The 144179-nt window shown below is 43.2% G+C and overlaps 1 protein-coding gene across 8 annotated transcripts; it reads left to right on the top strand.

Annotated features, from left to right (window-relative positions):
• The first annotated feature begins 12053 nt into the window (after positions 1–12053).
• TLE1 (TLE family member 1, transcriptional corepressor) lies at positions 12054–121480 on the top strand. Of its 8 annotated transcripts, none has more exons than XM_069230013.1 (21): positions 12054–12555; positions 13263–13363; positions 14696–14759; positions 14845–14889; positions 47006–47068; positions 48834–48938; positions 65285–65362; positions 70437–70638; positions 71378–71394; positions 91700–91816; positions 94750–94803; positions 97963–98115; positions 99069–99213; positions 100071–100258; positions 109707–109783; positions 114092–114341; positions 115445–115692; positions 118098–118245; positions 118672–118822; positions 119249–119325; positions 120854–121102. In XM_069230013.1, the coding sequence occupies exons 1-21, from the start codon at positions 12532–12534 to the stop codon at positions 120959–120961; spliced, it is 2415 nt and encodes an 804-aa protein (XP_069086114.1). In that variant the 5' UTR covers positions 12054–12531; the 3' UTR covers positions 120962–121102. The 8 variants fall into 8 exon arrangements, with proteins under 8 accessions (XP_069086114.1, XP_069086134.1, XP_069086120.1 ...); XM_069230019.1 differs by having other exon boundaries at positions 12083–12555; positions 48834–48908; positions 70434–70638; XM_069230005.1 differs by having other exon boundaries at positions 12383–12555; positions 70434–70638.
• Positions 121481–144179: the final 22699 nt, after the last annotated feature.

A 144179-nucleotide genomic window follows, 5' to 3' on the forward strand; every position in this document is an offset into this window, starting at 1 on the left:
TTCTTGTGAGTTCTTAACTATTATTGACTGCCAATAGTAGGATCTAACTCTTCTAAAGATTGGTATTATCATCCTTTCATGAGTTCTGACTTGTGTCTATCCTGAGTACGATTAAGTAATGTAAATTTAAGGGGGCATGGCCAGCCACCTATGATGGGGGACATTCAACTCTGAGCTCCGGTGGGTTGCCCGAGAATCCACATTGATCTGACAGTAATGCCTTGAATATCTAACCCCTAGACGAGCCAGAACATAGCCATCAACTTCTCTGCCCGTTGAGAGTGACCACAACTCCTGATTATTTACCACTCATAACTAAGTGCTCTGCTCTGGTTGGTATGGCCTGCCATCTGCGGACCGTGCATGATTTGGTGGCCTGGGCCCCTTGCACCCTACGGTGACCATCATGCAGATACTGAGCATGCTTCTGGACCACCCATGGGAGTTCGCTTCTTCCCCACTCTGCTGAAACCTACCTGCATGCTGCTGCTCTAGCCTATCCAAGCCTTTGGGGAACTCATCCCACAGGTTGCTGGCCGGGGCCGTGCAACCAGGGTTAATAGAGCGTGTATGAAAATAGGGCTGTGCACACTCGGCACAGCCTAACACCCTCCTGATGACATTGATTGCAGGCTGGGGGGCAATTGAGTCGTTTTGGGGGGTCCCTTCCACTATCGTTCCAGTTTTATAGAGTGCCTGATCATGTGGCACCCGCAGGGCCTGGCCTGTGAGTGTGAAGCTTGATCTGGAGCCTGGGCTTTGACGGTCACATCACTACTGGGGACAAATACGAGGCCCATTTCTATTACGTCAACGACCCTCATTGTTAGCTACAATGTGAGCCATACCATATGTGACGCCCTAGAACTGCCTTGTATAGTAACGTTAAGCAGTATCCACATACCAAGCCTTAGCTCCTAACCGTGTATAACGCTACCTGTGCATTATAGACCACACTGCACTGAGAGATACGGATCACAGAGCTAGTGGAACATAGCCAACAACAGGGGCTCCACCTATATGCAGTTCAACAACCCAGTAACTGAAGAGATGCACAAATGATGCGCCCCTAACCCGGCCCTTATACATCAGTATTTAAAACAGGTAGTTTCCATTGCTTGCTGGTGTACTGTGACATACTGCAGCCCCTTCTCCTGTATTCGTCAGCAGCCCACATGTGCTTGTCTTACCACTCATGAATGTGTTGTGGGTGAACACCTGGCCGACCTGGTGGGAAGCGCGTCAGAGTGGACCGTAATAGTGTTTCCTGCCTTTACGACCTATTGGGGCAGATCACATTCTGCTTGCACAGCCTCATATCTGCACCACATCAGCCACGTGAACTAACCTGTAGTAGATACCACATTCCTGAACACACTACCATGGGGTGCACAAAATCGAACAAACCAACACAACCACACGACTTAGAATGCTCCCTACGTCCGTTAAATGGCAGTATGGCCTTTGACTCTTCAGACTGTGTCCCGTCTACACACTTGCCACCCTCCCCAGATAAACTGGATGCGGTACTTAAAGAAATAAAGGACTATAGAGCTGCCATTGAACATTGCATTAATGCCTTGTCTACTGATTTGGGGCTCCTCCGGGATGACCATTACAAACTCTTGGAAAACATCTCTGAGATAGAGACTGTGATATCATCATTCACTCCAGTATAGGCATCCCACTCCACTACTACCTCTGACCTCAAAAAGCAGATTATCCTTCTTCATGACAGACTGGAGGACGTGGAGGGACAAACATGTGGTAAAAAAGTGAGAATTATAGGAGTACCAGAGGGAACAGGGGGCTTGAACCCAATGTAACTAATTGAAAACTGGCTTAAAACAGCAGTGGCACCACAGGGACTTTCTAAATTGTTTGCTGTGGAGTATGCACAGTACATACAACTAGAAGCCACCTCCTGGCGCACCACCTCGCCCCATGATTGCACGCATACTCAGCTACAGGGACCATGATACTCTTCTGCAGAAATCCAGAGAAAGTACCCCCATAACCATGAGTAATGCAACAATCTCACTCTTTCCAGATTACATGCTGGAGATGCAGAAGAAACGTGCCTCATTCACGGCAGTCAAAAAACAATTATGCGTAGAAGTCATAAATGATGCCTTGATGTTCCCTGCATGGGTGAAAGCAATACACAGCCAAAGGACTGTTTTCTTTGACTCTCACCATTAATCGTGGGACTGGCTGCAACAAACTTGTCCTAAATAGTGTCGGCCTCCTCCTTTTAACCATCCATCCAGAGTGAAATGTGGACCACCTCCCCGATGTGGGCAGCGCCCACCGGGCAGGTGAATATCGGCAGCTGGGCATTCTCCTCAGCAGACTCTGGAGGGTAGGAGAGCCGTACTGGAAATAGACTTCAAGGAGCCCATGCAACCTTGCTCTGTGCAGCAGCTCCTCATCTGGCAATGAATCCAAAGCTGACTCTAACAAAAGCATGGTGCTGTTCCCTACTGTGACCCCAAACAACTGATTTATTGACCTAACTTATACCATTAATGATAAATATGTTCTCTGTTCAAATGTTGCATTGTCTTCATATTCGAGCTGTATGGTTTGGAGCGTTGACCACACGTTCTACTCTAATTCTTTTTTCCATGCTGAATTACACACTAGGAGTCTCGGGGTACCTAGTCGGGTTGTGGGTTGTATACACGTCCAATGTATAGTGGTGACTGGACCATCCCTTTGTTAACAAGTGATTGCCAAATGTTTTACTTTTATATTACCCAATGTTCTTTTTATTTTAATCTCTTGGTCAAACATGAAGTTTTGCTCGACCTCGTACTGGGGGTAGTTCATGAACTGGTAGTTTTGTCTGCCTTACATGTCAGCACACATAGAAGTGTCAAGGACATCCAAACATTACTAAATTGTACGCATGGCATATACACCACAGGAGTATAAAATAAACACATGCAATGTGAGGGGACTAAGATCAATACCCAAAAGACACAGGATCCTATCACAATTACATCGCCGAAAGACGAACATAGTCTGTTTACAAGAAACTCACCTCACTGCCCCAGAGGTCACAAAATTACATAACAGATGGGGGGATCAAATATTCGCCATAACATTGTCGGGATTTGCCCGTGGAGCAGCTGTTTGGTTGCGTGTTGGAGTTCCCTTTGAAGAACTAGAAGTAAAGACTGATGTGGATGGAGGATATGTCTTTATTCATGGATCATTAGATGGGGAAATGCTAATTATGGGAGGCATCTTAGCACCAAATAGTGACCAAGACCTATTCCTTTAGCGAGTTTCCCCCATCCTTGTGGCATGGTTGCACCTCCCATGGCTGATAGGAGGAGAATTCACTGCGGTACTCGATATTGATCTTGACCACTCCCATCCACCACACACTGGTGCAATCAAACAAGCTGCTGCACTAAAACACTGGGTGACCAACTGGTCTTTACTCAATGTGTGGAGAGAATGTAATGCATGCATGCGTGAATATTCATTCTTCTTCCCACACATAACCTCATACTTGTTTAGACTGCATGCTATGCACATCTCACATGAGTGGGAAATTTAATGGAATGACTTATCTAGGGAAGACCCTTCAGACCATAACCCATTGGAGGTAGTAATGACCTGGGGCAAGACTCCTATACCTATTACAATAAGACGTATGCACCTTGCTCTCTTAGAAGATGCAGTGTTTCGCAATACGTTTGGTACAGCCATTGGCACTTATTTTGCAGACAATGAGGGATCCACTTCCTCATCACTCATTGAGTGGGAGGCATTTAAAGTAGTAATGAGAGGAGTTTCGATAGCTACCAACACAGGGGCACGACTATCTGCCCTCCAAGACTTGAAAACAGGCTTGATTAGGTCCTTTAGAACAAGTATGCAGTACAAAACTCTACACGGACGGCAGATCTGCAGAATGCTAGAATTGAACACGCAGAAATGTTAGAGAGACTTAAGCTCATACACTATAAAACATACTTCCATAAGATACACTCGAGGGTGACAAAGCGGATACTTTGCTAGCTAACCTAATATGTCATTCTCTGTCTCCTACCCTGATACTGAATATTACATCTCGTTCTGGAACCCTATGCACCACTCAAACAAACATTATTGGGGCATTCCGCTCATAGTATACCGAGCTTTATAAACTCAAGCCTGCCCTGTCAGACACAGAAAGACACAATTTTTGGCATGTCCTGAGGCTCTCGCAGATTGCACCTGAGGCATCTGAATTGTTGGAGTCATCCATCACTCCAGCAGAAATAGGAATAGTAAGAAAAGAAATGGCATGCAACAAGATACCTGGCATGGACGGCCTACCCGTCAAATTTTATCACACCTTTGCCTCCCATCTAATCCCAAGCCTTGAAAAATTATATAAGACCTCCCTGGAGAAGGGCGCCATACCCACGACAACTAAACAAGCCCTAGTTACTTTGCTGCTCTAACCAGGGCATACTCCGGCAGAGCTGTCCTTATACTGGCCGCTCTCCCTCCTAACTATGGAACATAAAATTCTTGGTAAAATATTGACAAGCAGACCGCTTCTACTACTGCCATACTTGATCCATGTGGACCAATGGGTGCTCGTACCACGACATAGCTTGTCACTTAATATCAGGCGATAATACCAGTTGAAGGAGACAGCCCATACTGATTTTTCGGAAGCTGTTTGCCTCTCACTAGATCTTCAGTAGGCATTTGACTCATTAGATTGGGATTACATATTTACAGTTCTTCACCTCTATAGTGTACCTCCTATCTTCTTTCAATGGGTTAAGTTATTATATACTAAACCTACAGCAAGGGCTAAGACAGGCCCAAATATTTCTGGTGAATATGAGATCGTTAGAGGCACAAGACAGGGATGCCCATTATCCCTGCTATTATTTGTTTTAGCTATGGAACCACAAGCACATAAGATGTGCCGTGAGGCAACTCCCTGGTATATCCCCAATGGCCCACAATTCCATGCCATCTCCTTATATGCAGACAACATATTTATTTATATCTGTAAGCTCACTATGGACTTGACACCGATCGCCACGTTCATACATACCTTTGGAACCCTATCTGCCCTCCATATTAATTATTCAAAGTCCTTTTCCTTCCGTGACACTTTCCAACAGGATAGAGTACACATGGGAACACAGACTATACCCATTGCTAAACACACCTTCAGACATCTAGACATTCAGATCTATAGGACCCCTATGGACCTTCTCGATGGGAATCTCACTAAGGCCATTGCAGCACTGAGTGCACAGGTGAAATTCTGGATTACATTGCCCATATCAATACTGGGTCATTGAACTGTCTCCAAAATGGTTATGTTGCCAACATTGCTATACTTTTTTGTGAATTTGCCAATCTATATCCCACATAGAATGTTTACCACCCTAGACTCAATCCTTCTTGACCTGATATGGGGAACGGGAGATGCTGAGTCAGCCTCTGTAAGTTGCAGCTGCCATCAGACAATGGGAGACTGGGTGTTATTGACTTTTGAGCGTATTGCCTTGTGGCTTTCTCACTGGCTTGCTGGGTCCCACCTGCAAGAAACAGATTACACACAAGCTATGTTTAAAGTGGGCCACCTGCATTTTTTACTGCTGCCAGGAGTGTCTCACCCTCCTAGCCTTCCTCAGCTCCTTCGCATTGCACTTTTGTATGCAGGGAAGTGCTTTGCGCTACCTATGACGTTACACCGTATTCACCGAACATCCCATTACATGGCATACTTACCCCATTAGGCAGGCTCTCACTTGCGGAATTAACACCCCGGGAGAAAAAAGGGATAACCATGGTGGGCGATCTCTTTGAAAGGGAGTTGCTGCTATCCCACCAAGACTTTACATAACTGTAAGACTTACCTGATACTTTGTTTATGACACATGCCCACATCACGCACTATATTTGTACATATTGGTCCTCAACAGGCTCTGAGCCAGGCACACACGCATTATTTTAAGCAATTTGGTTAACGGGTATGGGTCGACACTTAGTCAAATGTATTTACAAGGGATTGCGATCCAACTTACATATTCAAAAAAAACAGTGGGAGACAGATCTTAACCGTGTACTTCAGGACAAAGAATGGAATTTCTTGCTGGGATATCCCAAACTAATACCTTGCAACACGAGGTTCAGATTTATTCAATTTTTAATATTCCATATGGCATACCTCAAGCCCTTGAAATTAAATAGGATCTTCCCCACACTTTCCCTCGGCTGCCCACGCTGTAATATAACCGAAGCAGACCTATTGCATATGTTATGGTCATGCCCCGTTTTACACACCTATTAGGAAAAAAATAAAAGAATCTCTGATATCCCTCACGGGCCGATACCCAAGGGACATGGTGGAGCATTGTATCTTGGGACTTCTCCCCAGGCCCAAGAAGCCCACTACAAAAAAATGCTTTAGAGACTTAGGTCTCGTATTAGCCAAGCAACATATTACACACCACTGGAAATCTTCTGCTGCACCTCTAATATCTACCTGGGGAGAAGAAATTTGGAAATGGGGATCAGCAGGGAATGCTGCACTGGGCAGAGAGGAATACAGGGGTTTACACATGTGCCTGATAGCAATGGCATGGGATATCCTCATGGAACACTTTAGGGCACAGGAGGAGGATAGAGATTAACACCCCTTAGACGAAATACTACTGTGCATGTAAGGGGTGCTTACCCTATGGCCTTGCTGGCCCTCTCACGTATTCAGCAATATTGATGTATAATACACTGTTATCTGTCTTATTTATTGTTGTCGACCTCTTCCTTTCCTTTTACCAGATAACGTATGCATGTACTATGCAACAGACCATGTCAGGCTTAACTAGATGTCGTGGAAGTATATGTCATGCTCATGGACATGTTTGTGCGTCTGACTTTAATAAGTAAACTTACAAGGGATGCAAATATGTCGATGAACCTTTTGACTCGCAATTAAGATGATCCCAACATAATTCCACTACATGCAGATCAATAATCAATAACCAATACACAATATCAATAATCAACGACATTAATAATCAATAGTCAGTAATTGTCACACACCATGACCTTTCAGTCATGAATAACCACACCTTTTAGTAAAAGTTAGAATATTTATTTCCCTATATTAACAATGCTAACGTCAGATAAATTAACCTCAAAACCAAATGATACACATAGAGAAAAAACACTGGCTATCCAAAGTGACGGAGAAACGTAATCTAATCAAAGCTTGAACTATTACACATTCTAAGGTTACAGTACAAATTAATAACAAGAACAATTTTGCAAACGACATCACATACAGGTAGCTTCAGCAAAGAAACTTATCAAGCATCATTCCTTATTAGCAGATTTTAATTAGTGAGAATCCTTATCTAACACCAGATTAGCATCAGCATGTTGGGCTTCATGCAAAACAATTTAGTAACACAAATTTGGAAAAACATCTAACTATGGCTCTCGCAAAACAGTGCAGTTGGTACCTAGAAAGAAAAAGCAAATATGCATAACAGACACATAGGTACAATTAATATCTCTCCTCAATTGGATCTGCAAGACAAGATAGTCTTCGTCATCAGGACATGTCGATCAGCAAGGCATCAGGATTCAGCATCAAAGTTCAGAAAATGCAAAGACTTAAAGCAATAAAGGTAAGCACGTCTCTTGTTAGGATGGAAAAGAAAACATTGACCTTTCAGCCTGCAAGAAAATGGGCAATGGGCTAATGGCAAATGGCAAAATGCAAAATGCTGGTCTCCTCGCAGTGCAGTCCCGTTAAGTTAAATTCATCAAAACTATTTCCCAAACGCCTATTGGTCAAAGGCTCGCATGTTCACACTTTGTCCAATAAAACTAAAACTCCAAATTTATGAATTCTACCATTACTGCGTTCACATGTCGCAGATTGGTTTTGCCTGCAATGTCCTCATCATCCGGCTCGTCGGGTAACAATATTGTTGCTGCTTCTACTCCAGTTAGTGTCTCCATTGTTCTCCTCCTGAGAAAGTCAGTCTTCACACATTATGTTACATTTAGCAAGAACAGCATCTTCTAGCAGTTGGTTCTCCTTAGAAAAGTTTCTCAGCTGTGAGCAAATTTATACAATACAATGGAAAAATCACAGTTTAACTCTCTAGGACAGCCATTTATTAAACGTTAAGAAATACAGCTTGACATGAGGCCTGGCAAGTAGGCCAAGACTTTTGCTAAGTTAAGGCCTACAACTACTAAAGCTAATACATAAATGCATAACCTTTAATATGACATATTACTATATTAGTCAAACATATGCTCAATATTTCGTAGCATTAGACTATTAATAAGTACACTTCGTGAACATTGGTGGCCACTCATCGTAATCAAATGCGTGCATTATTTTCCAAGTTATCATATTTTCTTACACAAATCCATTATTTAGAATACATGAATACTCATTAATATTCTTTATTAGAACACCTGTGCTAGCAGACATGGTTAGCCCTGAAATATTGCATGCACAGAGAATAGAATGCCAATGGTCACAACTATGACTTGTATCAACCAAAATAGTGTTGATGGATGTATTTGCTTATAGTAACAGATTGATGATAAAATCATTATTCGAAATGTTTCCATAATGTAGAGCAACTATTGTCCATGTGCTATTATAAAGTTAACAAAGTATGTTTTAAAAAAGTAATGTAAATGTATGTATAACCCTTCTGGCTATCACTAATACTAATATGATAACAATCATTGATTTTGCAGCTGACTATAATTCAGACGGGCTCCATACTAATTCCCTTATACTACTTGACCCACTCACAGTCCCATAAGCCTGCTATAGGTCATGTTTATCACCTAGTACTGCATCAGCACACAACAATAAACAACATACAAACTGAACAGGCATGATATAACTGAAGAGGTCTGTTTTATAAAGGCAGACCACAAAAAGACTCTAATTTAAGCGATGACTACAGATTTCAACTAACTACATGCTTGGACCGCTCCTTGACCTCTCAATGGCAATCAAATAAGGGATTATTGTTATAAATTCAGTCCCCAGCAGCCCACAATACCACCTCTCTCTCCAACTAATGACTTTGCATTATCATAACAAACCAAAATCTCGAAATGAGCAATCACATGAAGTAGCAAGTTTAGCAGACTGTGATCATAAGAAAAACTATAAAGGGGCCTGTAGAGCTAATTGAAGCTGCCAGTTTACTAGAAGGCGTAAGTTGCGTGTCTGTCTCCCACACTTCTTTAGCCATTACACTCTTATGCACTGCAACCGATAACATAATAACCGCATCATGAGAAACATAAAAAAAAATCGAACATACAATCAAAACAAGGACAACACCCTTCCAAGTACACACCCTACCTGGTGTAGCTTTGAAACTATTTAGGCAAGCAATTCAGAGACCCACACACTACCCTTCGGGGTGTGGAGAGATAAGCACTAGATAAATGTTACAAGACAATCCTGTACTGGATAGCTGATTCAGCAAATCAATTAGACAGCTTTAAAAAAAGGTTTGAAACCATTCCCTGGAGTAGTTGCTATTTCATGTCTACATCCAAAGGGGAAAATACCTGCATTAAATCGCAGTGACGCAGAGATTTTAACCAGCAGAACCTGCTAGCGCAGGTGTTTTAATAAAAATTACTAATGAAATGTTTATGTAGTTTGAATAATAAGTTTAGGTACAAACTGTAATAATGTAGAAAAATAATGCACACATTTGAAAATGTGATCTTGAAGAATGGCCACCAATGATAACGAAGTGTACTAATCAATGATTAATACTTATGAATTATTGAATATATGTTGGACTAATGCAGTAATATGTCATATTGAAGGTTATGAATTAAGCTTTACTAATTGTAGGCCTTAACTTAGTGAGTGTCTTGGCCTATTTTGCCAGGCCTCATGAAAAGCTGTATTTCCCAGCGTTTAATAAAAGTTCTGACCAGGTGAATTAAACTGTGAAATGTCTATTGTATTGTTTAAACGTGCTCATAACGGAGCTTACCGTGTGAACCGACTGCTAGGAGATGATGTTATTGCTAACACAATATTTTATGTGTAATGTGTGTGAGACTGACTTCCCCAGGACAAGAACAATGAAGAAACTGACTAGAGTAGAAGCTGCAACAATATTGTTACCTGACAAGCCGGATGATGAGGACATCGCAAGACGAACCAATCAACAATATGAAAACGGAGAAATATTAGAATTCATAGATTAAGAATAGTCATTTTAATGGACAGAGTGTGAACATATGATTAACTGACCAATAGGGAATTAGGGGATAATTTAGGTAACTTTAATATAACGAAGCTGCAGAGAGAGAAGACAGTTCAGTCTTCCTTTGCCTCCATGCAGTCATTCTGCCCTTGCCTTCATAGGTAACTCACTCTTTCTGAGAGAAGACAGTTTACTGCCCATATTTTCCTGACCGAAAGGTTATTGCTTTCTTATTTGTCTTTACTAGAGACGTGCTTAACTTTAATGTTTAATGACTTTGCCCTTTTATAATTTCTGATGCCGAAGCCTGATGCTTTGCTGATCGACTGATGTCCTGAGGACGAAAACTGATTCTCCACCCTGAGGATAGGTATATTCTGAACTGTGATTACCATGCATATTTGCTTTTTCTTTCTAGGTACCAACTGCGCTGCTTTTAGAGTGCCATAGTTAGAGGTTTTTCCAAATTTGTGTTACTAAAATATTTTGCATGAAGCCCAACATGCTGATGCTAATCTGACGTTAGTTAATGATTCTCACTAATGACATGATGACAGAGACTAATGCTTGATGGATTTCTCTGCTAAACTTTGTCCTTCATTGATGCAGCCCACTTTGCTATTGATTTGCCCCATAACTTTAGAATGTGGTGTTCAAGCTTTGATTAGATTTTGTTTCTTTTGCCTTGGACAACCAGTATTGTTTCAATATGTGTTCCATTTGATTTTGAGATTAATCTACATGACCTTAGCATTGTTAATATAGGGAAATAAACATTCTAAAAGTTTACTAAAGGTGTGGTTATTCATGACTGGAAGGTCATGGTGTGTGACAATTACTGACTCCATTGATTATTGAGGTTATTGATTACTGATTATTGTGTATTGATTATTGATAATGTATTGGAGCTATGGTAAGAACATCTTAATTACGAGTCAAAGGGTTCATCGACTTATTTGGGTCCCCTTGTAAGTTTACTTTTTAAGGTCCGGTGCGCTAACAAACCCTACAAAATAATATTTAGCTTAAAAACCTGGAGTCTCGTCGAAATAAAAAATGTTGCCATTAATTGGCTCGGCAATCGAGCAAAATGCAACATATTATCATATCTGTTCATTGTCGCAATCCTCCACTCCTGTACTCCATTCAATTTCAGAGACTTCCTCGAGTTCAGGAAGACTTCTACAGTGGCTTCCCTCAGCCTTTACTGAAAAGCATTAGGTAGAAAAACTGATTTAGTCTGAAGGGCGAACAAAGAACGTAGAAAACCAGATCTCAGAAGTAGGACATTCTCTTCTAAAGACAGTTGTAAGGCTTGGGCAAATGAAGCAAGGGGGAGAGGGTGGGAATCTGGATGATTTATATATTTACAGCCCAGCAGCATCTGGCCTATTGTGCGCCGACCCCCTCCTCTGGTTAATGAGCACGGCCTGTGGGAGAAAGAAAGCCTCTGAGCACTTCCTCCACCAGCGGGTGAGGGAGGCCGAGTCTGTCTTCGCTTTCCATCACTCCATATCCTCTTTTCGCGTCCCCACGTTACTTTGATTGACAACTTTGAGCAGCCCCCGGCTCGCCTTTCTACCGACCTTCCTATTCTGCCTGCCAATCAACTAGCCCAGTCTCCCCCCTTATTGGCCCGTCTTGGCGTCCCACTGCAGGCAGTCTTGGTGAACCTCCTTTCCAAGAGCTGCGGAGAGAGAGATGATTGGCCCGTGGTGTACACTCAACGTCAGGAACCCACGTTGGACTGGACTACCTCTAATTGGCCGACGCGCCCCTGTGGGCGGGCCCGGGCTTCGGGGAGTGTGAAACCGCGTGTGAATGCGGCCAGCGCCGGAGCCGAGCTTAGGAGAAGAGACATCGACGCGGCCCAACCCGCCCCGCGCCCAGGAGGTGGACTCGTGACCCCTCGGACCCCCCAATCCACTGGACCGCTTACGCGTCGTGCCAAGGAATTTAATGCTCCCGTGGCTGGAGTCCGGTCGCTCTCTCGTTGGATCTTTCGTATCCCGGATTTACTTGACCCCCTCCAGGATTTAGGGTGCATTGAGAGCCGGAGGCTGGCGACGGCATGAGTGGAGCGGGGCGTCCCCCCGCCTGAAACCCCTGCCCCGGATACCTCGTAGAGGACCCCTCCCCTTTGTCTGTTGGTCGGAGCTCCCCTTCCCCCCCGCCCCCGGCCGGTGTTCCGCTCTCCCGCGGTCGGTGGTTTCCGGAGGTGGGTTTTGGTAAACATTCAAGAATTGAGCTGCAGAGGAGCAGAGGGGCGGCCGGAGCCATGTTCCCCCAGAGCCGCCACCCTGTGAGTATCGCACGTGTGAAAAATGGTGGGGTGAGGGACCCAAAAAAAATTAACACTACGCTCATATCCACGGTACACACAAAGTTATTCCATGTCAATCTCGCCCTGGTCCTTTCCCCGGTGTGCTTTTTCCTCCAAACCCAAGTTACTTTACCATATGCTTATCCCTTCCTTGTGAAGTTCTGGCTGTTCTCTGCATGTGTCACGGTCTTTCCACATAAGTCTCCACCTGTCCACTGCCCGGATTCTCTTATCCGTAGGCCCTACTGCCGTTCACCTCTTCCTGTCCTTTTCATCTGTACCGTGTGGGGGATGGGAGGGTGGTCCCACTCCATCAGCGCTTCTCTGACTCAGTGTGCAGGTTGTGGTGGATACACTCCTCAGGTGGACCACTGGGTAGCTGATCCCTGCCGTGGCATGGGTGCTGGTGGCTAGCAATATAGCTGATCCCTGGTGTGAGATCTGGTGACTCCCTGTGTAGCTGATCCCTGCTGTAGGTTCTGGCAGCTCACTATGTAGCTTGTCCATGCTATGGTGGCGGTGGCTCACTACGTATCTGATCCCTGCTGTGGTGTGGATTCTTTGGCTTGTTTGTTGGGTCTACTCACCAGTGTATCGGGTGATCACCATCCCTACCCCCGGAACGTACTGCCAGGCCTGCCCTGGTGTCTTGGTGAAGTTGTTGTATGTTCTGCTCCCCCCCTCAGACCCCGCACCAGGCCGCCGGGCAGCCCTTCAAGTTCACCATCCCGGAGTCCCTGGACCGCATCAAGGAAGAGTTTCAGTTTCTGCAGGCGCAGTACCACAGGTGCGTATTCAGAGCCCTTGCTTGTTTTGTTAAATTCTGAAATAGCCCCCACACCCTGGGAATCTCCGGCATGCACTCTCATCCCTTCTTCTTTCTTACCTTTTACCGGTCTGGGGCACGTGAGGATGGGCGTTTAGCGGCGCTCCTGCCCCGCCTGTCTCTTTCACAGCTCCGTGTTTGTGTTTTAAAGTTCCCTGAGAGCAGTCAATATTTGCCTTCCATTTGTTACAAAGCCTCGAGTAGAGCGCGTCAGGTGGGTCGCTGTTTGCCTACGTAAGCAGATACGGCAGACAGTGCGTGGCTTGTGTGCTGAGAGGCCTCGAGCTTTTGCCTGTTGACCACAGGCGCTTTTTTCCTTCCTTAACACAGCGCCCTCTGCCCCTGTCGTTACTTAAATGGCTACAGCTTTTCTACGGGTCACCCCCACCACTTGGAGCCCCTGTGCCTGTTTGTGATTTAAGAGTTGGGATGATGTAAATTGACATTTTAAGACAGGATTTCACATGCCTGCCAAGCGAAAGCAGTGTACGTTTGTATAGGTCTGGGGTGATTGCCTCCTAAGGACACTCTTATTGTTGGACCTTCTGATGTATGTGTGTGATGTTCAACATACAGGTTAATTTATAATCGTGTGGTGGATTACAGTCCATTCTTAGCAATGGTTTGGACTGTTTGATGTACACATGACGTCATGCCCACGTGACAGTTCACCCTTCATCTGTAGAGTAAAATAGCAAACCGCGTTAGAAAACACTTAAGTGTCACTTTTATATTTCTGCTTTAATTTCCCATTTGGTTTATATTTACAGATAATTGTGCATTCCTTTTTTGTTCTGGTCCAGAAGGCTCGGTGCCAGGCATTATGTTCCACGTTTACTGTGTGGTACATTCCTATATATACATATCAGGTGCCTGCTTAAAGGTGTTGTTTGAGACACTGTAATAGACCCGACCACATTGTTACCGACCCACTACCCCTAAGAAACACTCCACAGAGCTCGTGGTGTTTACTTACTGCTTGAAAACCCGAGTCAACTTTTGGGTGTAAATTACTGACCTTGGTTACAGAGGTGTCGCCTGTAGGCACTTAAACGCCGTCCCCTAATTTTCCAGCCCTGGGAGTGGGAGGTTGTTTCGTAAGCACCACCCAGGGAGGCTGTGCGGGACCACGTGATTACCGGGGAGGGGGGTTCTCCAGTCTCTTTTGATGAGTACCTTCTGTGGACTCCCAGTTCATCAATTTATTAGCTACAGCTAAGCCAATCGCACAGTACCGCCCAGCTTGAAGCGAGGGCCTCTCCAAAGCACCTTATGTTTACGTTTTTCTTCTAGCCTTAAATTGGAATGCGAGAAACTGGCCAGCGAGAAGACCGAAATGCAGAGGCACTACGTCATGGTGGGTCTCATTCTTGCACGTGTTTCTGGCATTTACGCTGCAGCAATGGAGTGTTGTCCTAATACGTTCTCCATTATTTTTTCAGTATTACGAGATGTCCTACGGTTTAAACATCGAAATGCACAAGCAGGTGAGTTCTCGCCCTGGCTGTCGTGGTCGCAGGTGATGCGCATGCCTCGGCCGGCGCAAGGGCATTGAAGTGGCCCGTGTGACTGACTGCTGAGCACATATTTGCCTAGGCTGCGGTGGCGCAGCAGGTATTGTTCGCCAGTACTCTTTAAACGTCTTCCCGGGCTCAGTACAAACATGCATGTTCGGATTTGATATGCCGAGCAGAGCAAACATCTGCTGTTTGCTCTGCTTTAGAGAGATGTGGGAAAGCGCGTTTGTAGAAGGACTTAACCATTAATTGCTCTTTGATTACACGCAGAGGCGATAGTGGACAAAACAACAAAGACTGCCTTTGGAAGTTTAGTATTTTTTTAAAAGTTGTTCCTGTTTCATATCAAGTCCTGTTATCCCCGTTGGGCTGTGGTTGGCTGATTTGTACCTCTTTCAATTTTTGACACTTTTTTTTTTTATACTGATAAAAATTAACAGCGGACTTGGCACATTGACTCTCCTCAACCTTCCCTCTTGTAGTCTTCGTGATATTTTGTTGTTAGAACTGAACATAAGGTTTTTACACTTAAAACATATGGGGCGGCGGAACACGAGTGAGAGGGAAGCCCAGTCTCTGGCTTTATAGACATTCGCGCTCCGACTTCTCAGGACATGGGTGTGTGTATAACAAGCTGCTAGGAGTGGAACAGGGCACCGAGCCGTGAGGAGCGCTAAGTGATGGCTGCGCCAGAGGTCCCAGGATTGAGCAGTCACTGTGGAGAAAGCGTCAGTGGCGGGTGGTGCACGCTCCTCATCGGGACCGGGGGGGGGGACACAACGCGCCTCAAAAAGATCGATTCTCCTCTTGGAATGGATTATCTCTCGATGGAGTTGGGCACGTTTCAAGGTGCAACGCTCCGGTCCTCGCTTCTCGTGTTCGCTGTTTTACCAGAAACCCTTGTTATGTAACATTCAAGAACATTGATGGATTGCGATTGCACACAGAGGAAATTGGTTGGTTTGGTCTTCGCGTCTCACAGTATTAACTGGATTTGCCAGATTATTCTATTTTTCAATATAACTATATTTCATTCTATGCCATACTTTGCTTGTGGTTGCATCTTCAAGATATTTGCCTGTTTTAATTTTTATTATATGTATAAATATTGGTGTTTGTGCAATGACTACAGTCCAAACTAGGACCGAGAACCTAGTTTGGGATTTCCATCTTTGTGATCCGAAGGGCATTGCTTCTGCTTTAATTGGGTAGAACCGTTTTGCAGCAGTTCGTGTCATGGTACCTTCTCAAGCCTACACCTTTGTGGCAGTGTGTCCCATAGTGTTCTTTCCTCGTCTTTGCCCCCCACCGAGTCGTTTTTCCTTTTATGCACAGTGAAAGCCTATAATTTGAAGCAAAAGATGTCGCAGGCATCCTCGTGGGCTGTGCTGTAAGCGGCTCATGAAAGGCAGGGCCCAGTAACCTCGGCGGGAGGAAGAGGTGCCTTACATCATGAAGGAAAGGTGCAGGTCTCTGAATGCCCACTGCTAACAATAGGTGCGACAAGGCCTCCGGTACAAGTAATCATAACTCTCCTTGCAGCCAGCGACGCTGAGCCCTGGGGGTGGAGCCAGTCTGCGATTTATGCTTTTTGCTGACTGATCACCAGCATGGCCTAAGTGCTCATTATATTGCGGCGAGGCCTTTGCAGCTCTCATTACGTCTGACAGAAGTTCTCTCAGGGGGGAAACTGGCCATTAGCTGGACTCCTGACAGCCACAAATGATTCGTGCTTTATGGCTTATAACCAAATGCTAGCGAGGGTTCATCAGGGGACACAGAGTATTGTCATTCCTGACAACATCTTTGTTACCAGTGTCACTTTGATTGGGCCTCTGCGCGGAGCGCGCTGCGGCTTAATGGCCTGTCACCTGCTTGTATGGTGCTCTCTGTGAGGCCTTCACATGCCCCTTGCCTTTGATTTGAATGTATAGAGCAGGTGAGCTTTGTAGTGTTCAAGTGAGGTGTTCAGTCTACGTTGGCAGCGTGTGGTGTACCCAGTGGCTTTTGCTCCCCTATTGTCTCTGGCTCAGCTGTGGGCAGTTGCCTATGTCCAGCCAAACTGCACATCTCTGGACATGCTCACTGTTTGTTGTTTGTGAACTGTGTGGTGGTAGTTGTAGCACTCCCATGGATTGCGCTTAGTAGGAAGCGTGTGGGTTTGTAGTGATGTTTTTTGTATGGTGATTGTATTGTCTTGGTATTTGAGTTGGTGTGCGGATCTGCGGTGGTGTGTGGCTCGAACTTGCATTGTGAGTACTGTTTCTCTTCAGTCGGTTTGAAATCTACCTTTGTTTACCAGTTTACAGCTGACTTCTGTGGATCAAAACATGAATGAGTGTGGTTCGAGCGCATTGGTGCAGTTAAAGCTTGCTCTGTGGGGACACTGATTAAAAGCAGCGCTGTTTTGATGCGCTAAAATTGGCCCCGCTGAAAGACCTGCTGTTGGTGGTGGTGTTGAGTTGATGCTTGGGTTTGGCCCCTCTTCAGCTTCATGCAGGGCGTTAATGGCTCTACTGTACTTTAAGGACTGCTTTCAGCAGGCATTAGTGCCACACTGCTTTGTTTTCATCATGCTTGTCTGTCGTTTATCCCCCTCTGGAATAGGTCTGGAGATAAAGCTTCCTGTGTGTTTTTAAGCTTGGATTGTTTAGGTGTAAGATTAGCCTTTGTTCACTGGCAGGCAGCCAAGAGAGCCTCATCCGCTCTAAGCCCCTGACAGTCCTCACTATGTGACAGGTGGAGGGGGGGGGGGGGGGGGAGGTGTTATGTCCTCGCTTGTCTGCATATTAGTCCTTTAAGTCTTACTTTGTTTGTGGGCGCCCTTTGTTTTTAAAGGGGCGAGGAAGGAGTAGATGTTAGCTGCCTTAAGTAAAAATGTTTGGCAAATGCCTGTTGGCGCACTCAGGTCGCCTACACCTCTGTAAACAGAAGCCTCTCCAGACGCCGTTGCTCCCTTCTCTAAAGCATCCCGGATGCGTTTCGTAGGAGACTTGAGAGAGGGAGCTGTCCATGCGAAAGTTCTTATCCTTTAATTTCACTGTTTTCCATTCCTTCTCTGAATCAACGGCCTCCGTGCCATGCACCGGGCAGGATATGAGGATGCGACACTGTAGAGATAGCTCTTTATTTAAAGTACACTTTGTTTTTCTCCCTCTCCTTGGTGTAAACTGTCGGGAAGAAAAGCATATTCCAGCTTCTCAGAGGCCGAGGTTTCCTCCCATACAAGAGGGGAAGCCCTCGCGCAGATACCTTCTGCATGCGCGTTTTTTGGTATGGAGGGAGGGACGCCCACAGAAAGCCGCTGATAAATTGCTGTTTGCACAGTAGCCTGTTAATGAGGGGCCCTGGGTTCAGCTGCCCGTTTTATTTTCTTTCTCGGCCTGTTGGGTGTCTTGAGTAAACAGCGGGTGCGGGAGGCTTACAAGCGAGGTTAGCAGGCCGTGTATTGACAATAAGACGCCAGAGTGCGGCCTTGGCAGGCCGGCCGCCAGGACCTGCGGTAAATATATTACGTAGCACGAGCCGGTTGCCGATAGTGCTTGTTTAGCAGTTTGCGAGGGCAGTGGCAGTATGGATTTTCGAATTAGGAAGGAAGGCTCTGTTCTTTCCTTTTGCTGGAACGTCTAGTCGACTGGAAATCGACCTCAGAACAGAATGTTGACTCTGTGTCTGTTTTGAAAGTGTCTGTTAATGAGTAGATACACACACATTTTATTTTTGAATCCATTTCCGACTAGAATCCCTTAATGAGAAACATAGCAGGGCGACAATACAATGGTGACTAAATGAAGATAGCAATGTTTTTGTTTTCTTTTTTTGTCATTCAGTTTGGCTGTGCTTTTAATTTCTTATTACAAGTTAAGAACATGTACATTTTAAACTTTGTTTTTAGTTTTTCAGAAGGCCTTCAAATTACCCTTTTTGTCGCTACACTAGTTTGTCTGGCACATTTGAAGTGGTTGTGTGTAGAAGGCGACTGTGTTTGCGGAATTCAGGTCTGGGTTTTCCTTCATTTGAGGCGCATATAATTTGCTTCACTTGTCCTTTGTGATGGAACATCGAGTTTTTGTCTGGCAACTGTTCACTGTGTTTGCATGTACCAAGTGTAACCCAGTGGCTGTGCCTGCCGCCTCGGGTGAAACCGCTGAATCTCTAGGCCCATCCCCGTGCAACAGTCCATGTAGAAGATTTTCAATTGTGAATTGAGAGACCGTATTTTGGAAATCGGAGCTATGGAATGCTGGTTCAAGATGGCTTAAGTTGCAAAGGTCCGTTGAGAGTACTCAAACCACCATCCGGTTTGATAAAGCAGTAGTTCTTAAACAGTGTTCTGTAAGACAGGTAAATGATCCACCCGTTGACATGTTGCATTAAATGGTTAATATGCTGCACTGGTTACTACCTACTTGTTACGGTGGAAATACCCACAAAATGGGAGTTTAAACTATTAGGATTCAGAGGACGTTGGGTCGTCCAGTGAGCTCCGGCCAAACATTGAGATTTCTTCAGTGGCTATTTGCCTGATTTGTATCTTAAGTGCCCTTGCTCTCAATGATGCACTTGTGTGTATTGCAGAGGTAGACATAGTGCCTGGTGGCTTTTTGTTGCTGTCCCTCCTGCTCATGTATGTTGACAGAAGTCCTTGGTCATGGTAGGCTGAAGTCAGGACTTACTCCAGCCTGTTGATGAGTATTGGTCTGTTCCGCTTGGTTTTAAGTAGATCCCTGACATCATAAAGGTGTGTGAGGGGGTGGGGAACTCTCAGAAATCTTGACAACAGCTTTGCTCCTGCCAGTTGGTTGCGCTTCAGCAGTATTTGCATCGCCAAGTGGACTGGACCGTTGTTGGCTGTGCTTGGTCAATTGCTGCCGAGGAGCTGGTTCAAGTGTACTGAAGCTGATAAAATTAGAATTGAACAGATGAAATGTATCCTCTGACTGCACTTTAGATTTGAGCAAGTTCCAACGTAGTGCTTAGCGTTAGTTTAATAACAAACTTTTAACCGTGGCTTGTACAACTTGAGCTCCTCCATATTGCTTTCTTCAGTTTGGAAGGGACATCTGTTGCATGACTTTTCTGTTTGGTTGGCAGCTGATAGTGGGCATCATCTAGATTTAAAATGGCACCTTTCCACGGTTGCATTTTTCAGACTGATTCATTGCACTTTTGATATTTCACTTTTACACTGTGAACAAGTGCTGTTGAGGCAAATGCGCAGAACATGTTGAGCTCGTTTCAGTTTCCTGCCTGAAACTGAACTTCATTGGTGCAAGGCCAGAGGATGCTGAAAGTATTTCCATGTCTCCCACAGAAATATAGATTAGCAGAAGTATAGAAAATACATGTATTGTGGATTGTTTTAAAGGCCTCTTATGTGAGAAGTTTATCCTTTCTACACTAATGTATCTTGTTAACATTCAGGGACTGTATAAAAGAAAAGTGCATCGGTATGCCTGGAAAATCTAAGTTTGTGTACTTAAGGTCAGCCTGCGATGTGTGAACGTTTGTTTTACACTCTTAAACATTGATATTTTTGCTTACTGCCACATAAAAAGTTACTTGGTTCTTCAATTGAGGGCGGCTTTGCCCTCTGCCATTTCCATGTGGCCTGGACCCTTCCTCCATTAGGATCCGGAGACCCCCAGACAGCCCACCCTCCTCCCCAGCCCCCGCTCCACCAGCTATACGCAGACCGACAATCTTACTTGTTGGAAGAAGTTTTTTATTAACACAACTTTTAGTATTCTCCTAGCATAAAGTCCTAAATCACTTATCTAAAACATTACATAAATATTTACAAAACATGAGATACAAATCAGTGACCATAAATCTTTTTCTGACAGGATCCCTTCCTGTCCTGGACCACCATTGGGCAACACAAGTGAACCGTACCTCACCTGCATCCTTAGGAGGGGCGGTTACCCTGACTACACCGTTCCTTGTCCTCACGCTCAGGGTTCCGACCCCCCCCCCCTCCAAACACCAATTAGTCTCGGGGTGTAACAGGGCAGCCAAGAGCTGGAGCCCCATGGCCCCCCAGCGATCTGTGCTCCCTTACCCCTTAATCTGGTGTGTACATCCGCAGGTTGGCTCAGAACTTCAGGATCCTATCCCTGGTGTCCTCCCGGGGCCCCATGCTTGGGGACCCCTCTTTTGTTTCTGGTCAGTTTAATACCTCACTTTCTGGCACGAGGGTGACCAGGGCCCCAAAGGTCCTTCGCCCTCCCCACCCGCGAAAAGACTATGACCAAAACACCACATGTCAGAAATGAACTGATCAGTACCAGCATCCAACAGATGCACCATATCCTTGTGAAACATGTTAGGGCCCTTCAAGAGTTTGTGAGGAATGTTCCATAGACGCCCTGGACCAGGGCATAGTTCAGCCATTTCTGTGTACTGAGACATTGATAGTTCTTGATTTGATTCCTGCGCCCCACTTGCATCGAGGCACCATGTGGGACCAGGCAATTGCCTCGTTTGGATATTGCTTTGCCAATTTCGTGATCTCCATAAATATCGTTTCTCTCAGTGCCTTGCGACCCATTCGCACCAAGTCTTTGCCTACTAGGTGAATAATGATGAGATCGGGAACTGGAGCCCCTCAGATGCTTTTGCTAATGTGACCAACTGTTGCAGTTGGGCGATTCCCATTCTGCCAACTCCGCACCAATGGAAAGCCACGCCTTGAACCATCGCTGGATTCGGCTCACTGAGCTGTTGCACCCTGTACGCCGCCTGTCAAGCAAACGAATGCCCCAAGGTCCATACTACATGAGGTAATATTGCACTGAAACGAAAAGAAAAGAGCATGAGGAGATCATACTTCAGAAACCAGTTTTGTTGAGGAACATCTGTCTATACCAGTTCTGGCCTAATGTACCGCCTATAGCAATCCGATGACCAACGACCGATATCCTTCACCTTGGACACTGGCAGGCCCCCGGTAGCTGCCCCAATTTGAAAGGAATGGGGGGGGGGGAGTACCCTTGTTGGTCAACCCCCATTGACTTCAACTCTACTTTGAAAACCTCTAAGAATTGGTAGCAGGAAAGACATTCCCCGTTAGCGTGGATGAACAAAGCAGAAGAGCCCAACGGTGGTCGGACCGATAGGTAAGCTCTCATCAGTTCCACAGGGCAAAGGGGGGACCCAGTAGCGGCACTAAGTGTAATGCGCACTCTTTTAAGCTGGTCCGTTTTAGACTTGCGCAGGACTATTGATAACTCTGCACTGACCACCACCTCACCCCACTGCAACCCTCCTGCGTGATCGCCCCTGGAAGAGCCCACCAATTCACTGATGCGGAATGCCCGTACAAGGCTACCGTAAACGGTGCTGACAAATAGTGCTGACTCCGCCTGCGAAGAGCAAACTACTGGGAGAGTGTGCAGAAGATTCTCCAGCAGGGCAGCTGTTATCGGGTGCCTAGAGTCTGACCTAACAAGACCCCCCCCCCCCCCTCGCCCAACCCGCTAGAGCCCGTTTAAGTGTTCAGCGGTGCCTCCATGTTCCTAATCCTAGCGAAAAAATGTATCGCGGCCAGGTAAGCTTTTGCACAAGAAACTGGTCTCCCCCTATCTTTCAAATGCTGTAGGAAAGCGCATATTGCTGATTCTGAGAACAATCCTGATATTTGTTGCGCCTGGAAGAACCGCCTGTACTGGTAAAAATCGTTCTCATAAGCCCTTCTTGTAAGCGCTGCTAAAGATGTTGCTACTAAGCCTGGGAGGGCGGGACACCAATCTTCCACGGAGATTCTGGGAACTCTGTCATCTTCTCCTTCGCCTGAGGGTGATACCGCAGAAAGTCCTGCATCAATGAGCGAGACAGGGCGTCAGCAGCATTGTTATAAATCCCTGGGTACATGCTTAGCCCGAAATGTAATGTTGTACTGTAAACATGTTAATATCAAACATTTTAGTAGGCGGAGAACCAGTGGGCATGTAGCCCTTTGTCGATTAATGGCTTCTACCACAGTCATGTTGTCAGACCAAAAGATTACAAACCTATCCTTAAATTCCTCCACCCAGATGATGACTGCAGCAATAATAGTTAAGAGCTCCAAAAGGGCTATATTCTTTGTCCAGCCCATGCTGACCCACTCTGATGGCCAATCCGCCCTGCACCACAGAGGGCCCAAGATTGCACCAAAACCTATGCTTCCTGCTGCATCAGTATAAAGCCCCCAAAGTAGGGCTGGAAACCGCTGGATGAGGCCAAATCACAGCTCCATTAAAGTCCTGTAAGAAAACCTCCCACAGCTTTAAATCCTCCCTAACCTCCAGCGACAACCGAGTGTGATGGTGCTTCTCAGACAGCCCAGCCATCGATCTAGCGATGAACCTAGAAAAGGGGTGGGCCATGGGAATAATCCTTGGAGCAAAATTCAGCTGACCCACTCGCACCTGTAGTTGGTGATGGGTGACTTTCTTCTGGGATATTATTGTTTTTATGGACTCCTTGAATACCTGTAGCTTGTCCTTAGGCAGGCGTCACTCACCTGCCACTGGATCAATCTCAATCCCTAGGAAGGTAATACAAGTTGTAGGCCCTGCTGTTTTTTTCTGGAGCCAAAGGGACCCCAAAGTCTTCAAACATCGTGGTCAAGGCCCGGAGCGCTCACCCGCATTTCTCTGATCTAGGTGGACCCAATACTAGGAAATCATCCAAATAATGAATGACGTTGTGGTGTCCGGTGCAATTTGAAAAGGTCCACTGTAGGAAGGGGCTAAACTGCTCAAAATAGCTGCACCATACACTACAGCCCATGGGCATGTATTTATCATAAAAATACCCATCCTGGAATTGGAAACCTATTAGTTGGTAATCCTCGGGGTGAACTGGGAGAAGTCTGAAGGCTGTCTCAATGTTGGTTTTTGCCAACAAAGCCCCATGGCCTAAGGCCCTCAATTTTTCTAATACTTGGTCGACTGCCGCATAGCGGACTGAGCACAGCTGGGGATCGATGGCCTCATTTATCGATGCTCCCCGAGGGGCAGACAAATTATGAATTAGCCTGAACTGACCCGGCTCCTTCTTAGGAACCACCCCCAATGGAGAACAAACAAAGTCTTTCAAAGGTGGGCAAGGGAAGGGGTCTGCTAACCTGCCCAAAGCGCATTCTTTTGATGACTTCTTGGCCACCACTCTTGGGTTCCGTAATGCGGATACTAGATTCTTACAATGATTCACTGGAGAGACGTGGGCTGGGATTCTAAAACCAAAGGAAAAACCATGTGCTAGTACATCTGCGGACCCAGTCGCAACGGGAGCAGAGTGTCAAACTTAATGGGGGACGGCAGAGGTGATTCAGTTAGAGGGCTTGTTCCCATCTCTTCCCTTTTCTTTGGATTTTTTGATGCATTTAAATTCTGGGTGAGAGGGGTGTCCACAAAAGGAACAGTTGTGCCTGAACTTGCAAGACCCTGCGGGGCGCGAACATATCTTCCTATTGAACACCCAACAAGAGCCTTTCTTCTCGCTTGAGTATTGTGCACGAAAGGGCTGCCTCCCTGGTACTTTGTTATTAACATATTCTAACCAGACGTTCACCTCTGTTTGGCCCCAACCAGTAGATGGATCTTCCACTTTAGCGGCGGCTTATGCCGCGAGAGGAGCTATGTGGGACCGTCTAGGACGACTGCTATTAGCCCCATTAACTTCGTTATCTGATGCTGCATCACTACTGTCAGTATCTTCATTGCCTAATTTTTCCAGAACCATCTTTAAGAGCTGGGATAGATCTGGGTCCCTCCCTTTTCTCTTCCCTGCACTAGCCTTGTTAGATGGCATGATGTAAGGAAGTAACAGCGACTACCCTGTAGCGCAGCAAAAACATTTTTTTTTAAATTCAGCACAATGTATACAAAGGCGTTAATGATGTACCTGTAATCAAAATGACAACATTTAACCGTTACTCAACCACAATGAAAATAAAATGAATTATATCGCTTAACTGGTCAGTAGACTAGGCCAATTGAGATCCCAATTACAGGCCCCGGGCCAGCTCGCGATCACCAAGCCAGAAACCTGGCTAAAATTACTGTATTTTTCAACTGACACTGGAAGAACCAACTGTGTCCCATTAAACACACTGCTGCCAGATTATATGTACACTTCAAAGAAACACAATGGCTCCTTAAATACACCAGGTGTACCCGGTTAAAGAAAACAGTAACCAACCGGTTGCTAAATAAAGTACGTGCCCCTAATGTTGGACCCTAAAACTGCACCAGCTGTAACTACAATAAAATCAATTGCTAGGTTATTCGATTGCAAGCAGAGGCAAAGGAATATTGTGGGCTGTTAAAATGTAAACAAACACAAGGGAACCAAAAAATGGTATCCTAAATGCCCCATACGTTATTTAAACAACATTAAACAAATGTTTAATGATTTAAAATCATTAAATAAAGCGCAATCGCATGGCATTACAAAATTAGAAGAAAAGATTTCAAATGTCTGCCGTAGCGCGCTAGGAAACAAATTGATAAACAGAGCCCATAATCGAAGCGCAACAAGTGGCATTTATAACTAGAACACACGATTCAATTAAGGGCAGTAGCGCGCGAAGAAAATACTTTGAAATATTCCAAAATAGAACCAACGCTTTTAACTGTCTGCCGTAGCGGTTTTCTTAAAAGCAGTAACGCATGAAGAAACACTGAAATAACAACGTCACCCAACTCTATACTCACGCGCTGTTCCCAGCTCCTTCCTACGGGCAACTACAGCTCCTGCACCGCAACTCCTCCAGGGACACTCCTCCATTCCAACCAGCAGCCAGGTGCTGCTGCCATGCCGACAATCCAGGAAAAAGCACAAAAACAGTTGAACAAACAACACCATGCCCCCGCAAGCTCCAGCTGCCGCACCACCGAAAGAAGAAGGCTGAGCCTTCTTGGGGGTGGGGGAGAGCTCTTAAATAGCCCCCTACCGGTACGCGGCGGCTGAAACCAGCTAGCAGGCAACGCAGCCGCTACGATTTACCCTAACCAACTTCTGCCCCCACGTCTTGTGAGGCCTGAGGGTGGAAGTCCCTGGCCAGCCCCTCGCACAACTAGTGCATAGGGGAGTGTCGGGCTTCAGCGGCACCGACCCCTAACAGGCCGCGCTCCCCCCTGTTGGTGGGGTGCTTTACCACAAGGCCTCTAGAGGCAACTGCCTACACTACCTCCAGAAAATGGTAGCAGGATACACCACATGGTCTCTAAATAGACCTTTTTCTTTCTTTTTTGTTGTTGTTGTTTTTTTGTTTTTTTTCTCTCTAAGTGGACATAGCCCTCTGCTCTCTTGAAATTAATCGCTTGTGCTGCAGCTGCTTCCAAAACTGCAAAGCAGAAAATGGCCATAGCATTGGGCAGGCCCTCTTGTAACCAAATTTAAAACGAGGTGTGCTTTTAATGTACAATTCCGTTCTGTAGAGATGGTAAACAGCAACACTGGGGAATTGTGTGTCAACACATGCTGTAGATCGGAAGCACGGGGCTTAGTAAACAAGCAGTTTGAATGAACACTGTATTTTGAGCGGGCATTCCAGCCAGCACCCTGGCTTTCAACCAGTAACTGAACATTTCTAAGCCAGCTCAATGCATAGCATTATTGGAGCTCCTGTGGCTGGTTGCTGTCTGAGAGGTTTCTCTCAGACATCTCAAATAGACTGCATGTTCTTAACCAGCTCTAACATCTTTCTTTAGGCCGTGGTTGCTTTTTAGAACACGTTGAGCTCTGTATTGCCTTTATAGTGTGACTGGCTAGCAACATGTACTATTGGGTCCAACTTCATATGAATTTAATGTCTTCTGGTGTCCATGTGCCCTGTGCTCTCGATAAGGAAAATCCTCTGATCACTGAAACTCGTGTGGCAAGTGTAGACAGGCATGTGTTGATCACGCCATAAAAGGCATCTAACCTCCCTTCTGTGCCCCGTCCATCCACTTCGCCCGTTTCCCATTCATTTGTTTCAGTGGAGACTCTTGACAGCAGGAGTACTTAAATGTTTCCTGAGTTGCTTCAATTGCGGGCCTCTCTATGATGTATGTAGCATTTGGCGGAATTTGTTTCAATCGGAATTGCTGGCTACATTTCTCCAAAACAGACCAGATAGTTGCCATTTACCTTTGAGTGTAAAGTGATATGCTCTCTTTCAGGAGGCTTTTTAAAGCTATTAATGAAAACTAGCCACACACTATCTCTTTGAATAGTGTGGCATGGTTGGGGTGGAAGAGATGCATTTGTTTTTTATTTTGTTTTTTGGCATGTGATAAAATCAGATAGGGACTGGAATTTGTCAGGATTGATTTTTAAATAGCACCAATTACGATTATTGCCTGAATAATGAGGTATAATAACTTGCAGATTTTTAGTTCTTTCCACCCCCAAAAGTTGCATTTCCATTTATGTAATGTGCATTTTGCCCTTGGTAGATATTGTCAGAACTGACATGTTTAAAATTATCCATGGAAAATTGTGGGTGTTGGGAGGAGGGTGTACCATTTTTTGGGCTTAATCTTGCCTAATCCACTAACGCGATTATGGATGGGCTGTTCAATATGCATTTTCTGTGATAAGGATGTTTCTCACTAGGTACAGGGCAGTTGGGGCTTTACCCTCTGGAAAAGTGCACAGCTTTCACTTGAATCCTTAAATTATGGCTGGTGTGAGTTTTAAATACTATTTGTGCTTTATAAATAGCTGAAACTGCTATGTAGATAACCTGGCAGCAAAAAGAGCCTGCAACAGCGATGTGCGAGATACAGGGTCAACGTCTTCTACATCTATGTGGCTTTAAATTCTTCTCAGGCTAACAGAATTTCAGCAGTTAATGTAAAGTACGGTTTTAGTTTGGAACTCAAGACATAATTTAATTTTGCTAGCTAACGGTCTGGGTGTAACTACCTGTGGGATGGCAGTTGTGTGCTTTGACATGTCTGAAAAAAATGTAATATTGTAAACATTTGAGCATACACAGGGTCGAGGATGATTTGCTGGAGTGCGGTCATAGGTAATATTCAGTGGTTTGTGCTCTGCCTTTTTTATCAGGTGTCTGGCAGTATGTTTCCTTATTAAGTATTCTTTAGGACTGCTTGTGGTATACACATTGTTCTTAACCTTCCTATTTTTTTTTTTTTTAATAGTGTCTGTTTTCCCTAAATGGTAACCTGGATACATTAACTTGCTTATGCCTCGTATTGTAGGCTTGTATTGCTTTTTTCCTTCTGCTGTCTTACCTTCAGCTTTGTAGTATAACGCAATACCTACAACTTTGGTTAATCTGTTTTTGCATAGCTCCAGTTGCTGCTTTCTTGAATTGTCATTTGCTACACTTAGGAGGAGTCTAAACCATGAGGTATTTCTGATCTTGACAAAAGACCATACATATCAATCTGTCCGGTTTCCTGTTGACTCGACTAACAAGTATCTTCTAAAAGGCCTGTAATTGTATCTGTTTTGTCTGACTCGTGGATTTTCTGGGTCATATCTAAATTGTCTAACTTTGGCAGTGTATTGGCTATGCTACAGTTTGAAGTGCATGTTGAATCTGTTAATTGGATAAAAGGTGTGGGGTCTGTGATCGTGAGTTGTCAGTATGGAGGTCTGCTGTGACTGGTGTGCATGTGGGTTTAGGAGACCGTGTTACTGTTGCAGGCTGTGTGCCCGCCCTCCTTTTGTATTTAAAAAAAACAATTTTGCAGAAAATGCACGCTATAGAGATCTTGGTGTGAGTTTCCAATATGGTGTTAACCCATGATAATGGACACAGTAACAAAAACTCTGAGGTCCTGTATGTAATTGTGTGAGACTTTTTTTTGGGGGGGGGGGGGGGGGTGGAAGGGTTTTTAGTCGTCTGCATTTGCAAGATTTTGCTGCCTACTTCTAAGCTTTTGTCTTAAGGGTACATTTAGATCTTTCCAGTTAAAATGTTGACTTTTTTTTTAGTCTCAGGACTTAATATTTTTCCCTCTTTTCTTGCCTCAGTTGATCGGAGATGTTTTCAGCATAGCTTAGTGAAATCAAGTGATTGTAGTAAGCTTTTGATTCCTTAATGATTTGAACTCTGTTACATAAAACAACAAATAACAATATTTAGATATACACCATGCCTACTGGCCATTGCTTTAGGATTGGCATTTATTTCCATCTGCAAAGAGGCAAATGCGTTAGGCACCCAAAGGTTAGATTGAAGAATGCAACACCTTGCAAGCACTAATGGGAAAGGTTGTCTAAAATACATTTGTTTTGCAGCTCTTAGAAGTTAACAAGTTGCACGAGGTAGCTAGAAGCAGAACAAGAGTAGGAAGGCTGACCTAGTGGTGTCTTACCTGCTTTTGGCTTCTCAGGCACTGTTTCTTTCATCCGCTCAGGGCATATGTCCAGTACACTTTAATGTCTTTAGATTCCATTTGTTACATGAAGATGCTTCTTCAAAGCTGTGCTAATTTCCTGTGACTTTAGCCATTGAGAATAGCGGGGTTTATATGTGCATCAGCTGATGGCCTTATCCATAAGGCATGCAGACTGCCTCTGAATTTAATTAACTAAAACTGTTTAAAATAACCAGGCCATGCTCCTAAGATAGTGTGTTGTAAGTTCTTGACAGGTAATTATAGTACTGAGCATCATAGTACTTTGAAGACAAGAGACACTGGCCTCCATTGGTAAAATGTATCGCATATGGTCAGATTGGCTTTTGGCATAGGCCGGACTTCTCCTGAGGATGGCAGCTGCATGCTTACTGCAGCAGTGTGCAGACTGCGTGCGATTTCCTTCTTTCGCTGCGCCTGTTCATGAAAGGCTGGGGCTGAGTGCAGGCAGAAGGCTGCTCATTACTGGCAGTCTTGGCTAGGCCCTGCCAGAGGAGGAAAGAGCTGCTAGTTACCTTACTCGAAGATATGATTTCAGTGATAATGGGTTTCTTTGGAATAATATTTCACGGACACACCATCCTGCTTTATCTTATTGCTAGCAGTTTGCAGCAACCATGGAGGCGAATCATTATGGCGTTTGAATTGCTGACATCAACTTTTTGTTTATCATGTCTGTCGTCTGTCCATGTGCTTCTACAGTGTGGGGCGGCTTGCAGACAGCACAGGAGTGGAAACTACTGTACTTTAAGAGGTGAAAAATCAAAACAATTGCCTCAGTTTCTGTGGTTTTATTTAGAGCATGACGAGTGGGGGGGGGAAGGAATTCACACTTAAAGGAAGAGTGGTCCTTAGGCAAAGTTTTGTAAACTATATTGAAAAAAATATATATATATCTTTTTTTCGAGGCATACATCAAACCTACTACTTGAATGCTCTACTGTAAAAAGTTAAAAAAAAAAAAAAAAAAAAAGTCCATGATGGGTAAGCATGCATGGTTATCTGGAATAAAAGGGGCAATGCTTTATGTTGGGCTCTGCTGTTGCACTTCATATACTAGTTGCATGTTTGTGTTCATGGAATGCAAGCATGAATCCCAGGTGGCAAACAATGATCTACAGTGCTGCAGAGCTAACAAAACGCGAGCTTGAGCTAGGATACCTGTTGGTTTTCTTCGAAAATGTGGTATGGTGAGTAAGGCTGGTTAATCGTGTCTGCACGATAGTGATTGTGGTAGGATGAGGCAAAGGAGTGTGGCTCCTGCCTGCCTGCTTACTCTCATGTGGCCTGTAAATTTTATTGGCTGCTCAATTCCAGCAGAATCATTGGATTTGAGAGCCTTAGAAAGATAAGACATCCAATTATCCAAATGATTTGCAGGGTTAGCCAACGTTGTCATGGAGACGCCAGTTGGAACAAATTAAATTGTAAGCAATAAAATAACCTTAAAGCACGCCCGCGAACAAGAACATTTGGCAGGGACACTTACCTGAATTGAATCTAAGCCTGCAACGTGGTTGTTTGACACTGATACTGTTGGGTACAGAGATTGTTTTAAAAAAAAAAAGTATTTTAAATTGTAATTGTTTTCCGTGTCTGAATCTTGCTGTTGCTGCCTAAACCTGCAGCCATAATATAGCCATTGGTAAACAAAAGAGCATTTAATGTAAAGCACATTTGTCTTCGTTAGAGCCCATCTTCGCATCTGGTTAGTTCTCTAAGTTGTGGTATTTTCTTTGCTGTGACGTGTGGGGGGTTCAAGCACCCACCTTGCAACAGAGTAGTACTGTGGTTCTCATTAGGTGGGGTAATAACTCGGCTCTTACTGTGTTTTTTGTTTAGTATTCTAAATATTTATTGAATTAGCTTATCATAATGTATCCTTTCACTCAAGTGTCATGTAACTGTATGAGTAAACTTCCGATCTAATTTGTGATTCACACACGTTGTTCGTAACTGAAAATTCTCTAATTTTTCGTGGCATACAGAGCAGATTCCACCGACTTATTTTTCTTTATCAAAGGGGAGAGAGCACATGAAATCTGTGTTCTACCCAATATGTAATGTTTCCTCCAGAAAGTAGAGGACTTTCAGTTACAGCGCAACCCTCTCAGAGGCCTGTTTCGGAGTTAAATTCCGAGCTGAGTTGCTATCCATTTGTCTTTCTAGAGGGTGAAAATCCGTAAACTGTAGTGTGGGATTTTAAATGCGTATTTCCTCCCTGTTATTAACAAATCAATGCCTGCATTCCCGGCTTACAGATTGAGTGGCTAGCATTTAAGATGAGCGACATGGATTTAAAATCTAAAAAAGCCCGCGGAGTGCCCCGTAAGGAGAGCTTTTTATCCACATGTCTGCTATTAGACAGATGGAGATGAAAATTGGTCTGAGGTCAATAAGCCATTTGCAGCATTCTCACAGCCTTCGATTTTCCTCTCATCCTCAGCACAGATCATCTCAAATGATTCAGTAATGACGAAAAGTGCAAGGCTGACCTTTATTCCCCGGTGGTTTACTATGTTACACTGTATAAATGGCAGGAAGTCCATTTTGTGCAGCCAAAAGTAGTTCAGTGTTATTGAGCGCGGCCTCCTGTGTCTGCAGAGTGCAAGCGCAGACCTGTGAAAGGCGAGCCGTGTTCTCAATTTGGCCTCTAATGCTCTGGTAAACCTGAAGTGGCGCTTCGCTGGTATGTTTCCACATTATCCACGCATACCCCCAGGGCTTTGTTCAGAAAGCGTTTGCTCCATTTCTTTGGATTTGCAGAAAAGAAATAATTGGTGAACAAGGAATGCCCCGAGGAAACTGATGTGTAATTTTCAAGAGCCTTGGCCCATTCTCGCTTGTTTCAAACTTAATTGCAGACCCAAATAATTCATACAGTTAGAAACTCGTTGCCGTTCTGTTAATATACCACTAATCTGAGGCAAAGAATTTAGTAAATCACCTCATCAATGCTCTTGCGGCACGTACACCCATGCGTGCTGCTGTTTAATGCCTAGTTTTACCCAGTTCATGCAGAAAGTGCACATCAGTCAGATCTCGAGGAGCTTCTTATATTGTTACTCACTCGCCATTTCTGTATTGAGAAATGCATTAGTACTCTATAGTCCGATCGCAGACTTGGTTAAAATGGTGATTGTGCTGTCTGGTAGGTGGTACATCAGTTAGGAGGTTAGGTCCGTGGTGAAGGTAAGTACACATTGCATGAAGCATGTTGCCTGTGGCATGACTTTACCTACAACGCTGTTGTAAAATAGAAACTGCCTTCCAACCGCTTTTTTTCTGGAACCCTCCACTGTCATTAGAGTGGCATTAGAACGTTTCTCAGGCCCTCATGTGATTTACACATGGCTTTGTTAGTGTAATATGGGACAGTGTTTAGATTTTTGCAGAATCGTGGATTTTTGAACAAGTAGTAACTTGTTCCCTTCAGTGTGTTTTTTTTTTTTTTTTAAATGTGTAGACAGTATGTTCCTTATGTGTACTTCATCTGGTTATGAAATAATGCCAATAGTTTTGATGTGACATATTACATCTTCATCCATCATCTGCTATTGCTGTTACCTTTTCTCTCTGCATCTGTAGGGAATTGATACAGTGGCAGCATTGTCAATCCATGATGGCAACCCCTCCTCTAAACTCTTTCCCAGTTTTCATCTGTATCCTTCGTATATGTTATCATATCTCCCCATTTTTGGGCTTCGTTCTAGCCCAGACTTCTTGATTTTACCAAATTTATTTCCTTTTTGGGGCTTTCTGCCGGCCCTCTTAAACCATTGGTTAGTTTGTGCCATTCACGTATTTCTTGTGTCCACCACAGCATCAGACAGTGGGACGGGCAACTTTACCCATTGGCTAATTATACTGTGAGGGACCACATTCTGTTATTTCACACAGCTTTTGTTGCCATGGTTTGTGTTCAACTTACTTTACAGTGCTTCTCTTTCAGGCCTTTTTGATTGGTGTGTAGCGTGACCTGGTGAGTAAGTTGTTCAACACCCGAGAGTCTTTCGATGTGCTAAAGGAAGAAGCCTTGGGCTTTAGGGTGTTATAGTCTTTGAAGATTTTTGCAGTGAAAGGACCATTGTGAATTGCAGCAGCTTGTGGATAGCTAGTGTGCTATGATGCACGTGAAAAGTAACATTGGCATACAGCTGCTAGAACATTTCTTAATGGAAAAATTATGAGAGTGTATCTTTTTTTGACAACTAAAAAATAACTCCTCTATCCCAGAGTAGAAAACAGAGAATAGCCTAAATATATAGTTTCTAATGAAGATGTACTAACCAATTCAGGATCTTATGATGACTGTTGGGGCAGGCTAGCATATTGTGATAACTGCTAGAGATTACTTGGGGGCAAACAATGAAGCCTGGTTTCTGATCTGCTAAGAGGACATTGCTGTGGAGCTACAGTGTTTGTTACGCAGTGTTGCAAAACGTATCAAAATATACACAATGTTTAAAAGGTTTCGGAAGAAGCACCCATTGCCTAGAGAACAACTTTTACAGACACCTGCTTAAATACTAAGCTTGTAAATATGGATTTGAGGTATTTTGTGAAGAGGTATGTGCTTAGTAGAACTTTCTCTTTCACGTTCACTATCTTGTAGTTAGGCATTTGTTACTTTTATTTTAAGGTGGCTAATGGCTTGACAAATAAGATTCCACTGACCCTTGTTTTTGCAACATGTTAATTGTGATTAGGACCACTCCAAGCTCTTTTGTTCACATTCTGAGAGTAATTTGCTTACTTAAGAGGAAGTTACTTTGGGAGGAATGTGTATTTTCTTTTTTTTTTTTTTTCTTGTTGACTTCAGATTTGGGCAGATCCATAGTACGACTGTTACTTTCATGGCCTTTGTTTTGAGTCCTACTTGGCCCATCCATTTTCAGTCACACAGTATGCTCAATGATGTTGAAGCAGCAATGGGATGCTTATCTATTTTTTTTTTTTGTTGTATTCTTTAGTTTTTTGGTTGAGCATACCAGACAGCACAAGCTGTCTGTTCCCAAAACTTGTCAGCTTACCAAAGTGAGTGTATAGCCTGCCTATTGCTTCCCATTGGCTGACATTGTCACTCTATTTGTCTTGCTTCCTATTCAGTGGCTTGCTTTGTCTGCCTTGTTTGTCCCTTCCCTGAAGCATAGCCTGATTACAAAGTGGCATCTGCAATCTTGGATCTGTAAATAAAGCAAATCTCTTCTGTGTCAATGGTATAAGTAGGTTTTATTTCAACAGCACTGCAAAGTCCCAAAGTTGACTTATTGGCTCTGCCAGTGCTTCTTTTTTTGCCCTTGTCTTTGATAGTGTGAACATAGAGCCCTTTCTAAGAGAACCATATATTACTCATTTTTAGGTTGAGCACACAAGCGCTTTCCGACCTGTTATCTCTCTATGGCCTTTAAACCCATCACTTTCACTCATTTGAAGGCTCTCCTTTCAAAAATACCTTGATGTCATAGGTAAATGCTTTGTTTGTCCTGCTTTGGGGCGGTTTTGTTACTGCCTTGCAGACTGACCCTGTTACATGAATTATTGCACTATCGCCGATATACTATAATGTGAGTAAACGTTTTTTTTTTATTTGTTTTTGTCTCTCCATCGTGGTCCATGACTGCCATGGTGCTTGCAGCATGAACAGCGCAGAAAGCACGCTGGTCACATTGTTTACACTGTTACCTAATCAGAGTAATTTCTTTTGTCTCTGCCCTAAGTATGGTCTCTCACAAGAAAGAGCATTAATTGCTAGTTATTTTGTAATTTTTTACTCTATCTGCACTATGATTTCCGTTGTACTTTGTTTGCAGCAGACATAGTAGCCCTCTGCACTACCTCTGGACAAAAGTACGTTTCTCTCCAGGAAAAACATCGATCACCAGAGTTATTTTGACATTTACATTATATGCACTTTGTGGTTTGCCGAGTGCACGTTCTTTACAGCAGGCACATTAGCCCTCTGTGCTTCCTAATGAGGAGTCAAATATTCTACTTTCTCTCTCCAGAAAGAACATTAATTGCCAGAATTATTTTAACATTTTTACTTTATATGCACTTTGTGATATGCCTAGCACACGTTCTTTGCAGCAGGCACATTAACCCTCTGTCTTACCCTATGACAAATTAAAGCTTCCACTAGACGAAAGTGTGTTCTCTCTCCAGAAAGAACATTATTGCTAGAATTATTTTGACATTTTTACATTACATGCATTCTGATGTTTTTCCGGCAGACCTATCAATCCTCTACGCTACCTTATGGGTCCAGGCTTCTACTAGTTAAAATTACGTTCTCTCTTCAGAAACATTAATCACAAGTTATGTTCACATTTTTACAGTAGGTACACTGATCTACCCAGTACACATTCTTTGCAGCAGGCTTATTTAACCCTATGTGCTCCCTTAGGAGTCCAGCCTTCCCCCAGACAAAAGTATGTTCTCTCTCTAGAAAGAACATTAATTACATTTTTTGTTTATTTTATTAAACATTATACACATTGTAATTTGCCTTGTACACGTTCTTTGCAGCAGGAACATTAACCCTCTGCACTATTTTATAATGAGTCCAAGCTACCACTAGACAACAATATGTTCTCTCTCCAGTAAGAACATTAATCACTGGAGTTATTTTAACATTTTTACATTAGATGAACTCTAAACAGAAAAACATCGCAGGGGGGTGGGGAACAGCTTTAACATTGAAATGAAGGGCCGGGAGTGGCTGGACATAAAATATATATAGGCTCAATATAGCTTTAAAATTGTTGAATCAGTGTCTAGTGCTTTAACATTTATATGCAGCAGCCGTGTTACTGCATAGTGCTTTAAAGCTAATTTCTGCTTTGAAGATGTTTTGGGCCCCCAGGAATAATGAGTTGTTTGTTGGAGCGCAATATTACAACTTTACTGAACTCCTTAATAAATACCTTTTGAAATGTGTGCACTTCGGCTGCTTCCAAACCCTGTGCAGGCAGCCAACCCCAGCTCATGGGCTGTAGCTGCAGTGTGATGAAACCAGTCAGGTAAGCTGCATTTTAAAATCCTGGCTTTGCTGTTTTTTTTACTGTGATACACTACTATTCAAGAGGGCATTCTAACTGTAACATTGTAAAGTGGAAAGCCAGCCCTTGGAGTAGTATTCGTAGAGTTGTCCAGCTCCATAGTTCAAAACGTGATTGGCTCATTTTTTCTCTGCTTTGAATTCTGAGACTTGTAGTCTTATTTTTATGACGCAATACAAGCTGTTAATACAAAACAGAAACTTTATTAGATGATCTACACCCGTTTGAGTCTGCGAAACTGGAGTGGTGTGTGCATGTATTTCTAAAACTAACCTCAAGGAGAGCTTACACTTGATTATGCTGCACACTGGTTAATATTTCGGTTCAAGACTGTCTGAGAATCATTAATATCATGTGAGATGGCCCTCTACAAGCATGTGAAAAACCATGGGCGTTTTGTTCGAATCCACAGACTGCTGTAAAGGGACGTATATCCAGAAAGCATGCATTCTTGGAGTACAATTATTAATTCATTGCCCTGTATGTAGTGTTCTAAGGGCCATGGTTAAAAAACATTCCCTTAGGCCTACTAGCTCTTTAGCTGTATGCAGGACCACTGGGAATTATGTGGCACAAAGGAGCCGAATATGCAGCAGGGTTGACCAGTTAACCCCTTCGCTCCCCGGCCTTTTCTCTCTCAGGTGCTAGGCTGTTTTTTTTTTTTTTGTTTTTTTTTTGCTGCTATTTGGGGCAGTTTGAGCTTAGGCCCTCAAATTTTTGTCCATATAATCTACCCATGCCAAATGTGTCATTTTTTCCCAACATCCTAGGGATTCTAGAGGTGCCCAGAGTTTGTGGGGTCCCCCGAGGAGACCAGGAAATTAACCAAAATACAGTGAAAATCTCTTATTTTTAATGGAGGGGGCAGGGGCTGCAGGAGAAGGCTTGTGTTTTTTTTTTTGGCATCAACAAAGGGTTTGCAGTGCTAAAATCACCATCTTCTCAGCTTTCAGGAACAGGCAGACTTGAATTGGAAAGCCATATTTTGGGCATTTTACTGGGACATATCCCATTTTTACTATTTTATGTGCTTTTTAGCCTCCTTCCAGTTAGTGACAGAAATGGGTGTTAAACCAATGCTGGATCCCAGAAAGCTAAACCTTTCTGAAAAGCAGACAAAATTCTGAATTCAACAAGCGATCATGTGTGTAGATCCTACAAGGTTTTCCTACAGAAAATAACAGCTGAAATACAAAAAAATTGACATTGGGGCGAAAAAAACAGCCATTTTGCTCCATGTTTTATTCTGTAACTTTTTCTTGCTGTATCAGATTTTTTAAAGCAATATACTGTTAAGTCTGCTGGACTCTTCTGTTTGCGGGGATGTATAGGGCTTGTAGGTTCATCAAGAACCCTAGGTACACATAGACAATAAATAAGCTGCACCTTGCAAAGGGTTTTCATTCTATACGGAGTATACAGCAATTGATTTGCTGAAATATAAAGAGTGGAAAATAAGTATCAAGAAAACCTTTTTATTTACAAAATAAGCACAAGATAAGGTGTTAAGAAGCAGTGGTTATTTTCACATCTCTGAATTCTGGGGTCTCCGTATTAGCATGTGAATTACAGTGCATGTCTCAAAAAGCCATCTTTTTCACACACTCTTAAATTTGGAAGGAATAAATGTTGAGAAAGACCAGGGGCAATAACACTTGTTCTTCTAGTCTGTGTTTCCCAAGTCTCCCGATTAAAAATGGTAACTCACTTGTGTGGGTAGGCCTAGTGCCTGTGACAGGAAACGCAACATGGACACATCACATTTTTTACATTGAAATCCAACGTGTTTTTCGGAAAGAGTCTAGCTGTGGATTTTGATCTCTAGGTCAGCCGGCACCTAGGGAAGCTACCAAACCTGTGCGTTTTTTAAAACTAGACACCTAGGGGAATCCAGTATGGGGAGACTTGTGGGGCTCTCACCAGGTTCTGTTACCCAGAATGCTTTGCAAACCTCAAAAGTCGGCAAACATAAACACTTTCCTCACATTTCGGTGACAGAAAGTTCTGGAATCTGAGAGGAGTCACAACTTTCCTTTCTCCCAGCTTTCCTCCAAGTCTCCCAATAAAAATGGTACCTCACTTGTGTGGGTAGGCCTAGTGTCCGCGAAAGGAAATCCCCCAAAACACAGTGGGGACACATCAAAATTAACAAATACAAACCTGTTTTTGCGGGGGCACCTATGTTTTTAGTCCTCGGGTCAGCAGCCATATAGGGAAACCTACCAAGCACAAACATTTCTGCAAACTAGACACCCGAGGGAGTCCAGAGATGTGACATGCATGGATCCCCCAGTGTTTTCTTTCCCAGTATCCTCAGCAAACCTCAAATTTAGCTAAAAAAAAAAAAAAACACTTTTCCCACATTTGTGTGGGATCACCACACAGAGACAACTTTCCTACCTCCCAACGTTTCCCTCAGTCTCCCAGTAAAAATGATACCTCACTTGTGTAGGTGGGCCAAGTGCCTGTGACAGAGGAAAAGCCATAAACATGTCGAAATTGAGGGGGAACCAAAGCAGGTCCAAAAGGGCAGTTTGGGGGGGGGGGGGGGGGGGGGGGGAAACATTTGTAGGCTGACATGTAGGGCAGAAATTTTATCGGTATAAATGCAACAATACTGGGTGGTTCGAATTTTGCGGATTCCTGCTGATTCTGGAAGGTTCCATCACAAAAATGTGGGGAAAATGTGATTTCCATTAAAATTGGAGGTTTATAGGGCAATGTGGGTAAGAAAATGGTGCATGGTGCATTTGAAGCACACCACCCTGGACTCACCCAGATGTTTAGTTTTCAGATGTGTCTAGGTCTTGTGGATTTTTCTACATGGCAGCATCCCAAAATCCAAAAAGTGCAGCCCTCACCATTCCAAGTGGGACGATTTTGAGAGTTAGACAAGCTCTCATGGCCCAAATGTAAAACTAAAACCTTAATCAGATGTCCACTTGCTTGCTGTGGGATAAGATGTTTCAGTGTGTGGGGGAGAGATTAAAGACTTACCCCCTTCATTTGGGGTACGGGCATTACCATGCTCATACTGGTTGGTAGCCACCACCACACATTTTTTTTCTTCCCAATAATTCCCTGGTATCTAGTAGGCTTTCTCCCTCCTCCCTCCCAACCCCCTCTCCCCGAGAGTGGTTTGGGGGATAATTTCCCCATCTGCACACCAGTGGGCAGAACAACTTTGCCCCCATTTATTTGTGGGTGGGGGATATGGCCATACTCCTACCTTCCTCCCCCTTTTTTTTTTTTAATTATTATTTTTTAATAAAAGAAAATAATCTTCCCTGGTAGGCTTTCTGCCCCCCCCATGGGGACAGATGAGCCTTCCAAGAATAGGCTGTTCTGACCGCAAGGGGGCCAGATATGCCCAAAAGTAATGTGCCCCTCATGGGGACTGTCCCTTGCCCAAGGGGCTCCTCCCCCAAACAAAAAACACACACCTACACCAATCCCTGGTGCTTAAGTGGTTTCTGCCCCCCCTGAGGGCAGATCGACCTAATAGAAATAGGCTGATCTGGCCCCAAAGTGGGCAGAAATGGCCTAAGATAAATTAGGTGATTTGTCCAGAATCGAATGTTAAGATTGCAGCCTGGTTCCAAAGCAAACTGCTCTTGCTGCTAGGCCACACCTTTCATCAAGGGAGTGCAGAGATGTCTATTTTGTATTGGTCTGATGATAGGTTATGTATTGTGGGGTTTTGGAGTAAGTGATGCTGGAATGTGTAAATGACCTTAATGGTTTTGTCTTTCTATCTCTTTGCCACACCATGAGAACAGTGATATAGGGTGTGGTTCTGGAGGTATGTGGGGATTGATGTCAGTTGCTTTTTTGCACTCTGTTATAAATGCTTTGAAAGTTACTGATGCCCGGATACGTACTAGATGCTCAGACGGAAGCAGCAGTAAAATAGCTACACTCTTGTTGCAAGGTGCAAATTCTGTGTACTGATATACAACCTTACATCGTGGCATGTTTTTAGAGATATGCTTGTGAACAGCAGAATGATCTTTAAGAAGCCCTACTGGACAGTGGCTTCAGATCCTGTCACATGTCTATTCCCTTAATCACATAATTGGATTGGGCAGAAGTTGTGAGTTTCACTGAAAAAGAGCGCTTGCTTTGCATTTTATTATTCAAAAGCTTATGCTCCGTACAGTAGTCCCGAATAGGTTATGGAAACAAGCCAATGATTACCATTTGTCAAATGCCATTCTGAACAGCAGATGTTAAAGTTGATAGGCTATACCAGTCGATAGTTGCTATACTGCGGTCAAAACTGCAGACGTATTTTGTTAAGTGAAATCTCATTTAGAGGTACGTTGTTATACACAGTGTTAAAGCCTGAGGTCATGTATTCTGTCACATGGTTTTGTAAATACTACTGTGTTAAGGAAGAGATTTTGTGGTGGTCACTAAAATAGTCCTTGTTAGGTCTTATAGGGGGCTGTGTATATAGTTTTGGCCAACTGTCAATTTGCATAGATTTGTAATGTCATGACTGAATGCCTAATGGCTCCCTTGTGGGAAATGTTATGCTCAATACCGTAGGTCTGAGTTGGTTTTGAAAGTAAGCAATTTATAAATCGTATAGGCCTTATTGGTTTATTGTCTAATAATTTTGTTAGATGTCATAACTAGGTCTGATCTGTTTAAAATCAGTTGTTACTAATATAGGCAGTAGTTGTGACCTATTTATGGTTAGAGGCATATGTCAATCCAATAGTCTGTTAAGTTTATTTTTGTCTGGTAAAGCCTGAACACCGGTATTATGTAAAAGTAAGGATTTTGGTGCTTGTTACTACCTTTAATAAACCTCGTGGTAGAAGATTTGCAATGTAACAATCCTTGTTATGCCCACTTATGAGTGTTATATAATTTGCTAACTAATTTTGTATACATTTGTAATTTTATGCATGGTTGTTGCTTTGTAGAAAATCGGTGTGCTACATTCAGTTGACTAGTGTTGGCTAAAAGGGGAAGCTATTGTTAAAGGCTGCAGACCTTATTGGTTAATTGGAAACAGTTATGTCCGATCCATTATGTCTGTTATACATGCTTTATTCAAAAAAGCTGTGACAAAGGCACTTAAGGCTGACCTGTGTAGTGGAAAACATGATCTAGACTTTTACAAGTGGACTGTTAGTACACTCCTAAAACATGTAGACAGGTTCTCAATGGATGACTTGGCAGATTACTAGTAGTAATCAAGGGTTTAGGTTGTGTTACCATTGTCTGCCAAACCCTATGAGTGGAAGGTTTGGATTTAACCATTCCTACGACTCCTCATTGGAGAGTGGTATTTACTTTTGCTAACTGTCATTTTCCACATGTTTGTAGTTTTTGTGTAAAATGTAACTGTATTAAAGTGCTTTTCGGTCCAACCTGACATCTTTAGCTGTCAGCTGAGCTCTTGTAATAAAAATAATCCTAAACATGCACGCACACACTATATATATATATATAATATATACACACTCTTTAAATCTAATTTTTCTCTCAATATTTTGCATACGTTTGTGTGTTTCTTAATTGCTGATGGTTGTGTGGATGAATGTAAGAGCGAGCCAGCGGTTGGATGACTTGATGCATGAGTGCAAGGATGACTGACTACAGATATGATGAAGTAAAGAGTTTCTAAACTCTCCGGTAACTAAGGGGCTTTCAGTTATAAGCTTGGCCTATTATCATTGACAATTCTTATTTGTTTCCTTTAGGCAGTTCACGTTTTTGGGGCTTTGAACCATGGATTCTTGGTCACAATGTTGTTTAAGCACTTTCCACTGTTTTAGTGGGTTTTGCGTCCACTAATGTCAAATCCATTCTCCATGCATATTCGAGTGCTGTAAACAAGGTAGATTCTCTTGAATAATGTGTTTTTATAGATTTGGAACCTGAGGGGATCCCCACATTCTCACAGCATGCTGTTTTAAAGATTCCTTAAAATATGTGACGGTGGGAAATGTTTAGTTGGTGATGCTTTACCATTTGCTGACCGTGTCAGTTCTATCGAGGTTAGAAATTAAGCCAGCCCATGCTTGGCAATAGCTAAGCTTAAACAGCAAAGCCATTTAATCAGATGGCACCAGGGAAAGACTGCCCTGGACCATGCTTGGTACAGGCTTCACTTACTTTGGAAAATGCAACTGAATTCCTTCCTGTTCATTTTCATGGTCTTCTTGAAAGGAGGACAGCACTTCAGGCTGGTGTGGAGAGGCTGCCAAGCTTGTCCTTTAGACATAAATCAAAGGACTATCATTGCGGGAGCAGAAAGGCTTCGTTATTCCTTGATGGGCCACACGTTCGAGCCTGCTATTAAAAAATGAATGTGTTCAAGAGGCTGCGCTTTAAGAACATAAACAATTAGGGGCACTTGAGTTGAGCGGTGAAGGGCGGCCTCGCTTCTGCAAGAGCTTTCTCTTGAAATGCTCGACCTAGCACTCAGTTTTGCCAAAGAGCACGGGCAGTGCCGCAGTCGTGTTACCCTGCCCTGATGCAGGGGCGTGTTCACTTCTGGGGTCCTGGCTGTGACGCGCTGTCATGGAGACGGGGCGGGCCCGCGTGTGTGGTGAATGTGCCCTACAGTAAACCTGCATCCGATGTCGGATAGAAAGTCATAGTTAGAGATGCTGTAAGGCAGTGGTTTTCAAACTTGTCAATGCCGTGCCCTCCCTCCTCCCAGTGGCGAAAGAAATCGTATTCCCTCCAGGTTTTTTTCATAAGTATTCTATTAATTTGGCAATGTTTAAATAAGTCTAGACTTACTAAAACGTTGCAGTTAGTTCTGTTACCTTTCTACAAACGCAGTAAACTTGTTCTGCTTAAAATAAAGCACTGTTATCTGCATAATATTTTTTTTGGCCAGAGCTTGGCGCCCGCCACCTCAGTTTTAAGACTCCTGCTTAATGTGCTTGCCGCAGAGATGTTTATGTCCCACAGGTTCATAGATAGCTTGTATTTGGACGGCGCCATATCCTGCCACCATACCTGTTCTTTTGAAATCCGTTCTAGTGGGTTGGGTATTTCCAGAAAGCTTGGGTACGTGCACATCTTCTCGGTAAAGTTGTTCGCATTCATTATCAAAATTTAAACTTGTTGGCATTTATTTTATGAGGCCCGTGCCGAGCCATCTGTAATGCGCTTTGTCTTGTTTAGAGGAACTTAATATTATTTCATGGCTATGATAAAATAATATCCTGAAATAGCAGAATACTATAGCCTTCAAGCAGGGGGTGTAAATAAGTGGCTTGGGTAACTGGCTTTGATTTTTAAGGCTTCAGATAACCCACTCAGTCGCCCTCCCACCACCCGTTTCGTTTTCAGTTTGCCGCATGTTAGCGTTCCAGCGTCTTCAGCTGATGCTTCAGTATTACACACTTACTAAGGCCATCAGGGCATCGTAACATCATACTCGCATGCAGTTTTGATCTCAGGCTGACAGAAAACAAGGAGGTGGCTTTGAGGTTTGTGTGTAGTGTGTTTTGTATGTGCAGGGTCCTCGGCAATCCTTCTTTCAGTGCTCTATGCGCTTCAGAAAGAGACTGTTCCAGTCCACCATATGGTTCTGATTGATTGTTGTCTACCTCATGATCTTGTGCTGCATAAAATTGCTTTTCGACCCCCTGACAGTCTCAGACGTAAACACCTTCCATTTTGCATGTCGTCCTACATAATTTTTCCATGTCTTTGTGATTGTTACCAATCCGTTCCTATAATTTTTCAGTGAGAATGAATTGCACTTAGCCAGTTCGTAGCCAGTTATTCGACTTCGGCAGTCTGTTGGTCTTGTAGTTGAATCTGACATTCAGGCAAGTCACAATTATTTAGATGTTGAGCTGTTGATGAGGTAAGGCACAGACAGCAGAGCTCAGCTGTCTGGTTTGGTAAAGATGTCTTGGGGACATTCAGAACGCTGACATAGGAAGGCATTCCACCCATTTCTTACCACTGGCTTTGTGGCTTGCAACTCAGATTTTCTAGGTTGCTATGTGCTGGCTGTGTTTTTTTTATTTTTTATTTTATTGCTTTAGGCTGTCCAGCTCATTCCTCTCATTGTCCAAATTCTTGTTCACCATATTTTTCCACAAACTTTCTGTAAACAGGCCTTAATCTTGTTCCTTTATGGTCACCTTTGGTGTTCATTCAAAGACTGCGCTCAAATGTCAAGCTCTGTCTTTCAAGGGAACTTGGGGTTTACTTTGGCTTCAAAGTGAGAAAACGCCTGTGATAATCCTGCTGAGTATCCATGTACTTGGGTGTGGGATATTTTTTTTCCCAATGCACAACAAAAAAAAATGAACTCTGCTGTTTCAGAATATATCCGTAGTATAACTGAAGCATATATTTTTTTAAATTCTGAAGTGCTTTGGAAACAAATATTTGAATACAATCGACACGTCCAGTATAGTAGGTGAGGACATTTGTAGTCATCATTTGTGTGCAGTAAACCGTATTTCAGTGCAAATGTGATGGACATTTCAATTGAAAATGTGTTTATAATGGCAGTGCACTACCACATTATGCATACTCCACACTATGCCACTACACTCCTCTCACTCTAATACAGTCTACGACACCCCAATCGACTCCACAGCTCCAGTCTACCCACTTCATCCCAATCCAACTCCACTCCAATCTACCCCACTCATCTCACTTCAGTCTACTGCACTCTGCTCCTCTCCACTCCTATCTATTCTCCAGTCCAATCTACCCCAATATATCCCACTCCACTCTGCCCTGATCTACTCCAAGTCCTGATTTCACCCCAGTCTATCCCAGGTCAATATACCCCACTCTCCATTCAAATCTACTCCATTGCAATCTACTCCACTCCAATCTATCCCGCTTTACCCCAATCTACTGCACCCTATCCCAGTCTACCACATGCTGCTCTAATCTAAACCACTCCAAACTACCACGACCTACCCATCTCCAATCTACCCAAATCACCTCCACTCAGTGTACAGTGGTTCAAAGTATACTCCACTCAATTTTGGGAAAGGAGTGTTTACAATAATTACTCCTGAGCCAGCCTTTCCACTCTCCCCGTGCCTCGTTCTTCTACAATGAGGTCACTATGGAAGAAAATGCTTGATTCATTTTTTTTCATTTCTATATTCGTAGTTCAGACTGTCCACCGTATACCCAGTCCTTCTCCAGAGAAGCTTTACTGTAGACCCTGTTCTTATATCCACACTGCACATTGTGTGGGTCAGTGTGTGGTTAATCCCTATCCTGGCCTCTCATTTATTTCTGTTGCCCTTGGAGCACGAGCACAGTATATATCTTCCCATCATGGCAAGGACTTTTCAAAGGTTTCACGTTTAGTATTGTATTTTATGTTTCTCCTCTTGTGATAGTAAAGTGCAGTTTGATATCTCCAATTGGGGGGCAAATAAAAAATAAATAAAAATAAAAAAACAGGAGCTGTGAAGAGGCAAGTACCACTATTTCAGCTTATAGAAAGTGAAGCTCCTTGATACTTGACTCTGAAATGTATTGCTTACAGTGAAACTTGCACAGGAATGTTTGTGTTAAACAAAAGTGTTTGCCTTCTGGCTGCACACATGACATTTAGTAGCATCTGCTGCGTTGTGGACTTGGTCTCTGTGCAGCCACCACTTGCTGTTCAGTATCCCTGGTGGGTGGTGATGTTTTTACTTTTACTGCCGGAATGCTTTTACTGTGCTATTCTTTACTATCGGGCACAGATTAGTTTATCCAAGTGCAACCCTAAGCATACTTGAATCTACAGCTTTGTTCTGTAAGTTTGAACCCCTGATCCAATTTCATAATTAATGCAAATTAAATCTGCCAGCTAGCTTTCTTTTAAAAAGAATGGCTTGTTAATGCTTAAGAATGAAGTGCAGCAGAAACCTACAAATGCGGAGGGGTACTGCCCCTCTTCGGGCTGGGCTGAACTTCCAACCCATTTCAAAAGTGCTTACCTAGTCCGGCGCTACAAATAATAATAAATTACATGGATTTACTTGAGCAATATTGCCTTATTGAGCGTGTTCATTAATTCTTGGCTGTCTTCCGAAACGTTCGCCTCTGTTCTTTTGCTGTTTCTTTTGCTTACAGGTCTAGATTAGAACAAAAGTGTGAGGTGGTGCTCAATAAATCAGGTCTGCTATGTCTGTACTTTAATTATTTTCACAATGGTAGCTTGGGGAGACTGAAAACTTGGTGGATGTCGGATGAGTCAGATCAAAGTGCCGAAAACCTCAACAAGCACTCCTTTTGAAAACCCCATCAAAAGTGAACTGAGGGTTCTCAACTACCGAAAAATAAAACTATAGATTAAGGGTGCCAAGGAATTTGCCCAAGGATTAATGCTCCGGTTTTCATGACCAATGGGATTTTGCCGACTATGTGAGGGGGTTCACTGGACATACTTTAAGAGATCTGTTACTGATCCGACTGGTCTCCAGATCTACAATACCCTTATTGGAGTGGACATTGGGCTTGCTTGTTCAAGGATGCCAAACACGTTTTTTCTTCCCTCTTATTTGTTTATTTGATTACGTAGTTTTTCCAGGGGCATAGGTGATGCATCGTCTTGTAATTGTAAATGTATTTAAATAGCTGTAATTTTACAAATGTAAATTCGGCCTTTATTTCCATTTTCTGACCAAAATGCCTTCTTTTTCATAGACCGAAATTGCCAAGCGGTTGAACACGATTTGTGCGCAAGTTATTCCGTTTCTCTCCCAGGAAGTAAGTAAAACTGTTCAGCTGTTAAAGTGCAATTATGTTCATCTCTGTTTGCAAATTAACTAGTTTTAAGATGTTAATTTTATCACAACCCACACATGCGAGAACATCTGTTCTAGTTGAAATGCGCGCGCTGCCTGTTTGGGAATCTCGATCAGATCAAACTGTGGGGCGGGAGGCGCGTGCCCCTTGCTGAACTGATCTTTCCCCGGAAGTGCGCTCGGGTGGTGAAAGAGGAGGGTGTATGTTTGGCAGCTCTTGATCAGTGAAGGGCTTCCCCTTCTGCGCGCCCTTTTCTTGTATACTTCAAACAGAAGTATGTTCCACTTGTCATCTGTGTGTTCGCAAGTACTCTGCTCAATATGCTCCATCAGGAGCAAGCTTAAGTGGCACAACCATTCGATCTGTCCTACTCAAATATTGGGAACTGTGACTGATTTTTCTGAGCTACGGTGACTGCTGGGTGGAATGCGTGGAGACATATTGGACAAGAACTGCATTATTTACGACTGGAGTTAGATTTTTACCTGATTGACAAGAGGGTTCCTCAGTTCTCCTTGCATTTTCATGCTTCATGTTGGATTCTCCCCCCACGCACCCAACATCACTATTCACTTTGCCCGCATTATCAAACAGGATTAACAAAGCCATTTACAAATGTACATGTACTTATGCGTGGAAATAGACTTTTTTGAGAGTGATTTAAAAAAAAAAAAGACGGTGGCTAGACAGTCTCAAATGGATTTATTTGCTCCAAGGAACTCTCAAATCAATCAGGGAAAAGAGGGGCGAATCGTGTAAAGGTTGTTATAGGGTGGGATTGGCCTACATGCTTGCATCCTCAGTGTACTTGCGCAACTGTTGCAGCAAATCCTGTAAATCTATGAATCTGTAGCCATGCATGTTCGTAGTTCTTCAATTGAATTTACAATTGTTGGGAAATTTGGACCTAGTGTCTTTATAAAAAATAAAAAAAACATTGGATCCTGGGTCATTGGGATTATGCAGTCTTCACTTTTTTGCTGCAACTGCATTTTCTACATAAGTATGGAGTTGGACCATTTGCCACATAATACATCATTTTCTGTATAATCTGATTTTAGCAACACAAATTCTAGCTTGACCAGATCAAAAGTTACTAAAAACGTTACTGTGTGTTGCAGTCACAGTGGAATGCCATTCACCGAGGTAGATAGGTCAGTTTTCTGTTGCTGATTGGTGTTTATGGGTGTCAAACTGGTACTAATGGGGTGAAATCCTTGCCTTGATAGTTAACATATGTTAAACTGACAAAATAATTGGGTAATACTGACACAAAGTGTGCACAGTTCACTGCATAATTTGTATTTTCATGCCCCCAAATTTAGTCTTCCCCTGCCGCATAATTAGGTCCTTCCCGCTGCATGATTCCAGTGGCTCTAAATGCAACTTAAAAAGTTGCAAATGCTATGCTTGATTTAGTGTGAACACCAAGGAAGGTCTTTATTTGACTTGGATGGATAGCCACCCTCCCTAGTCAGAAGGATGCAAATGTGGAATTGTGTATCTTTCAAGAACCACCTGCATATGGTTTGTTGAGGGTGAAGATAGATCTGTAATATTTACACAACCTTGTTGTCCCCTACCTTCTGTCCTTCGAACTTCCCTGACATTCATAAATGTTTAATTGTTCGTAACTATTTCACCAAAACCGACTGTTTACAGTATAACCATAAGGTACAAGGATATTTAGTAACCTGAACTTAAAATGTTCTAATTTATTTCATAGCATCAGCAACAAGTCGCCCAAGCTGTCGAGCGTGCCAAGCAAGTGACCATGGCCGAGCTGAATGCTGTCATCGGGGTACGTGGCCTTCCTGGTCTACCTTCTACAGTGTGTATTTCATTTTCTTACCGTTTTGCTAGATGAGGCTACCTTATAATGTTACAATGGCATGCATTACACTAAGAACCTATGTTTAGGGCCTGAGAGAAAATTAATAAACATTCCCTGCACTCTAGGAAAGTGCATTGTATGTTAATTTCAGTATCATGGGTACAATTGAACTTTGGGTATGGCTTGGGTTCTATGGTTTTCAAGATATTTGCCTCTTAATAGTGCCTAATGTTCTGGGATTACCTAATTTTACATTCTTGTACTTAAACACTGAAAACTTGTCCAAGAATTTATGCACAGTTGTATCTTTTGATTTCCTGTTCTACCAGATGACTATTTTGCAAGTGCTGAAATCTGAGGCACAACATTAGAATTCACTTGTAATAGGTCTTCTCAGAAGCATCTGAGTAGTTTTTTTTTTTAGCCGCGTGATTTCTTAGAACAGCATTGTTCTCATACAATAAATTGATGTGGGTGCTGATGCGTAGGTCTTTCTTGGGTTTTCCTTCCTGTGAATTTGTAATGATACTCTTTTATAACTGAGAATTTGAAATTTAAAGTTGGGTTGGAATGCCCAGCACTCTGTCGATGTTGCATGATGCTACTACCAATCTCTACTTTATCAGTTTTGACAATGCCCTGCTCTTCTAGCTAGTTTACACATAGACTGCTATGTTCCTCATCCGTTTCTAAATTGGGCTTGTCCAACTCAAACCTAGTCGGCCATTAAACTTGGGAAATTAGAGGGGTGCTATGACGTGGAGAACTCGCACCAGAATTTTGGTGGTGCTGGAGAAAATGTCCATCTGAAGAGCTGGTTTGCACTACATGTTAATTGGTTGCAGTTTAAGCAGGTGCAAACTAGCAACAGGAAGTGTGTTCATAGGGCATCTTGCGTAAAAACACAATGCACTTCTGCTATGTATATTACATGAATATTCCTTTTCAAGGCTAAGGCACTTTGCTGCATGATTTGGCTTTTGGTACTGTGGCAACTCTAATCAACCTGCACTCTATCCCAAATGAAGTCCTACTTCTTGTCCCAAGAAACATCTAAAATATGAACCACCTTTCACAGTACATAAGACCCTTCAGATTTGGAACCCTGCACAGGTGCAAAAGTGCACACATTGGCTATGTTTTGTAGTCTTTTGTGTAAATGGTTTATACTGCAATCTCTAGCCTGGCTGTTGTGGTGCTTGTTGCAAAGTACCTGTAACAATAATAAGTGAGGGATGGCAGTATCAAAGGTACATTTGAAGCCCCCAGAATTCAGTCTGGTTGCTTGCTTGTGCTCCACAGCTTCCCTTATTATCTTTCTTGGGGATAAGTACTTCTTAGCTCCCACACACCCCATACGTCAGATTCTGATCAGGCTACTAAGGTAAATGAATGTTATCACTAAAATGTTTGTTTATTTTTATTTATTTTTATTTTTTGAGGCGGTGAACCGGCCCCGTTTTGATGTTAGATCCTGCATTTCTCACTTTGCTTTCAGCTAAAGCGATGTCCCACTACATGACCCCGTTGTGTATCCTTCTAAAGGTCATTGGCTCAAGTCTGTCTCGTCGTTCAAATTAGTGACTCAACAGAAGTTGCATGTGTGACTTTCTGCCAGACTGTGTATTGTGCATAGTATCTTCCCAGTAACAGCCTACCGCAAAATCCCAGAAAATCAGCCGACGTTCCACCAAGAGATGATAGTTGACCTATTTTGCATGTGACTGACATTCACTTTTCACCTGCGTCTCCTGTAAACCTTCTATAGTGAGGCCAGGTATCAGTCACAAATGCGAGTAAAAGCCAGTGGCAAACGCATGTACAATGGTAAAAGCTGTGTTAAACAGACTTGTTTCTTTTTAAAACCAATATTCACATTCAAAATGCCCTAAATTATGCTCGATTCTTGCTCTGATTTTACTTAATATGCTGTTTATCAGTTTTCTAGTTTAATATTTGATCTCCGGATTTTTGGTAGTATGTTCCTTTTAGAGGGGCTTCCTACTGAAATCTTTATACCACACACTATATGCTTTTGTTTCTCACTTCAATAGAGATTTTTTTTTTTAGTCCCGTTAACTCATGTGAAATGGGACGGGGACTATTCTTCAAGCACATGGCTAGTCTTTCAGTGGTCTATAACCTTAATCATCACAATATGAGGTGCAACTTGTGCTGTTGAGTTAGACGTGAATATCAGAACAAGCAAGTGGACCATGTCCCACGTTCAACCATGCATTGTGATCCTAAGACTCATTGAGTGGTTCTGTAGCATGAGGACCGCAAGGGTGAAGGGAAGGTGGTCTGTAAACCTGCCCAGACCGTTTGTTGCGGTTGCAAAACCACCATGCGTGCTACCATTTATGGATGATTAGATTATATGTTGCTACCTCTTACCTTCTCCTCACATTGATAATTTACAAGGCTGATGCTATCCCCAAAGTTAGAACACACTCCTCTTTTAGGTACCAGAATCTACATTTTTAACGTTACTCTGTATCTGCTCATACCTGTATCGATAAAACCATCTTGGACTAAACAGTTGCTCCTCACACCCAGTTGTAATTGAATTCAGTTCATCAATTTACTATTACTCACTTGATAGAAAATGCTTACTAAATCCACTGCGGCTGGCTGCATACCAGTTTTGTTCTGCTTCAAGCCTCTATTAAAAGTCTATATAAAAAGGTTTGCCTTCATGTAAAGCATTCACAATTTTTATAGGGGAATCCGGAGTGAAGTTTCACCCACCTACTGCATTTCTTCTTGTCAAGATGATTTACCCTTCAGCTGCTCTGTCATTTACTCACTAAACGTTGTATGCATATTTGACATCTGTGGAAAAGAGTCTGCGCTGGCCAGGCAGTGGAGCCTGTGTGAGGTGCCTGACTGCGCTGCCTGTCCTTGCCTATTGCTCTTCTGCTCCCTGAATGCGCCGAGATGAGTTAATATGGCCGGCCCGTGACAGCTTGTCAGTCATCGGTGCTTCCTGGGAGCCGCGCATTCCTTCCACCTCACGAGTGCGTTTCCCTCCCTCACTCTGCCGCCCTTCCAGAGCCCGAGAAAGAAGTTGCCGAAACAAGGCTCGTCCTTACTGATTTTATTCATATGCAAGCGGCTTGAGCTAATTCAAATTACTCATTTATCAATTTATGTTAATTGCTTGTGAGAAGATGCCCTGCTGGTCTTTACGGTTCGCTCAGACACTTTGTAATGATAATTAGACATGCTGCGGCACGGATTAGCAGAGCCCATAGTCCGGTGACGTCTGCAGACAATGGGACCAGTTAATCCATCTGTGCTTAAAATTACATCCCAACTGGAGATGGGGTGGAAAGAAACGGCGAGAGCGGGAGAGGATTAGTGCCAATAAAGAGAGGGAGCCAGCTTGAAAACTCTCCTTTCATCAGTTGCTCAGTTTCAGAGCCGCAGTGAGCTCGCCAGTGGTAAGCTATTGGCAGTCAATTAGGTGAAATAAACTGGGAGGGTGACCTTCTTTTCCCTTCAATGGTTACTTGCACCCCGAAATGTGAAGCTTTGATGGATTTTCAGCTTCGGTTTCTGCTCAAGCTGCTTTATTACCATGGACAGCTTAGCCTTCCACAAACATACCAGCTCTCCCCACAGCTCGCTAACTCTTCTCTGTTGCCCACATCTCCGACATATATATGGGCTGAGCTTTTTGTCGTCATTGTTGGAAGTCTTAAAAAAAAAAAAATGTGCGTAAAATGGGTCTGTTCCTTTTGATGGAATCTGCCTATTAGCATTTCTGTGAGTAAGTCGCCCTTCATGAGTGGATATTCGCAAGTGCACGAGAGGCTGTGGAGTGACACTTGGTATTACATCTGGTTTGCTGTGCAACTCCATGCCAGAGCTACTCAGACTGGCTGTAATGTCAAGAGAATAGCACTGCACGCTACGCACATGGAATGGCAGGGCGGCACGCTTTTCTACTGTTGTGACCTCACTGTGCTGCAGAAAGTTTCTGCAATTTTGCGCCCTCCCGGTTAAATTAATCTTCGGGGACAGAACCCCAGTCCTGTATAGGCCTCTCCTAACAACTCTTGTTCTCCTGCTTGTCATTTCCGCGGCTCTGTGGGAGTGAAGAAAGAGCATCTTTAAGCTCCTACAGGGAACCAGTACTCCTTAAGTATGTTACCTGTGATATTCCATCAGGATTACTGGTCTTTCCAGAGCTGAGAGGTGTAGAACATGCAGCTTTGCAATGCCTACAGCTGCCTGACTTTTTGCTGCTTTGCAGGACAAGCGCTAACCAGCCAGAAGAGTAACAAATCGCAGTTGGTGCGACATCCTGCTCGTCCCGGCTGCTGCTTGCGGAGAGGAGGTTGGCCTCTGTTGTCGACAATGCTAATGTGAAGATTATTGATACTGAAACTGCCCCAATTTTTATAGTTTATCCAGCCCCTGTTCTGTTTGTATACTGGCTTCTGCGTTTTGGATAATGCCATCAGTTTCACCTTAGTAATTTGCCTCTGTGACCTCTCAGGTGAACAATTAATGAGATTTCAAAATTGCTTTAATCGTCTAATGTAAAGATTCCAGAGTTTTTAGTTCATATGACTGAATATGAAGGAACTGAGCAATTTGTATGTTTTTTTTTTTTTGTTTTTTATTTAAGAGACTTCAAATCGGTGTGAGCACTGTTTTTGATTACAATCTTACTCTGATTTCTGTAGACTAGAGAAGATCGGGTGGGGAAAAAACAGAAAGCAACGTTTACTGTCTTTACTCGCAACGTGTTTTTTTTGTTTGTTTGTTTAAAGGTATATTTACAAATGCATCTCCCAGTTAGTGACCTTGATTCGTTAGCTTTGACCATTTGCATCTTCAGTTTGAAATGCGTTGTACCGAACAAGCTTTGACACGGTATTTTACCGTGAGATTGTTGGTACTTCTTGCCTCTGAGTGTGATGCTATCCACTTCTCATCGATTTATTCCACCGTTAAAGCCTCTCCCCGATGTGTGAGATCGACAATTACCCGCGCGGTACAATGGGATTCTTGCTCTGCCATACGATGGATTTAACTTGAAAGGTAGTGTGCATCCTCCGAAGTCAGGGAGGCGTAAAATTGGGTTGACAGTTGAGTGGCCCCTTCTTCCCCTTCATTGAGCATGCAGTGTGCCGACCTGTCTGCCCGGGGGAGGCGGCGGTCTGCTCCTGTGAGCGGCAGCTGCACCCGGCGCTCCTCCAGCAGCTGTCAGTATTGTTCAGGGAGCCGATTTACTGTCGAGGACAATGGAGGGGGCTTTGCTTTTTAAAGAGCCGCGTCGCCGAAGCTCGGAGAGCGAAAGATGTTAATTCCGCAGCTCATACATCCATTACGAGTGTAAAAGTTCACGAACAAATGTTTGGAGGCAGCCGTTGGGGAGTGTGTCCCATGTGTGTACATCTCACGTCCTCGTCACAAATCGTGCCTTTGGCATCTTTTCGCTAATGATGCTGTGTGCAGTTCATGCAACGTTTGTACCAAGCACGCATAGCAAACAGAAATGCTGTCCCCATCGTTTTTTAGGTTCTTTTCTAATTCGGGCTGTTCAAACGGTGCTAATACTGCCGACCACGCCCACGAAGGATTGGTTTTGTTTGTTCATCAATAATTGAACAAGCGCTGGTGCCAGCCCCGTTATAATGACGGAGACTGGTGGGGATTTGCTATAATTAAAGGCTTACCTTCCTCCACGATTCGTGCATGTTTCTTTTTTTAATTTAATTGAAGAGTGACCCTGATTTAATGCTAACTCAAAGTGGATCGAGAGGGTAGGTTTTCCTTGGTGTCCGGTTCAAGCAGTCCATTTATCCATTTGAGTTTGGGAGTACGCCTGTTCGGCTGATTTGTGTGAAATAAAAAAAAGTGTTACTGCCGTATAAATGGTTTTATTACACTTTTGCAGTGTCTTTGGTGGTTCTAGGTTACCTGTTAATCTGCGCCAAAGCGGTTGAAATTCTGTTTGAGTGTTTAGCATATATTCGATCTCATGTTTGATAGTGTCTGACTAGGTTAGAATAGACTACTTACTGTTTTGCCTAGTAGCAGATTATATTGGGTTAGTAACTGACACTATAGCGTTATGGTTCTCTTTGGCACTTTATGCAAATGTAAGCGTGTGCTGAAGAACAGTGGTGTTTTTTCCCCCCCATTGTATTCGCCATTAAGATTTTTGTAGCTATTGGCCCTCACTTTGCCAGTACAGATTGCGTGGAACGTGTAGTGTCCGGGTTGTGTTTATTAAGTGGTGCAGTAAGAACTCATAAGGTGTTTAGTCCTGATAGGTTTTTTTGCAAAATCAAATGTGCTGTGCTGCAGTCAATTAAACATTCCTCCTCTTAACCTTACTTTTATTGTCGAACCAGTTTTTCAGTATTAAGCCTTCTGAGAAGATTGATCCCGGGATTACCCCTGTCTGCCTTGCAAAGGACAGTACAGGTGTAAACTTGGTTTCAGGTGTTAATTATGTCACATGCTCTGTCCGATAGTCACACGGAGTTTGTTGGAATAGAAGATGAAGGGAGCGTGTATGTTGTTTCTACTTGCCAGAACACCGAGCAGACCTGTTAAAATCAAGTTGAAGTACAAATGGGTTTTCCCACTGTTGAATGTGTTGCATTATTTTGAGAATTTGTTTTTGGAGTAAATCTATTCCAGTCTCGCACCTGAGATGTTGCTGTTCATTGCAATAGACCGGTGCCACAACAAGTGAGGATGTGCGGCGCAGCTTCAGGAGACAGTCCCCTCGTTTGTCTTGATGAATTGCATTGCTCGTCTAATGCAATGTCTCAGGACTTTAAACATCCCTCCAGGAGTTGAAGAAATTGAGTGCGTCGGGCACATTAAACTATTATTGCTCGCCAGAACAGTGAACTATTTTTTTTTTATTTCTTTTTATCTTTAGACAGACGTTATGATACTGTTCATTTGATTCCCTCTAGCATTATGGATTAGTGGTATGGTGGGGGCAGCTGAAAGGGAAAACCCTGGGGAGAAGGCATTTGGACAAATCTATTTTTAACCTGCTCTTAAACCATATTTTCGTTTCTCCCCACAAAGAATAGGCCTCGATAGGCAAATTTCCCTTCAATATTAGTGGCGTCCGGTAATTTTAGGAGGGAGGTAAGGGCTGGTGAGGCACACTCATTCATTCACACAAGCGTGCACACGCACATCCATTCACAACACTCCTTATCAAATATGCACCCACCAAACATTAATTTACAAAAACTCATTCTCGCCCTTACCTTCAGCTCTTCCTCGGAGAGGTCCCAGGAGGGTTGGCACTGCTGCTTTCCCTAACTGGCTAACCTAAGGTCTGCCAATAAAGGAAAGCAGCAGTCCCAACTCATCACAGGTTTGGGATCGGTGAGATTCGTGACCCCTCCCAGGACAAGGTATCACTGATTGATTGACATTTGCCCTGGGCGGCTCAGGGCTTAAAACTGAAGTGCCCAGGTCTGAAGCAGTTGATGAGGGAGGGGGGAGGGCCTTGAGGTGCCTTTGCTAGGCTTTAGAGGTCAGGCCCACAGGGCTGTGACTTCTTCAGCCCAGCAGAGTTCAGCTCAGGCAACCCGGGGCCTGCGCAAATAGCCCATGTCTAGCTCCTGGCTGCACCTGAAATTAAGTCTGTCAGGCTGACCTTTGCTCAGCCTGGCAGATGCTGTTCTAGAGTGGCAAAAGGTATATGGCGGGTCTGGCCCCTCCACCCCCAAAGGACGTGCCACAGCTGTTTGGGATCATCGTGTTTTTTCGTGCTAGGGTAAGAAATCCTAAAAGTTCGAAGCCTGATCCTGTACAAGGTTTTCCAGTATGCTGTTGTTGACTTGCCTCCAATTTAATAAAGAGGAAGCAAGCTAACTAAAGAGTGTAATTAATTGTTGTTCATCATAGCAGTTACATATTTCTCCATAAAATAGAAGTCAGAGAAATTATTTGTCCAGAGATGAACTTTGTGTTGAAATGGCTCGTATAACAATTATTTTTCTTCTAAAAGTTCAAAGAAGTTGTAAAGATATGAAGTTAAGTCTATTACACTTCTGATGGTCCAAGAGTGTGCTAATAATTCGCAAGGATTTGGTCATTACATGCCAGGTAATCTTTGTATTCATTAAGGATCCTTCCATACGCGAAAGGAATAATTAACAAAAAAAATAGTACTTTTACTTTCAAGGTCAAACCAGACTTATTGCGAAGTATTATTTACATACGATATGCATGCAAAAACTTTGCATAAAAAATAGCTTTCTCATCGTTGGTAGTTGCCACTGACTTGCCGAAGTGCTGCCCACCTCAATGTGCGATTTAGTGTTGGCATGCTCTTTCTGTACTGTCCTGTATTAATACTGACACACACGCTCTTATGATCCCTCTTTAGTTTAGGTGTACATGACCCTAGTGCATGTCAGGAGGTGCCCTATGCCTAGGTGGTAAATAGTAGAACCTGTGCCTCCCAGTCTTGAACTTTTGGGGCTAGATGCCTTTTGGGGGCACAAACCTATGTTCAAGGGGTGTAGGACTCAGAGCAAACTTGGCATACAGTGATGGGACCCACAACAGCTTCACAATCTGTGCCTCTAGGAGTAGGTCTTGCCCTACTGCATGTTTGTAAGAAGCCTTGTTTGGAGTGACTATTGTCCTGCGGGAGCCCATTGATTGGCTAGCTTTAACTATGACTCAGTAAGTGAAAGAAGTAACTCGCTGTTAGAAATGGGGTCTTAAGTTGGCAGTCAGGCTACCCCTTGTCCAAGCAAGGACCCTCACTCTAGTCAGGGTAAAGGAGAATCATCCTCAGCTAACCCCCGCTCCCCCCCCTTGGTAGCTTTGCATGAGGAGGTAGGCTCGTCCCTCCCCTCACCGCAGCCCAGGTCCACCGATGCCAGCACCATTGACTCCTGTGGACCGGGGCTGCGGTGAGGGACAGGACAGTGCTTTGTGTACCTCACGAGCGGTGTCCATAGCCCACGGTGCAGGCAGCGTGCCGGTGTCAGGAGTGTCATCGATGCCCAGGCTGCGGTGTGAGCAGGTGATGCCGGAGTGCGGGGTCCACAGGTCGTGGTGCGAGCAGCGGCTCAGTAAAGTCGTCCAATGACTGCGTCGGTGAGACCAGGGTCGCGGTGCGAAGCAGGGCAATGCGACTCCGTGTGGTGTCTGCAGGTCACGGTGCAAGCCAGTGGTGGCGTTGGCGGTGGCGTGGTGGCTTCTCCTCTTGAACAGCACAAAACACACAGTTCCCAGTGCTGCAGGCCAAGGAAACTGAAGTCTTTGGTGTTCCTGAGACTTCCAACAGGAGGCAAGCTCTACTACAAGCCCTTGGAGAATTTTCTCAAGCAGGAAACACAGAAAAGTTCACCCTTTGCACTCTTTTCAGGCAGAAGCAGCGACTGCAGGCCAGTCCAGCAAAGCAACATAGCAAAGGGACAGTACTCCTCCTTCAGCTCTTCTCCTGGGCAGAGGTTCCTCTTTATTCCAGAAAGACTCTAAAAGTCTGGGGTTTTGGGGTCTTCTTCTTTTACCCAGTTCTGCCTTTGAAATTGACAAACTTGTTTGCAAGATCCTTCCTTGGCCAGGCCCCAGACTCACACCAGGGGGGTCAGAGACTGCATTGTGTGAGGGCAGACACAGTCCTTTCAGGTGTGAACGACCACTCCTCCCTCCTCTCTAGCTCAGATGGCTCACAAGGCTATGCAGGCTACACTCCCATCCCCTTTTGTGTCCCTGTCTAGAGAGGTGCAAAACAGCCCAACTGTCAAACCGACGCAGACAGACAATCCACAACCAGGCAGTCACAGAATGGTAGAAGCAAGAAAATGCCTACTTTCCAAAAGTGGTATTTTCAAACAGACAATTTAAAAACCAACTTCACTAAAAGATGTATTTTTAAATTGTGAGTTCAGGGACCCTAAATTCCATATTTTTATCTACTCTCAAAGGGAATCTGCGCTTTAAGGCTATTCAAAGGCAGCCCCCATGTTAACCTATGAGAGAGATAGGCCTTGTACAGTGAAAAACTAATTTGCCAGTGTTTCACTGTTAGGACATATAAAACACAGTAGTATATGTCCTACCATAAACATACACTGCACCCTGCCCATGGGGCTACCTAGGGCCTAACTTAGGGGTGCCTTACATGTAGTAAAAGGGAAGGTTGAGGCCTGGCAAGTGGGTACACTTGCCAAGTCGAATTGGCAGTTTAAAACTGCACACACAGTCACTGCATTGGCAGGTCTGAGCCATGCTTACAGGGCTACTAATGTGGGTGGCATAACCAGTGCTGCATCCCCCCTAGTAGCATTTGATTTACAGGCCCTGGGCACCTCTAGTGCACTTTACTAGTAAATAAAATATGCCAATCATGGCTAAACCATTCAACAGTACAATTTCTATAGGGAGCACTTGCACTTTAGCACTGATTAACAGTGGTAAAGTGCGCAGAGACAATAAACCAGCAAAAACAGACCTAAAAAAAATAAGCGGAAGAAGGCAAAAAGTTGGGGGATAACCATGCAAAAAGGGCCCTTTCCAACAGCTACTAATGTGGGTGGCACAACCAGTGCTGCAGGCCCACTAGTAGCATTTCATTTACAGACCCTGGGCACCTCTAGTGCACTGTACTAGGGACTTACCAGTAAATCAAAAATGCTAATCATGGAAATACAATTAGACATATATTTTACATAGGAGCACTTGAGCACTGGATAGCAGTGGTAAAGTGCCCAGAGTAACAAAAACAGCAAAAACAGAGTCCAGCACTCATCAACAACCTGGGAAACAGAGGCAAAAAGTTAGGGGAGACCATGCCAAGGATGCAAAGTGTAACACTTGCCAAAGCCGGAATATATTGTGCATGAAAACTTGCAGCTTCATGTACCTGGCAGGAGAACTCAACTTCTCTTGTGTTACTTGATGCATTATGAATTGTAACACATTTTAATGGGTACTTGAGTCAGGTCAACAGGCCATGGGTAAAACTGAATCGTGGGTTACTGCAGTTTGAATATGGAGCCGTCTTACACCTCACAAAGCACATGCAGTTCCTTGAGGCAGCTCACAGTTGCAATGAATGAGATGAACAAATGGATGAAAACAGCAGTAGGCAACCTGAGCAAAGCGTGTCTGTCGCAAGCAGGATTTGAACATTTGCAAATTGGACAAAACTAGCTTCAGGTGAGAATGGTTTGGCAACCATCACCTCCCCTTCTAATATGCACTTTTCCCATAGAAACAGTTTTTTAGTTTTCCCTCTGTTATTTACATAATCTGTTAACTGTGACTTTCCCAGCACTGTTAGTAAGCAGCGTCCATGATGTAATCATGAAGGGCTACTCGTAGTACTGGGTTTTGCCTTGGTGCCTCACTGGGATTACAGTTGCAGAAGTATTTCCTGAACATACAGTATGTCATTATTGGGACATTACTGCAAGCTTCAAAAATGTTTACTTCATGGGTAAAGGCTTCTACTACACTTGCCCCATCCCCAAAAAGTATTTGCGGCCAGGAACGCCATTTCAGGATTCCGCAAGTAGCAGCATAATATTGACAGTTGTGTTTTAGTGATGATTGCACCTGCTTGTTGATATGGATACTCCTGTAAATTGACAGATCTCTAAAGACCCACAGGTGAAGCAAACCGACATCACTGACGAGATGTTCTGCTGGCTCACCTTCTGACTTTGAAGCCATTGCTGCAAACGTTGCAAGAATAATTGCCAGACAGGAAACCAAAATCATCCTCGCAAAAATATTCATATCCACACTACACTGGAATGCTGAGCCTAGACTGTTATCCTGGGGATCCAGTTGGATCATGGTAGTCTGTCCCGTGTGAAAGCAGTCCCCTGGACAGTAGACTATTAGGAAATGCAGGAATGGCAATTCTAGTTATCATGTCTCCTATGCCTTTTATCCTCAGGCCAGGTTTTGTGATTGACATCCCATAAGCATGCCATGTTTTTTCTGTATAAACCCTGCATATCGGGTCAAGGGTCCATTGTGTGCAGACCATTAAGGCATCCAATGTTAGAGTTTTGGAAACACCCTTCAGTCCGTTTATTGCAGTTTCACTCGTGATAACCATCAATATGCCTGAGTGACGTCAAAAATCTATCTGAGGACGCAACTCTCTCCTGAGACAATCTTGAATCAGCGTAGCTTTTAGGCAGTCAATTTGGTTTATTTTTTTTAAGTTCTTTGAACACTGGCAACAGTGAACAGTAGAAATTTTACTGCATGTGATAAATTTGTTATCGTTAATTTGTTAGACCTTCCCTTTTTTCCTTCAGAAAATCGTTTCTCTCCGCAAATAACGTTTACTACTTTTTTCAGGTGGGTGTTGTGGTTACATGGCCATAACTGATCCTTAGTTCTAAATCTTGAAGCTCCCACATAAAGAGCATATGAAGTGTAACTCCTGGGTTGTCGTAGTCTGATAACGTTTTGTCACTATGAAGTAAATCTCACATCTGATAGTTCAGATGCAAAATGTGATCCTTCCTCACATGCACACCGTTTTAAGCAATCATCGAAACACATCGAGGACTATTATCTGTGCCCTTGTGTTGGCTATGGTGGGGTCTTCGTTGAGGTTGAGTTCATGGTCCTAGCAAGATACTTCTGGTGTAATCGAGCTGAGTGTAATTTGGTGGGCTAAAAAAAAATTGTAGCTTTTCTGCCTCTTTAGTTAATTATCCCCTTCATCCACAAAAAGCTTTCACAGATTTTGCAATTTCCATTGCTTTTTCCATTATTCGAATTTCTGTCTTCAAAGTTTTTTTTTTTATTTTTTATTTTTTTTTATTTTATTAATTGGAATGGATATTCCTGGCTCTCTTAGCCAGTAGTCTGCATCACTAATTGTGTATGTTCTGTGCCTTACAATTAAGCAAGAGGTCATGTTTGCCAACAGTTCGTTCTGTGATTTTACTTATGCGTTTCTTAAGGCCTTTCCAGTTATGGAGAAAAATCAGTTGACAAATGAAACCGCAAAATAAAGCGCAGACCTAGAGATCTGTAATGGGGACAAGGATGGATAACGAACCAGAGCTGTTAAAGGTGCAGATATTGCTGCATTAAATGTCTGTTTAAATAGTGCAGCCATTGTGCAGATCAGTAGTGACCAACTTGGGTCCAGAGGTTGCAAGCAGCTTGCAAGAATAACTTCTGACTGTGTATTTTTTGTGAATTTACCAGGTCTTTATGGCTTTGTCTTTTAGGTGCATAATTGAAATGGTTTGCATTGTTTTCACAAATAGGCAAACTGTTCCCAAAAAGTGAATATCTAAAAAATGTTTAGGGTTGAGCGCGCAAAGCGATCCGTCCCTGGTGTAATCTCTCTGGGGGGCTTTTAACCATGCCCATGTCACGCCCATCAGTTTTGTTGGTTCGTGGGCTTGCCATTTAAAATTGTCTTGATTTAATTAGTGAAAGGCATGCATACGTCATGCCTTTTACGGTGTTTAGCCCGCCTCGAGTGCAACAGTCAACTACTGAAAACTTACAAGGCTCCATGCTTTCCATATGGTTTCTGGACTACTTTTTCTCTTTATTCGCAGGCAGCGCGATCTCGCTTGGCAGTAGTCAAGCGCTTTGCATGACATCGATCCTGTTACATGAATATTTGCACTTTTGCCTGTAACATGGATAATTGCACTTTTGTGATGCATTTCACTGCAAGCAAATTGGTTTCCTTTTGTGTGTCTGCTTTGCGCTCACGGTGGCTGTCGGATGGCTTATGTGATATTGTTTTACATTTGATGATCAGTTTGTGTCAAGAAAATTCCAGTTAGGAATTTACAACGCTAATAGCTTTAACTCGAGCAAACGCAAGACCCATTGCATTGCAAAAGCTTGTTCTCTACTAGGTATCAGTTGACTCTTGTGCAAAGTCTTCATTTGGTTACACACAGGGGTCTGTACAGGCGGATTGAGCTGTCCTTCTTCCTTGAGGGCTCTCTTTGCAGGAGGTGATTGGCAAACGGATTAGCAAGATTTCGGTTTATTTCTCTCCTTGGCTATCTCCGGGATTGTACTGTGTGAGGTTTAAGAGGATGAGGTTAACCTCTCGAGGGTTTATTCTTACGAGGATCCACTTAATCCCAGGAAAGCCTGTAAATAACCAGGCGGTGTATTTTGTTCTAGGCAGAGTATTTTGTATTGAAAAGGGAACTGGAGCGAAAGGAAAAAATGAATACAGTGAGCCCAGAAGCCTTCAGCATTTGTACTTTCGGGATAATTGCGCAGCTCTGAATAAATGTTATATCTGACCCGTAAAGCATATATTATCTAAAGTACCTTAAACAAGGGTGCAGTCTGTCTACCTGAGACCATGTTTAATGAGCTGCCAGACCTCAAAGCTTTCTGCGGTCACCATTGTTAGTCTGATGCATGCGTTTAGGTTGGTCCACTCCCCCTTTTTTTTGCAGCTTTGTGTTGAGGGCATAGAGGGAGGGTTCAACTAGGCAGCTTGCGTCAAATTGTCATCTTAATGGCTCCTTTCTTTGATCAGAAACACTAGACTCCTAACAGAAGTAGGGTGTCTTGTACAAATTGAATGTGGGAGCATGTAAGGAAGGATGAATGGATAACTGGACAGGTGGATGGATCAGTGACGAGAAGAAAGATGAGTGGATGGAGAGCAGTAAGGATAAATGCTGAAGATGAATGGATTGAGTGAATGTTGGTGGTGGGTGGATAAAGGTAAAGAAGGGAGGAATAAGAGATGGATGATCTAAGCCCAGTGAGGTGGAAAAAGCCCCATTTAACTAAGATGTTTGTTTTTTGGAATTTCCACAGAAGGCACCAAATGATTCGCGTTACTCAGAACCTTTTGAGAATGTTTCAAGAGTGGGGAATATTTTATTTTGGCAACCCTCTTGCTATCCATAATTGGCTACTCGCAACCTTTTGTGCAATAATGGATTATAGAGTTCCTTTCCTGTCAAATACAACCAGAATTAAGCCGTGTTTAGCCAAAAAATAGCACCAGATTATAACTGCAACTACTGTGGCGTAGCAGCAGGGGGTAAAATAAGTACCCCCCCTACACACACACACACCTTTCTCTGTCTTTCTGTCTTTCTGTCTTTCTGTCTTTCTGTCTTTCTGTCTTTCTGTCTTTCTGTCTTTCTTTCTCAGGCTGCTTTGTCTGACCGCTCAGCGAACCTGTTGGGGCAGTGCTGGGTCTCTTTTCTAACGATGGCAGAAGGCACAGCTTTGGAAGAGAAGGGACCGGCTGGTTGGGTCTACTGCACCACACAAAACTTAGTAACACTTTTGACTCAAGAATGGAACGTACTGCAGATATAATATTGAAAAGTAATGCCCTGCGTTACAGAAACAAGAGCGGATTTGTCCACTCAGGAAAATGAGGCTTAAGTAGGTTTATATGGCAGTTTGTCTTTCTGAAGTATCTTCACTCCTTACCAGTTCCTGGAACGCATTCGTCTGGTGTAGGAGGCACAGCTACATTAGTGCCTACTTTTGCCATCTGCACCATCCAATAATTTGTCTGCCACATTATCCCCAACAGTTGTTTAGAGGGGTTGGCGAGATGTATTAGTTCTGTGCCTCCTATCTGTTGAGATAACATGAAGGGCTTTGTGAGAACCAGATTTAAAAGTTGCATTTGGTGGTTTTGCCTTTTTCTTTCTGATTATCTCTGTTGCTAGTTACAGAAGTCACTCTATTTTTTTTCTCGTAGCACAGGACTCCTTGTTAACTTTGGTGTGCTTTGGCCAGGCATTTCCCGCTTGGCAGCCTCCAGTATTCATTGCTGAGGTCTGTTTTGCAGCCAACATCCTTCCAGTGCTTGTAGCAGTTTCTTTGCAGTTTAGTGGCAGTGTTTTAGTTGATAGCTTCTGGCTGGACGATAAATGTTGGCAGGGCTGCCCCTACTCGCACTTAGCTTTTCTTCGCTGCAAGCACCTTGCATCATATTGCATCATGTCTGCTTCCTTGCTCTGTTACAATGCACACGTGTTTGTTTACCGGAAATCTGGATAGAACGGTTAGAGCAATGGTCCGGGTTTTTCTGAGCAAATGCTATACTTCGGGACTGTGCTTGTCCAGATTAGGATATCTGGAAGTGCTTGGAATAAAATACTCAAATAGTGCTAATCGCAGACTCCAAATGTCCTCCACCTATTACGGTGATGATCGAAACATGTTACTTTTATGCAAAACTAGATGTACTTAACCTAGGGTTATCACATGTTACAGGAGGGGTGTATTCCTCTCCAAGTGTCTTTATAATGTCGCTAATGTCTTTTCAAAAATGTCTGTGCTTCTGCATTGGTATTTACATTTACCATGAATCAAATGTCTTATTAACTCATCAGTGCCTGGAGTCCCAGCATGCTAATATGAGAGCTCGCAACCTTCCTGTCTGGAGCCAAGGGTTAAGCAGCTGCCTTCAGGTAGAAGTGAGCCTAGAGAGTTACAGCTCTCACCATATGCATGCTTACTTTCCAAGTAACTGCGCTGAACGATCAGGTATTCAGCGTCAGAAATGTACATTTGTTTTGTCTGTTCAAGTGAGGGGTATCCAAATCAGCCGCAATTATGAAGGGTGTTTGTCCGCAATGGCTTGCGCTGAGAGATGCAGCCTATTGCTTTCTTAATGATTTGAAACTCGTACTGTTGGCAGATTCTTTGCTGCTTCTATATGTGAAACTTTTGACCGTAACATGAGAATGTTTAGGTAGACGTTAGTATAGCAGTACGACTGAGGAGAGTGGGTTGGGGGGGGGGGGAGGAGGTCTTCTTGAATTCCACCATTTTGGTGGTGGGCAATGACCACTTAGTCCAGGACCCAAAGACAAGTGATAATCATTTAGACACCTACAGAATGATGAAAGGCAATCCGTACTGGCTGTTTTCAACTGTTGTACCTGTCTTTGGTCAAGTACTGAAACTACGTAGCTAGTACCCCCTTTCAGACATCACATTGGTAGAGCCATGCAGTTGGCTGCAGGTTTGCTTGAGGTAGTGAATGCCTGAGAATGAAGAGAGAAAATACAATTTGGAGTGACTCACATTTCTGCAGTTTCATAGAGACATAACTGTTTTCATTGACTGTTGTGATGCTAATGCTTTTAGCTTGGCACACAGTTTCTGTAGTCTACTTCAAGATGGGAGTCTTAACTATATATTTATTTATTTTGTAATGGTTAAGTGGAAAATCTAATATTTGTTTGTTGACACTCCCCTTACACACAGTTCTAGTTTGCTGTTGTGTTTGGATATGTTTGAAAGCTTACTGCAATGCTTCAAGTAATTCCTCCTCAACCTATAAAGGGATAGTAAATTGACTTGAGGAACAATATACAGCAGACCAAAAGACCTCTGATTCAAAGCACAAGAGGAAACCTTGTGAAAAACAAGAGGTTATTACTGGTCAGTAAATTTATTCAAAAGAGGTGAAGGAACTTTATTTATGGAACACAATTGTAGATTATTTTATTTTTCTTTACAGTTTTTTTCCTATATAGGAAGGCTATATGAGAACATATATAAAAGGCTGTCCATATCAGGCTGTGTTGTCTACTTGTCTTGGGAGATGCAAAATAAGGTTGATTGTGTGCTGTAGTGAAAAACTCATAGGTATCCGCATCTTTAATTTTATCTGCACTTTCATAAGGGAGTGTAAAGAAGCTTGGAATAGGGGCAAGAGAGGTCTTGTGTATAAGTTACTCTTGTAGGTGGCTATTATTTTTCCTTATTTTTTCAGACTGTATCTTTGTCTACAGCAAAGCATTTTCTTATTGTGTGTTCGTTTTTTGTCTTTTTATTTTTTGGGGGCTGATAGTTGCTGCTGTTGGATTGTGTAATATGGCCATTGACCGCTACAAATAAAGGAATATTGCAGTACATCGATTAAAATTGGCTGAAGTGAGAGATGGGCTTCCGTGAAACACAGGAAGATGCCCAATCACTGTTTCTTGTCTTTTCTTAACCTTTAATGATCTGACTGTAAGGGTTTGCACAAATCCTGCTCCTCTTTCTTTATAGTGAAACACCTGGGGGAGGAGAGATGATGTATTCACACAAGATATGCAGTCTTACAATTATTTGTCAGATTGGATACTTTAAAGTCTGCCTGAACTTTCTTCTTTTCTTGGGGATCCTGTTCTAGTCATCTTCATATGTTAGTTTTTACGATCATTCCACAATGATATCTGAGACATCTTTCTCACAAAAGCATGAAACTGATCACATATCTGGTTGAAGTAAGACATCATTGACCCCCCAAATAGTGAAAGCATCTCAGTATTGGACAATTCCACTTGATGAACGTAGTTCTCCATGGTTAACATGGTGTTGAATGGCCTGTCACAAATTTGCAGAGCCATGACTTATGGAAGATCACTTAAGTGGTCATTTGTAGGATAGCGAATCTTGATTGGTGGCAGTAGACTTGTTCATTTCCCAATTCGTTCCTTGGAAGCTGCTGGCAGGGGTGTTGTTGGTTGTGGCCTTCCAGAGACAATGCACTTAAGCAGGTCACCTGAAGCCTGTACTTTGAGTGAAGGAAAGGTACTTTTATTCGGTGGCATTCGATGTCCGTGGCACAGGGTAGTAAGGACAGTTTGGATCATCGCAAAGTAATGACAAAACAGTTTTTCTATTGAAATGTATATTCTAATTCAGTGTACTAACATTTGTAGCAGAATTAGTCCTCTTTCTTGAAATGTTGTCTGGTTACAATCAGTGCTGTAGACACAGCAGATAGTCTTGTGTACTCTGCAGTTCCTGGTTACTGCACTCAGTTATGCACTTCTGTGAGGGGGTGTTTTATCTTTTGAGTAAAGGGTAGAAAAATAGTGTTAATTATATTTTAGCATTATAATTAGCGACTATCTCATGAAAATATTCCTTTCTTGTAAATTAATGTTGTATAAAACACTGTAATTTAGCAAAACGGCTGAGTTGTGCATGCTCAAAGTGCTATCAGTATGTAAGAGCTTTTGTTACTAATGCACCCTTGGGTAATGGGGTTAAGGAAATAACAATCCGTTTCTCCTGATGGTGCCCCAGATTGCACTGTAAATTACACAATTCCTAATTTCGGGTACCAGAGATTTTCTTCCCTGCAGACGCCTGGTACTTCTCATGCCACGGATGGTTCGGTGTATAAGCGTTTGCGTCCCTCTTGCGTACTACTTCCAAAGCTATGCCCCCGGTTTTCACTTCTCAACCAGTGTATCATTTTGAAAATCGTATGCCGTGTCTTTGGCGTCTCCTTTCCTGTGGAGGTATTCCACAACTGCAAGTTGAAATCCGAATCGTGAAATGCCACCCCCGTGTTTGGCACCGGCAGAATATGTGTTGGCGCTTCTTGACCGGTTTCCTTATTGCTGAAGTGCGCCCTCCCCGAAGAGTAAAAGCTGCTCACCACCTCCACATGCATGTTTACTGAGGCAGTGGGGGGTAGTCCATTCGCGGGCTAAGTGCATGGTTGGTACCTCTGAAGGAATTAGCCCGACACTGTGCAAATGTAGTTAACAGAATTATTGGCCTAAATGCAGGCCTCGCTTTTTTAATTTCTGCAGCAAATTCTCTCGAGGTAGCCATGTAGTGTCTTAATTGTAATACTTTTAACACTTTCCAAGTAACTGGCGTGTCAAACTGGTCTCTAAACATTCCCACCTCAGTCTGGTCCTTGATATAATGCATCGCTGTTTCCGGATCCGCATTTTCGCTGCAATGTATGGAAAGGTTTCCACATCCTTCAGTAATTGGAGTAAATCTAGTATTTTTTTTTTTTCCTGCACTGGGACAGAACTCTTCATTGTGACTTGTCTTAATTATTTTCCCCAGGGACAAGAGGGCTTTAGCTGTTTTTACCAAAATGTAACTTGGCTATGCTGTTTTTCATGCAGTGGTTACGGGTGGAGCGAATCCTTTAATCTACGGGTTGAGTGTTACCCTTTCCCCCAGGCAGGAGTCTCACTGCTGACTGTGCTCATTGCCTACTGGAGCTCAAGCCCGCAATTCACCTTTTTCAGTGCTGTCTGCTTTTTGCTTACCTAATAATTTCAAGTAGTTTATACTGTATCTACCTTTTTTTAAGGTGGGTTATCACAAAATATTATGGGCAAAAATGCCTTTTAATTCTTGACTTCAAAATGACAAGAAGTTAACATTTCAAACTTTGGAAACCAACCGTTTGTGACAATTTATTTTATCTGTCGTCTAAGATAGATGAAAAGTAAGGCACTCCCATTTCATAACATATTACAGACTTCACTACGACTGACCAACAGTCCTGGATTTAGTAAAAACATGTAGTGACTAACATCACAGTATCCTGCGGCCACAGAATCCCTGCAGGTCAATGCAGTTAAGTGAGAAGAAGCAATGTAGCTGCTATTTTGGCCAGCCCTCAAGCCTTGCCCCAACCAAGGCTGCTGGCTCCAGCAGTCTACGAAGACCAAGGTTTCGTTTTTAGGCGAGAAGCACATTGATATTTATCCAGAGGATACAACATAGATTGGCTGTGGATTTAGCCCTTGCAAACATATAAGCAATGCGATCCTTCAAGTTTACAAATTTGATTAGCCACCTTACAGCCTATACCTCGATGGTGTGTTTGAAAGAATGACTGATGTAATCTTGCAGAAAGATGTTGGCGCTCATGGTATTCTGTTGAACTACACCCATATATATGATCTCTGTATGTTTCAGATGCTTTATTCACTTTTAGGGTAAGGCAAAATTTGATGGCCAATTGTCAGGCCAGTTTGGCAAAGGAACTGCTGGAGATGCTAGGCAAATTTTATTTTTTAATCCTCCATCTTGATTAAGCCCATCCTTAGGTCTGTTTCTTGAATATAGCACCAGTGCCTAAAAAGGGAGCATCACGTTATTTTATCCGCTCTGGGGATCAATAAATACCAATCTTGTTCTATGCTTATCTGTCTGTTGGCTTCAAAAGCCTGTCCTGTGTTTGGTGATGGGGAAAATTGGTGGCTTTAAATTTCGAGGTTGTCTGCAAGAATACTTGATTTTTTTTTTTTTTTTTTTTTTTTGTCTGTGTGGTTAACATGCTTGACTAATGAAATCTCTAGCTTCGTGATCTTTGTTGTCGACCTATTATACTCCTAGATTTCCTATGCATTTCCTTTTTTATTGACATTTCACTTATAAGGCACAGGCGGAGCATTAAATTGTGTTGACGTGATGTACGTGGCTGTAGAAGATAAGGCTTTACATTTCTGCTGTATTTAAGCAACGCAAATTAGAACGTTCCTCTTCGCTATCGCTTTAGCATACAAGTGCTGTATCTCTAAGATTGTGATTGTATTTGTTGATGGTGTAAGGTAGAATAATTGTGTTAAAATTTTTGAGCATAAGTTGTGGCTGAACACAAATTTCTGATCTATTTTTTTTCTTTTTCTTTTCTTTCTCAATGACACTTCCTGTGTGGTTCATCATCCCTCCATCCAACATCATGCTTCACGTCACTGCGGCATACAATTAAAACAGCAGCAGCAGCTGCAAGCCCAGCACCTCTCACATGGCCATGGACCTCCAGTGCCTCTCACGCCCCATCCAACAGGACTGCCACCCCCTGGAATGCCATCTCTTGGAAGCAGTGCAAGCCTCCTTGCTCTCTCTAGTGCACTGGGTGGGCAGTCTCACATGTCAATGAAAGACGACAAGAAGCATCATGATGCAGATCACCACAGAGGTGAGAGGCGGGGGAAGCCTGATTAGGACTTTTTATTGGTCTGATTTCTACATTCATTACCAGAAAAGTTTGTGTACTTTTGTTAAGAATTTGAGACAAATAATTAGAAAATGCAAGTTGATGCACTTTGCAGCTTATGGAAGCATTACACCGCTGGGCAAGAATCGACATGGAAAAACATTTCAGCGGCTGCAAAAAATTAAATACAAGATTCATTGGCGTGTCCTAGCCTTTTTGTTTTGTGCCAGATACTTTTATAACTTGGAAAATCTTAAGTATTTCCCAAATGGGTTTGTGCCAAAAACGCGGACTGCCTTTCAATGCATTTATGGTTAATTTGGAAAATAAACGTTCTGGCACGAGTGAGATCTATGAAATAAATTTAAAATTAAATACATACAACTGATGTTGATGATTGCATATATTCATGTAAAGATTTGATAACTAATCTATAATTGTGCACCCAGTACCGGCAAATTGCACTTGTTTTTTGGAAGAAAAATAACTTATTCTAATATGAATTAGGCATTGTAAATGATTAAATTGTACATTTATCTTTACAAATTAATGTAATTCTCAGGATTTTACTGTATTAGGAACGTGTAATGATATGAAAAAATAAAAGCCATTTTAAAACATTGGCGTTCGTGTATTAATTATTTCCTCCCTTTTTTGTTTTTCCTGTTCTGCTTATGTGTCTGAACGGGCATGTCTGTGCACTTGGTCACTACTGGAACAGAAAGAGAACCAGGCACAGTAAGTACTACAAAGATTAAAAAGTTTCCACCGTAAAACATTAAAATAATTGTCTTGCACCTGCTTTGATCTCTGTAGATGTAATTGTTTCTCTTTTTCTTCACAAATGAAAATTGATGTGCATACATTTGTTTTTAACTAGATAACATTGAATAATTAAATGTTAGCGATAAATGAGCAGCGTGGAGCTGCTTTGTATAAGAACTGCGGTGTAGGCTTTTACAGCCTCCAGCACCCCACGTTTTGCTCGCTCAGATCACGTTTGACCCCAGGTTCCTTAATCCTCTTAAATTGTAAGGTTCTGTTTATAGTTCGAAAGCTAGTGATAGCCAAGAGGGTGGATTCTTGCAGAGGTTTAGGATTTCTTTAAAAAGGGATGTTTTAGCTTGACCTGCTGGTCTAGCGGCTCTTAATCGTTTGCCTTCTGTGTCCTCTCCGAGTCATTACTGGAATCCGAGGGGGGGCATTTTTTGAATTAGGGAACCCCCATTGAGTCATTACTGGAAGCCTGGGACCCCGGCCTAATAAATGCGTACAATTTGAACCTCAAAACAATTCACACAAATATAGAAACAAATATACATCAAAGAAATTAACAAATGAAGTATTTAAATCAGTTCACAAATAAAGAAAAATCATTATCTAAATTCAGGTTTTAATGCTAGAAGATGATGCAATTTGCTATACTCGAACATATCACTTTCTCGTTTTTTGATCCTTATTTGTTCTTTATCATTGAAAATAAGTAGCTCTTATAAAAAAGGCTTTCCTGGTGAAAAGAACAATTATTCTTGTTGTAGTCTCTTCATGCCAATTCTAATAAACGACCAGAAGAGTTCAATCTGGTACTTTTTTGATGCACTGGAATGGAGGGTTGTTGAAAACCTTATTGAAATATGCTTCCGGATAGAATTTCTCTGCACACACATTCCGAGATGCCTCCTTCACCAGACCGCTGTTGAGCCCCTTAAGGCCACGTATCTTCACACTGCACCCAAATGCATTTTAAATATGGTGAGGTGTGGAATACTGAATTCATAGTCAAATTTATCAGTAAGAACCTGGTGTTGTTTTCTTTTTTTGTTCAGTGCCTCCCTGGTAGGATGAACATATACATATTCTGGCATTACATTGAAATCATTAATTTCTGTAGAAAATGGCGAAACCTACTATTGTTGGCTCCCACATGCATATTTCTACAGACAGATACTTCTCTTGCACACAGTATCGCCTGCTTAAAAAGAGGCGTGAAAGCCTCAGTGGCTGACCTTTCTAAAACAAGGTATCTGCCCATTTATTTTTTTGTTTACAATTTATTGACACGCCTATTGAGACAAGAATGTGGTCGTTCGAAGACTGTTTATCTGGTTTACACCAAGCCCTATCCGTGGTGTCGAGGTAGCTCCTTAGTCAGATCTGGTTCCATTGGTTAATTGCCAGGACACCTAACAACAAGCCCTTGGTCTGGTATCATTGTTTGTGCAGAATGGCACAGAGGCTTTTCAAGTTGGACATTCTGGTTAACTTTAAGCAGGGATTACAAGTCCGTTGATGGGGAAAAGGAAATTGGTAAGCTGAACTCGCGTAGTTCTGTATGTATAGTTTTATATGTAAAACTGCGCAAGTTTAGTGACCATTTTAATGGAAAATGTGCTGTGTGGAAATAACGCGCTGCCACATGATGCTTTAGGTAGATCAAAAATGTCACCCACCTCATCCCCATGGGTCATGAAATTTTGCCATTCTAGAAAGTGGGTTGTGATCCAAAAATTTGGAAAGCACTGATGTAGATGCATAGTTATACACAACACACAGGCTATCACTAGAAATGGCAAGCCTTTATTTTTTGTTGCTACATATCTAACCAAGATTTTAGAACTATCTTCAGACTCTGTTGGCAGATTTAGGTGGCTCTCATAAATGCCCACTACATTCACAGCTACGTTCAGTAGTATGGGGAAAAATGGAATTCAAGAGTGAATGTAGCATAGAGACCATCCCTATAGACAGGGCCACTGGAACTATACAGCAGGAGAGGGCCAAATTATGAGGCAGGGTCGAGTAGATTATGCAGCAAGGGAAGGCAAAATATGTGGCATAATGCAGCACATTGTTTAATAGTATTCAATATTTCGTCATTTTTAAACTGAATAACACTGGTTGCACCTCGTTAGTACCAGCTTAATACCAAAATATAGCAGCAATCAACAAAGGTGAACAGTCCACATTTGCAAAGGTTGTTCCACTGCGTAGCAACACATGCCACTACATTTTTAGTAACTTTCGAACTATTTGAGCTAGAAACATGATTTTTTTTTTTGTTGGTTAAAAGCTGCAGATAATGTGTAATGTGCCAAGTGTGGCAAATCTATACCTATGTGAAAAATTGCTGCAGCCACACAATCACAGAATTCCAGTCGTCATGCCTGTAAACCATGCATCTTGCTCTGGGGATAAACCAGAATAGTGATCTTGCATGAGCTTGCACAGTAAATTTTCAATAAGGAGAGCCTCCTTATTGACCTTGTCCAGTAAAAGTTTAAATTTTTGTCAATAAGGAGAACCTCTGACTGGCGTTTCTCTTTTTATTGATTGTATTCTGTTGTACATTCTGGGGAAATGAAATCAAGATCAGCTGAAGTTCTCTATTATGGCAATTCAAACTATTTGCAATATAATCGCTTCTACCGCCACCATCTCAGCTACAGGAAATATTCTGTATGCTGGCCACCTACATCAACTCCGCTATAGGAAATAGGCACTCCTTATTGTATATGGCCATAGTCCGCATTAAATTTGTCATTTTAATTATCAACTATCTTGCATACTACTTGTATCTAATGCTCAGTGACTGGTCTGTTCTGCAGGTGGTGCTGGTGCTGCGTTTTGCCCTCGCATGTCCAGCTTTTAAGCACATAACCTGATAAACTAAAACATAGCCTTTAAAGCTGTTATTTACATGATCTATCAGGAAGAGCATCTTCTTCTTTCTAAGTATCAGGAGTAGAGCGCTTGAAACAAACCCATATTTAGATGCCTGGTCCTCTGTGTTTGTCCCTCTTGACCTGTGTGTGCTGCTTGAGAGCAAAAGAAGACTATTTGCTGGTTACCGCAGAATTCTGCACATAGTTACTGACTTGGTGTTTCCTGTGTGGCTTTGAATATCCAAACTCTGAAGAATCTCAAGTAGGGGATTTAGTGATGAGGACTCAACTTTGACAATCTTTCCTCATGACTTTTACAGTTGCTACCTTAGTCTCTCCTTTGCTTCAGCATCCTGTTTGGATCGGGGCTCACTCCTGGGATGCTGATATAATTGACCTCTTCTCTAAAAGGTATGGTTTGTTTTCACAAACACCTGCTTATCAACTGCCATGAAGTTTTGAATTCTGTGATGGAGATTCTTTAGTGGCATATTTTTACAACTATTTCCATTGCTGATTTGTACTAGAGATGGATAATCACAATCTGGTTCTTAGACATCTGTGAGGAATGCATGGGTGACTTGAATCTTAAGTTGGTATTTTTTTTTGCATAGGTTAAATCATGTGGGAGATGTTAGTAAAGTCTTTAACTCACCTCCGTAAAGGGTGTTTCTTCCCATTAGTTTTTACTTTTTTGAGATTACTACTGAAACTTGTCATCCCTGTGCATACCTTACATGCAAACCTCTCCAGTCCTCTCACCATTTCAACTTTTTTTTCCTCTTTCTTTGGGTTTCCAGTTTATGTGCAAACTCGCTGCCCAAGCAGTTGAAGGTTCTAATTTCTTCACCATTTTGGAATTTGAGCTGATCAGAACATTTACTTTCACTTATATTGATACTGGAGGGCATGTCAAATGGGAGAATGTACCTTTTGAGGAGTACCTTTCACCACAGGAGGTCAATCCCCAGGCAAGTGTCCACCTACTATAACCCAAGGACTATTTTTGAGAGTGCCCTCTTGGCAATGAACTTGTGCCCACCCCATTCCTGCCTCTCCACCCCCATGGGGCCTTTAAAGCCCTTCTGCTTCTCTAGGGCATACTGTTCATATTTAACTCTTAATATTGGGTCAAGGTTCTGGAATAAGCAAAGGCTAAAATTGAACACAGCTATTTTTTGAACCCAATAGAAAGGTATTATGAAAATGTAAAGAAGGAATATCCTAGGCTGAACTCCCAAACCTTTATTGTAGACCTAAATGCTCTCTTTAGTTGCACTTAAATGCACAAAATTCGGAAATAGTGGTATTCTACCATGAGAATTGGTATATCCGAAAAGTCAACCAGTGGTGGAATTTCAGCAGTAGGAAACACAGTTGGCTTAGATTTGTAAGCTTTCTTGTTGGTAACCTGAAAACTAGGTGAGCTCCCACCAAGTTACAGTTTGGGTATTCACATTTCCCTGGTTGTACTTTCGCAGACCTGGAAATGTTTACACATTTCCTCATACTAAGGGCTTGAGTGCTTCCAGTGTGGTAATGGCATAGAAGGATCTTCATATGTTTCAGGAATCGGTAGTAAGAGACTCTTCCAGGGCAATCATGTATTCCTTGTGGAAAAAAATGTTGCATGTGATGATGCATCTCTGGAAGATTTCTATATGTGCACTTTTTCAGCTGGTGCTAATTTTGCTTGAGTAAACTGTACACTCTAAAGTGCCCCTTGAAAACTACACGGGATACTTTCCCCGAGTTTTAAAGTTCTTCTTTGTGAATATCTGAAGCTGGAAGTTTGCTCCAAACATAAGTGTTGCTATCTTTTGGGCTTTGTTAATGTGAGCAAAACACCTTCTTGAAAGATTTTTAGAGCATTCTCATGTAATCTAGTATGAAGTGATTCAAGTGCTTGTATTTTTCATAAGTATTAAGGATATTAGTGGTGCTGTCTTGTGGTCTTTCAGAAAATGCTTGTTGGACATGTGCTCAGAACAATGTAGAATACATTTCTAAACAAACGTATAAACTGAATGCTAGAAACAGGGCAAATTTAGTACATCTAAGAGCAATGTTACTGTGAAGATAAAAATGCCTTAGCATCATTCACTGGCTAATACATTGCTTCTGAGCATTTTACAAGACATTATCCCAGTTGCTCAAATTGTCATGATCACCTCCGGTTTCACTCATTGCAGTGTAAGTATGGATGGCACCGTAATAACAATGTCCTCACTATAGCCTACTCTAAAAAAACAAAAAAAAAAAACAAAAAACTTTCCTATAAAATCTTCATAAGTCGTATCACATGGACAGTGCCCATTAATATTTTTTTTCAAATTGATCACATCTTAAATAAAGATTGGGGATGCAAACTTTCACAGTAATCCTCACCTTCCCCTGCTTTGCATCCCGCCAGTAAGTTGTGGTGATACATACGCACTACAAGTTATTGTTGGTACTCCTGCTTTAAAAGACGCTGGGCTGCTCCTGCACATAATATCTGTTCAGCTCTTGTTTTTTGAGACTTGAAATTGTTGTTGCCCTCATTGTTGCTTGGTGAACACTGTTTCTGAATACTAGGTGATTTATCAGTGACTTTACTACCCTGCAGGTGATATGGCTACTCACCTCATCACTAGTAGTGCACCAACCATTTGAAGAGGCTTTCTTTAACAGGTCTGACTTCTGTCAGACTCTTGTTAATGGAGCAGAAGTTGATATTTCCCCCGTATTTTGACAGTTCCCTTATCTCAAAAGAGCAAAATATTGAACCCACCTGCTGGGATTGCATCTAGTGACCTACATGTGGCACACTTGCTACCGCAAGAAAATGGATCCGCAGAACTGTGCTAGTCTTTCATTCCATGTAACTTCTTTACAGCAGAGATTTCTGTTCCATTTGCTTTAATCCTGGAAAGACCTTTGTTTGGTGTGTTTTGGGGCAGTACCAGACCATAGAAGCTGCCCTCGTGATATCGTGCTGCGTTCTGCCCTTCACGCCGAGGCTGTTTTTGTTGCTTTTCTAGGATTATCTTTGCTAAGGCATATGCAAGCTAGTATTTCAGTAGGTAATACATTGCCCTTCAGAATATCCTCAACAGAGTGCAGGCTCGCATGGTACAACAGGATAACTCACTATGAATCTACAAAAATGTGTGAACATTTTTTAAATGATTGACACATCTTTAAGTAGTTTAGGGCGTAACTGACAGAATTAGACTGAAGTTCACATGCATGTAGTCTTTTGCTGTGTTGCATCCCGTTTGCCAGGCTCCAAACCGTTGGTACTGCCTGTGAAGGTGGCAGCGTAACCTGGATTTTTATGTGCAAGAATGTTGAATGTGAGACATCCCTCCCCACCCCCAAAAAACCACCTCGCTATCGCAAGTCCTTTAGGGCGTTGGTGTTTTAGTAGTAAATTTGTATTTAAGGCTATACTTCCCCTTACAACTGTAGAAGTTCATTTCTGGCAAAATATCTTATTTAGGGATCTGCATTTTAACTATTACATTGTTTGAAAAATGTTATGTATCTTTACCAATATTTCATTATTTATGCTGTTGGTTAACAATTACGAAAGCAGTTTTGTTTCAACTGGCGATTCGTTGTAATGTACTGTATGAAAACTTGTTAGAAAGCAAGAATTTATATAGTAAAACACCTAAAATTATTGGTGATAATTTTCTTTTCATATTGCATGTCATAATAGATTTTAGTTTCGCCTCTATCTGCTAGGGTTTTAAAATATTTTGTAAGAAGAACATTGATGATATACAGGTTAAAAAAAAGAGTGGAAACGTGGCTGCTCTGGGTTTCATCTTGCTTTTGTCAGGTCTGTTAGCCAAGACCGTTTAGATTTTACTAAAATATATATGTAATACATATACACATGGGCTTTTAGTCAGACGTCTTAATGCATGTTTTGTTTCCTTTATTCAAAATATTATTCTGCCCACCACCCCATTCAGCATGGGGTAGCAGGGCAGCACACTTCAGCTTTTGGCTACCTCTAGTGATCTCATTCTGTCCTTTCCACAGAAGCACAGCCACACAAAGTACTTTGCATAAGTGCGGGACTACTACAGCAGGGTGTGGCTTTTGAAATCAAAACATTTTTGCTCTTAACCATTTTTTTTTTTTTTAACTAAAGATGTGGTATCTTTTCAACAATAATTTAGTTTCGCAAAAACTTGAGACAATAAATCAAGCATAGACTAAGCCAAAAGGCAAGTAGTTAAGTCCAGTGCTTTTGGTTTTGCCAGTGTAGGTGGAAAGGAATTTCAGATCTTGGCTCATCTTTGTTAGTCTATTGATTCGAAGTGTTTGGTGGAATTTTGGAGAAACTAATAACTAGAATTTCTGTGAAGTGTTTTGTACAGATTAACCGGTTATTTATCCACGATAGAACTACCTGCCTAGTAAAATAATTCTCCTTCATAGTTAAAATATCAATCTATTTAGACTGTGCTTGTAGAGCTCCATTCAAGTATAAGGTATACCCCCGAACACTTTGCAGTGTCATCAAATCACATCTACTCGAACTCAAGAATTGATTGAGCTGGTCTTCCAGTAGTTCATGAAGTTAATTTTGTTTGCTCAATATCAGATAAGCGAGATGTGCAATAAAAGCAACTATTGGATTTCATCTCATAATAACCATTCAAGTTGTCATGGTGGAGTGAAAAGTGAAGTATGAAAACAACCTTCTCACAGGGTTTGCCAAGGAAACGTAAAAGGCACCTGATGAAGGTCCAAGCTGCAAACATCATGAGACTAGTGGTAGGAGTGAACATCTCCCACTCTTCATTTAATCTTCTTTTGTATTAAGGTCCAAAGTACCCTTCCTCACTAAAATCTAACCACTGCACTTTTTATAGGAAAAAACAAGCTACTCACTTCTACAAAATCTTGAGTATCCCGTGGTTAAGTCACTGTCCTTGTTTTTATGGAAGGAGCAGATAACCTAATTGAAAAAAAAAACAATAAAATTACCCACATCTGGGTGGGTGTAAAGGGCGGGGGGGATGGGGGAGACAGGATAAGCATCAACTCATTAAACCGAATATCTTGTTCTCCTAGAGTTGATGCTTTCAGTTTATAGAGTTCTTCACATTTGCAACAATCTTGGATTCCTTCAGGTCATGGCACTTTACAAAACCTCTTAACATAACCATTACTTTGAAGACTAATTGAGGTTACCTCACCTGCCGAGTGATGCGTGCCAAGACTAGTTAATAAGTGACTTTACTCTCCTGCAGAGGGAGTAGGAATGGGCATTAGGATAGGTAAAGCAGAAGCTGGACTTACCTTGATGCTCAGCACATTAAGCTCCACATGATTGCTATATAGTAGAGCCCTTTGGGGTGAAGGCTTCTGTTTTCCTTTTTCTGCAATCCAATAATACGTAAGCCACAAGCATACATTAGCAGTGTAAGTGGTAATAAGCAAGAGAAAAGCTTGGTAATTAAAAAAAAAAAAAAAAAAATCAATATATAAAAAAAAAAGCTAGTGAAAAGCTTGGTAATTTAAAAAAAGATGTGCATTTGTGGACTATCACCATAGTAGACATGAAGTCCTGCACCAGCCACTGAGATGTTGAGGCAATTCATAGGATGAAATTGGCTTTCTTATAAAATCTAATCCACAGTCTCAAGGAGGGACATTTCATAGTTCATTTTCCTCGAACTGTGTGCTATTAATATTTTGATGTTCTGCTGGTGAGTAAATATTTCCAAATTCCACTCCTCCCCTATCTTCAGAATGATGAAATTGATTTTTACCCGGAAATGTTCTGATCTGTAGACTGCTAAAAACGTGTGTTCAATTTTTTTTAAACGTTTTTTTTTTTTTTCTTTCATATAAATCATAAATGAAATATCGGATGAGATTGTCCAGATGGTCTGATTTACCCATTCTCTTTAAAATTATTTGATTGTTCAAAGGGGTACAAATCAGAGGCATCAGACCCTGGAAACTGAGTGATCGGTCCAACTGGTTCCACATAATGTAGTTAGACGTGCTAATTGTTGGATTAATGATCGGATGCTATAATCAAAGTTTTTTTATATATATATATATATATATATTTTTTTTTTTTCGTTTATTTTTGTGATTGTGCTGTTATTGACACAGTTACCTTTAATATGAATCGAGGGGTGCTGAACCCTACTATGCTTGGTAGCTTTTTGCCCAGGGAACAGGCAAATGTAGTCCACTTCTTAAACCGAGTAGGGTTAGTCTTTGCTAGTATTTAATATGACAATCAACCCTAAGCAAAAAGATTGAAAGTGGGGTTACTGTTTAGCTTAAAATACACTCGTGTAGGTGCAATTATGTTTTCTTTTATATCTTCGTTATTTATTCGTAGCTCTGTGGACTTAGCATACCTCGATTCAGAAGCAAAGCGCAGCAGTGCATGCTTCCAAATGGTATATACATATATAGTGTAGTAAGGCTTCTCTCTTTCATAGAGGAATTTCATAACCCGCCATGTTTAGATTTTACTTAATCGATGTCTTCAGTGCATGGAAAGCTATAGCAGCCCTGGAGTGCTTCAGCAAATATTTTAACACCAGTATCAAAAAATAAGTAAAGCAAAACGGCGAGAGTGAACATGGCTCGGTGAGTGGGAGTCTTGGAGAAAGCTGGAGGAGGGGCTTTAATGTGTTGCAGAAAGTAGGGGATAGGTTCATGGCAACACTGTTATTGGATGTGCACGTTAAAGAGACAAAATATGCAAAATGAAATTCATGAGGATGGACCTAATAAAAAGCATTGGTTGAGGAAACTTAACACCCTTACAGGTGGAGGGATTCCTCTGGGAATGCTTCAGAGTGAATATGCAAACCCTGAGGAGGAGTGGGTGAGGGTTTGTTTCCTTGTATACGCTTCCATCCCAATGGTGCATTGGTTTCTTGAAACTAGTTCCTTCATAGAGAGTTAGAAGAACTGAGGTAAGTAGAGTTGCGAAGGTGAAGTGAGTTGTAGGAAATAGAGGAATGTTTTGGATTGATAGATCATTGAATTTCAGAGGAGCTATTGTAGCACCTTGAGTACTGCTGTAATGTCATTGAATTTTGTCTGTCAAGATGTGTAATTCTAATGTACTGCCTTTACCCTTTACCAGAATGTGGCTAGGAAGTTTCAGTGAAGTACAGTAGGCATTCATGAGGGTACTCAACTGTGTTTCAACTGTATAGAGGGAGAGGAGTCTGTAGAAGGTGCTTGATTTTTTTTTTTTTTTTTTTGTGTGCAACTAAGCTGATTTGAAAGTTTGGCATGAATAAAGGGAAGGTTGTTAATCAGTCCTGAAAACCCATACATTTAGCCTGGGTGTAGGAACTGGAGAATCTGCATGTTTTAATTTTTACGTTGTGATCAGTCTTAATCCACTCATAGTATCCAATACCTCGAGGTCATTAGGCAGTTCTCGAGTACCACTCGGGCACTGTTTACACACTTTGGTTACCCAAAATTAAGGATCATATCCAATAGTCTTGGATGTCAAAGTCTGGAATGAGGCTCTGGCGAAACTCAGTGAACGCAAATGATATCTGCTATTTCTGTAAGTCACTGTAAATGATTGTTTCACCAAAGATACAGCTGTAGTTTCGACCCTGGGGCTCACTGGAGACTAGGTCTGGCCTTTGCTCAGATAGAGCACAAGGCGAAAGCAAATTTGTCGTATTCTGATCAACTGTGTCAAATTGGAAATGAGATGTTGTGAGACTTGTTGGGGTATGAGGGACAAAGATGGGTTGACGGACAAAATATCGAAACCCTAAATATTGTGATACAGAAATATTGTTTCAAATACTGAGCATAATTTTTTTTTTCTTATACTTACAATTGAAAATACAAAAATATTGGAAAAATTATTTTTACACAAATCGAAAAATACACATTTTTGAAGTGTGTGTATATATGTATGTGTATATATATATATATAGTAAACATTACAAATAATATTGTGCAAAAGTGATATAAGGTACATTAAATATATTTAAACATAAAAAAATATTACCTAAACTATGCACTTGTGTATGTTTACACATATATAATGCAAAACTTTTAAAAATAATAATCATATATTTTAATATTTTATACAATTTAATATAACAGTATAGATAATAAATTAAAAAACGTAACACTGGAATAAAAAAAAAAAATACTAATTCAATTACAAATAAAAATGTAAACCATATAAAAATACATTTGACAAATATATTGTGTATTACAAACATTACTAATAAAAAAAAAATCAAAATACTCAAATATAATTTTAAACAATATGAACAAAACTATAAACGTCTAAGAATAATACATATATTTGATAGAGCCTTCTAGTTGAGATTCCTTACCTTAGAATTTCCCCAAGCGTCAGACTAGATCTGAAGATTTTTCTTCAAGCAGTACCCTTGGGTGGCGTCGGTCGACTCCGAGGGCGTTGTTGGCGTCGTGGTCACTGTGATGACATTGGAAGTCCTATATAGACGGCAGTTCTTTTCTTGCCTCGCCACGCGCTGAACTGTAGAGCTACCCTAGGTAAATTTTTGACCAACCTCAACATTTTATTTTTTAAAAAAAAAATTTGGGGGGCGTGAAGTTTTCGGTGTGTCGAGGATGTCCTCGAAGACCAGTTTCAAGCGTTGCGAGGCCGGTCACCGCATGATTTCTGATCTGCACTGGATCTGTTTGTGGTGCCTGGAGCACGACCATGACCCAAAGTCGTGCTCTGAGTGCTGGGCCATGCACCCGAAGACCTTGAGAGAGTGCTCCCTCAAGCTTTTGGTAGCCCGGCGTGTGATTCCGCCTCATTCCAGGTCCCGCTCAAGAGGAAGGTCTCAAAACCGCTCATGGAGTCTCCCCCACTCGCTGTCCTCCACATTTGGGTCGCTCAGGTAAGAAGTCATCGAAGAAGGCTAGGCATCCTTCCACTTCACCCTGTTGCTCAGCTGATGTGATGTGGGAAGAGCGTCAATGCTCTAGGCCTCCATCCTCTGACTTTCCGGGAGCCGGAGCAACCTCTGCCCAATTGAAAGAATTCTATGAGGCCATGTGTCTCATTTGTGGTAATTCCAACCCCTCTTCAGTACCTTTAGGCCCTGAGGGTTCAGCTGGGGGCCCTTTGGGTTCCGCACCGGTCTTAACTTAAAGACTTTCCCTGGTGCCAGTTTGACCGTCGACGCTACCGATGTCGGTTGTGCCCACGATCAACGTCAACCTGATCCTAATCCCCGGTGACTCAAGTCGGAGCGGCATCGGCCGATGCCACCCTTGTCTTCGGTGGGGTCTTTCCTATTCTTATGGGTATGAATACGGGGAAGGACTGGAGGGGTCCCTGGACCCTTATGAATACCAGGAAGACCCTAATATGGACTGTGCACAGGAATAGAGTGACATCAGTGGTCTGGATACTTCTCTAGACGCTTGCATGCTTTCTCCTACTGTGGCAGAGGGAGCCACTTATTCTGAGTTGGTCAGCAGGGCGGCTGAGGTCCTTGGACTCGAGCTGCCTATTGTTGAGGTCTGGTCTAATCTGATGGATGCTTCTACCAGGGGCTTCCACATCTGAGCCCCTCCTGCCCTTCAATGAAACCCTCACTGATGTCCTTCTGGGTACTTGGTCCAGACCCAGCACAGGGGCTCCTGTGAACAGGACGATTGCTCACCGCCATTGGCCGACCCCGAACTACCCTAAATTCCTGTCCCAACAGCCCATTCTGAGAACCTTGTAATCCAGGCAGCCTCTTCATCCAGCGCATTCTCTTCCGCACCTCTGGATTGGGAATAAGAGACTGGACCAACTTGGGAAGATGTTTTCTCCCTCCAGTCTGGCATTGCGGTCAATGAACACTGCATGCCTTTTGGGCTATTATACTCCCTCCTTGAGGGATACAGTCACACACATCTTGCTGCAGATACCAGAGGAGGCCTGGCTATCATCTACCAAGCAGTTGCCGATGGGAGAGACGCAGAGAAGTTCATTATTCGATGTGGGCTGGACAAGACCGACTCTCGGGGTGAATCGGTTTTGTTGATGGCCTTAAGACACCAAGCCTTGTTGAGGACATCTGGTTCCTCAGGAGATGTCCAACAGACCCTTATGGACGTGCCCTTTGATGGCACCCGACTCTTTGGAGACAAGGCGGACTCTGTGCTTGTAAGGTTCAAGGACTCCCGGGCTATGGCTCGGTCCTTTGGCCTTTCAACTGCCCCTCATCCCAAACAGTCTGCCTGTCACCCCTTTCATGGCCACAGAAGGGGTTCCCTGTCATGCCCCTTTTCCAGCCACTGTGCCACCCATGCTGTTCAGCCACTGCATAGCAAGGGAAGTGGAATCCCACAGCCTCGTGGGACAGGAAACCAGAGGTCTACCCAGTCCACCCTTGCCCCTGCTGCTATCTCCAAGCCTTCCTAGTCTGTCCCCCTCCCACTCCAGACCAGTTGGTGGCAAGGTTCAACATCACCTGCCCCACTGGGAATCCATTGCTCCGGTGGGTTGGTTTTGCAGATCGCTAGAAGGGGCTACTCCCTCCCCTTCAAGACTGCCCCTCCGGCCATGCCTCCACCCTATGGCTGACTAACGGAGGATCATCTGGCACTTCTCCGTGAGGAAGTTGCGGCTCTCTTGGCCAAGGGAGCCATAGCGAGGGTCCCTGCGCCAGAAGTAGTTTGTGGTTGTTATTCCTGCTACTTTCTGGTGCCCAAAAAGAACAAGGTCTTGCGTCCTATCCTAGACCTTTGGGTCCTCAATCTCCTCCTCAAAAAAAGTTCAAAATGCTCACCCTGGCACAGGGCCTGTCTGCCTTGGACTGGATGGTAGCGTTGGACTTGCCGGACACTTATTTCCATATCCGTCTTGCCCACCCACAGATGTTACCTACGATTTGTGGTAGGTCACGCGCACTTTTAATTTACTGTGCTTCCCTTTGGCTTTACCAGAGTCCCTTGGGTGTTGCAGCTCATCTGTGCAGGTTGGGGGTTTCAGTCTTCCCCTAACTCGCCGACTGGCTGTTGAAGGTGGACACGCCCCAGAAAGTCATCTCCCTCCTTCAGACTAGGGCAAACCTTTTGCACACGCTGGACGTTCACTATAAAAGTGCCAGAGTCACACCTGACTCCTATCAGATGCTCCCTTTAATCGGAGCTGGTATGGACACAGTTCAGTTTCAGGCCTGTCCTCCTGAAAGTGAGTCCAGGATATTCAGGCTATGATTCTGATCTTTCAGCCTCGATCCTGGGTTTCGGCGAGAATGACTGAGGCTGCCTGGCCTCATGGCCTTCTGCATCCTGCTAGTGACACATGCCAGATGGCATATGCGGGCTCTGCAGTGGGACCTGAAGTTCCAGTGGGCGCAGCATCTGGGAAATCTCTCCGACATAGTCCAGATCTTGGAGGGGACTGCCAAAGGCCTGCAGTCGTGGCTTTCGAATCAGGATTGGGTCAGTGGCAGATCTCTCTCCCTTCCCCAACCAGATCTGTTATTAGTGAGCGATGCATCACTCTTGGGATGGGGCGGCCACATGGGAGAGGCAGAGATCAGAGGTCTCTGATCTCCAGCAGAGTCTGGACTCCACATCAATCCTTTGGAGCTCTGGGTGATCGGGCTTGCATTGAAAACATGCCATCCCTCTCCCAAAGGGAAAGTGGTGCGGGTCTTCACGGACAACACTACCACCATGTGGTACTGCAACAAACAGGGTGGAGTGGGGTCCTGGACCTTTGTTAGGAGTCTCTGCGCCTCTGGACATGGCTGGCACATCAGGGCATTTCCCTGGTAGTTAAGCATCTGGCGGGCTGTCTGAACACCAGAGCAGACTAACTCAGTCATCGATGCATAGCTGATCACGAATGGCGTCTTCATCCAGAGGTGGCAGAAGGTCTCTAAGCGATGGGGAGAGCCTTTGTTAGATCTGTTCCCCTCCGTAGAGTATGTGCAATGTCAGCAGTTTTGCGCATTGGAGTTTCCAAGGTGGCCATCGCTCAGCTACGCTTTTTGTCTCGAGTGGAACTCTGTCCTCCTTTACACCTATACCACTTCTGTCTAAAATTCTTAAGATCAAAGACCGGGTCCAACTAATCTTGGTGGCTCTGGACTGGGCACAGTGAGAATGGTATTCAGAGATACTGAACATGGCCACTGATCCTCCTCTCAGACTGCCCCCCTTTTGGGAGGATCTTCTGTTGCAGCTGAAGGGGACGGTTCTCCACCCAAACCTGTCCAATCTTCGCCTCCATGCGTGGAGATTGAGCGGCAGCAGTTGACCACTTTTGACCTTCCACCGAAAGTCTGAGATGTTGTCTTGGCAGTCATGCGTCCCTCCACCAAAATGGTATACGCCGATCGTTCACCTAAATTTGTGGCATGGTGTACCAACAAGTCTGTTGATCCCCTCTCTGCTCTTCTATTGGAGGTTATTTTGATCATTCTTTATTTGGCCCAGCAGAGCTCTGCTTTGGGCACCCCTAAAGGTTACTTATTGGCTATTTCAGTCTTTCTTAGATTGCCTGATCAACCTTCCCTTTTTAAGTCCCCTATTCCTTAAGGGCCCCTCCCATTTGTTTCCTCCCACTCCATTTATCATGTCTCGTGGGACCTCTAAATTGTCCTTGCTTACTTGAAATGTGCTCCTTTTGAGCAGTTGCAAAATTAGCCCTTATGGCTCCTTACTTTCAAACTTGTTTTTCTTGTTGCCAATACCTCTGCTCGCAGAGTGAGTGAGCTTCAGGCTCTCCTCCACGTCCCCATTTTTGTCTGTGCACCCCAACAAAGTGGTGTTACGCACTAGGGCCTCATTCCTTTTCAAAGCAGTTTCACCTTGTCATATAGGCCAGTCCATCACATAGCCTACTTTTTACGCACATCCTTCTCATGAAGAGGAGAGACTGCACCGCCTGGATCCAAAAAGAGCATTGGTGTTCTACCTCAATCGTACTAAAGATTTCCAGGTGGACGATCATCTCTTTGGTTATGTGGGTGCAAATAAGGGGAAGGTGGTGCAAAAGCGTACCATTTCACGATGGGTACTACTTTGCATCAAAATGTGCTACGCTTTGGCGAAGAAACCCCCTGAGGGCTTGCGCGCTCATTCCACCAGATCAACTGCTGCTACCACAGCGCTGGCACGTGGAGTTCTTGTCCTGGATATCTGCCAGGCAGCAACGTGAGCATCCCTGCATGCCTTTACTAAACATTACTGCCTGAACAGTCTGGTCTGCAGGGTTGGCTACTTTGGTAGTTCAGTCTTGCAGAATTTTCTCGCATAATCTTTGTTTGCAGCCCATCACCGAGGATAGCAGTGCTTAGGTATCTATTCTGAGATAAGAAATCTGCAACTAGCAGTCTATCAGATGAACAAGTTACTTACCTTCGGTAATGATTTATCTGGTAGAGACATATTCTAGTTGCAGATTACTTGTCGACCCACCCATCCTCCCTGCTTGCGAACTGATTTCTAGGGACAGGGATTCCCTATCTAGGGCCTGAGCTCTGGGGCACCATTTTCAGTGTTCTTCGTGGCTCTATGCTTTGGCGTGGAAAGTCATAAAAAACTTGCAATACCGTGCTGAGGCGGAGTCTATATACCAATCACGACGTCATCACAGTGACCACGATGCATAGTCAACTGACACCACTTACGATGCGCAAGGGCACTGCTCGAAGAAAAATCTCTGGATCCAGTCTGACACCTGGGGGAAATTCTAAGGTAAGGAATCTGCAACTAGAATATGTATCTACCAGATAAATTGGTTCAGAAGGTAAGTAACTTGTTCAATATTCCCACTGCACTCCATGCAACAGCAGGGAAAGTGTAAGACTCAGGAGGAGTAAAATTTACTATTTACACTCTGGTAGGTGCAACAGTAGGGAAAGCGTTGGACTCGGGAAGAGTAAAAATTACTATTCCCACTCCAGCTGGTGCAACAGTAAGAAAAATGTTGGACCCTGGAAGGGGAAATTTTACTATTCCCACTCCAGTCACTGAAACAGTAGGGAAAGAGTTGCATTCAGGAGGGGTAAAATTAACTAGCCCCACTCCAGTCTGTGCAACTGTAGGGCAAGTACTTCACTTCAAACGCATACCTTATTTTAAAACAAGTATTAATTGTACACAGTTATAAGACTATAAACATACATTTTAAGATATAGTTTGAAAACAATTAAAATAATTGTAAATTGTTTAAATGTAAAAAAAAAAGTTCAATAATTTCATTAAATTCCCACAGTACAGTCTCATATTAAACTTGTATCTAAATTAAAAAAATATATATAATATATACACAATTTACATAATTAACAATTAACCATAAATAAATTATTCAATATTTCCACCCAATGCGCTACAAATCCAACAACCCACACCTAAAATGTAAATTCAAAAAATAACTACAAGATTTACATAATTCACCATTAGCTAAAAAAGTATGAATAATTAATGTATCATTTGATTAACTTCCCACCCTAACCCTCTCCAAACCAAACAACCCACACCTAAAATATAACTTAAAATATTTACACAATTTACATACTTAATAGAATAATTAATTTTAAAATGTATGTAAATTATAGATAGTTAACTTCCCACCTGGTAGCCCTACAAAACTCACAACCCACTACAACACTATAAATTACTGTTTTGCAATCAAATTAAAAATATAACCTAAAATTACGAACAATATTTAAAAACATTAACAATTACACACAGAATAAAATAGACAGTTAAAATATTATTTAAACATACAGAAACTTAAACTATATTTCTTACCTTAAAACATCGATATTTGTCAACATTTTTCCACATAATTTGTGTTAAGATTTTTAAAATTCTGTATATTTAAATGATATTTTGTATAAACATTACAAAGATGTCAGGCGGTAAAGGGATGAGAGCAAAACTATTTATGAAAATACATGAAGGTAATCAGCCTGAGGTGGCCACATATTTAGGGCAATTTGCTAGGTAAAATTAGAACATCACTCTGAAGCAGGGCGCCCTGCCCCTAGGCGCTCCTCAACTATGCCTGAAGCTGGCATCACAATTTTCACTGTTTCTCAATTGGATCTTCGTGTTTGAAAGTGTTTTTTGTGATTATAGATGCGGAGTACAAGCAGCACATGCGTTTTTATCTAAGCCATAGTTTTCTTTATCTTTCCATTATGATCATAAGAAATTGGGATTGTAATTGTATTTATATAGCTCTTTCTGCCCCTGATGACACATCTACAAGGGTTTTGGTGAGTAGCCTTCTGCTCTGAAATCCAAAAGGATTAGTGGTGGATTAGTATAGGGAATTATGAGTATAGTGTTAGTACTAGTGTAGGAAAATATGAGTTAATTTGAGCGGTGGACATGTGACACTTAATGGATTGAATAGAATAATGGCGGGATAGAAGAGGGAACAATCTAAAGTGTTAATTGGGCAACCACAGTAGTAAGATGAGGTTTGGGATAAGTAAATGAGAGATGGAGGGAAGAGTTTAGAAAGGGGTTGGGGAGTTCATAGTAGAAAAGTAGGGTTTGGGATGAGTCAAAGGAGATATACATGATACATGACGAAAGAATTTAGAAACGTTGTTTGGGAGATCATAGTAGTAAAATGAGATTTGGGGTGAACCAGGAGGGAGAAAGGAAGGGATGAGTCTAGAAAGGGTTATTGTGGAGATCATAGCTGGATGAGGTTTGAGATGAGTCAGAGTGAAAATATAGGATAGATTGAGAGGTATACGATAAAGACAGAGTGCATTGGAGAGAATTAAAGTTTTTTTTTTTTTTTTTTTTTTTTTTTTTTTTTTCCTACAGTAGGAGTAAAGAAACAAATGTTTAGATAAAAGACTACATAGTAAGGGTATATAAGTATGAAGAAGATAACATATTCAGATTTAAAGTCGTATAAACACAAACTTTCAAGTTCTGCAGAACTTGAAGGTTATTAATTTTTTTATAACTCAATGTTCTTCATTTTTTTTTTCTTTTTTTTTTCTTTTCCTCAATATTTCTGTAGTGAAGTGCTTGTAGATAGTTATAATAACAGCGATGATATTTATCAGAAACTCCTTACTGTACGAGAGACTCCAAGCGACTGCAAATTCAGGACCATGTTTGCGAACAGACTCCCGGTGCACAGTGGTACCATTCAAATGGTGAAAATGCTCTTTAGAAATCCACCTTTGCACAACAGATCACTGGTTCAGCAGTTAAAGCTGCAAGACAAATGGCTACATAATTGTTTCCTGTGCATTAACGGATTCGTCTTTCAAGGGACTTTGTGCCAAAAAAGCACTGGCGTAGCTATCAGGTGTATTCACTGCAAATGCACCCGCAGCTGGTCAGCTATCGTGTCAAAGACCGGGCTATCTTTGATATCGCACGTTAAAAAAACAGTGTACATAAGCAATGCAAACGTATGCTGGCACCGTGCCTTTCATCTTTTTGTTTTAGAGGGCTTTTGAAACCCTGGGCTATCTGTGCTTTTTGAAAGGAGTTTTTCACACAACTCATTCAGCATTGTTACCGGCATTAACACATCACTGAACAAATTGCCCCTTGCATATGCTAATCCTGCACTTAAAAGGACTCATTGTAACATGTTTTCATGGTGTAGCCAGCGGGGAATCCAGTGCATGTCAAGTTGTCATGTGACCCACAACTATCGAATTCTTGCTTTCTCCGGGTCAACAGTTAGTACCGAGCGCATCTGAATGCTAAGTTGCCTGTGCAATTTGTGGGAAAGATTAGCCATTGCTTATTGTGCGCAGCCTGGAGCTCTTTGTCGACTCAAGTGGTGAGGTTGTGATTAAATAAACAGCGTTTTCAAAGAGGCCCCGTTTGAAGCCAGTAAACAAGATTATGGTGCACAAAACAGTTTTTATCATTTCTTAGAGGGTTAAAATTAAGAGCCTTCTCCAAGAAAAGAGAACATGAGCCTAATTGTGGGATATGTTTGTTAACCCCACTTCATTTTCATATTCTATTTTTTTTTTGCTTATTTTTTTTTTTTTTGCTTTTGTGTAGAAATGCATAGGGCGGGAATCATCACTGTTTTTACTTTTGACATTCTGAAGCAGACATTCCTTTCAGTTAACCCACGCATGTTCATGAGCTAATAGCAAAGCCCCCTCCTCAAAAGATTAGTCGACAGAATAGCTGGATAGACATTGACTGATGACAGGGGTTACTTTGTGATTCACAGATCTATTCACAGTCCTCTTCCTTTCAAAAACCACGTGGTCCTCTGCACAGGCTTAGCCTGATGGGTCAAGTTGCCACAGAGCTGCGTGGGTATCGCATTTCTGAAATGCCAACCCAGTTTTAGGTTTTCACGTGCGCTCAAGGGTAACGTTTATTAATCCTTTTGATCGGTTGATGTGTTATTTCTGCAGAGTAATTCCCTGTTGGTCCCCGACAGCCTACGTGGCTTAGATAAACGCCGGAACGGGCCTGAATACTCGAATGACCTCAAGAAACGCAAGATGGATGATAAAGATTCCAGCCACTATGTAAGTCAATGTTTACATTGTATTCCTGTTTTGGGCAACTGTCCTTATTTGGGAGACACCGCAGTTCATCGTGTACTGCTGAAACGTCGTTTTGTTGTGATGCATCCGAATATGCGAAAATATAAATCTCAGAAGTGCCTTGTCATATAATATAGAGGATTTATGCTGCCCTCGGAAACTCATTTAATCCCTTTAATTTCTGCTAAGTGAGTTTCCGAATTTTGAATGCGTAATGGAGACATTGGGATAGATGTTCTGGGGGGGTGATGTTAGGCAGGCCTAAGGCATGGGGGTAAAGAGAAGCAAGTGGAGGGGTTAGCGAGTACCTCACCAGTTTCCATGGGTGTTCTACTTGGTCCATTGACAGAAAAGATAGAGTGGTAGGGTTCACGCAGTGTTCATGATATCGCAGTGGAGTCGATTTGCAATTTCCTGGACCCTGAAGTGTGCAAACTCTTTCCATAAAGAGACCGGTTTGCTGTTTGTAAGAAAATGAAGTGAGGTTGCGACACGATCTGAGGGTTCCATTAGATTCACTTTTCCCTTTATATTTGTTTTAGAGGGTAAATTTTGGCAAACATGCATGTATCTACCCATATGTTGGGTTTCAATGGCATTTCCTTGCTGTCTCAAAAATGGTCCATAATTTGGATGTAGCTGACAATATTTGTTGCATCCTTTCACTGTTTTCTGAGGCTCACCTAAAGCATACATGTGTAAATATCCCCAGTCTTATAAACAGCAAAATATAAATACCAGCATTTAGCCAGATATATAAAATACAGAAACGTAATTGCGTCATTGCCCTCTCCCACACTTGAATGGCTTTAACGCCTGTGTGCAGTAGTGCCACTTCATTCTTTTTCATCGCAGCAATTAAGTATCACGATGATTAATACAAATCAGCATTCTATATCTGGCAGACAGGCAATGTCATTTGACATTTTAGTTTCTCTCTTCTGTGTTGCCCTGTGTGAACTTCATCTCATTGAGGAGCTATTTGTGGCTGTTGATCTGCTGCTCTTTAATGTCTATTTAAACGCCACCCCTGTGTCATTGCTTGTTAATGTAGTACGGTCATTCTGCCTTTACATTCTTCACCTTCAGTTGGCTGTTATTGCTGTTCTGCCTTTCTTTGAGTGGTTATGGACTAGAGGCTCTCCAAAGAGGTGGTGCAGTCAGTTGGTGATGAAAAAGGACTCTGTATATTGCATAGCTGTGGCTCACGCTGATCTGTTTTCTAAAATTCTCCCCTTAGCTCTCCTATCCATCACTGTCATAGTTTCCAATGTAGAACAGCCTAAATTTTAAAATTTTATGCACCACACGTGGAATAAAAAATAAATAAAATTGGTCCCTTTCTTCAAATACATTATTATCTTTAGGGTAATTGTCTGATTTTCTTGTGCTCAAGTTATCAACCTGAAAAAAGCTGCCTATTTCAACTCGATCTCTTGTCCAAGGGCATACATTTGTTTGCCACATTCGCTGTAGAGTCAAATTGCAAATGTTAGATTTTCCTTTTTCTGGATATAAATATAGTTTTCTGGATTTTGTGGTTAATGACAGGCCTAGTGCCAGTACAGCTGGTCTGTGTGTACTGACATTTAGAAACTAGTGCAGCATTACAATATTTCAGCACTTATTATATTAAAAAAATATATATATTTTGAGCCCAGTTAAACAGTCCTACCAGTAGCGACTTTTTGGACTCATTTTTTAGTTAAAAGAAAAGTTATGTTTACTCGTTAAAAAGGTTTCACATATATGTGTTCTCAGCATAAATTTTTAGTCACTGCATCATTCGAATGAACTGCATAGAGGTACTCCAGCATTTACTTTTGACCAAAATGCCCAGCAAGTATTTCACGTCTAGGCGCATTCTTCTCTTCCTCAAGCTGAATCTTCTCCAAGCCTTCACACCGTTTTAAAAGGGTTTTCATAGCGAAATTGGCTTGTGGGCTTTAAAATTTGAGATGAGATGTTACAACGAGAGGCGTTGCTGACTTGTGTGTGGCATGTTTGCTCTTTAGCCCTAAAATGTCAAATGTCATTTGAAAGGACCAAAGTAAAGCAACATGTCAGGGCGTTAGAGACTGGGTCTTATTGAAAGGGCTTTTCTGACCCATCTTGCAGCACACCTCTTGACTTGGCATATGAGCCTTTTCCCAATGGAGTGTGCTTTTGCATCGTTTAAAAGAAAATTCCTAAGTTTCTCAGTGTTAGCAGTTTATATGTGAGATGGTTTAGAAGGATTGGATGGGCTGAACAGCATATTTTGCCTTTACCGTTAGCATCACGTACACTTTGCAAAGCAGCTCAGATGCAACAATCACGACATGGGTTTTCCATCCAACACAACCCTTGATGTATTCTTTGATGATGAGTTTCCTTTGCACACTTGTCCACACATGTACAGGACCAATAAATTGATTGCTGATTCGTCTGACTTGTTAATGAATGGGTTCTGTACAGGGAAAAGCAAGATCTTTATTTTTAAACTGGAGTCGTTTTTCCTTTCCTCAAAGCAAGTATGATGAAGACATAATATATTTCACCAGCTGCCCAGAATTTCTCTGCGCACTGTTCATTGTTATCCACATATTGCTTTTAGTGTAACTTTTGAAGGATGGTTAGTATTCAGCAGTTGATGAAAGCTGAAGGCACATGTGTTTGGATAACTATCTATGTGGTGATGAGAATGGTGCTCATTAATATTATCACAGTGGTGGAGATGTAGTGTACTTCCAAGATGAGACAAAACTCTTTCAGAATTTGATGTATATGATAAAGGTGCTGTGAGCCAGACTAACTAGTTATTTGCAGGTGGCTTCAGCTTGACTATATTTAGTTTGTGATCAAAAGCACTTTTTCTTAAACGTTTCTGATCTGTGTTGACTTGTGTGCATTAACTGAATTTAAATATTTTCTAGGACAGTGATGGGGACAAAAGTGATGACAACCTGGTAGTAGATGTGTCAAATGAGGTAATTAACAGCATTTCTTTTGGATTTTCTAAACATTTCCTGCTTTACACTGTTATGTTTTAAGCAGTAAATCCCACACATGCAATATATTTTGGAGAACATGCATGTGAAGTGTTAAGTACTAGGTATTGGGTGTTGAGGGGGAATTGTCAATCCACGCTGTTACTACAGATTAAAAGAAACGAACTAAAAAGGTAGCTCAGAACTGAAGAGAATATAATGTTGCAAAACGAGCATGTTAAGAGATTTGCTTAGTTCCTAATTTTCCCTTCCATTTCCACACTTTTTATCTGTTTTATACATTGCAGAAAACTATTCACAGGAAATAACTAGACCCTTAAGCTGTGCACATGAGCAGATCATTGCACGCCCTGAAATTTGCCTCCAGTGCTGTAAACTGGCACAGCCCGTTAGTCGGAGCCTCCTCTGTTTGGCACTAGTTAGACTTTTGCTATATATATTAGATGTGGGATAGCTTGTGCTCTAACATGCTTAAGGTACCATGCTGCCTGTTGCTTTGCTAAAAAGGCTATTCGAAAAAAAATGGCCAGACTCATGTAACTTCTCCCAACTTCTGTTTCCAAATCGATAGTTTCTTGAAGCTTTCCGGAGCTGCCTGCTGAGATGTTTTTGAGGATGTTTTTATATCAGGTGTTTCTAAAACATCTCCAGTGTATTGTCTAGGTGTTGTTTGCCAGTTTTGTATCCTAATGACCCCAGGGCTCCAACTTAATAGGCGTAGATGGACACTTCTTCACACACCTTGTACATACTAGCACTATAGTCTGTCAGCAGCAAGACTGTTTTTTTATTTATTTTTATTGCTTGAAGTTTTCTCTTTGATCTTCACTGTTTTCTGCTGTACGCTAGTGATTCGACTGGAATTCATCGAAAAATATAGCTAACAAAAAAAGTAAATGTGTTTTAATCACACGCAGTATTGGCACAACTTTTTTTTTTTTTTTTCTTGCCCACCAGTGAAAACGAGTTTTAAGTTTCTAACCAGTGGCCCATGCCCTAGCATATTCTGGACTGCTGCTCGTCTTGTGGAGACTTGTATAAGCACCATAATTTACTTGTAGTACTGCTAACAGATTTTCCAGTTTGCTCTCATTTATCTCACTATTGACAGTTCATTTCATGTTGTGGGAGTTCTTATCATACGAGACATGAGCCCATCTGATTGGAAGAGGTGTACATCTTAGGATGGGGGATCAGCTGGCCTCGGTACAGAACCATAGCCATAGTGGTAAAGCCAGAGGCCATTCAACATTGATACTGCTCCGGAATAAAACATCACAATTGCAGAAAACTGGCGAATATCCCTGCTACTGATTGGCATCTAACTTTTCTGATGAACCTTTTCCATTTTGGTCACCGATAATTATTGTAAGTGCCTAGTACTGTGGAGCACTTTGCAAACGGTGCACCATTTCTTGAAGGTAATGTAGGCTGAGGGATGAGTCACTGGAGATCCCTGACCGCAGGTGTAATCTCCAACTTTGGCTGGCTTTTGATTAGGCATGCTGCAGCAAGGTGGTACTTTTTAGGGGTATAAGTACAGTTTCTGTACTTTCTTTCAGCAGTATTGTCTTTGTCAAGGAGCACGAGGACCTGAACTTGTACGCCGGGAAAGGAGAATTTGCTGTTCCATAACTGCAGTGGTTGCTTTCCTCTGTTGTGGATCTTATGGCCTGCATCTTTTTATTGGGTATAGGTGTGTAATGCGGAGAGTTTTGAAGTATCTGGGGCATGTGAGCTCTGTGTATTCTGCTGATCTGTGCACCGGTCCCAGGTTTTCTCACAGTGATATTTCTGCTTTTCCAGAGCTACCAAGAGTTTTTCTGCACTTAGCAGCTCTCAGTGCTTGTTGAGCCCAGCAACGTATTCCAGTGCATGCTCTTTCACTCAAATTGCTGTGATGGCCTGTCTGGCCGTGCATAGCGCTGTGATAATGGCCTTGTCATTTGTGAATCTAAGATGAAGTCTGTCTGTTTGGGAAACCCACTAATATATCCGCATCAAACAGCAGGACATCCGCATCAAATTTGGTATTGTTATTGTATACTTTAAAGCTACAGTTGGTGGCTATATGGAAACCAAGTGGCTTGGCACTGACAGCTTGGTTGCAAAGACCTCTAGATTCATTCATGACACATCCTTGAATTTTTGTCGCTCCTTTCGGGTTTAATGAGGGGAAATTCCTTTGTCATTGTGTAGAGTTTGAGATGAGCCTTAGACATCCAGTCTCTCTGTACCGAGGCAGATACTTGTGATGACCAACATAGTGCGGGGCTAGAGTTGCTGGTCATCTGCACGATGATTTATCTCAATGTACTTGGAAGCCAGAAGGACTCGGACGGACACTGTACGGTGGTTGAAGTCCACGGTTGAAATTCACCCACCCCCGGCATGGATTCCATACCCTACTATTAAGAGTCCCCTTTTGTACCACCAGTGTCAGAAGATTTAATCTAATCTGTGTGCAAAGCTTTATAGGCACATGTCAAAAATTCTTGGTTTGTAATATCTTCTGAAGTTTGAATTGGTGGACCTCTACCCCATCCCTCTGTTCTAAAGTATAAGTGCGTAATTTAGGATGTATTGACTGTAATTGTTGTAACTGGTTAACGAGTTTCTGTAGAATGACAAAGATTGCATTGTGCTACTTTAAAATGCCTTTGAGGGACGGCTTCATGTGAAGGGAGTGACGTTTGCTTTTGATCTGTGTTAATTTGGTGTTAGTGTCAAGGCTGCATGTATATTCTTGTGTTTTAACGCTTGGAAAGGAAGCTAGATGGGGCAGGGAATTTACTGATTTTATAGAGATGAGAGGATTCCAGGAGGCAAAGTGTGAACCATAGCAGCAGCTATGCCCTTCTACACCCCGATGCTGGAAGCTATGGCCTCTAATGATGTCGACTTACATCCGTGTAGCGTTGGCAATAATTGGCAGCCATTTTCCCACTGTCTTCATAGGTAGTACGGTGTAGTGGATAAAACATGTACCCCACTCAAGGCAGCTGCCTCATGGGATCTCCAGTTTCTTTAAATTGAATGCCATTAAGGGTGCTGCCAATGCATATTTTCAAAACAGTACAAATGTTTACATGGGAATCGTTTTATGATTATAACTGCCTTGATTATGTGTTTAATCAGGACCCTTCATCTCCACGAGCAAGTCCTGCTCACTCACCACGAGAAAACGGCATTGATAAAAGCCGCTTGATGAAAAAGGACGCCTCTAGCAGTCCCGCCTCAACCGCCTCCTCTGGAAGTTCAGCTTCTCTGAAGTCCAAAGAAATTAGCATGGTAAGCAATCAGAGTGCAGTTCCTTAGAGAAGCCGTGTTGTGATCCTCAGTCTTTGTATTGTTTGCTGGTAACCACTGAAGGATCTACTGGGGAACTCTTCCATGCTTTCCCCTGATTTTCATTTTACTGAAATGTGATACTGCTGTGCGCCTTCCCAGACTGATGTGCAGAAATGTATGAGGTGTGTGATCTCCGTATTCCATTTTTATTTTTTTCTGACCTTTTTCTCTCTTCACTCTTTTTTTTAAAAAATTTGCCGTGTGTGTGGTTTTAAAGCTAATCGATCGAAACATGACTGTTTGACAGCGTTCACTGGCACATATGTTGGTAGCCACAAGATTTCATGCCGCTATTTTCCCTCAGGGCATGAATAAAAGTAGTCCACCTAACAGTGGGTCATGAACTGTACCAATAGCAGGAGCTATCCGCTCTAACGCCAGCACACTCAAAGTTTTGCAGAGTACCTAAGTATTGAGAGCCAACAGTTGATAATGTAAATGAGTTGTACATTCCAGAAACTCTTTAATCTTTAGCTCCCGATAATGCATGCTGAATCGGACTTTAGAAGTTCTTCTGCCACCCAGTCTTTGAACCCTCAGTCCTGCGCACGGCAGTTACCTGCTCATTTGAATTCCCGGGGCAGGAATTAATTGAAAAATGTTGATGTGGTGTAAAGGCCTTAGCACGAGCCAAGATTTTTCATGCCTTTTGGCAGCAGAAAACACACATAATCACTTTCTGCGGCCCTTGCTCGGGTTTTCATTTTGGCAGGAGTGGAAAAGGTCAACGTTTTCTTGCTCACGAGTTAATGCTGTCAACATTGCGTGGATTTATGAAAATTGGCTCACGGAGTAGGTGGTAGGTGCCTAGCGGGGCAGCTGCTGTTGTGATAAATTGTGTAATATGGCCTGGATTAAAAATAATACTCGTTTTATTTCTTTAATGATACCAGCACGAGAAAGCCAGCACACCCGGCCTGAAATCCAGCACACCAACGCCGCGCGGGGACGCGCCAACTCCCGGCTCGAGCGCAAGTTCTGGCCACCGCCCAAGCTTGGGAAAGCCGCCTTCCATGGACCCCCTGGTTAACCAAGCCGGTACGCGCGACCCGCCTTCCCGCGCCTCTGCTAATGTCGTGTACATGCTTTCTTATGTAACACTCCATGAATATTAACTGGATTCACCGCCTCGCTCCTTCACGTTCAAGAGGGGCGATGAGAAGCAGATGTTCTTACTTAGTTTTCGGCAGCTGCACCAATTTCTTTCGCCAGACTGTTTACACTCGGCTTTAGTTTATTTTCGAATAATCCTGCATCTACAAAGACGGCAGTAAGATTTCTGCTTATTTTCATTACTACTTAAAGCATCCCTTTGACCTCTTAGCCTTGGTCAGAGTTAACTAATGTTTGCTGATCTGTCTGAAGAAAATGCAGTGCGGTTTAGTTATACCAGCCCGGTCCTTTCTAGAACCCCCCCCCCCCAGGCATGCATTTTTTAAAACTGAGTGCTGTCCTTCTGTAGCTAGGCCACTGGTGGTTTTGTAACACATGAACCTAGTGTTATGTGCCCCGCCGTCGACATAATTGGCGTCGCACATATGTCACATGCATTAGCTAATGTGAAATCTACAGAATTTCTTTAGTCTGCCAAAAATGTGCACCTGTGCTGCGGTTACCTACCATTTAGTCAAGGCCTTATTTGTGCCTGGACTCTTATGTAGGTGGTTAAATGTATGTTTATTTCAAGAGCACCTTCACCGGTAGCCTTTTAAATGCATTTGTTTGTATTTACAGCAGTGTTGATGTTATCGGACTTTGATGTTAAGCTGATGTGCAAGGGAAACTATGCATGTAGCCGAATAAATTGTTGCAAAAAAAATGTAGCATGAGGTATTCTGCGCAGAGAAGGCCATAGAAACTAAGACTAATGTGTTTTCTGCACTTTGTTACCACAGCTGCGGGTCTGAGGACACCACTGGCCGTTCCGGGCCCATACGGTGCACATTTTGGAATGGTATCGCATGCAGGCATGAATGGAGACCTGACCAGTCCCGGCGCAGCCTACGCCAGTCTGCATAACATGTCGCCCCAGATGAGTGCGGCTGCCGCAGCTGCTGCTGTTGCCTATGGACGATCCACTATGGTAGGCCACAGTGTGTAAAGGGCTTCTGAAGCAAGAAGCCTTGTGTGTGTGACATACTTTCAGGCTAAGCTGCCAGTGGCGGCCACTCTTTTCCATATGTGGTAGGAAGATACTTGTGCTCTCATAACAGTAACCTTTGATTTTGAAAGCTTAGAACGTTGTTATGCTCATTAAATAAAGGCAAATATACCTTTCTCTGAAAAATAACAGATTTGATATTGGTAATTTTAACTGTGGTTCAAACTGTGGTTGTCACGGGCAGGTGCAGTAGCCGTGGTTATCCGCCTGCTGCTCTGATCAGGCTTACTTTTAAATCTTGTGTGCCGACTGCGATCCCCATCTCAAGACATTCACTAATGCCTAGTTATCCTTTGCTCTCGTTAAAATGTTCCTTTAATGAGCAGATACGGTTACCTCTGCCTTCCTGAAATGTAATACCTGCTTTGTCTTAGACCAGGGATTATTCACCCCAGTTCTCCTTAAATCCAGCAATAACAATGACCGCGATGAAGTCTTCAGAAATGACACCATGCAGACACATGGAATATGAATTAATTACTGAGGTGCTTGTTGTTCATTTAGGGAGATGGTGCTGCAGTGCATTGTAGTCAGCTGGTAACACTTGTTTCACTCTGTGATTGCCTTAGTGAGGCATGTGCTCGTTTCCACGCAGGAATTTATATTCTAGTATAGTTATGCTTCTAGGTGTTGGCAGCATTGCTTTTGCTTTTGTTTTACTGCTGAGAAGGAATAGGGTTCTGGCCATTTGAGATGTAGTCTGAAGCCTGACCATAACAGTCATAACACCATCTAAAATAATCTAATCAACCAATTTTTATAGCCTGTCCACCACACCCTCCCTCCCCTGGCCTGCTCTAGGAATAAACTGTCCTGCCTTCCTCTACATTGCACCTTCTCCCAACCAAATCTGCACCCAATCAGCAAATGTCACTGGCTTTACTGCATGAATTCCTTTTACGGCCTCGGTTTTCAAGGCTGACTTATCGGAACTGCCTTTAATTTAACTTCTACCAGCATCTTGGATGCGTGTAACTCTCAAGTGGCTCAAGCCTACTTGTTTCTTATATCCCCCTCTAGTGGGATTGTCACCTTTGTCTCATTGGAAATGTTGCTGCATGAAGCACTTACAGCTATTCCTGGGGACTAAAGGGGTCATTAGGAGAAACGTCTGTCTGCTAAACTCCTGACGAGACCACTGTGGTGCTGGCGGTCTCCCCACCAGCCCCATTACAACTTTCCCACTTGGCTGATGGGCGGAAAACGAGGTTCCACTGGTCAGCCCAGTGGGAAAGGTGCAGCAGCACTGTCCCCAGCTCATAATTCAGCCGGCGGCAATGCTGCCTTGTGCAGGTTGCCCAAGCAGGATGCTGGGCAGGGGGACCCCTCCACTTGTTCTCCACCCGCCTTTTCATGGTGGTTTCATCATGAAAAGGCTGGCGGAGAATAAGGTTGTAATCAGCAGGGTGTTGCTGAGTTCAGCGCCGCTCTGGCTGAATACAACCAGGACCACCGTCATCCTGTTGGGATCTTTGATTCTGGTGGGGGCAGTGGTAGGTTGTTGGTTCTGCACTCCAACCTTGTAATGTGGTGGTCCGACTGCCACAGCCGTGGTGATCCAACCTCCACTGTAAGACTGGCAGTCTTGTGACCACCAGACTCTTAATCTGCCCCAAAATGTGCAAACTCCCTACTCTTATTCCCTGGTCTTCAATAGTTTAAAGCAGTTTCTGCACTTATGACCCTTCTACAGCAACACAACTGTTAACTCTCCAACATACGGATGAAGGCGATTTACTGAAATCTTCTCACTTGTCATCGATTATTTTGGTTCTGTGATTGATACCTTAAAGACATAATTAACCTTTTTTTGTCTTGTCTGTCTTTTCACTTTATGAAAATCATATTCTGCTTCATGCATGTGTGCAGTGTTCAAAAACTCTTATATTGCAGCAGTTAATTCTTCAGGTAAAATACACAACTCGACATAGTGTGCAAAATCATAGAATTTGGGCAATAAAAGGACAAATAGTGATGAGGACCCTCCTGAAGAACCTTGATGTAGACAGGGCTGGCTTTCCAGTGTTGCCTCTATTGCTGCTTTAGTCAAAAGTTCACAGAAGCTCTTATTTCACAGACATGTGTGTCTGCGTTCAGCGACAGCACCACCTATGACCTGTGTAATAATCTTCCTTGTGAACTGGTGGCAGTGGATGATGCACTGTCCTCGTAGCTGTGTAGATGCTTATATCACTTAGGGCCATGTATTGTTCCATTACTTTTATATATTTCTAAATCCTCCAGTTGACAAAGTACTGTTGTGATGTAAATTGGGTAGTAAGCTGATAATACTTAGGTATGTTTGCAAATGAGTATCAGTCCGCTTAATCGAGAAGTGTGCTGCCTAAATACAGATGACTAACAGCGTAGAAAGAAATATGGATCCTCCCCATCCAAGAAGAATTTATATGTGAAGGCTTAATTCACCTTGCAAGAAAACGTAAGGTCCATAAGCAGTGTTTAAGACTGCGTCCTATCCATAACCAAACAGTTTGACATTGGAATTCTCATGCTGCAAAGGGCGTAAAACGCATGTGTCCTGGTTCACATTTAATAGACGTGTTTTTTCCCTTATCTGGGTCTCCTGAATAGAAAATTCGTTTAGTTACAATTGATTGAAATCGCATATGGTCATATCTCTGCTTTGGTCAGTGCTGTATCCAGCTTTGATGATCTCTATTGGTGTACGGCTTGGCAGACATTCAAGCTCTAGACTACCATGTTAAGAGTCGTCCATGATTTAATGCCCATAATTTGCTGGGCGAAATTCCATTAATCACCACACTAGGCATCTGTAAAGAAATGGCCACTTATTCTTGTTGTTCAGTCTACATGTGTGGACCACACATGTGCACTGGAACCTGTGGCGCTCTCCATTTGCCACCAGTCCCTTTGATAACACATTTTCCATTGTCAGCATTCCTAAACTGACATGCTTGCTATGACTTCCTAAACTTGGATCTCCAATTACAAGTACACTCCTTCGATCTCCTTTTCACATGTTGGTTTGTTTAACTTAGTTAGTTTGTTTTTTTTGTCTTCCAGTGTTTTGTTGTAGGATCCCTGGGCTCTGCCTGATATGCTTCTGAGAATAAATTGTTTTAACCTGCACATTAAGAATGGGGTCTCATAGGAAAAAGAACTAATTTGGAAATATCTCCTCCATGTTGAAGGCTGTGCCCGCTGAGACAGAATCTTAGTGCAGCAAGCAGTGTTACAGCTGAAATAACTAGTGTTGTAAACGAAGGGTTTCCCTTAGCAGCAGGTTGGGTGAACCTCTCCATGCAGCGAGATATTCAGAAACCTATTCCGCGTTTTGAGAAAAGACAGGACCCTCCATCATTCATTGTCGCTTATCAATATTGTAAACAAGTGTGGTCAAAGGAATATAAAGGAAGGTGGTTTTCTTTCTCCTCTGCCAGTCTGAATTGGTATGCCTGTAAATGTCTAGCCCTGGCATCCTTTTCTGCCCCCCCCCCCCAACCCGGCCCCTTCAGTGCATATATATATATATATATATATATATATATATATTTTTTTTTTTTTTAAAGAGAGAGTTCTAAGTCAATTTAACGGGTGTCCTCGGTATTCCAAAACAATCCTTGTGCTTCATCTGCACTACTGATGGATTTTACATTCTTTTTTCTGATGGATACTTCGAACCCACAGATTCCTCTCGTTGTGAACACCCCCAAGTGCCAGACTGGATCCAGAGTCTTTTTTCATAGCATTGCTCCTGTGTGCTGGCAGGAGAAGTAATGTGGGTCTGTGTCTGCTGCCTCTGGTGTCTAGGATAGTCACAGAAGTCCAACATTTGTGAGGACTGTGCCTGGATGATCCTCCAGGGTGATCACAGACCGTGCATTCAAACTGTTGTCTAACACTGAAATTGTGTAAATCCTACTCGAGGGCATCCACCTGCTCCCTCTCTCTCAAGGCTGTTAATGCTTCAGATCTTTCTCCCATTAAAAAGCCTCGAGTAAGTCAAAGGAAAATTAAAGCAAGAAATTGATGTGGGATTCCTCTACATCCTGCCACTCTCAACGAGATCAGTGGTGCAGACGTCCAGGAGCCTCCCAATCTCGACCGCAGTCTGCTAGAGAATGAATCCCCCTAACCTATCAAAATGCACCTTTGTTTCTCGATCAGTCAGCTATGTCATAGCATATAGAAGCTTTCAAAGGCACCTTGCTGCAAATACTTGGCTCCCTCTGGATGTGCCTTCTGGCCCCACGGATCGGAGGAGGCTTCTAGTTGGATATCTGTTGGGTGATCTGTCTTGGACCCAGTCTGTGCCTCATGAGCCTGCTGTGGAGTTCATCCAGACTATGAGCTCAAGCCCAATCTGACTTTGATCCCAGAGCCAAGACCCTTGCCGGTTCTTGTCACATCAGTGTTGCAGTGCTGGATGAGGAACAGATTATAAAACAAACATGACTTCACCTTGACCGAAATTGCATCCTACGTAAACTCGGATACATTCAGTCCTACCTCAATCCGAATTGGACAAGACATTGCCACTACATAGTCTCCACAGGCACTCCACAACCTGTTGAGTCACTCTGACCACATTCAACATGGCATGTCAATATGGCAATGGCAGTGGAGATAATGGTTCCCACGATTATGACGACAACCTTTGCATGGATTTAAAACCGGCCATTGGTTTGGCGATTCCTTTAACACTGGGTTGTGTTCTTTACCTGGTTTCTCAACAGAAGAATTGGCATCATTTTCCATGGTGCTCAGACGTGCAGCTGAAATTTGGCTTACAGCTACCTTCATTAGATGCCAAATCTAATGTTTTTACAGAGGTTTAAGAACCTGGCTTCCACATATCCAGTTTTACCTTTTTAATGAGACACTGAGACACATGATTGGGTACTTGGACTGAGCCTTGCTCTTGCCTGCCTGTAAATAGACAAGTGGCTAGACTCCGCAAACCTGCTCCAGGTAGACCTTGCTTTCCTTACTCGGCACCCCATAACAGAAAAACTAGTGGTCCAGGCAATTACGAGTAGAGTGCACCCAAACTTGATCCCTACTACTTCTCCAGATAGAGATTTTAAATGTATGGCGGCATTCTGAAAAATGTTTTCCTCAGCAAGTCTTGCTCTTATTTCTGTCAATGCCAGCTATTTACTTGGACGATATTCAAGGCATTGTGAGAAATGGTAAGATCTTGCTGCCAGTCGGTGATGAATTTTGCTGAAATCTCACACAAATTCAGGATAGGCGAGATGTGACAAAATGTAATCTGCTCAGGACTAGACAATGATGACTGCTTTGGCATGATGGTCTGTATCAACGTGATGCTTCTGCGTCACACCTGCATGAGATCCACTATTTTTTCGGGTGCTGTCCAGGCATCACTAATGGGATAAGCATTTGGCAGCACCCATAACTTTGCAGGCAAAGCAGATTCTGCACTAGAGCACTTTAAAGAAAGCAAGGCCACAGTACCATCCCTGGAGCTTTCTGCACTTGTATGCCAGTAGCCCTAACAATTGAGTCCCTTTTGAAGCTTCGGAAGGGGCGTGGCTCACAGACAATGTTGGGGCTCACCAGCTGGCCTTCCATTCCTTAAGCGGCTGGCGTCACGGGTTGTTGCTCTACTGCAGTTAAACTGGTGGGAGACCCCTCTCCCTACCCCACCTAGAACTGAAGGTAGTGACAGATTCATCACTGTTGAGTTGGAGAGGTTGCTTGGGAGAGGCAGAGATTGGAGGGCTCCGCTCTCTGGGAGAGACCCAGCACCACATAAACATCTTGAAGTTGCTGGTCATTCTCTTGACATTGAACGCATTCTTTACTACCATCAAAAGATGCTGATTCAGACCCTCACAAACCTATCTCCTTGTGATATTTCAGCAAGCTCTGAGGGGATCTTGGGCCTGTGTCAGGAAGGAGGCCTTCAGCCTGTAGCACTGGCTGAGAAGTCAGAGCATTTCCCTGGGGATGAACCACCTAGCAGGGATCTTTGAACGCAAGGGAGGATGAACTCATTTGGCGATGCCTAGTGGATAATGAATGCCAGTGACACCCGGAGGTTGCACAGGGTGGTGTCCAGCAATGGGGACATCAGAGAAGATGCAATGTCAACAACTTTGCATGCTGTGATTCCCCAAAAGACTCTCCTTTGAAGACGTAGTCTGTCTGGGGTGGAAATCTGGACTCCTGTACGTCTACTTCTCATCCCAGAGTTCTGAACGAGATCAAGCATGACCGGGCCCAAGTCATCCTAGTGGCTCAAGATTGGGTCAAGAGTGTGGTAGGAAAAACTTTTGGACATGAGCATCTGTCCTCTGATCAGGCTGCTATTTGGAAGGGTCTTCTGTAGGTGCAGCAGAATAGTGTCTTGCACCCAGACCTGGCTATGGATGGAGATTGTGCGATGGAGGTTGACTGCTTTGGACCTTCTTTCTGAAGCTGTGGTTGTCATTCTGGCAGCCAAATGCCCATCGACAAAATATGTCCATGCCGAACGCTGAGATAGGTTAGTAGTCTTTTATGGTTCCCATAGTATGGACCTATTACAGGCAAAGTTGTTGGATGTCTTGCTTTTTATGTTGTCTTTAGCACAGAGAGGACTTGCAGTGGGCACTGTTAAATGTCAGCCATTTTCTTTCTTGCATTTGCTGCACCACCTGTTGTGGTGTGTATTCTTAAAGGTCTGGTACATATGTTTTCACTTGAACTCTTTGTCATACCTCCATGAGACCTTAATTTGGTTCTTGCGTATACCTTGTTTAACCCAATGCACAACTGTCCTTTGCGTCTCCTGATGCTCAGAATAGCCTCTCATTACAATAACTTCAGCTCATTGCGTGAGCGAGCTCTAGGATTTTCAGGTCAACTGCCCAAATCACCTTTTTTCCATACAAAATGGTGTTGCGGACCAGAGCAGCATTCCTGCTAAAGATTGCTACTCCCTTTGTCAGACAATCTGTTACTCTCCGGACATTCTTTGCTCCACCTCATCCCTCTCATTCCATCATTTGGACCCTAAAATAGCTTTTATATTGATCATCAGAAGGACGATCGGCTCTTCGTGGGGATCTCTGGGGCAAAGAAATGCAAGGTGATACAGAAGCATACGATATCACGATGGTTAGTCCTCTTTTTAAAGTTTACTATGCACTGGTCAGGAAGCAACCTTGAGGAGGTCCAAGTTGTTCATTCCACCAGAACTAAGGCTGCTACCACTGTGTTGGTTCGTAGAGTGCGGGAAACAGCCTTTACGCCGACTCCTGAACAACGAAGTCCTGGTTAACGAAAGCAGAACAACGCTTTCCTTAACCACAACTTCGTTGTTTTGTGCTTTAACCATGCATGTGCTGAACAACACACATGCGTGGTTAAGGCAAAAACAAGGCAGTCGGCTGAGGACGGCGCAACGAGGCGACGACTCAGGTGAGTGGGGCGGGGGTGGGGGGTCGGGGTTTTAGTTTTAGGGGTGGGGGTTGGGGCATTTTCTGTTTTAGGGGTGGAGGGTCGGGGATTTAGTTTTAGGGACTGTGGTGGGGGGTCAGGGTATTTTCCGTTTTAGGGGTGGGGTCTAGGGTCGGGGTTTTAGGTTTAGGGCCGGGGGTCGGGGTATTTTCTGTTTTAGTGGCGGGGGTGGGGGGTTGGGGTTTTAGGTTTAGGGCCGGGGGTGGGGGATCAGGGTTTTTTCTGTTTTAGGGGCGGGTGGGGGGTCGGGTATTTTCCGTTTTCGGGGTGGGGGGTCGGGGGTTTAGGTTTAGGGGCAGGGTGGGGGGCCTCGGAGTAGTTTTAGGGGTGGGGGTTGGGGTACTTTAGGTTTTGGGGGTAGGGTGGGGGGTCACTGTAATTTTAGGGAGGAGGTGGGGGGGTTGGTGTGGTTTTTGGGGGGGTGTGGGGGGGGTTGCGGTAATTTTTAGGGGTGGGGGTGGGGGGCAAGGGGAGACGCATGCAGGAACAATGGATGCCTATCACTAATGCCTTTACTAGGTAGGAATGCCTTTACAACGAAAAATAGTTGTTAAGGTATTCGTGGTAAAGGCATTAGTGGTAACAACGAGGTCGTCGTTCAGGCATTCGTCGTTCAGGCATTCGTCGTTCAGGCATTCGTCGTTCAGGCATTCGTCGTTCAGGCAGGCGGCGTTCAGGCAGGCGGCGTTCAGGCAGGCGGCGTTCAGGCAGGCGGCGTTCTGACATACATTCGTGGAGTGCTTGTTCCAGAAATCTGTTAGGCTGCTGCTGTTCATGAAGCACAGGTGCCTTGATAGTCGGGACATCAGTGGTAAATTGCTATGTGCAGTTGGGAATGAGTAGGAGTTGAGTAAAGTAATTCATTACCAAGACTAAGAACTGGCCATACTTTGGGTTACTGACATGTATTATTTGTATCTTGTTCTCTAATCTCATACTGCCTCCCTGCATAGGCATTGGGCTGCTTGCCATGGCTTTTCAGATAATAAAGAGCTAACAGAGTATACTTGGCACTCTGTTTTGGGTTCACTAGGAAGGTTAAGCCGCAGGACATCAGTGGTAAAAAATGTAGATTGTCAGTGTGTGCCCAGTAGCCACTTTCTGCACTGGGGAGTCCTGAAAAAGTTCCTGCAGCGAATAAATAGTAAGATAGCAAGTTTGTGACTTCCTAGAAACCAGTTATTACAGTGTGTTTTACCAAGTTCTGTACCTTCGAGACCTGAATGGGGAATTCTGTTGCGAGATTTTCATTTGGTGTTTCATATACTAAACTAACATGCTCTCTTATGGACGCTTCACAGCACGTTTTGGCTGTGTAAATGTAAAGCTACATCAAAACTGAATATCCAGGATGTTGTGTGCTTCAAGGGTATTCAAGGGCAGGTGATGCTCTCCCTGGTTGACCCTGGAATAGTCCTGTTGATACTTCACAGCAAGTTCTGCTTTTAAGAAATCAGTGGGGCAGCCTCAGCCTAACCCTAAAAGCATACAGATGATGATGCATCATCTAAATGAGAAATGTTATTCCTGCCTCTCCCAAATGGATCAGCTAAAGGGATGCTAGAGGCAGGTAAGAATGAGTGATGGACGACTGTATTCGTTCTGTCTGACCGTCTGAGAGTGATACATACACTACTCCAAATGTCATGGATTCCATGCTGATCTGTGCCTTGGTTTTAAGTGAGTAAAATGACGTTCTTCACACGTTCTTTACAGTTTCCCACATCCCACTCACACTTCTTTAAATGAGGCTTACTTCTTACTGACTGATTTAAGAAATATATTAGGAACAAACAGTGCATGTAAAAAGACAAGTTGCCTACATCTGCTTTCGTGGAGGCTTGTTGATTTGGGGGATAAACAGGTTTGCCCTTGTATTGGTTTTGGAATAATATATATTTTATTTTTGCATCAATAGGTTGGCTTTGATCCTCCTCCACACATGCGTGTCCCTGGAATGCCTGCAAACCTGTCTGGAATACCCGGAGGAAAACCGTAAGTGTCTTTGCTGCTCCAGTTGTGATGATACCTGACTTTGAGAATTTATAGGTTGGCATTGGAATTGTGTTGGGTTAGCATTAGTTGTATCTGCTTCAGTTGCAAGTAAAACCGATCAGTACACAAAACATTTTTCCTGCCCCTGCCTATCCACAGATACCACAGTGCTTCTTCACACTTACCTCTTGTGCGAAAGATTGGCTCTCATCTGTTTGTTTGTACCATTCTCAACAGCATCTCTCTCAACCTTAAACTGACGACCCTCAGTCCATTGGCACATGCCTTTGTACTGTGTCCAGTGTTTGCCTCACCTTTCGGCACACCCTTATTTCCAATGCTTCATGTAGAAATTGTATTATCCACAGAATATCTTCGAAGACCATCCTTGATTTGAAGTTTACAGTATTTTATTGCAGTTTTTACAAATTCTAAAGCTCAACTCTCGCCCTGTAGAAGCTGCAGAATAAGCTAGTGGAGCCTTCTTTCTTGGTTATAGTTTTCAATTTATAGCTAACCTACCATTAAATAAAATTATAAACCCTTTAGATCATGGTCCTGTAGCTTTAAGAATAACCTATCTCAGACATTGAAGTCCTCCTTGGCTTGTTTAAGGAAAGGTATCTCTGTGGTTTTGCCTTCTAATTTTGGGGGGATAATGGCTGTAATGCATATTTTGTGCCCTGTGTAGCCCCAGTTTATAGCACAATCTGAGTATGCGATTTGAGCTCAGTTTGCATTGGGCGCAGTCTTATTCAATTTTCAAGAACACTGCACGTGCACTCAACCACTGCTCCCAGCTCTCAGTAAGGACCTAGTGGCTGATCCAATTTCTCACCTGCATATGTAAGAAACTGAAATGGAGTACCCAGGAGTGGTACATTTCTTCGAGTACACCCAGTGCATTTGAGCTAAATGAGATGAGAAGAAATGCATACGACATAAGTTAGGTTAAGGTGAACATTAGAAAATGAGCATGGGTTTATTGCCAAATGCTTCAAAGAACTCGTCTGGCTGCCATACACACTTTACTTTTTGACGTCCACTTTCAGTCCTACGTTCCCTTATTACCCGACCTGGTACCATGTCCTCTTCCCCTGGTACCGGTATGGCGCGCTGTCTGGCCTTGTTAAATAGTGTCTGTTTCTGGGAGGAAAATAAGCTGCCTCTCAGGACTCCATTTTGTTTTCCAACCTTTTGCGCAAATTCCCCTGGAGAATCGGCTGTGATTTCCATTGCTTCTACTTCTTTCAAAGCTAACGTTCCCACCGGCGGCTGTTCACCGTTGTATTAAGCTGAGCCAGAATCGCCATGACACTTGTCACTTCTCACCGGTACAGCTAAGCGCCCGTGTGAAGTAACACCAAAGAGCGAGGCTTCCGCACGCCGGCCCTGACGGCGCGAGCGCGCTTTTGATGTTGTTTCGGACTTTGATCAGGGCAGGAGCCGTTTCTTATTTATTGCGGCTCACCCTTGCTAATGCCTTTTTCTGCAACCTGGTTTTCCTCGTCCTTGGTTTATGTGCGTCGTTATTCGGTCCCTTTTTCATTTGTTTTCTAAACTTTTCATCACGGTCTTCACCTTACGTTGTGCTTCACAGTGCAATTATTTACATGCCCTGTTATTAAAAATACTTTGATATACTTAAGCCCTCATTACCAGTTCAGGGATGATACACACATTTACACTGGGATCGGAATACCGAGTTAGGTGACAATTATCACTTCCTTGCTGTTTTACCCTAACAAATTCCGGCTGTTCAAACGAAGTTTATCCGTAGGACCGGAGTGGGGGTCGAGAAAAAGCAAAATATCGGAATAAAGTGTGTTAAAACCGATTCTGCTCGTTCATGCCTCGTTTTAATACTCATAACTCAGAAAATGAGTTATTTACCACACGTGGTAAATGCCTCACCCTCGAGGGATGGTATTTACTTCGCCCTTTTCCGACAAACTCGTAATGAGGGCAACAGAAGGGGGCATTGGCTCTGCCCAGAGGACTATTTTTCTCTTACTGTTGGGTGTATGAATCTGCACATATTGAGTGTTTTCATTGCAATGTGCAAGTGAACAAACTGTTTCATATCTCGGGAGTGTACTGAATGATCATCCACGACATTTTTGCAATGTTTTCCATTGCAGCAGGCTTTTTTAATTGTCGAGTTGCAGCTTACTTTAAGCACATATTCGAAAAGGCAATGGCGGGCCTTACAATTATCTCAAATGCTGGTTGTGGACTGTCGCACATTAAAGCCAGACCCATTGGCCTTACCAGTTCTTGTTTTTCGTTTGGGTTTTACACAAATCGCGTTCCTGTGCTTGTGGCCTAAATTATGACTGTGGTTTTAAGTAGCATGGTTGCATATCCCCGTAGTATTTTCTTTTTATGTTTATATTTCCTGCCGCACCCCTCCCGTTCACTCTCCCACTCGACCCTTGCTCGCTGATCCTTGAGCCTCTCAGCAGCGTTGACAGGAAGCTCTCGCGGCAGCTGCTCGCTGCATTTCACACAGTCCACGCGTAGGCCTCGCTAACAGACCGCCAGGGATGGCCATCTGCCATACCCGGCTATTGGCTAATTATTCACTTCACAGTCCTGTCGAACATTTATTGTAGTTGCCAAAATTACCATACTCCCGATACAGTAATAGACTACTGCTTTTGCTCAGACATCTTTGCTAATGTATGTGTAGTGGATTGACAGCGTGTGGGTTTCATACATTAGTTTTTTTTTTTTTTTTGTCCTTAGTTTTCAAGGTGATGAGAGCCACAGTCTCCCCTCATTGTGCACAGGAGATCAATCGAACACTGTTCATTGTGGTTTTTAGACAGGGACCAAAGTTAGAGTTTTTGTTTTGTCTCGTTTTGTTGCTTGTCATTAGTACAGCACATCTACCACTATTTTTAAATGTAGCACACATATAATTCAGAAGGACAATATTGAAATAGAGGACAGACAGAGAAGCAAAGATCCACCCTTCTCTGCCCTTGTGTTTACTGGGCTTTTCCATGTAAAGTTTGGTTATAGGGCGTGTGTAACCAAGACGTCTGTGGCATTAAGTTTGCAGTTTAGAGAGCATTCTGATTGCCCAATGCGTGAACACATTTGTGTTGCGGAATCCTATTCTAGAGAGCCTGAATGTTAAAATGTCACACTTTGAAAGCGCCCTTCCACAGAGAGCGGGCTGTGTTGTGGAAATGGCCCTGAATGCTGTCCCTCCCATGGGCTGGGTAGGAACTTAGCCTCTCGCAGGTTGTTTTCCTGTTGAAGCCCCTCCTTTAAAGCTCAGATGCTTATTTGAGGCGTGTGGAGTGTCTTGCTTCAAATCTCAATTGAGGACTGTTGTCCTCTTACTATAACAATCCTCCCCTCAGCCTTATCTCCTGGTGCCTGATAGACTCCAAGTGTTTTGTCCCGAGTTCAAGAACGTGATTGCCCGGATCCCAGACTGCGCCAGCCTGGTGCCACGAAAGTCGCTCAGCATTTTTTTTCTATAAAGGTAAAGGGGATGGCCGCACTTATACTTTTGTCTGCCTCTGACCATTTTTGAGGTTTAAAAGTGCGTCGAGTAGTGATGCGTTTTGTCTGTCTAAATTCACTTTACAATCGTGTACAAACCCAGCAACGTGCAGGGGTTTTATGGCTGAAGCACCTTTGATTCCATGGCATGCTTATTTTTTTCCAATGTCACTGTCCCTCATTTAATCTCTCAGCCCTCTGTAGCTGTTTCCTTTTGTGCTTTGAGCTGGAACGTGCCTATGCAGCATTCGACCTGTACATTTAGCATCAGTATTTTTATGGCAAGCCATTATTGCACCTTGACTGAATTACTATTGGATGAAAAAATGTTCTTTTTAAATGTGTTTTTTTTCCTTTGAATAAAAATGGAAAACTTAGCTAACCATGTGAGGAAATCTAATCTGTTGAAGTACTGTTTGTTTTCTGCCCCTGGCAGTAGGTAGTCCACTATACCAGTGACTTTGAAATTATGGCTCCTATGCCTCTAGCAACTATGTATTAAAGTTAATTCTGTTGAAGTAGAATATAGTGTATTGTACTCTGATTAAAAAAGTGTAATCGTTCTGCGTGTATATTTTGCCCATTTAATTCTGCACCCCATAGAAAAGCAACTACCAGGTAATCCTGTCTGCTGCCAAGTGAAATACTTATTAAATAGTAGTAATTTACCTGAATATCAGATTAGAACATAGTGTGTTTTGATACCTTAATCTCGGAGAAGCCTATCCCGCTGTCTAAATGTTATTTTTCTGTTATTCTTGCCCCTTGCATGCTCTGATTAAAAACCAGAGCCTACTCATTTCACGTGACCGCAGATGGTCAGATGCAACCGGTACCATTTCCTCCTGATGCCCTGATTGGACAAGGAATCCCTCGTCACGCCCGTCAGATCAACACGCTCAGTCACGGAGAAGTTGTATGTGCAGTCACCATCAGCAATCCCACGCGGCACGTGTACACAGGTGGCAAAGGATGTGTGAAAGTCTGGGACATCAGCCAACCTGGCAATAAGAGCCCCGTCTCTCAGCTGGACTGCCTGGTACACACATTGGAACTGATGCATTGTTATTTCTCAGTTTAGCATTAATAGCTTGTCTAAGTCAATATTTCCAATATTATCTACAAAACAACTGTGCAGCCTTTTTTCAAGATAAACACCCCAGACGTAACCACAGTCAAAAGGGGTGGGAGGGCTGTGCAGATTTAGAATAATGGGCGTTCACATTCTATTTGGATGTTCCACACAAATATGGAGATGACGTTATAATTGAAAGGCAATGTAACCTCAAACTTGACTTTGTTCATCAAAGTCCACCATGTATCAAAGATGGTCACCCTTCTTGCCTGTCAACAGACATGACAATTCCTTTAGATTTATAGGTTTGTTGATTTTACACAATCGTTAAAGCAAAAAAAGAATGCATCCCTCATTGGGATTTGAAGGTTGAATCAAATCTCAGATTTTTAGATGCTTGGGAAAGGGGTGCAATCAGTAGGTCTTTTATGCAGAAGATTTGATGGTGCGCTGTACGTTCTGTTTGTTTTTCCATAGTGTGGAGGTAAGGCTGCTGGTATTAAGTGAATCTATGGACCAGTGCAATCTTGTCTTTTTTAAATCGTCCACTTCTGTTCTGCTTGGCCATATTTGGGTACACATTTGCAGCAACTTTATTTAATTGTGTCACTGATAAATCCAGATAGTGCACAAGAGTTTTGGGTTAACCACAACGGAGTCCTACTTTTATAACATGATCCAGTCTTTGTCTTATTTTGGCAATTTGGGATAGCATAGGACAGGAACTCTCAAGCTACCTGCTCTTGAGTAGATATTTTTTTCCCGCTTACTTTTGGTATTTATAAAAGGCAGTGGCTGGAAATTTAGTTCACTTCTTTTGCCTAACTTGGCACAATAATATAGTGTATTTATAAGAAATATTTTCAAGCAGGTGCTCTCATTAACCCTTTCACAAAGGTATAAGCTCTCCATAAATCGTGCTCTGAAAATCCTCCCCCCCCCCCCCCCCCCCCCCCCCCCTCAGGTGGCAGCATAGCTTTAGGCTCATGACAAATTTCTTCACTGTCTATTTTCTGCGGTTTTATAAATTCTACAAGTAACTTGGATTTTTATTTTCATTGACACAGAACAGAGATAACTACATCCGTTCCTGTAAACTGTTGCCGGATGGATGCACCCTGATCGTCGGCGGGGAAGCCAGCACGCTTTCCATTTGGGACCTGGCGGCTCCAACGCCCCGTATTAAGGCAGAGCTGACGTCCTCCGCTCCGGCCTGCTACGCTCTGGCAATCAGCCCCGATTCCAAGGTCTGCTTCTCCTGCTGTAGTGATGGCAACATTGCAGTGTGGGATCTACACAACCAGACGCTGGTCAGGTGGGTTATCATGCTTAGTTTTTTTTTTGGGGGGGGGGGGGGGGTTTTGCAGGTTTTTTTTTTTTTTTTGCAGGTTTTTGCAGTTTTTTCAAGTTAAATGTTTTATATGAGAATATTTCCTGCTCCTTTGTTTTTCTTTTGACTTAGTGCTTAGGACCTCTTTCCATTTTAGAAATTGGTTTGTAGGAGTCTGTGGCATATATTCATATTAACATCTCATACTTGGGCGCTCACATGTTTGGGTAGTTTAATCATTATTCTCCAGATGCCCTATATTTGGTGGAAGGAGGGCAGTCATTTTTTTGTAATAGATGTGTTATATGCTGGAGAGATTGCATAAACATTGTTTCAGAAAACAGCTAGCAACCATAAACCATTTTCATGTATTTTGCCTGTGCTGACATCAGGAGGTTAAGTGCATTCTTTGACACCTCAGGCTAAGTGGCGCTGCAGAGGGAACGCAATGCAAGTTGACAAATGTGACAAGTAATGAATCATGCATGTCCCTCATTGATTGATCCCGGTTTGGGGTGCTACACAATTCCTACAGCAGTGTAGGTGTCCAAGTTAACCGTCCTTTCCTGCACCTTGCCCAGTAGCCTACTCAAACAGTTTTAGTGGTTTACACACGAAAATACGTCCTGTGTGCATCTGTTTCAACTTCCATGTCCAGATTGGATCTAATGTAATAAGGAGGATAGCCGCCAGCTAGATAACCTTATTAATCTGTATAATTTAGCCAAGGACTGAGGAAAATGCACAAACTAGGTATTTACTAGGGTAGGGACACTGAGATTCACAAATTAATGCATGCTTATTAATTAATCTTTGATGGGTGTGTTGGGCTGCCTTGCCTTCCATCTAGACCATTGGTTCCCAGTCTGTGGTCCGGGGACCCCGGGGGGGGGGGGGTCGCAAAGCCTTCTCAGGGGGTCTGCGTTTATTTAGAAAATTAAATATTCACAAATCAGGTCCCCAGCTTTCAGTAATGGCTCAGTGTGGGGTCCTCAGATTCCAATAATGATTCAGTGGGGATCCCCAGGTTCCAGTAATGATAAAGTGGGGGTCCACAGAAGTCAAAAGGTTCATAACCGCTGAGAACATATCTGTACTTGTTTTTCTTTTGGATAGCTGATAAAATGTCTAGGCCTCTTTTATTAAGCTCATTTGAAGACTTGGTCCAAGGGCATCTTCGTATGCACATGTGCCTCGTTTTGTTTGTAACATTAATTCTAATCCACTGAAAGCCCCATTTCTTTATACTTAGCTGCAAAAAAGGGCCATGGCAACCATTTCCACAAACTAGGCAACCACTAAGTGATTTACCGATATACATGTACACCGTTACACTAGGGTTGGAATGATTTCCCATATCTGGTAAGAGGTGAATCAAAAGGCATACCTGTTTAACATTAGGCACACATTGCCGATAGCAAACCCATTAATGCCTCAGCAGTCCTGAACACAGCCTGTCCATCTGAGTTAATTCGGCATCTGAAGGCAAAAGGCATCTCATTAGCCTAACCTGAGCTATGGTGAGTGACAGATTTCTAACATTTTTCTTAATGGCGATTCCAGGCTATGTTAAATTGGACCATTTAAAAATAAAATAAAAAAAAAAGCCGGGAAACAAGATAACTGGGGCATTTTGCATCAAAAGCCTATTGCTTCAGATGGGAGACTGCAGCTTTCTCTATTACCTGAAGTCTGCTTAGAAAAATGTTTGGACCAGTCTGGTATGACAAACCTTTCTGGTAACCTTGAGGGATTTCCCTAATGTCAGATCTCCTGCGAAACTTTGGGCTGCTGGCTGTGAAATTTGTAAAGCGAATCTTCTCTACTGGCAAACGTCTTAGTACATCGCCCATCTTTTCGAAGGGAGAGGTTTTCTGACTTGGTCAGATTTCACAGGTGAATTTAATAACTGCTCCTTTCTACTCTGCACGAGATCACATGGAGCCACACAAAGGATTGGACTTGAGGAAGCAAGACTCTGTCTTTCTCCAGTACTCGACGGCATTTATGTGTAGTTGTTTATCACAGGGCATCAGACTGCGTCTCCTCTGCGGAGCCGCAGCAGAGTAGCATATGGCCTGCACACCAAGCAGTGCGCCTTTACCGAGCTGCGGATGTTGGTGCGGCAGGTCTGACCTCCAGCTCTGAATGCCACCGCTCTCGCCCTGGCGCGCTCCTGTGGAAGAGCTATGCCCTCAGCCCCGCTGACTGTCCTCGTGAGCGCCACCGGACCCGGGTCCCACAAGGGGAAGGAGAAGGTCTGTTTGTTCTTGCTCATCCGAAGACCTCGAAGACATGACACATGTAGGCAGGGTCCAAAACTAACAACACATCGGTGTTTACCTTGAGCACTGGCAGGAAATCATTATTCCGTCTGTTTGTTTCATCAGGCAGTTCCAGGGCCACACGGATGGAGCCAGCTGTATTGACATTTCAAACGATGGCACCAAGCTGTGGACGGGAGGTCTGGACAACACGGTGAGATCCTGGGACCTGCGGGAAGGACGCCAGCTCCAGCAGCATGACTTCACATCACAGGTAACCGCCTCCCCAGGATGGGTGCTGCGCGCCCCGTGTTTGCACTGTACCCTTGCATTGTTTCCAAGATCGGCTCCAGTCAGCGCTTAATAACAAAGCCGGCTCTAAGAGTAAAGCACACTCTGGAAAGTCAAATATTGATTTTCATATTTCATAATGGTTTGGAAGTCGTACATGTTGAGGCTCACCAAAAGCAAATACTTCCAGCCTGCCAACTCACTCGCATCTCGTCCGTTTTAATCTTCTCAGCCGGTGATTCATCAGGCGGTATTGTTTTATTTCACCTTACGCTAATATGAATTTGGAACAGTGTGCTCATTTCCCAGTGTTAGGAAGCAGTTGCCCCCGCACACACTAAAGCGCCACCTCCCCCTTTGCACCATGTAAAAAATCGTGTTGTAATCACTCCTTGGTTTGGTTCTCTAGATCTTTTCGCTTGGATACTGCCCGACCGGAGAATGGCTTGCGGTGGGGATGGAGAGCAGTAATGTCGAAGTCCTGCATGTGAACAAACCTGACAAGTACCAGCTGCATCTACACGAGAGCTGCGTGCTGTCCCTCAAGTTTGCCAACTGTGGTAAGTTACAGTATATGATAAAACCGGACTGCAGTGTGTGCAGAGATAGGATTTGTGCAGAGCTGTCATTTGTCGCTTAGACAAAACAAGCAGTTTGTTTTCAATGCACGCAGTGTGCTGCTGGTGATGGGCAGCTAAAGCAGCCAATGCTGTTCGGTGGAAGCTGAATTTCCTGTATGCTGATCCTTCCATGTTGCATGCATACTTGTTTGCGGGTGAGCTCTGGCAGAATGACTATACTTATGCATATCTATAAATAAATCACCTGTGCCAGAGACCAGATGGAGGATGCCGGATGTGAAATGTATGAGCAGTAGGGCTGGATGCATATCTGCCTTTAAGCATTACCTCTGTGCAAAAGAGTTCACTTCAGATTCAGTGTTTACATTTTGCATGTGGATTAAACTTGTGTTTTGTTTGTTCTAGGAAAATGGTTTGTGAGTACTGGGAAAGACAACCTGCTGAATGCCTGGAGAACACCCTACGGTGCCAGTATATTCCAGGTGAGAACAAAGGACTATTACAGTAGCTACTAATTTTTTAAATAAATGACAGTGGGACTGCATACTGCCTTCAAGTTATGACCACCCTGTAAGATACTTTGAGATTTCCAATGCTTTGTTTTAACAATCCGCGGGCCTGTAAGGCAGTGAAGTTCATTGTAGGCATGTGAGCACCTCCAGTGCATGCACTGAGTCACTGGACCCCACGAAGCAGTGGATAAAGGTCCACCTATCCAGAGGTGATCCCAGAGGATCTTAGCATGCAGTCCAAGATGCCGTCTAAAGAGCTCCTGTGAGGAGATGCAAGGCTTTCCTTCAAACCCCTCCAAACACAAGAGAACCAAATTCAGTATGAGGCTTTTATTTTTTGTTTGAAGAAAAAGCATTAATCTCCCCCTGTTCTATGCAAGTAAACTTTCTACTGGTTCTCGCCTGAAAGTCTTATTCTAGGTTACTTCCTCTCATATACTTGGTTACTTTTCAACAGATGAAGGTTAGTACAGCTGATGGACTTGAACAAAAGCAGAATGTGGAGGCAATGGAGGCTTTCATATTAATCCCGTCGTAGTGGCTTTTTACATAAACAAAACAAATGTTATTGCTTTTGGGATGGCAGATCATTCTGTTTTACTGACGTGCTTTAAAACCAAGTTAAGGAAAACTCAAACTAGAAAGCTATTGAGTTGTTTATAAATCGTTTCAAAAGCAGCAGGAGTGAATTTGTAATCACTTCACCTCATCCAAGTGGCAGAAGGCAATACTGAATGTTGTTGAGATGGTGCGTGTAACCAAAGCGGATTTAGACCCAAGTCATCTTAATGAGTTGCTAAATTGTGATGAGGGCAGAAAGCAGTTAGAACACCAAGCAAAGATTACATTGAAAAAATGTAGTTTGAGCCCCTAACACGGTGACGCGTATATATTTTTCTGCGTAGATCTGAGAATTGGCTTTGTGGGAAAGTTTATGAAATCCTTGTCATAGAGGATGTAAAAATATTGATTCTGTGGAAATCGGCAAGGGTCACATTATCAAGTAGGCTTGGTTTTCTTGCACAGGCACTTTGCAGCAGTGTATCTGGTGTTTTACAGAACACCCTCTTCTGGTGGTTAGTTTCAGGCTCCAATGGAATAGAGGCCCTGTGTTTTGCATCCAACTTCAGATTGCATGATTCTTTCGTTGTGTCCTATAAAATTGCATCCAAGACTTATGATGATCCTCCAGCAGGTTAGCAATATCAAGTAGGGCGTGTGCTGTAATTTTTCTTATGCTTAGTGTATGAAGAACATCTTGCTGTCCTTGGAAAGGCATGCTTGGCTCATTCACCAGTCTAGCTCGCAATATGATTGTAGGGCTGTTTGAAGTCAGTTGGGGTTTTGCTGACCCAACACCTATATTTAGTTCAGTTTCTTAATAAACATTATGACCAGTTAGTTTGTTACTAATAACTCATTAATTTCCATTCGGTATGTTTTTTATTCTGAACACTAATTATATATATTTTATTTTTTTATTTTTTTATTGCAACAGTCTAAAGAGTCTTCATCTGTGCTTAGCTGTGACATCTCCGTGGATGATAAATACATCGTCACTGGCTCTGGGGACAAGAAAGCTACAGTTTATGAAGTGATCTACTGAAATTTGGAGATATGAACCCTTTTATGTTGAACTGGGCCAAAACTTTCTCACTTTGTAGAAGTAGAAACATTGCGTCTTAAAAAGGAGATCGAAATTGGTGTTCCAACCCGAAATAAAAAAAACAAACAAACAAAAAAAAAACACACTGAGTATCAAACCTCTGGACTTCAAGGAACCTGGTATTATTTTCCTGAACCAAACAGTGCAAGACGAACGGACACGCTGCTGAACTCAATGTCTGGGACACTTGGAAATGGACTTTTGATGAACATTGGAACCCCTTTGGGATTTGCTGTGAATTTCTTCAGACCTTTACCATACCTGAAGATTTGGGATTGTTTCATTTGTATTCAGTTCAACTTGCCTTCTGTCCTTCGTAGAGCAGTAATGTCTGCAACGAACTCGTTTTCAGGTTTCTGCATCATGTGATAATGTTCTTGTATTTTTGTTGAAGCTCAAAGATTTTGTACAAATTGTAAATATATTTGGTTAATTACAGTAAAGGCTTTAGTACAAGAAGTTGTCATGTTCATATTGCCACACGTGTGACTGTGACAAACAGCGATATATACAGTGAATATATGGCAGCACCTTTTCATCTCATGGATGGATGTATGTATTGTGAGTTCTGTAGCCCCGTCTATTGAGCATTCACCAAAAACAAAATGGTGGCAGACAAGTGTCTCGCCATTCTGTCCTCCCTACATCCAAGTTAAACTCCTCCTTATACTCTTGTTATCTATCCCATCCAAATGCATCAGCAGGTCCTCCCAAGTCCTCCTGGCTCTTTCCAATTCTCAGCCTTTGGATATTTCTGCTACATAGTGGTGATAATGGAAACCGCTTTTGTAGCTGTTTTACGCTTTTCCACAGCTCTTGCTGGGCTGAACCCTTACTGTTTGGCTTCTTTTTAAGCAGAATGTTTGTGTTTTTCCCCATACATGTACGATAGTGCGACAAAGGTGTTGCAGCACATGCAAAGGTATGAATGAAATAAAAAAAAAAAATAATAATTGAAGGGGAAAGGAAAACAAAAGGAAACTGCTGTCACTGTGATAAAATGTGACGAGAAAAGAAAGACAAAATATAACTGAAAAAATCAAGCAAGAGGAGACAAGAAATGCACACAGCAAGCTGAAAGAACGAGTAGTAAAGAAATGCGTGTGACCTAAAGTGAAAACTGGGGTTATGGAGGTAAGACGAGAAAGGAGATTTGATGTGTCAATCTGATAAAGGAAGATGGATGGGAGGATAAGAAAAAAGCAACACGCGTCAGAAGTAAAGCCTGACTTGATGAGAGATTAGGTAAGTGAAACTGGGAGATATATAATGGATTTGAAGAGTAAAGAGGGAGAGTGCTTTACAAGTGGCATTGCGCAGTGATTGTTAGGGATTGAGTGAGAAAGCTAGCAATGAGAAACCAAATGGAATGTTAGAGGTCAAAGATATGGATGAAGGCAAAATGAAAAATGCATGGCACAGAGTTGAGTATTCAAGGTGTGCATGTGAGTAATTGTGTGAGCAAAAGAGGATGAAAACGGGTGAGTTGGGTGAAGGAGGTAACCTGGGAAAAATTATGAGCAAATACTAAGGAGTGATGAGAATATTAGGAGAAATAGTGTTAGAGTAGCATTTTTAAGATGTCAACACAAGTGGTGAAGCTGTGATTGAAGTCACGAGGGCCTGGGAATAAGTAGAGCAGGAACACAGGGCAGTGGTGGGAGAATGAGATGCAGTTCAAGGTGTACACAACACTGGAAGTGATGGATGCAGCAGAGAATGATTGAGTTAATAGAGAATGTTGTAGAGATAAGAAGGAACTGGTAGGAGGCAAAGTGGGAAATGGGTGAAATTGAAATGAAGGCTGGGGATGTATTGGATAGTCAGCAGCATCCGTGTGACGACAAATGAGGCAGATGATGTTTAGAAGGAGTAATGAGAAATGGGGTAACATAGTGGCATAAATGTTTGTGAAAAAATAACAGTTGGCGATAGAAGTGACGGAGGCTTGGGAGAGATGGGAGCGAGAAGTAAGAGGACCTGTCAAAGTTGATTGGTGCATTAAACCTGTAATGTAGTGCTGTTGTGCAGCACCGTCTTTGAAGTGCTTACTGTTGGCTCTACGTATTCCCATTATTTTACCATGGTTTTCACTTCTGATCACGGGCAACTATGGTTTTAAAGATAGCCCAAAAAATGAGGCTGGTTTCCCTACATCCATTAGATAAGGTTGTTCCTATTCATAAAAAGTATTCACAGATCTGCTTACACCCTCACAGGAGTGGCATAACGAAACGTAAGCCCCACCCCCCAGCAAAGTACCTGTGGGGACCCCCTCCGTCTAGACCCAGTGAGGGGCCTGCTGCCTGTGCACTGTATACTGTGTTGAGAGGGCCCTCTGGTGCTCAGCCCCCCCTTCCCCGCACTGCGGGGCCTTTGTTACACCACGCCTCACAGGTGTAGATTTAAGAAATTCACAAAGATTTCTAGAAGTACTTCTAAGCATACTACTAGAAAATATTTGTGAATTTAATTTTTTCATGCAAACATATGCATATTATCACACTAAAAAGTCAGCAGTAGAATTACAATGTACTCCCCACCCCCCTCCACGATGACAATATATTTTACCCCGAAGAAATCACTTCCTTCCAAATCCCCACCAATTTTATGTGGGTGCACTTTATACCATTCCACTTTAGAAAGGGATCTACACTTCCCCGAACTACAAACTTTTCCCAGTGTTAAAAGGAGATGGAGACAAATTTGTGAATACCCTCAAACGTGTTTGTGGCTCTTTGCAAATGTATAGAACATTCATGCTCTGTAATGAATATTCCCTCCTTCCATACCTCTGCTCATAGGCTTAAACTAATGAATATTTTTGAGAAAATGTAGTTTTTAAAGGCATGGTTTTCACCGAATGTCGAATCTCGTTTGCTTTTATACTGCATATTTAAAGAGTGAGATATTTATTACCTGTTTACTTGTAACTTTCTAAGCATGTGTATTTGTTGCAAGGCATTTAAGTGTGTACCCCTGTCACTGAGTCATGTCAAGAGCATATTGTGCACTTTGGTGATTTTGAAGATTAAGTGGGAATGTGTGCGGTTATTTGAGTGATGTGCAAACCTAGTATCAATATCCATAACACTTGGGATAAACCTATCCATAGTAATGGCTTCTTAAGCAACCACAAGGCCAGGCTTATTGAACATTACTTTCTTAATTGAATGTCACCCTTGAAGGTTTAGTAAATTTTAAGTATTACATTGTTTGAGCACCTGGAGATATTTGAGCAACATGTGCTCTAGCGTATGGTTGCAGCACGTTACATATACTTTTGGTGGAAAATAACGTCTTTCCTGCAGTACTCCAATATTAGCAATTTTTAAGTCATTTTATATTTTGGAACCTATTTTTTGATTGGCTGCTAACTGGCTCCAGATTAATAAATTACATAGTATCAGGCAATGTTTATCTAGTGGCACAATTAGAAGTTTTGCAGCTTGAAGAATTTTCTGGATTCACATGCAACCCACCAACGCCCCAGAAATGGGATAATATAAGCTGTTATTATTATAGTGTTCAAGTTCCATAATTGTGTTGGAACAGATCCTGGTGGTGCCATCCTTTTAGATTTGTCAAATCTCTTTACTACTGGGTATATGAAGAGGCTGGTGCCAGGCGTACCTCTAGTGTTAGGCCACTATTGCTGCGAAGTACACCTTCAGTGATAAGTAGGTGAGGCCACTGTCCAGAAAGTGGGTGGAGGTATATTAACCCTAGTTCCTCTTGCATTCTTGAGTCCATTCTGTTGTTGTTGTTTGTACACCAATGAATGTATATTTTTTCATTTGCCAGTGTAGCATTTTCGTCTGCATGGTTTTCTAGCTTCCCTCAGAATTTCCATTGTTTGTGTGGGAGCTGTAGATATCCAAATCTATGTATTCAGGAGTTATGCTGCTAGGCTGAATGAGGCTGTCTCTGGGTGGAACACCTCCCTGTGGTGTATTATGGGTAGATCCTTTACTGGCTTAATTGTGATTATCTGACAGCTTACACATTTCCTGCAGATCCAAGTACCAGGTCTGTCTTGCCCTTGAGGGGCTATGAGGATGAATTTTGTCCTCGATCGCCTGGCTTTCTCCAGTACCCACAAGATCATGGGAATTGGAGGAAAGGCGTATGAAGATTTCCCTGACCAACTTATTGACAAGGCATCCCCTTTTGAAAGGGGGTGAGGAAACCTGCAGACGAAGTGTTGGCATTTTGCTTTGGTGTGGTGAACAAATCTATGCTTGGCCTGCCCCAAATGTTGAATATCCTTCGTAGGACTAATTGCTTCATCTCCCACCATTTGAGCTGTTTTTTTGTCTGCTCAATTTGTCTGCCTCTGTATTGAACTCCCCTGGTAGGTGTATTGCCTGTAGGGTAATTTGACGTTGTATTGTTCAAAGCCAGAACTCTTGGGCTAGCTTTGATGGGTGTAGGTTTTTTTCCCCTTGTTTAGGTAAAACATGGTGGTTGTGTTGTACATTTCTAGCTAAACATTTTGGTCTGTTAAATGTTTCTGGAACACCCTTAGGGCTAGGCAGACCGCTGTCATCTCCTAATAACTGATATGCTTAAACACATCTGTCATTTCATAACCCACATACTTTCAGGCTTCCTGTGTACTCTCCCCAACCTTTGTGGGATGCATGTGTTATGGTCACAGTTGGAGCTGGTGTCTTGAATGGTCTCCCTACATTTGTTTGTCAAATTCTACCATTGAATCTTCTGTACTCTTGGTGTGACAATCACTAGATCCTCCCAGCTTCCTGTACCTTGTGACCATTTGTTGCAGATCTATTCTTTGACTGGTTGCATGTGCAGTCTTCTGTGTCAAATCAATGGGATGCATGACACATTCATGTCCATGACTTTCATGACAAGACCTCACTGTCAGAGACTGACCCTTCTGTTAGAGGTGAGTCTGCTTTTTGAGCACCTCTACTCAGTTCTGAACAGGGTATGCTCTTGCTGTTTTAGAGTTCAGTGTAGCTCCTAGAAACATTCACTTGCTCTGGTTTTGGTGATGACTTCTTGTGGTTTAATGTGAAACCTAGGATTTGTAGCATGTGCATGACCCTTTGTATGTCCTTCTGCCACTTTCCTTGAATGTGCTTTTACTAGCTAATTGTCTAAGTACAGATATAGATGAATTCCCTGTCGTCTTAGGTGTGCGGCTACCGCTGCGAGGACCCTTGTGAAGACTCTGGGTGCTCACCTTTAGCTTAAGTCCAGTACTGGGAATTGGTAGTGCTTTTCCTCTAGGACACAGCAGAGGTATCCTTTCTGTCCTTGATTCATAGGTATGTTTAGGTATGCATCCTTTGGGTCTAAGATGACCATATAATCTCCTTCTCTCAGGAGTGGCACCACTTCCTGTAATGTTGTCATTTTGAAATGTTGTGTTTGAATGAATTTGTTTATAAATTTGAGGTCCAGGTTTGGTCTTAAGGTTAAATGTTTTGAAACCTGAAAATATGGTGAGTAGTTCCCCTTGTTTTCCTCTCGCTTTGGTACGCGTTCTATGGCCCTCTTTAGGATAAGTTCTCTGACCTCTTTTCTCAGTTGTATTAACTCCTACCCTTAAAGCCTTTGGTTTTGGAGGTGTTTGTGGAGGTTTGTTTGATTATTTATTTTATCTTTTTTTATTGCAAATTTTATATAAGAAAAAACACAGGAGAAAATATCATTGATGAATACCAAGAGTTACAGTAAGGAGCAAAATTCATAAAAAAAAATCAGAGCTCAGGATATCAAAAACCTCAATCAAATTGATAAAGCAATATTGTGTGCAATCAAGCCAAAAAGTTAATTCAGTGCATTTGGTGCATGTTAGACCTGTCAGTTCTTGGTGTGGTTTCCCCTGTCTTTTTAGCTTCAGACCTTTTTTTTTTTTTTTTATGTGCTGAAATTTGTTTTTGCTGGTTTTAGGACTCTGGGCACTTAACCACAGCTGACCCGTGCTAAAGTGCAAGTGCTATCTGTCTAAATTGTATTGGTGATTGGTTTATCCACGATTGACATTTGCTATACTAGTAAGTCCCTAGTAAAGTGCAGTGTGTGTGTCCAGGGCCTGTCAATCAAATACTACCAGTGGGTCAGCAGCACTGATTGTGCCACCCACATGAGAAGCCTTGTAAACCTGCCTCAGACCTGCCCCTGCAATGTCTGTGTGCGGTTTTAAACTGCCAGTTGAACCTGACAAGTGTACCTACTTGCTAGGAAACATTCCTTTTTACTAAATGTAAGTCACCCCTAGGGTAGACCCAAGGCAGCCCCATGGGCAGAGTACAGTGTATTTAAAGGGTAGGACATGTACTAGTGTGTTTTTACATGTCCTGATAGTGAAATACTGCTACATTCGTTTTTCACTTTTGCAAAGCCTCTCTCTCCCATAGGGTAACATTGTGATTACCTTAACCTTGAAACGTCTTAAGTGCAGTCTCCTATTTGGAGCAGATAGAGATCTGGAGTTTCTGAACTCACAATTTAAAGTACATATTTTTGCGAAGTTGGTTTTTAGATTGCAAGTTTGAAAATGCCACCTTTAGAAAGTGGATGTTTTCTTGCTTAACCATTCTATGCCTCTGCCTGGCTGCTGAATACATGTCTGGGGTCAGACTGACAGTTAGTTTCTGAATTCACTCTAGACAGTCACGCAAAGCAAGCTGAGGTGTCCCCTGCATATCCTGATGGGTTTTCCTGGGGTAGAGTGGATGCAGGAGCTAACACTTTCACCTGATTAGGGCTGTTTGACTGTCCTTACACAAAGCAGTCTCCAACCTCCTGGTGTATGTCTGAGACTAGAATAGGGGGAGGCACGGTCTTGTGTACTACAAAGACTCCCTTTTGATGTTTGCCTATTTTAGAGGCAGAAATGAGTATAAGTATTGGACTGCTGTCCCCACAACTTCAGAATACCTCTGGACTGAGGACATTCTGCAAGGGAGAAGAGCTGAATGCTTGAGGAGGACCTGCCACACTGCCTATTGCTCTGCTGGCCTGCTGCGGCTACTTCTGCCCCGGGAGTGAAAGGACTGAACTTTGCTTTCTACATCTTGCTTTTCAAGGATCTCCAAGGTCTTGAACTGAGCTTCCCTCCTCTTGTGAAGTCTCAGGGACATCAAAGACTTCATCTGCCAGTGCCGGGGCTCTTCTGCTGAGAGTCCTGTCCTGCTAAGTGGTACTAAATCCGGTCTCTGGGCTCTTAGAAAAGAAAGCTGGTAACCTGCAGGGGAAAAACCACACACTGCTGTGTGCACTTACGAAAAATTGACACTTCACCTGTCCTGTGGCTGAAAAGTCGATGCAGTGCCTGTCCTGCAGCTGGAAATTCAACGCACTGCCTGTTCTCAATACGGACCCTTCGCATAGCGCCTCGCAATTTTCCACACATCAACTCTGGCTCACGAATCTTCAACATCTCAGCAAGGACCTGAGGCTGCGTGTCTGGAGATCGATGTATCGTTCTCTTGCAGGGGAAGGAATTGATGCATCACCTATCCGGCAGGGAAAGAATCTGCGCATGGCCTCATGTGCAAGTAAGGATTCTACGCATCACATGCTTTTCTGATACATCACCTCTCCTGCAGCTTTATTTTTGACACATACCAGGTACTTTGCGCTAAAACCATGTATCCATTGATTCCTATGGATTTAGAGTCTTAACTTTAAAAATTGATATCTTTTATTGTGTATGCTGGATTTTTGTAGTTTTAGTCTTGTTTTATTTAGATAAATATTGGATAATATTCTAAGCTGATGTAGTGTCGATTTGTAGTGTTTTCACTGTTAGTGTGTGTGTGGAAATACTTAACACATTGCCTTTGAGATAAGCCTGACTGCTTGTGCCAGGCTGCCAAGGGGGGTGAGCAGGGGTTATCTTAGGTGTCTGACTACTTTGCCCTGAATAGAGTGAGGACCCCTATTTGGACAGGTAATAAACTGACTGACAGCTACAGATCCCATTTCTAACATTGGTGATCAGCGATGAGGATAGGACTTGTATTTCTACTTGACACAATGATTGGTGTACACCACTGCATAGTGCAGACCAGTACGTAACTGCATACTTTTTCTCTTATTGGATTTTTTTTTCTCTACCTTCCTGAAACTTTGCAACTTGTGAGTTATCCACAGTCATGTCTCAGTCTGGTGAGCCATCAGTTGGAGCTGCAGAAATAGTGTTTGAGCAAGAGTGGTTGGAGACCTATATGGTGCCTCAGCTCAAAAGTTCTTCAAAGAGTTCAAAAGTCCTAATTACAAACCTCACTAAAAAGGAAGAGCTGCAAAAGGTGCTTAGGGCCTGCATCACAGCAAAAGGGGCTTATGGCCCCACAGAGAAGGAAAATGTTGTTGATGGAGAGGAGAAAAGCGTACATGGTAGATAAGTGGGACCCGCTTGGGGAGGGGGGGTAGAGAGGAGGGGCATCCTCCAGTGCAGGCAGCAGTGTTTCTTCCAAGGGTCTGCACCAGGGGAACTGAGAGACAGACAAGCAGAGAGGAGACATCATTTTGGAACTTGAAATACTCCGGCTCGAGATGGAAGCAAAGAAAATGGCAATAGCCATGGAGGAGAGGAAAAAGATTTTAGCTTACAAGCTGAGCTTAAAGGAGCTGGATCTAAAGAGCAGGCCCAGTACAGATTGTGGCAGCAGTTCTCCAGTGCAGCCTGAAGGGAAGGTACATATACCGAAGGATGTGGTAAAGGATTTTGTTGTTGGTGATGACATAGAGCAGTGGTTCAAGGTTTGAGGTGGCACAGGGAATGCACAGGGTCCCTGAGAGAGTTTGGGGGGCAGGCCTGTGTAAGTATTTTTCAGCAGCGTGGAGGGACACCTTTTTGACCTTAAAAATAGAGGATCAGATAAGGTACCCAACCATGAAGGATTCCCTGACCAGGAGAAATGGTCTTGCACCAGAGAGTTACAGGGTCAAGTTTAGGGAGAGTTCCAAACCTGGGTCAGAAACGTGGGTAGAGTTTGTGGATTCTTTCTGCAGAGCTGTGATTGCTTGGGTGAAGGGCAGCAAGGTTACCGACTATCAGGGGATGTACAATTTGATTGCATGGAAGCACTTGTCTAGTCATTGTTTTCCAGAGCTGCACCAGCACTTGATTGACAGCAAGCTTACTGACTCCAGGAAGCTTGCCAGGGAGGCAAACATCTGGGTCATCACCAAGCTTGACAAGAAGTTGTATGTGTAGGACTCTGCCAAGGGTTGGCAGGGTCCCCAACAGAAGAACGGGGAGACAAGGATAAAGGTAAGGAGTTCTCTAAAGGGCCACAAACTAGTTCCCAGGTTAAGGCTTCCCAGCTCCCTGTTGAGAAAGAGTTAGTTCCCTTCAGGAAAACATGCAGGAAAGGGGCCCATCAAGTCTTTTGCCTGTAGTCAGGATGGACACATCAGAGGGAGTCCCAAGTGTCCTAGGCAGGCACAGACTCCCACCAGTGGGCAGTCACTTGAGGTGGCCACTGTAGCACTTGAGGAGGAGTCAGCCCCAGTAAGTGGTGAGGAGCCAGCTAAATTAATATTAGTATCCCTGATGGAGGTGGTCCAGAGAATCCTCATGCCTGATAATACAAAGAAGTACAGGCAGTGGGTGACCATGAATTGGATAGTGGTTGGAGGCTTTCAGAGACACGGAGCCAGTATGACAACTGTCCACTGTTATCCTGCGTCTGAAGAGCAGATAGTCCCTAATGTGGTCCAACAGGTTGTAGCAGTAGGCAACAGTGTGTGCCAATGCTTGGTAGCTCAGGTTCCCTTTGAATTGGGGTGGGGGGAGGGGAGTCTCTGGTTCCTTGAGGGTTGCCATTCATGCCTGTTGATTGTCTGCTAGGGAATGACCTGAGGCATACCACCTGGAAGGAGTTAGAGCTTAGGTCACACTAGGACATGTTGGGATTACCAGTGTGGGTGTGCATGACCATACGGCCCATGGATGCCCAAGAGGATGATCTGAAGGACCGGAAGCCTGAAACAGTGGCCCAGGTACCTGCCAGGAAAGGAAGGGGCAATGGGTGGAGGAAACCCCCGCTCCTGAGATTCACATGGTCCGGGAGGAGGCTGAACATGGGGGGAGAGAGGGCTCTGGAGATTCTAAAGGGGAAGAAGTGGCCAAACTGGGGGACCTGCCTGAGTATACCCATTGGCAGCAGGAAGATTACCCCACAAGGGAGGAGTTCTGCACAGAAAGCATGCCCCACCCTTGAGGGCCTTTGCAAACAGACCAAGGCACAGGCAGCTGGTGACAACTCGATCTCACCTGATATACTAGGAAAGGGATCTCCTGTATAGCGAGCTTAAGGTTGCTGAACCTGGTGCAGCCTGTGTGCTGGTGGTAACCCAGTGCTTCAGGTCCTTCCTACTGGGTCTGGCTCATGTGCCACTGGCAGGTAATTTGGGGCAGGACAAGACCTTTGACCGGCTTCTCACCCGCTTCTATTTGCCCCTAATGAGGAAGAACTCAGATGCATTCTACAGGACTTGTCAGGGCTGCAAGATGAGTGGCAAATCTAGGAAGAGGTGCCATGAGCAAATGGGTTTATCCTGGCCTTGGTGGGCCATGCCACCTGGTACCCGGAAGCTATCCCCCTGAGGACAGTGACTGCGCCCACAGTGGCCAGGGTACTGATGGGGATCTTTACCATGTGGGTTTCCCCAAGGAGGTAGTATCTGACCGGGGCACCAATTTAATGTCACAGTATATGAAGGCCGTGTGGAAGGCATGTGGTGCAACGTACAAGTTCACCACACCTTACCACCCCCAAAGCAATGGGTTGGTTCAAAGGTTCAACTGTACCCTGATGGGCATGAATATGGGTCTCTTAGAACCCATGAGGCATAAGTGGGAAGTCCTGCTACTATGCCTGTTTGCCTACAGGGAGGTACCACAGAAGGGGAGTGGATTCAGCCCTTTTGAACTTCTGTATGAGCACCCTGTGAGAGGGCTTCTCAGTTTGGTGAAGGAGGGCTGGTGTTGAAACGGGGCCACTCACCTGAAAAGCAGGATGTCTGCAGGGGCGATGGTATGCCCCAACCTCCTGGAACACCTCTCGGCACTTCCTGGTGGACAAACCCCGGCAGGTGTCTCAAAAGGAAAGGGGGAGTGGAAGAGAAAGAGACAAAACACTGCCACGTCTTGCCGGTCCAGCCAGGCACAGTGTATCTTCGGGAGGGCACGTCGTTGTTGACAGACTCATAGTAGAGTTAGTGCACTCAACTTCCTTGAAATTGAATCTCTTTCTGATATGGGCACGGGAGCGGTAGAAAAACACTGGTATGCTCCAGCACTTTTCTTGGATAATAATAACTGTTGGCACAATTGCTAACACTTCATTACCAAAATCCCAAACTGAGTACCATAACAATAAGTGCTGCGACACTAGGGCTGGCTTCAGAGATTCACTGTTGCACACTACAATTAGAACTGTGGTTGCACTTATCATGCACAAGAAAGGCAAACAAGGGCATTCATTATATCACATATAACGTTCCTGCATGCATAGGGTTAAACTAAAAGGAACAAAAACAATCCAAGAGATACTAATGTCCCCTCTGGGTTTCAACAGGGTGGCACAGTTTGATTTGGTTTCACTGTGAGTGTGGAAAAACCCTTCAAAAGCAAATTCCTCAAACCTGAAACACAGGCATGAATGGCACAATTTCAATCCAAGAGTTATGCTATTGGAGAAAGAAAAGTCACATACGTGTTCTTTTAAAATTACACTGTCACTTTTTGTAGTACTTGAGCTCAAGTAGATTTCCTGAAGCACATTTAGGCAAGTAACTACAATAATAATGTTGAATGTTCAGAAATGCATTTGTCTCTTCAAGATAAGCACTCTGCCAAAATACGAGGTCTGAAATACACCAGATGTTCTAGGAAAGCGCGGCGCTCAAAGAACAAACTCCCTGAAGAATACTAGTCACTTAGCTGCAGTCTTTTCCGGAGTGCTGGGGGAATGCCTGGTGTCAGCTGGTACAGGAACAAAGAAAAGAATTGCCTTAAAAGTCCTAAATATGAGGATGACAGCAGGGGCTTGACTGCCAAATCATATGCTGAGATCAGGAAGCAAAACAAAGCATAGCAGTGAGGCATGCTTCACTCTACTATTTATAGCCAATCAGGAAAGCAGTTGAGTTTCCACATGTGGATGTGGTGGAGTCACCACACCCAATTAGAAGCACATGTCTACACCTGCTCACATAAGCAAACAAGCATTGATAAAACCAATTGTGTAAAATAGCACATTATGTTTACTTAGAAACATGAAGGTTTAACCAAGAGCAGAGATATGATTTAACCCTAGTCCCTGGGGATGCTGACGGATAAAGCAGGAGGCACCTTGGGGATTCCTGACAGTCCTCCCCACCAAGGACCCTCTCAAAGGACGGGACTTGGAAGGGTGCAGGAAATGGAATTTTTTATTAAGACATGGAGCATGAACTGTGGATGCGGTTTCCCAGGAATTGTCCTCAGGCCCATAGCCTTTCCAAGCCAATAAATAGTGTAGAACAGCACGGACGCACCTGGAGTCAAGAATTTTGGCCACTTCAAATTCTCATTGCCTGTGCACTTTTACTGGAGGAGGTGGTGGGGCATCAGGGGAATAGGGATGGAGTAACAACTCATGAAACATGGGCTGCACCTTGAAATCATCTGGCAATGTCAGTTCTACTACCACAAGATTGATAATTTTTGCTATAGGAAAGGGGCTTAGAAAACAGGGGTTTAATTTTCAGGGGAATAGGGATGGAGTAACAACTCATGAAACATGGGATGCACCTTGAAATCATCTGGCAATGTCAGTTCTACTACCACAGGATTGATGATTTTGGCTATAGGAAAGGGGCCTAGAAAAGAGGGGTTTAATTTTCTGGATCCTGCAAGATGGAGATTTTTTGATGAGAGCCACACCTGATCTCCTATCTGATAGGAGGGAGCAGGTCTCCTTCTTTTGTCTGCATGTTTTTTTTTTTTTTTTACTTGAGCTTGGTAGAGTTTTAAATGGTGGTGCACTTGTTTTTGAATCTCCTGTAACTCTTTATGGTGTTTCTGTACTGATGGGACTCTTGTGGATGTTTGTGACCCAGTTATAGGTAGCATTCTTGGGTGCAGACCAAACAAACAGTAAAATGCGGATACTCCTGTAGCCATGTGGACACTGTTATATACAAATTCAACAAGAGGTAAAGCCTTATCCCACTCAGTAGACCATGTGTCAATGTAACATCTCAAGATTTGCTCCAACGATTGGTTGGCACATTCCATCTGCCCATCCGTTTGTGGATGATATGTAGAGGACGAGCGGATGATCATACCGACTGAGGAATAGAAGCTACCCCAAAACCGTGATATAAATTGGGGGCCACGATAGGAAACAATTGTGGTGGGCAACCCATGAAGCCGTACAATGTGTTTGACAAACAAATCAAAGAGCTTGGAAGCGGTAGGGAGGCATTTTAATAGAACAAAATGAGCCATTTTATTTAGGTAATCTATAACCACCCATATGACAATGTGTCCATTGGAATCTGGGAGATCAGAAATAAAATCCATACTTATGGTATTCCATGGGGCCACCGGAATTGGCATGGGAAGTAACAATCTTGTGGCTGGAGTATGTGGGGTTTTAGCCTAAACACAGGTGGAACAAGTCTGGACGTAGCTTCTGACCTACTCCACAAGTGTGGGCCACAAAAACCATCTTTGACAGAGATCTAACATTTTTTTTCAACCGGGGTGACCTGTGAGGACAGAATCATGTCCCCAATGTAACACTGTATTCTGTAATTCTTTGTTAGGGACGTACAACTGATCAGCATGGTATAGTAAACCCACTTTTTCATACACATCAGTTGAACAGGGAGCCTTGTGTTGGGCTACCTGTATTTTCTCAAGGAACTCTTGGGAAGTGCACACAGCCACAAATTGTTTGAGGGGGTATAATGCTTCTGACCTGTTGTAGCACCACATCAGAGAAGAAACCCATCCTAGACAACATGTCTGCCTTTTGTTGTGTAGTACCTGGCCTATAGGTGATTACGAAGTCAAACTCGTTAAAGAATAGAAGTCAGCGTATTTGATGAGGTGTCAGGGCCTTGGTCGATTGAAAAAACTGTAAATTACGGTGATCTGTGTAAATAGTTACGGTGTGTCTAGCTCCTAGTAGGTGGTGATGCCATTCCTGGAAGGCAAGCTTGATGGCCAGAGTTCCCGCTTTGCCACCATGTAATTTTGCCCTGCGGGTAGCAATTTTGTTGAGAAGTAAGCTACTGGATGGAAATGCGCAGACTCAGGATCTCGTTGGGACAAGACACCACCCACTGCCATTTGGGAAATGTCTGCTTCTATAAAAAAAATTGCTGAGGGTCTGGATGATGGAGAGTGGGTGCTTCAGTGAATGTGTTTTTAAGATGTTGGAAGGCTTTCTCAGCTTCTGCATCCCAGAGGAACTTAACCCCCTTTCATAGGAGACGAGTTATGGGAGATACCACTGTAGAAAAGTGGGGTATAAATCTCCAATAAAAATTTGAGAAGCCCAAAAACTGTTGCACTTCCTTGATGGATCTTGGGGCCACCCAATCCAGGATGGCCTGCACCTTGGACCTATTCATGGAAATTCCATCGGGAGTGCTCACATATCCCAGGAATTCCACAGTTGTAGCGTGCAAAACACATTTTTCCAGCTTGGCGAAGAGAAGATGCTCACGAAGCCGTTGTAAAACGGCTCTTACATGCCCTATATGTTCCTCAGTGGAAGGCGAATAGATCAAAATGTCATCTATATATACCACTACACAGATATCCAGAAACTCCTGCAGCACTTCATTGATGAAAAATTGAAAGGCTGCAGGAGCGTTACACAACCCGAAGGGCATCACTGTGTACTCAAAGAGTCCGAGTTTAGTTCGGAACGCCGTCTTCCACTCATCCCCCTTCATCACTCGGATCAAGTGGTAGGCGCCACGGAGGTTGAGTTTAGTATAAATGGTCGACTGACGTACCTGATCTAAAAGTACCGGGATCAATGGAAGTGGATACCGATTTTTTTATTTTTATTTTCACTTTGTTCACTGTGCGATAATCTATACAGGCGTGCAGCTCGCGATTCTTCTTGGGCACGAAGATCAAAGACGACGATACTGGTGACGTTGAGTGACGAATGAAACCCTTAGCCAATAGATCATCTGGGTAGTCTCGCAGGTATCGATTCTCAGGCTCAGAAAGAGCATAAACCCTACTACATGGTAATGTTGCCCCTGGAATCTAGTCTATACAACAATTTTATGACCTGTGTGGTGGCAGCTGGGTGGCCTTCTGTTCACTAAAGATATCATGGAAGTCTTTATACGGTGCAGGAATGGCTAGCGTGTCAACCGGCTTGATAGCCGTACTATGTGTGGACCCACAATGCAAGGGTGTCACTAGTAATGGTTTGTCTTGGTAACAGGAGTGCCAGCAATGTTTAGAGTCTAATGTCAGTGTCCTTGCTGCCCAGTCAATTTTGGGATTGTGTAACTGAAGCCACTGTATCCCCAAAATGGCTCCAAATACTGGGGTATCTATAAGGTCAAACTGAATTTGTTCTGTATGGTTGTTTGCACAAAGCATGGACAAGGGTGTTGTTTGATAAACGATAAGCCCGGAAGACAATTCTGAGCCATTCACGGCTCTGACTGGTTGAGGGACATCTTTTCTGATAGTCGTAATATTTAGAGTTTTAGCACAACCCAAGTCTAAAAGTTTCCGGTAGCCCCAGAGTCAAGCAATATGGGAATGACCTTACGAACCTGAGGGGACAACTCTAACGTCACAATAAGAGTTAGATGTTGAGGTACTGGACTGGTGGTGTTAGCCAGAAGACGTGGGACCATATTGAAAGAAGCGCTCGATAAAATGGTCTCAGAAGTTATCGAGCCAGTTCGTTTTCTGCCTGGTCAGTAAGAGATAATTCAGGCCCTGTTACCACTCCGACGGCTTTCTTTGGAGCAGTAGACTTGTTAGGACATTCCCGAGCAAAATGCCCTGCCTTACCGCAGTATAAACAGTTTCAAATTTTCCTACGTTCTTTCTCTTCCTTAGATAGTGGGCCCCGCACACTGCCAATTTGCATGGGCTCAGGTGTATCATGAGTGGGAATGGTGGACTCCTTTTTCTCAGTTTTGAGCACCACTAAGCGTGTGTCACCCTGGAATTGTTCTCCCTTACGTTCACTCAAGCAGTGATCCAATCGTACCACCGGGTCAATGAACTCAGAACACTTCGTAGGAAGTTCCACATTTTGGGACAGAACATTGTTGGGATTGTCCCGAAGGCCACGATAGAAGAGGGAGGTCCTCTTCTCCTTGGCCCACTCAGTCTCTGGCACCAACCGATTGAAAGAGGTGATATAGGAAAGTAGATCCTTGTTTCCCTGGCGCAAATTCAGCAACACATTGTCACTGGCTTGCACGAAGAGGTGTTTGGCGAACAGTTTCGGCAAGGCTTCTTGAACCGGTTGAAATCATACAGTATAGGGTCATTGCGCTCCACCAGTGGAATAGACCAATTAGCTGCATTGCCTCCCAAATAAGAGATAATGAAAGCTACCTTTGCAGCATCGTTGGGAAATACAGCTGTCTGACACAAACACTGTAGCTGGCACTGGTTAAGAAAAATGTTGAACTTGGCACTATCGCCAAAAAATCTTTCTGGAGGAGCTAAGGACACAGGGGTTGGTGTTGTGACCATTACCTGCATGGGTTGTGTGGTGGAAGTCGTTGGGCCTGAATCGGGTCTAGGAAAATTTTTAGATGGGTCAAACTGAGGGGCCAGTAGTACTGGAGATCCTTGTTTTAGTTTGACTTCTCCCCGGGGGGTGTCTTGTGGTTTATACCTCTGTGGTTCAGTGTGCAACTTCAGGTTCTCTTGCTTTAAGGAAAGAACTTCCTTCTGTAATCCCGCTAGGACCCTAGTTAAATCTTATAAAGATGGAGCATCCTGATCAGCTGGTAAAGCCTGTGCTAAACCTTTGAAAGTAACCATTGAGGAATCCATCACGCTGGCAGCCCTGTATGTTGTGGCTTGGCTTTATGTCGAGACGGGGCCGCTCACCTGATAAGCAGGATGTCTGCAGGTGCGATGGTATGCCCCTCGACCTCCTGGAACACCTCTTGGCACTTCCTGGTGGACACAGAAACCCCGGCAGGTGTCCCAAAGGAAAGGGGGAGTGGAAGAGAAAGAGACAAAACACTGCCATGTCCAGCCGGTCCAGCCAGGCATCCTGCATCTTCGGGGGGCAGGTAGTTGTTGACAGAGTGATAGTAGAGTTAGTGCACTCAACTTCCTTGAAACTGAATCTCTCTTTCTGATATGGGCACGGGAGCGGTAGAAGAACACCGGAATGCTCCAGCACTTTTCTTGGATAATAATAACTGTTGGCACAATTACTAACACTGCATTACCAAAAACCCAAACTGAGTACCATAACAATAAGTACTGCAACACTAGGGCTGGCTTCACAGAGATTCACTGTTGCACACTACAATTAGAACTGTGGTTGCACTTATCATGCACAAGAAAGACAAACAAGGGCATTCATTCATCTCATATAACTTTCCTGCATGCATAGGGTTAAACTAAAAGGAACAAAAACAATCCAAGGAATACAAATGTTCACTCTGGGTTTAAACAGTTAGGGTGGCACAGTTTGATTTGGTTTCACCTTGTGTGTGAAAAAACCCTTCAAAAGCAAATTCCTCAAACCTGAAACACAGGCATGAATGACACAATTTAAATCCAAGAGTTATGCTATTAGAGAAAGAAAAGTCACGTAAATGCTCTTTTAAAATTGCACTGTCACTTTTTGTATTACTTGAGCTCAAGCAGATTTCCTGAAGCACATTTAGGCAAGTAACTACAGTAATAATGTAGAATGTTCAGAAATGCATTTGTCTCTTCAATATAAGCACTCTGCCAAAATACGAGATCTGAAATACACCAGATGTTCTAGGAAAGCGCGGCGCTCAAAGAACAAACTCCCTGGAGAATACTAATCACTTAGCTGCAGTCTTTTCTGGAGTGCTGGACGAATGCCTGGTGTCAGCTGGTACAGGAACGAAGAAAAGAATTGCCTCAAAAGTAATTCTTCACTCTGCTATTTATAGCCAATTAGGAAAGCAGTTGAGTTTCCACATGTGGATGAGTCACCACACCCAATTAGAAGCACATGTCTACACCACACCCAATTAGAAGCACATGTCTACACCTGCTCACATTAGCAAACAAACATTGTAAAAACAAAAATTTATAAAACCAATTGTGTAGCACAGCACATTGTTTACTTAGAAACATGAAGGTTTAACCAGAAACAGAGATATGATTTAATCCTAGTTCCTTGGGATGCTGACAGATAACACAGGAGGCCCCATGGGGATTCCTGACATCTGAGAGCAAGCTCCCAAGCAGCCACCCTTGATGTATTCAGTTACAGGGTGGCCTTCAAGAACCAGAGAGCCCGCTTCTGGAAACTTGCCCAGGCGAATCTGGAGGCTAGCCAGAAAGACATGAAACAATGGTATACCAGAATACCAATCTGGTTGAGTTTCTGCCTGGCCATAAAGTGTGGGTGATGGTCCCAGTAGTGCCCTGTGATCTTTAGTACCATTGGTCTGGGCCGTTTGAGGCGAAGGAGAGCAAGAGCAATGTCACCTACCTGGTGAAGATACAGACTCTGTGGAACCCTTTGAGGGTCCTCTATGTCAACGGCCTCAAACCACAATTTGAGAGGTCTCAATTGACCATGCTCTTGGTCACAAAGGATGGGGTGGAAGAGCAGAGTGAACCTCTCTCCGACATCCTGTCTTCCAAAGAGCAGAATGGGTCAATGGAGGGTGTGACTCTCTCCCCTACTCTGACCGTAGATCGGCAGAGGGACTGTCGTCAGTTACTTGGATAGTTTGCCTCCCTGGTCACTTATCCCTGGGGTCACCCACAGTTGCAACCATGACATTGATACTGGGGACAGCTTGCCTGTCAAGCACAAGTCTTACAGGTTGAATGACAGAGTAAGAAACAGCATCAAGCAGGAGGTCTCTTAAAATGCTGGGGTTAGGGGTAATTGAGCACTCCAACAGTCCTTGGTCCAGCCCAGTGGTTCTGGTCCCCAAGGCTGCCTCACCCAGTGTCACACCTGAACTTAGGTTCTGTGTGTAGTAGCAGGGGCTCAATGCATCACCAAGACTGACTCACACCCCATCCCCAAAGCTGATGAGCTAATTGACAGCTCATTGACAGGTTGGGAGCTGCCAAATTCCTCAGCACATTTGATCTGATGGCTGGTAAAGCAGGTTGCCTTGACTGAGGGGGCAAAAGAGAGGTCTGCATTCTCAACACCAGAGGGGCACTACCAGTTTTGTGTCATGCCCTTTTGATTGAAGAATGCCTCTGCCACATTCCAAAGGCTGGTCAACCAGGGTCCAAGGCTGGGTTGGAGATCTTCTGTGCCACCTATTTAGATGACATTGCTGTCTTCAGCTGGGAGGACTACTTGTACAACCTCCAGGAAGTGTTGAGGTTCCTGCAAAGTACAGGCCTCACTGTAAAGGCCAGTAAGTGCCATATAGGGCAGGGGTCTCTGGTGTATCTGGGACACCAGGTAGGAAGCGGCCAGGTGGTGCCCCTACAGGCCAAAATTGACACCATTCTGGCCTGGGCACCCCCCAAGACCCAGACTGAGGTGAGAGACTTTTTAGGACTCACCGCTTATTACAAGAGATTCATCAAGGGGTATGACACCATTGTGCCCCCTTGACTGAGCTGACTTCCACAAAGCAGCCACGTCAGGTGATCTGGACCGAGGTGTGCTAGACTGCTTTTGACACCCTGAAGGAGGCCATGCGCACAGCACCTGTGTTCAAGGCTCCTGACTTTTTCAAAGAATTTGTGTTGCAGACAGATGCATTAGAGCTGTCAGCTCTTGGTGAGGTTTCCTCTGTCTTTTTGGTTTGACCTCCTGTTTTTTTTTAATCCTGTACTGAAATTCAAGTTTGCTGGCTTTAGGACTGTGGGCACTTTAGCACTGTTGACCAATACTAAAATGCAAGTGCTCTCTGTCTAAATTGTATTAGTGATTGGTTTATCCATGACTGGCGTATTTGATTTATTACTAAGTCCCGAGTAAGGTGTACTTTGTGTGTCCAGGGCCTGTAAATAAAATGGTACTAGGGGGCCTGCAGCACTGATTGTGCCACCCACAAGACTAGCCCAATAAACATGTGTCGGACCTTCCCCTGCAGTGTCTCTGAGTGCAGTTTTAAACTACCAGTTAAATCGGGCAAGTGTGCCTAGTCGCCAGGCCCAAACCTTCTCTTTTACTGCATATGTCACCCCTAAGGTAGTCCCAGGGCAGCCCTGTGGTCAGGGTGCAATGTATTTAAAAGGTAGGTCATGTACTTGTGTGTTTTACATGTACTGATAGTGAAATACTGCTATATTCGTTTTTCACTATTGCAGGGCCTATCTCTCCCATAGGGTAACGTGGGGATTGCTCTGAAATATCTTTTAAGTGCAGTTTCCCATTGGGAGGAGATAGACATGGAGTTTGGGGTCTCTGAACTCAAATTTAAAAATACATTGTTTTGTGAAGTTGGTTTTAGATTCCAAGTTTGAAAATGTCGCTCTTAGAAAGTGGGCATTTTCTTGCTTAACTATTCTGTGCCTCTTCCTGGCTGCTGAATACACGTCTGGGTTAGACTGGCATTTGGACTGTTTGTGAATTCACTCTAGACAGTCACACAAAGCGAGCTGAGGTGTCCTCTGCATATCTTGATGGGTCTTCCTGGGCTAGAGTGGAGGGGGCGCTGACACTTGCAACTGAATAGGGCTGTACCGGTCCTTACAGAAAGCAGTCTCTAACCCCTGGAGTTTTTCTGGGGCAAGGACAGGGAGAGGCAGGGTTTCTTCAAAGACTTTCCTTTGAAGTTTGCCTATTTCAAAGGCAGAAATTAGTGTAAGTATTGGATTGCTGACCCCACAACTTTATAACACTTCTGGACTAAAGACATTCTGTCAAAGAGAAGAGCTGGATGCTTGAGGAGGATCTGCCACTCTGCCTGTTGCTTTACCATGATGGCCTGCTGCTACTTCTGCCCTGGGAGTGAAAGGACTGAACTTTGCTTTCTACATCCTGCTTTTCAAGTTTCTCCAATGACTTGACCTGAGCTTGCATCCTGTTGTGAAGCCTCAGGGACATCAAAGACTTCATCTGCCAGTGACTGGGCTCTTCTGCCGAGAGTCCTGACTTGCTAAGTGGTACCAAATCCAGTCCTTGGGCCCTTAGAAGTGGAAGCTGGTAAGCTGTGGGGGGAAAATCCACTCACCGCTGTGTGGGCATCAGAAAATTCAATGCAGCATCTGTCCCTCAGCTGGAAATTCGACGCAGCACCTGTTCTCAAATCGGACCCTTTGCACAAGCTTTCGAAATTTTCCTCACATCGACCCTGGGCGTCAAATTTTTAAGATTGCAGCAAAGACCTGAGGCTGCGTGTCTGGAAATCGATGCATCATTCTCCTGCAGGAGACTGAATTGACACATCACCTACCCAATGGGGAAAGAATCAACTCACGGCCTCTCTCGCGAGTAAGGAATTGACGCATCGCTTGCTTTTATGATGCATCACCTCCCCTGCAGCTTTATGTTTGACACATACCAGGTACTTTGTGCTAAAACAGTGAATCTGAAGATTCCTATGGATTAGGACTCAACTTTGAAAATTGGTGTTTCCTTGTGTGTGTTGGATTTTTGTTGTTTTGGTGGTGTTTTATTCAGATAAATATTGGCTATTTTTCTAAACTGGTGTGGTGTTTTCATTGTGTTACTGTGTGTGTGTGTGTATACAAATACTTTGCACATTGCCTCTGAGTTAAGCCTGACTGCTCGTGCCAAGCTGCAAAGGAAGTGAGCAGGGGTTATCTTAAGAGTGTGAATCCCTTACCCTGACTAGAGTGAGGGTCCCTACTTGGACAGGGTGTAATCTAACGGCCAACTAGAGACCCCATTTCTAACAGTGTGATACCTGTATAAACCCTCCTGGGTGAATCCGACCGGCCCTTTGAAAAGCAGCTATTTCTAGTATAATCAGTGAAGTGCTTTAGTTCATCCCTCACTCTCAGCAATTATACTTCCAGATTTCAACTCACCTTTCATGTAAGTGTGAACAAATACATTAAAGCATGTGCAGTAATTCCAGGCAGATATACCTGAGCTTAGAGAAATAAACTTTAAGGGTAGACCCACTGTTCGTTAATTAATTGAAAACACATTGGACAATACTCAGAATCAGAAGCTGCATTAATTGTGTAGCGGAACAAGTACATATTTTGCAGGAAAAACTTTGGCCGCCGAACAACTTGCCACTACAAGGCAAGCTGAATCAAAGAAGGAGAAGGTGATCCCAGACACAACCATTTTGCTGGACATGGTGTCTGTAGGGGCACGCTTCAGGTTCAAGTGGATGAAGGAGGCGGCACCTACCAAACCAGACATTGAATGGGTGACAAACATGGCACTGAATATAGCAATGGTTACTGCAACGTGTCTATATTAATTACTTTTTCATATTTTTAAGTTGGTAGATGTTTACAAACAGTTTTAGAATATATTGTTTATGGTTCATATAATTTGCATAAACTTCAATAATTTATACTATATTTTTAAATATGGTGTAGTGGGTATGTAAATAGAGAATTTTATTTGTCACAGTGTGCTTCCTGTTTTTACTGTGAGAAGTATTTTTGAATGAAACTGTTTCTTTCAACAGGTTTACATCCACAAAGTGCATGCAAAAATTCTCAACCAGTTTTAACCCTTAAAATCCTGCATGAAAACCTTAACTGACCTTCCATCAATTATGTTTTTTATATCGACCTCTGCTTCTTTCTACTTTCCGCCTCCCTCGTCTGTATACAAGTTACTCGAAAAATCTCAAGCCTATCTGCCTTAAAGCTCCTTGGAAAACATAACAAAATTAATTCCAGCTAGTAATTGTGCCTCACATAGCCCGCTCTAATAATCACATCTGTGTCAACAATTACCACAAAGAAACTGGATTAAATGCATGGAAAGCTAACCCCAATAACCAATTGACTGACCACTAACTAGTCTCTAGGTAGCATGCT

The sequence above is a fragment of the Pleurodeles waltl genome, chromosome 1_1 (assembly GCF_031143425.1).
Source record: "Pleurodeles waltl isolate 20211129_DDA chromosome 1_1, aPleWal1.hap1.20221129, whole genome shotgun sequence".
Lineage (NCBI taxonomy): Eukaryota > Metazoa > Chordata > Amphibia > Caudata > Salamandridae > Pleurodeles > Pleurodeles waltl.

Excerpts from the sequence above, each read along its gene's own strand:
- TLE1 (XM_069230005.1), top strand. The coding sequence starts at position 12,532 with ATGTTCCCCCAGAGCCGCCACCCT. Across the intron at positions 13,364-14,695 it reads CTGCAGGCGCAGTACCACAG|CCTTAAATTGGAATGCGAGA; the intron begins GTGCGTATTCAG and ends TTTTTCTTCTAG. Across the intron at positions 114,342-115,444 it reads TCTCTCAGCTGGACTGCCTG|AACAGAGATAACTACATCCG; the intron begins GTACACACATTG and ends TCATTGACACAG.